The sequence below is a fragment of the Cinclus cinclus genome, chromosome 10 (genome assembly GCF_963662255.1).
Source record: "Cinclus cinclus chromosome 10, bCinCin1.1, whole genome shotgun sequence".
NCBI classification, from domain to species: Eukaryota; Metazoa; Chordata; class Aves; order Passeriformes; family Cinclidae; genus Cinclus; species Cinclus cinclus.
Genome location: NC_085055.1, coordinates 18,935,317 through 19,079,495, shown reverse-complemented (window position 1 = coordinate 19,079,495; position 144,179 = coordinate 18,935,317). Strand labels below are relative to the sequence as shown.

General features: G+C 39.9%; 1 protein-coding gene across 1 annotated transcript; it reads right to left on the bottom strand.

Annotated features, from left to right (window-relative positions):
* Window positions 1–66,336: 66,336 nt before the first annotated feature.
* Window positions 66,337–96,922, bottom strand: SLC25A36 (solute carrier family 25 member 36). Its single transcript, XM_062498880.1, has 7 exons — window positions 96,826–96,922; window positions 87,600–87,770; window positions 83,150–83,227; window positions 80,435–80,535; window positions 72,991–73,057; window positions 71,238–71,527; window positions 66,337–70,518 (listed from the first exon to the last, which is right to left on the bottom strand). The coding sequence occupies exons 1-7, from the start codon at window positions 96,864–96,866 to the stop codon at window positions 70,325–70,327; spliced, it is 942 nt and encodes a 313-aa protein (XP_062354864.1). The 5' UTR covers window positions 96,867–96,922; the 3' UTR covers window positions 66,337–70,324.
* Window positions 96,923–144,179: the final 47,257 nt, after the last annotated feature.

Genomic DNA, 144,179 nt, shown 5'->3' with positions numbered 1-144,179 from the left:
GAAAAGGCAGGGAGCAGTTGCTGACAGGACAGCTCAAGATGGAGAGGAGCAGCCAGGACCTCATGGAGGCCTGGAGGAGTCACAGATACTTTGTTATAAAACATACCCCACTATGCCACTGGGTTTTATAAATTGGGGCTTAGGAATTCTTAGGGAGGAAAATTACAGTTCAAAATTAAGATTCTGCTCTTCTGATCTCATACTGAAAACATGCTTACTGAAAGGGACAACCTATTTACATCAATGTCTTTGGGCCTTCCTCCACCAAATAAATATATATTCCTTTTTATGTTTAACAAATAGAGATTCACCTTATTTAGCTTCTATATCAAACTGTATCCTTTATTAGCAATGAATTCTGTTACTGAACTCTTCTTTTCAGTAATATTTTAAATACTAATCACTAAATGCCCATTGCACAAAGCCCTAGACCTGCTCAAGCAAGAAACATTAAGTACATCAATTAAAATTGTAAATGTAAATTATGTGAGTTCTACTTTGAGTGTGACATCATTCATCCTGTTGTTCCAATTTAATTATACTTAGTCTTCAACCCATCCCCACCAGCCCAAATACTTAATTTCATTTTGGCGAGTTTGTCTGCTCTACTCTGACTAGTGACTTACAAAAATAACCACATCTCAAAACATGACTTCAGAAAATTAACCCTAAAGCAGTGTTCCCAACCCATCACCACTCCTGTACAGGAGAAAAAAAAAATATCCTGAGTGCCCAGTTCACAACAGCAGTTGCTGAAAGCAATAACAGAAAAACAAGGTGAAAACTCAAAAACACACATCCACATTTCAGCTCTGGACCGTTTAATACTCTAAAATCTGACAGCAAATACTCTCATTACTTTATTATAATCTAGGTATGTATGCTTACATCTTCCTATAAAAAATGTCGGTTTTTTCAGATGGTATTTTCTGTGCCAGGTCCTATGTATAAGATGTATTATATATTATTTAGTATTATCAGCACAATTAGTTGGAATAGTCCTTTAGTTGTAAAGGTATTTTACAGATCCTTTTTTCCAAATAAAATATGTTAGAGGCATAAATTATCCTCACTGAACAATAATATGTTCATTACTTTAGAATTTGAGTAAGATTATAAAAACTCCAAAAATTACTGTGCAATTTGGAAAGAAAAACTTAGAGTCTAATTTAAAAATTGTATTAATTTCTCCTTGGATCATGGAAGAATGCATCAACCTTACATATTTGTGTGGGTAGCTTAAAAAATGATTGCGTCTCAATGGTACAAGCAATTCATTTGATACCTTCACTTCTGCAAAACTCAGCTTCTGTAAGCATTCACTAACCTAACTTATTTTCTTTGTAAAAACCCCTTCCCATAAATACATGTAGTTCTTCTAAACATTCTTGCCTAAGAAGCTTAATAATGTTAATGAATTATTTTATTAGCAACTGCCCCAGGACTGGACATCATGTCATCACAATACTCCAGCAAGTGCAGACATTTCCCAAGTTCCACTCTGCACTGACCAGCCTTGGGGGTTGCTCTGGTTTTACTTCTCAAACCTCAAGAGAATTTCCCTTCCCTAAAGACAGGCTTTGGTCTGATTCAACACTCCTTATGAGAGGGCAGTTATTTATCTAGCTGTTGGGGGGTGGTTCTTTCCCTTTTCCCTCTGTGGAATTTTCCCCATTGTCATGCTAAGATACCTGTTGACTGGGCCCTGGTGGCAAGGTGGGGTGGGGGGAGACAGAGGAGGGAAACCCCGCGAGATTCAAACAGGCAGAAAAGGAAACGAAAGGCTCTAACTCAGCCCATTTCCCCGCGGAGTTCGGACGAGAAGGACGATCGCCGTCTCTGCCCCATCACTGCCATCCCAGCGTCGGGAGCCATCCTCACTGCTGTCAGACCCTGCACTGCTGCCTTCTCGCTGTGAACTCCCACCATCCAGCACTCTGCTGAGCACTAGGACCAACACCATAAACAGAAAGCTATCTCTCCATCTCTCTCTCTCTCCCCCTGGGACAGTGCTGCCATCACCCTCAGCTCTCCTGCAGCTCTGCGGGACCTGCCCACCCCCAGCACCGGGAACTGCAGCTCAGGGAAAAAGTGCCTGCAGCCAGAAAGGGACTGGGACTGAGTTACTGCTCTGTTTGTGGGTAATTTCATAGCTGTTATTGTTCTTGTTTGTCTTGTTAGTTATACTAGTAAAGAACTGTTATTCCTATCCCCACATCTTTGCCTGAGAGCTCCCTTAATTTCAAAGTTAAAATAATTTGTAGGGAGGAGGGATCACATTTTTGAGTTCAAAGGGAGGCTTCTGCCTTTCTTAGTAAATACCTGCCTTTCAAACTAGGACACTAGCAAATAGGGATCCAACAGCTTCAGAGAGAGTCTAAATATATAACTTGAATTAAGGAAAAAATGTAAGCCCAAGCAAAATACAAAGCTCAACATCCCAACTAATAAAAATTATTACTACTTTGTTGTTGTGCTGGTGAGTTTTAAACGAGTTTAAACAAGAAGTTCTTTCCCAACCTACCAACAAAAAGATGGCAACTTACATTGGAAAGGACTTAACTTTCCACTAGTGGAAGAGGCATGTCTGTCTTTTGTTTTTGTTTTTTTTCTCCTTGTTGTTGTTGCTTTTTTTTTTTTCTTCTCCCCAGTCTATCATGAAAACCCTTTACATCCATTCCTGCTAAAATGATGCTCAGCAGTGTTAGGATTGTAGGACAGGAAGTCTCACTCCAGGGCCTACTTTCACAGAAGACCTAACATCTTATGGTATGATTTTCTACTGTTCATTATTTCTTCAAAATATTTATTTGGAAATGACAAAGTTGCCTTTGATGTAAGGCAAGAAGACAATTTATCACAACCATCTTTCACATAAGAGTTAGTCTGGTTCAAAGCACCAACCAAAATTATTTTGCGTGACTAAGCATTTTGAAAGCCATCAATTGGAAATAGAACCTGATTACATTTTAAACATGTCAAAATGAAATTTAACAAACAGAGTGCAGCTGAGGCATAACCTGCTCTATTTCCCTAAACCCAGATTTATCATTGCCTCCTAGTGCTGGGCTTGGCTCAGTATCTTGCCCTAGGGTATTAAATGACACCCTCAGGGTCCTCCTGGAAAAGAATAAAAGCTTTCTCTCTCAGCTAACCAGTAAAGAGCAAGTCAACAGCACTCCAGGAACACCTATTAAAGCCTACCAGAGTCTAATGAAAACAGTTACTTTAATATTAAAGCCATTTTGTTGCTAGTGGCTAGAACACAAGAAAGCAGGCTTTCAGCTGGTTCAAGTCTTTATCGAAGGCTTAAAAGGAAAAATTGTTCTATTTATAGGCACAAGTATAGAAGTACTGTGCTTGCCAGCCCATTTTATTCTAACATCAAAGAAAATGAATATTTAAACCAATTATTTCTTAGATCCCACAACTAAAAGTGGTATCTCAGCCCCCTCCATCAGTGCTACTGTACCCAAACAGTCCAAAAACAAACCATGGCCAGTCAAAACCATTAATGTCAACCACAGGGTTGGAGTTTATAAATTCCATCAGGGTGTTAAAAACATCAGAAACACCATTTGTATTTAGACAGAGGTAAAGGCACAACAGATTACCAACTTAAAAGGCTCAACAGAAACAAAGGGTGCCAAGGGAAACAAAAGGTCATGGGTACAAATAAGAACTAAAATTTCCTACCACTGAATTAAAGATAATAAAACCACTCAAAATATAAACTTGCTCTGAGTTCATAATTGCACAAAAACATTAAGATCTTCACTTTCCTTTACACTGGATTCTAACACTGCACACTGAAGTCAAGGATCATTTAATTTTTCCCTCCCCTTCTGCTGCACACCATTTCTACCCTGAGAAGCAGCAGCAGGGACTAGCTCCATTCAGAGACAGGGTTTGTTGTGAAAGACTCTGCTTCACTGTAACAGCTATGGGTTGGAGACAAAAAAAGTGCTCATTGTGCTTGGAATTTTGGAAGCCCCCAGGTAGAAACGTGCTACATCAAGCTTCATTTTGGACTGCCTGTGGATGTCCTCACTGTCTGCTCTCTTTTCTCTGCTTACCCGTCTCTGAAACATTCCACACTCAATCAAGGTTTGCAAGTTGATCCTCCCATTTTGATTATTCCTATGAGTGTGTGGCCAAAATCGTTTAAGTACAGGTTTGACTTTATTTCACTCCAGTTTGGAAGATTTCTGCTTTTTAGTTCAAAGACAATTACACCTCTTACATTTACACATGTCCATCCAGTTCTTTAAGCAATTTATAGATGTGTCCAAGTAAACTCTTACTCAGCAAGCCACTTAAAGCCACAGTTTGTTGTTTTATTTTTCTGACTGGGAAAACAACATAGCCTTGTATCTCTTCAGATTAAGTCCTTTTCATAACATTACATTGAGGAAGTCATCAAGACCCATGAATGCACATCTAGATTATTTCTCATAATTAACAATTCTAATACATGTGAATGTATGATCTGAGTATCATCAACTGATGGTGCAATAACCCCTGTCTTTCCTCAACTAATATTTTCCTATAAACAGTGAGTCTGCATCAGCAAATTTTGTCATATCTAACATTCAGGTTCAACACACTTCCATAGCTGCCATCCTTTTTTATTCAATATACACTGAGTCTGTACAGCAACATAGGCTACAAACAATCAGCTTTTTAGGCATAAAAGTTATTCCAGACAGAGATAAATGCAAATTTTGATAGTGTGCAGGGCATTAAGCTGACACCAGAACTGCTCAGGGCAGCCCCAGGGAGCACAGCATTAATACTGCAGGATGCCCCAAGACAGGCACATCAGTAGCACTGGGGGTACAAATACTCTAAAGAGGTGGGTACTGGTCTTGACAGTGCTTGGAGAAATTCATGCCATCCAGCATGAGTATACACCAGGATTTTTTCTGCACAGACAGGAAGGCACCATCCTCTTCACAATAACCAGGCTGAGCCATACACAACCAAGAAGCAAGGGTTCCTGGGATGTGGTGCCAGTTAAAAACAGGGTTGGAATACAGCTCCAGTCTGTACTGCAGGGGACTCATCTTACATAAAACCAACAGTTACATGTCGGCCAAATGATAAAATTCTGCAGTGTATCTTTAAAATAGTTTGCTATGTAACAGTTGGAACTCTGATGTATTCCAAGAATATTCCTCTGCAAATACAGAAATGTAAGAAACATGCAAATGAAAGCCTAAGAGTATGACTGCAATGTCCATCTGCCAAAGGCACAGCACTCATCATGGATCATTCAGTTCCCTTCTGCAAGCAAACCATAATTAGGTGGCCAAAGAAAGAGAACAGAACAAAACAAGCTCTGACACATCACTGAGAAACAGCAGCTTTGACCTTTCAGCATCCTGTGCAGCAACTTGCTGTAGCTCAACAGACAAATCATAAAATTTCTTTAATTTACTCTTATATCAAATTAAGATCAACTACATCATGCAATTCTTCTTACATTTTCTTCTTAATGATCTTTATGGAGACTACTAAAATACTGCTCCAAGTTAATACTCTGTAGGGTTTTGCTACTGAGCAAAAGATAGAAGATTGTTTGTCCTAAAGAGCAAAAATGACACATTGGTAGCACAACTGGACTCCAGTCTGAGTTCTCATTAGTTTACCTTTCTCCTTAAAGACTTCTCCCTGAAAAAAAATCTCTTCAGAAAAAATTATTTTGAAGTGTATGGAAGTCTCAATAAACATAGCCTTCCTGCCACTTAAACTAGTCTAGCCTCTCTGGTTTCCTAATTGCTACCAGGCACAAGTAATTATAACTAAAATAAAACAGTTTTGTTTGACCTTGCCATCCCTGCAGTGATTGTCAAAGTTTAGAGAACCACGCAAGATAAAGCACTACATTTCACTGAGGAATGAAAAGAAGCAATGGGCCAAATTTCAATCATGGTTTTCCTTAATAGCATGAAAGTAGACGGATTTCAGGACTAAAACTAGCAAGCTCATTATCTTGAATTATTCCTTCTGCTGAAGGAAGGCGGTAGCTTCCAGAGCAGTAGGGAATTTTTCTAAGACTGCTTCACATCACATCATCAGGGGTGTAGAGCACATCTCCTGCCAGCACATACTATGGTTGTACAGAAGACACAGGAGTTTCTTTCCTCCCTGATCATTAAAGAGTCATCCCAACATTGTGCAGATAAATTATTTAGCTTGAGAGATACAGTCTTTAAAATGGGAATTCAAGGTAGCCATCAGTTGTTTTTTTTTGCCTATTTCTATGCAGGCACCAAACTGTCCACACAGCCATAAAGTTGAACCAGCCTAAGGTTCTTTTCATGTTACCCAGTTAGGGACCGAAGTGTTGCCAGCTCCCAATTAACTACACCGTCTCACAAGGTTCAGTGCCCTCCTTAGAAGGAGTGAGCTACAGAGTGAGGCATTTACATCACAATCCCAGCCTTTAAAGTAAGGCTCTGGCTCTCAAGACTGCCAAGATGTTCTTTTAAAGTCATAATGGCTCACAGAACAGAAGGCAACTGAAAACAATTGCTTATCTAATTTTTAAGTGAGCCTCATGTTCCTTGGGTAGCTGGTGATTCTGTGTCCAGTGACAGTGTCTAGTTTAACAGGTTCCAAAGACAGCAAATCACCGCCTTCTGCACATCCTGTCTATAAAAGCTTGAAGGTACTCCAATTCTTTTAACAGTAGGATAACACAGCATGAAGGATTATTTCACAACTACTTAAAAAAATGCACAAAACTTGTCCTTCATTTTACAGCAGAGCTGGAAGAAAAAACTGAGAATGTGTACACTCAAAATACTTCCCAGCTCAACCTCCCAGCTTCTTTCCCCTGAGTCAGCAGGGAACTGAAGGAGACTAAACAGCTTCCCCCTAAAAGTTTCAGAGTTAACTTCCCTCAGCTGATATCCTACCAATTCGTACAAGTTGAGCACAGAAAGTAGGAGGCTGGCAGGAGACCAACATTTAATTTAAACACTCACATTTCCAGTCTTTTTAACATTATTTTAGCAAGTTAATGGATTTGTTTGTTCCTTTTCACTCTGTCAGTGGATCTTTTTTAGAACAATCCTATTTGACATTGACATAAAGGTTACCATGAGTATGAGGCCATTTAAAGGTGTTGCTCAAGAAAAAGTATCTCAAGAAAGACCCAGAGAAAAACTTTGGAAAACAAGGTAGGGTACAGTTTAAGATTAGTGCTTTGCTGTAAAGGAAGATAAAATAGTTGACACAAAAATAAAAGTTTTGTACAGTACTTATTTTGTCTACAGACAATAAAACTTTCATTACAAGTTTTTATAAACTATCATACTGTTCTGTTAACATAGGAAATGCAAACAAGGCTGTTCATTAGCACAATCCTAGTAGCGATCTAAATGTGATGAAGTACAAGAAGACACCACACAGTAACTGCACACAGATATTCAAGGGAATAACTCATTCAAGTCTTAAGTCACCTATGACAAAAACATAAATATTTATGTTTAACTTGCAAAAGAAAAAGAACAATCCAGACTCAATGCCTTACATTTCCACAACATTTAACAAAAAAAAAAAACAACCAAACCATGTGGAATGGTATTGATGATGTAGGAATGAAGAACACCAGAAAGCAGTTAATTACCCAGTTGAAACTGCATTTCACATACTTCCCATTGCATTAACCATTATTTTGCCTTTTTTTTCCCCAAAAGCCTTTCCTTAAATTCACCCAAAACCACTGGATGTTTCAATGAGCATAGAAACAGGAATGGAGACTCAAGGCTTGGATCACAGCCAGTAAGAGAAAAGCTGCTGCCATATGTTAAATGCATAGGAACCTGTCACATCAGAATTTAATTCAAGCTTTCCTAGTGTCTGCAATTGCACTTTTACAAGTGTGGCATGATATGAAAAGACATTTTAATATAAATACCAGTAATTTTATGTTATCTAAACAATGATTTTACAGCAGACACCACTCAGTGATGTACAGAAATATATTTATACTCATATAAAGAAGCAAGGTCAATAGAAGATCAATACACGCTCAAAGATACATGCAACACTCTCTGCTATAAGATAAAAAAGGAAGGAGGGACACAGGGGAAAACAAACAAGGGGAAAAAAAAAGTCTTAAATTAAAAACCACTGTAAGAGTCAGCAAAAAGTGTATTGTCCCCAGAAGTGAGGAACAAATGCACTAGAAACTCCATAAAATAGTCTGAAACCCCTTGATACTAATTTACATAAGGAACATGAAAGGCAGTGACAAAGAGGGCTACCAATGCAAAACAGAGGTGTGGGAATGCACTGGAAAACTGAAAAAACCTCTGGCTATTCCCTGGCTGTTTGCATAGCAGGATAATGAAGCAACTTTCCATCAGCTTGGAAAGGGGAAAAACCCATGTCAGGGAAACAAAAGCCCTTAACCAAACACACAGTGCCTAGCTTCACTGCTAAACTCCAGATAATGCCTCTCTGCAATGCTTTCACTAAAAGCAAACTAAGAAGTACAGTCGGCACTTGCTCACTTAAGAATGACAATTCTGATGCCTGTTGCCTACTGAGTAAGAGCTTAGTTCCTCCCACTCAAAGAGAAGTCCAATCAAAAAGTAATACTGAAGACTTAATGAAGACATACATTACTGTTCATATGCTGCTCTGTTACCATACAAATACTCTACAAAAACCCCCAGTCACTAACAAACAGAAAAAACAAATTGCTAGAAGTTAACCCAAAGGCCAGCTGTCTGCACCAAACCAAAGATGCAGTCCCAGTGAGCAGGTCCTCAATGGAACCAATCTGTGAAAAGAATCTGGCTGGCTTTGCATCGCCAGAGAGCTCTGGGAGAATGCACCAGGTATAAAATCCAAAGGATGAAACTTCTAAGAGCATGAAAATACTTCATCATTCCATGAAGGAAATGTAACAACACTGCATTTTGTTTTATGCATTATTATTTTTATGACAGCATGGTTAACAAAAGAAAAACAGTGTCTTTTATTTCATGGAGAATTTGAAAACAAATCAACAGGGAACCAAGCCAAAAAGCAGAGAAATACTGAAAGCTTAAACCCTTCATAAAATACCTGAGAACCTGTGGGGGACTGCAAATAATATGGCTGATCTTCCCATAGAATTAAAATAGCTCTAGAAACAGTATACTGCTACAATTGCTGCTTCTTTGTAGGGTGTTTTTTTAATGGGGAGGGAACTTCACAAATATTCTAAGTCAGGAGTAAACTTCCAACCACTTAGGATAAAACTGACCCACAGTAACTCATGTTATTCCTCGTGTTCCATGACAACATGATATGGAATGACAATTGGAATTTGGTTGCAATGCAAAGGTGGATATACCTTGGCTGGCTTTCGGGCTGTGACAGGCAGCAAGCTAACCCTGACAGGAGGGACTGGCATGGATTTACCTTGTCAAGCCTAAGGGGACTCGCATGCCTTGTGGATCACGGTATTTTGGAAAAAATGGATGCGCTTTATTATGGAATAACTTCTTTACAAAATTTTTCCATCAAGCCACTCCAACCAATGATTTTTACATTCCATCCATCCTCCCCATCACCTCTTTTCTATTCAACTTACTTGTCTCAGCAGCCTTTTCCAACCATTACTCATCTTCTCCCTTCTCATGCTCACTCAACTTGTTCTGCACAGTAATAAAATAAAAAATGTTCACTATGAAGCAGGAGACTTCAAAGACCTCAATGGAGAATGTCAATGGGAAGAGAACTGTATGAATGTGATCCTTAAGAGAAGCAGCATTTCTAGGAAGAGCAGTGAATCCATGATTATTCAGGGGGAGGCTACCTAGCAGACAGCATGCGGGCTCCTGCAGCCACTGCTTAAATTTGTCATTTTGTTACTTAGCAGAACACACTCGACATGCATGACTAAGAATAGGGTATTGCTATTGCAAATATTTCTCTATGAGCTACAGCTAATGATGGAACACAATCTTTCTACAGAGTTTGCAAGTGGAAAGAAGAACATTTACGTCCGCTGGGTCTTTCCATCTTCTCTGTAGAGGTTCATCTGCAAGGAGAATAAGACAAAGTAAACTGTAAACGTTGCATCAAATTCTCAAGTTCTGTTACTGACAACCAGCAATTAGAATCAGAAAAAAGAAATGATTGCATGAAGCACTTGAGCACCTTACATCAAGAAAAACAGTATGAAACTCAAGGAGTTACAGAAACTCTGTCTGGAACATGCCATTTTTGTTTCATATGAAGTCCAGAAGGATGACAGGCCATTTTTATTAGTCTGAGTCATAACTTCAGGCATGAAGGCCAGAATTGAAAGGTATTTTCAGTTAATTTTGAACAGCTGTTGGTAGACAAGTGCATGAATTCTGGAATTACTGGGAATAAAACCTGGTACGAGAGCTACAGTGTGACTCGAGACTGTAAACAGAAGGAAATGGTGTTTTGTTTCCCTAGAATCAATCACTGGATTGCCTGACAAAATTCTCTGGCACTGGAACAGAACACAATAAAACAATCTATTAACAAGCCTGGGAAGCACAGCTGGGATACTCCCTTTTCCTCAGAGAGGGAAGGGCTCCCCAAATCCTTTCCCTCTAAGGTATGAGAGGTTCACACCATCACAGAGATGGAAAAAAACCATAAATAAAGAAAAATAAGAAAGGAACTAAAAATTACCAGAATACAGAGAAGACTTCATATTAACTCTTGTAAAAATATATGAAAATATGCACCTGGACCCTCCAGAAGCACCTCCAGTTCTGCTGGTGTAGGGTAGTGGAGCTCTCCCAGGCTTCTTCCCAGTTAGAAGCTTGAGAGCACAGTAGTCATTCCTAATGTGACTCTCCCCTTCCCTGTGTTGCAGGTGATGCACAGGAGCTCCAGACCCCAGGAATTCTGCCCAGGCTGCTATTCCCCACTGCTGGGGATGAGCACTCTGCAAGCCATCCACTTGAGACAGTCAGAGCTGGAAATTAGAGCTCCCTTTCCAATAGAAAACTTGTGTTAGAAGCACGCAAGGGGCAGTTTGCAAGCTGATTGGGCCAAGTACAAAATTCAGCCACATAAAGTTCCCTCCGAAACAGGTGGCTCATGATTATTTGAGTGCAAGACAGGGTCTGGCACTGAAGAGAGAAAAAAATAAATGCTACCATGCTAAATGAAGTCCATCTTAGAAAAGAGGATAGGACAGTGAAACACCCTCAAGAAACTGCCAAATCTGGGCTTCAAAGAACATGTGCTGTCACTTCCATGCAAAGAGTACTGGAAAAGTTTCAAAAAGTCCTTGGCTAGGTCCACAGCAGAGCTAGATACAAGAAACAAGTTACAAATCAGGTGAAATTGTGAGCAGGTGACCCATTTATTACTCCTTAAATTACCAAACACCTGAGGAACTGACTGAAAAAATGTTTGTGCCTTATGGAAAACAAAATAAAAATACATCGGCTTCAATACTATGAAGTGTTGCTATGTGTTTTCCTTCGTCACCTCTGGTTCTTCCCGAGTGGCAATGCCCTCTCATCAAACTCCATCCCCAGAGGCCCTATGGACTGCCTGCCCATGCAGACCATTTCCCACAGCCCAGCAGGTACCAGCAGTCTGCACACAAGAATTTCATAACTCTGGCTCTCGAAGCAGCATGGCATTGCCAATGAAATTAGTTAAAGTAGCTTCAAAAAGCCACATGGTGAAAGAAGCCCCATCAAAACATTAAATCCTTCCTAACTAAAACCCAGGAGCCATATCTTAAAAAAAAAAAAGCAAAAAAATAGAAACACAGCATTATCTAGTAAGAGTTAGTAGCTCTTAGGATCTACTGCTTTGAAAAACTTCATGGAAAAAGCCACAAAAGACCAATTTCTTCAATTAAGAAAAAAGAGAAAGGAGTTCCCAATAAAAGAATCTTTACTAACACACACAGGCAACATCTAAAAACAGTGTCAGACAGGGATGTTCAACCAGTCTTTTTTCCTAGGGTGTTTTAAAGACTTATGAGTTGGAGGCATGTACAATGGTAAAGACACCTTCAGTATTACACGAAGGCATCAAATTATTATTGACCAGCTAAGAAGGTGTGCATTACATTCATCAACCTGCATGCATCCACTCTGTCATTATCCTGTTATGCTCTGAAATGTACAGTCACATTAACCTCCAATGCTGTAAACATTCTTGGTTGTAATTAGTAACTGCTATGACATTCAGATTGCACTTCTACAAGCAATAAAATTCTCCCAGGGTTTAATAAACAGATGTTTTGTAGTTTTACATTGTGCTTGCGTAAGTCTTTGGGAAACTTTGTGTGTTGGAATACAATCTCTGCCTTCTTTCTGCATGCAGTACACCTCTGTTCACAGAGCGTTTTACAATTCTCTTTTCTGTGCTTGTCTCAGATCTGTGCCACTGACTTTCCCAAGTCCCTCTTCATCACAAGAATCCTTTTGACTATGAAGGACAGCTGAAAACTCAACCTTCCCACTGAAGGTGCATCCTGAAACTCTGTAAAGACTTATCAAAAGCATAGCCGTAAATATTCATAAAGATACCATTGCTCTAAATTCAAGTGTTGATTTTTGAAGCTCAGATGACAACAGTTTGAATGCAACATGGGTGATTCCATAGTTACATAGTATAAGCAAAACCAATTAACTAAACTATTCCAGGAATCCAGCTATCTTTCATATGACAAGAGATCTACTAAATTCCATTCTACACTCAATATCTTTGCTTTCCTATGGCAGTATCTACATGATGCCTGTATACTTTCAATACTTTAAAAAATAAATCAGTATGGCACACTTATTTAATTTCCAATTCAAAGTAAAAATTCTTTTGATTACATTTATTTCCACTTGAGAGAAAACAATTCGTTTCGGATTTAAAAGACTGTCTAAATTTTGACAAAATTAATTACCTGAAGCGCCTGGGGAAAACTAAAGTAAACTAGAACACTCATGAAAAACCTGTAATTTGATTGCCAGAATCTATGTTTACAATTACAGAGTGCACTTGTAATTTATGAAGGAATATAGAAAAAATATAAATATTACATTTATATTAAAAATAGGTCAAAAGTGTTTGTCAAGTATAGCTTGACAAAGGAATAATATGAATTCATATCAGCTATATTAACTGTCCCAAAAACACACAATACTGCTTAAGGCTGTAAAATGCACAACATAATCCTATATGTTTCCTACCAGTTAACTAGCTTGAAATATAATTCATATTTCAATGTGGGGTAGGGAGAAGGCAGTGAAATTCTGATTTATTCATGTCTTAAGTGATTTTTAACTAGAAAGTTTTGAGATTAAAAGAAGAAATAGAAATATTAAGTTCCTTTGTTTAGAAAGCAGGTAAAATACTACCTAAGATGTAGAGTCATACAGTCAGATCACTAGGGAGCTCTCCTAAAGAAATTTTTTAAACATAAGAGAACAGCAAACAAAAGTCTCACAAATAAGTTATCAAGCTGAGGCCTAAGATCAGCACTTCTGGAGCTTCCCTGTTTCATCTCTCCAGGCACCTCTGCACTAACAAAGGCCAGCAGCACCACATCCATATTCATCACAGCTTCTTGCTCTACCTCAGGCAACTTCGTTCACATTCAATATACTGAGATCAAAGGCAAATTCCCACATTTTATGCTCATTTAGAGAATTTAAGGAGTCTTTAGGGGGCATCCTAGGCAGCTCCCAATTACTGTGCTGATGAGGCTTATGAAATAACTCATATTTGCCATTGTAGATTATATTGCATACAAACATGGATGAAGATGTAAAAGGCCGAAGCCTCTCTACTGGTCTTGCTGGGATTCTCAGATCACTCTGTCTCCCTCACACAGAACATCATATCCAGGGATTATGCCTAAACCCAGACACAACAACTGAGGCTATCACTATCCAGCTATCATTTTTTAAAAAGGTAATTCATTAAGTTGGGTATCTTCAGTTTACAATGATAGTTGAAATTCTAAATAACCTTTGTAAACCCTGTAAACCAGTAGCAGAATCTGGACAGTCACACAGGAGCTGTGTTTGAAGACCAGCTGAGCACTGGGCTGCTCACAGTCCTGGCTGAGCCACCCCTCCAAGGCTGGAGCTAAAAGCAGCAAAGCCCTGCTGCAATGCTGGCTCTGGTCAGCTACTACTGGTTGCCAAACTTCCCTTTCAAGTGGTAGGCAATGGAGAGAACTCATTATTTAAGATCTTGTGATTTTCAGGCTATTACTGCAATGTTTGAAACACTTAGTTTTAAAGCTACTGATGCTGAAATGTCATTGACTTGGCATGCAACAAGAGCAAAACAGAAGGTACACATGGTATAAGTGATGACATAACATCCCGTATCAGAACACTGGGTTCCCTGGGTTCAGAATTATTTTAATTTAATATTCTCTCCATGCTTGCACAGCCAAAGAGCCTGTTCAAAACTTCTTTAATAAAACTACCCAGATACAGACTGTCTGTAGTACAGTTCCATGAAAACAAAAGTTAATGGAAACACCAGCAGAAGTTGAACTATCCGTCCTAAACAGAAGTGTAATTACTCCATGTTGGTATCCTAAGTGCTGCAGATCCATGTAACAGCTCTTAACACCTTAGGGTGCACATTTCACATCCCAGTATGACTGCCCTTCACTTTTTGCCAGCCTGCCTCCTTACTCCCACAAAAGACAAAGCCCACAACACGAAAAACCAACACCAAGAAATAGATGCAGCACAGCCTGAACACCAGGGATCTGTAGACCATTTGCAAGGACATACTTACCCATTAAAAAAGCAGATCCAAACCAGAGACACCCAATTTACATGACCAGCTCAGATAAACCAAATATTCAGATGTCAGGCAATGGAGCTACCGTCTTTGAAAGACAGCCCAAAGTTAATTTAAGAGAGTAAACAGATTTAATTATTGAAATGTGAACACAGATCTGACTGGCTGCAGATAAAGAAACCAACACTGCAAAAAGCTGTTCACAAAAATCAAACTCTTTGCACAATATCTTGCTTCTCCAGGGCTGATTCCTGCAATGTGAGACATCACTTTATTCCCCACACACCAGTTGCCTCTCACAAAACAAGCATTAACTTCCCAGCAAAAGAACCCGTAAGAACCACACATCATGGGCCTGAACACTGCTCCAGCCTGGCCACAGACTGATTCCCAGCAAGAAAGAATGTGGAGTCCACAGTTATTCTAATCAGGTTAACTAAGCCCCTCTGCTAAGCATCACTTTTGATACTCCATGGCAACTTATCTTCACTTTTCAGTTCACAGACATTTTAGAGATCAAACTGAGAGCCTTTGCATCCTATTGTACCATGGTAAATCAATCACCAAACTTTTATATTTAAAAATAAATTTTTAAAAATGTAATGTTTAAATGTAAGAAAAGAAAGAAAATACACCTAGATTATCTTCCATGTTAAACTGCCTTCTTTAAAGACAACTAGTGAATAATTACCCTAAAATTCCTAATTCCATATAATAACAAAATGCCTAGAATTAACCTGAGGTCCACTTCTTGTTTTTAGAAATTGCACCTTCCGTATCAACAGAAATAGAGCAGAAAAAATACCACAAGTCCTTGAAATTCACAGGAGAAGTAAGAAGGAAGATTCTAATTTTATCCTGCATGACAACATAAAACTGCAGGTTTGTAGTTGTGGAACCCCAGGCAAACAGGTCCATCACTGCAAGCCCAAGGCCTGTGATGACCATCTCTCCTTATGCTGCCAAGACAGAGCTGTTCTCTGATGTACATTTGTGATTTGCTCATGGAAAATGGAGAGCAGCAGAGGCAAAAGGACTGACTGAACTGCCACCTGGCAGGAGAGCAGTAGGCTCTCTCCTGCTACCACACATCTCAGTAATCACGCTACCTCACCTTCCACACCCATGACACAAAGGAAACCTATTAATTGCATTTGGAGGCTTTGAACTCTAATCCTTCTGCAGTTATAGGACCTACATCAACTCTAACAGGGCAAGGATTTTATCACTGATCCTCTGGAATACAGCACTTGATAGAATTCGCTGCCTAAAACCCTCTAAACTGGAGCATAATTATTAGACAAAATACAGGAGCAGATATTAGTTTTCAGAAACACCATAACCAATACAAGCTCTGCTGGCTGCATGTATTTTTAATGCTACTCATCTGAGTTAAAACAGGCACCAAGGCTCTGAGCATCCTTGGATTTTCCAAGCCAGTTGATGCATGACAAGTGCAGTGGGAATTAAAATATTATGTCAATTACACACAGAAAAGTCAAAATCAGCTTCAGTTTCCTGGAGCCAGTGGTAAAGAAAAAGGGAGATGCTCCCCAAGAATTAATTTTTCCTTGATATAAATATTCTTATAATTCCATTAATGATGAATCAAATCTTGTTTGCTCACTTTCAAATCGTTATTTTTCCTAGAAGAAGTGCTACAGAATTTTTACATAACACAATTAGTATAGCATGTTTTCCTAAGACTAGTGCTAAAAGCTGGTACTAAACACTAATACTAGTTGGTTTTGGCTAACTTGGTGGCATGCCAAATGCACGAAGTATATAGACAAGAAGGGTTCATTACAAACAGGATTTTGAGAATTCATTAAAATCCATACAAATCAAAAATCAAAATGACAGCTACTGGTTATAGTAGAGATTAAGACTTGTATGATAGGAAAAACCATCAGGCTAGCAGCTCAGCTTTCAAATGATTTATCTTTATCCTAAACCTAAGCTCCAATATAATTTATTTATATATTGCATTTTTTTCTGTTTTCTCCAAAGCCATGCTATTACATTGCAAACAGCTCATTCACAGACACTGTTACTGATTTCTCTTTAAGCACCTACCTTCCAAGAAAGAAATAATTGATTTTTTTTTTTCCCTCCTTCTCTGACCTGGTAAAAAAATCCCTTGGAATAACTAAATAAAACTTTCAGTCAAGATGAAAAGTATTTAGAAATGCACCTGCATAGGGTGAAGAGAATGAAGAAAAGCTTCAACAACCAGAACCTTCTCTCCATCAAAGAACTGTTATCTGTATTAAGTACTTTTTTTGGAGAGGGGAAACTGTATTAGAAAAACCAACCAAAACAAAATTCAACTGAAGGTTTACTCATTACCTTTCCTTCAATTTGCTCTCCCATTTGTGCATAGCAATTAGTTCTCCATCACAGAGGAATGTGAACTTGTCCCCATCCTCAGGAGAACACAAATTTCTGCCTCCTGGCATACTCTATACAGCCTGCCATATTCCATAGCAACACTATGACACACAAAGGAGGCAATCAATTACCCTTCATAAACAGTACTTGCTAAATCTTACAGGATTTTTTTCTTTAAAAAAAATGCACTTTGATAGCTCATTGGGTTTGAATGACATCATCATTAAGGTGGGTCATCTAACACAAAACTAATAGCATTTGACTCACCCAGAGCTAGGTGGGAGAAAATATCTGGGGACTGAACAATTACTGCAATTTACTCCATGCTTTCTAAACCCCAGGGCTGTCCATCCCCCCAATAACAGCATCAAACAAATGAGCTGCCAGTCCTGCTGTGCCTTCAGAGCATAACAAGAACACCTGGTACTGCCAGCACAGCTCTGCCCAGCCCCAGCCTGAGCCTCCTCTTGCCTGTTACTTCTGTGCTTAAAAATCAGGCCGTGAGGGAGGATTTTAAGGCTGCCTTAGGTATCCAGCCCATAGAATGTTTATTAAACCGATAAGATTCCTTTTCTGTTATGAATTTCAGTCAAACATGAAAAGGCTTATGGAAATACTTCACCTCAGGAACTGGTTTAATGAGAAACTGAGACCATTTCCCAGTTCCCACATTGCTCTCATACCTGCCCTGTATAAATAAAAGACACTATAAATAGTTCTTTCTGAAACAGAATTGAAACTTAAAAGTTAAGCTTTGATGCAAAATAAAAAAAAAGGCATCTGCCTCACTTGACATACTACAATTTGCTCCACTAACAGTGAAAAACACAAGAAGAAATTCGCCCCCACAGGTCTCTTTTGCAATGTTACAGCATCAATGTTTTAAAGCTCTGTAGTGTAGGTGAAAAGGATACATAGGAGATAGTCAAACATCTGGCCATAGCTGACACTATTTAGATCTAGTGTTAAAGAAAACATCAGAAATTAAACAGAAAAAAATCTAAAAAATAGAAGAAACAGAAAACATGACAATATTCTTGGCATACTCATTTGATGAGTTAACTAAATGAGAAACTGTTAAGGTAAAGTACACAAAATAAATAAGAGTGGTTAATTAATTATTTTAGAAATATTTACTCTAGCATTAACAATGAATTAACTGTGGTTACATAACTGAATTACTGCAAAATTAAGTTCCTTTGAAGAAAAAGATAAGTAAAACTTGTTTTCTAAAATTGGTTCTTATTAGGAAATGAATTAATTATAAGACTCATATCTAGGCATCAAAGCAATGTAGTTATTTATATACTAGCAATGTTCTATTTATGAAGGGAAAGCATTTAAGGCATTAGCTGTTATCAGTAATAAACTCAAAACTGATTTTTCTATTAAGAACAGAAGAACCAAAGCAGACAAAAATTCAAAACTATATAATGAATGTGCATGATTTAATGTTGTCTTGCTATTAAGACACAGTTTCTAAACAAGCTACTGGTACTCCAGAAAATGACCAAGCTTGTCACTGATTGAAACCTTGTCCCAGCACACAGTGACACTTCCTCACAGTCCAGCCCATCCACACTGGCACGATCCAGTTTTGACATTTATCTGCCATGCCTTGCACTCTGCACTGGAGGTACCGCAGAGTCCAACAGCTCTGATCTCTGACTCCAGTGTTTTCCAAGGCCACGGCTGCTAACTTACACTGAAATTGGTATATATGGAAAAACTACCCTAAATTGTACCTATTTTATATCCACCACTAAAAAGTTAAGATCCCCATCAGCAGGAGAATTATGCTGTTTAATTTAATACCTGACAGCTTACTAGTTTCACACATTAAAAACTTACTGCCTCCTTTTATGGCACTGCCATTGAAACTGAACAGATCAACTCAACCTAATTATTGTTATCAAATTATACTTGCTATGAGAAGTCACAGCACCATTCATTATCTGATTAAGCTGAATTTCTTAATGAGCAATAAATGCAGCATTTTTCAGACTACAGACCCACATGATCTCCATTCTCTTCAAACAAATGTCAACTTAAAGCTATTGATTTTCTAAACTGCTTTTAATGTAACACTTGGCTTCTATCAGTGAGACAAACCCCACACTGCATATTCACTTAGCATGAAAGCAGGGGCTGAGGTACAGCCCAAAATCTACAAATAAAGAACACAGTGAAAATTTACAGAGCCCTAGGCTGCCTTGAGTGCCTGTTACTATGGGTCAAGTTGCCCAAAGCCACTGCTGTTTCTCACCAGAGCTGGGATACTTTCAGTTTTAAAAATCCTGTGTCCAGCTGCACAGCAAGAGGCCCTAATGGTAGACCAGATACTGCCAAGAGATCAAATTTTTATAGTTATATCTGTGTTTTAGAGAAGCAAGTAAAAATATCTTGGACTCCCCACAACTTTACTGTGCCTTGAGAACCTCAGTATTTTTCATTTTCACAAAAAAAAAAAAAAAAAAATTAAAAAAAAAAAAAGACATTGTGGGAAACTCAGCATTTCCATCTAAAAATACCTTGAAGGACTTTGCTCTTGAAAAAAATAAGGTACTGATTAAGCAGCAAACTCTACTATTCCATTTTTTTTAAGTTAGCAATAAAGACCTTAAACGGCCTCTAAAATGGATATATTTGGTTAGTGAAATAACCACTAGGGCAACTATGGCTTTCACTGAATTTTCTACAATTTATTGTAGCTAACAAATAATTATTTACAATTTGCTTTAATCAGCAGTGCCAGTGTTAACAACTGCACCACAGCAATCTTAATCAGGAAATACCACAGTTAATTCTGTCAGTTTTCAGAATTCTCTCCCCTAAAAGCTCCTCAGTGTTCAGGTATCTTGGTGCTGTAATTTAGTGTTTAACTTGCTGCAATTAATCAAGCCATGATGTAATAAAACCACAGACGTTTCCATTCAAAATGGTCACACAATAAGCCAATGAACCACAACCTGTCTAGAAATGTTTACAGACCCCACTTAACTTACTGACATTTTAAAATGCCATGTCCTGCAAACTTACACTGATTCAGGTAATGAATTTTCTTGCACATAAGAGAACACCAAGCCATGCTGCTCTGACAGCTGAGTACCTGCAGTAAAAGCAGCAACCTCACAAAGCTGCACTTGCTCATTTAGAGAACATATTTCATCAGATTCCAGATGGTTAAAAGGAGTAGAAATACGAGTGCTGGTTTTGTTGATATGCATAAACTCAGCAGGGTGTCAGTTTGCCATCCCAGGTTTCTGCAGGTCTCTCAGTCCCTCAGGTGAGCTCAAGGAAGAACAGTCCCCTCTTTGTTGACAGGGACATACTTCCTGATGCTGCAGCAGTAGGTGCCCCACTACAAGAGCACATCTGCCAGCTTTCATGAACCAGATTCGCATCTGGGGCTTAAAACACAGACATATGCTGACAAAAACTTACCTTTAAACTCCTAACTAGGTTGAGCATCAATTATAAACAGATTTCTATAGAGCAATCCATAACTACCAAAATGCTGGATCAACTTCTGAAAGTATCATTTCAGTTTAGAGCCAGCAAAACCAGGATTTTAATTTAGAGACCATAGCTCATTATGTAAACTTAGTTAAAAATACTAGAGCATCAAACCACCTAACATTTGTTTCTTCTAAACCAAGCAATGCCAGCTCTTTGCAGAATCATTTTGCCAGTATGATGATGCTAGCTTTTTGTTCTGCTTGAGTGCACCTGGTAACCACAGCCATGAACTATTTTTAGGTGCAGCCCTGTAGCCAGCACAGTGCATACACTTCCCCTCTCCAGCAAAATCAGCTGGATTGGCAACAGGCAGTTTGGTTAATGGAACTACCATGTTATTCAGTGCTTCTGCATGCACAGACAAGAAAGTTGAAAACTGCCCTTCCCCGGCCCACCATAGCTCTCCCAAGAAAGTTCCATAGCAAAACATGCACATTCAGTAAGTAAAAATTAAACCCTTTCTGATATTGACTTTTGTTTTTCCAGCAAAGTTGATAAACAGTGGACTAGTCCATTAAAGTTCTACAATTCCTTCAGAAATGACAGGGGACAAGACAAACAGAGGTTTTCCAGACTCCACCAGTAATATTTTCATGTTTTATGTGTTCTATAGGCTTTTGTTACCATTTGTCCATATTCTAACTTCCATACAGCTTGACACTGACACACAGTTTTCCTGACTTAATGTCTTCTAGAAGTTTTGCCTGCTTCCAGGTAAGTCACAGGACAGCTTTATCAATCCAGTCCTAACAGGAATCCCCAATGTATCATTCCTGCCTCCCAACAGTCAAGTACTGCTCTTGCTACCATTACCCCCCCCCCCCCCCCTTTTTTTATTTTATTGGTCAAACTACTGGTACAGTCAATGAGCAGCAACACAGCCCAGTTATGAGCAAATGGCTCAAGAGGAACACAGGCTCCCCAAAGAGCAACTGTGCCCCTCTCAGTGTTTCTTTAATGTCTGTAGCCCTGATGTCTCCCTTCCTAGCCCAGGTTTATGTCAATTTCAGGGTAAAACCAGGCTAAGGTAAAGATTAATTAAATCCTTGGCAGAGTAAGCAGACAATAGTATGAGACAACAGAAGAGCATTTCCATTAGGATATACAACACAAATCTTTATGACTGAAGTCCACCACCCTGCCAACCAACCAACTCAGTAAATGCTGTTGCAAAAGAAAAGCAGTCAGTGATTGTTTTTGGCAAAAAGTATGCAGAAAATACTTAGCATCATCATGCAGGTCCTGAAAGAGGGGGAATCTGATGTAAAGTGACACTACATAGATCTAGAAGGAAAGCAAAACCAACCCAAACAAGCAATTAAATTTCTGGCCATTAGCTTAGCTAGCATTTACTCCAGAGAAGAACCAAAAAAAAAAAAAAAAAAACACAACAAGTGCATGAGATTACACCTAGCCTGAAGAGCAAAAAATAAAAAAAAAACTCATAAATGATTGGATTAGTTCTGTCCCAGGAAGCCAGCCTGGTACACATACCCTCTTCAGACTGCGCACAGTAAGAAATGGAAAAAGTTGTGCTGTATTAATTTCCCATTAGAAGAAAAAAAAAGGGGGGGGGGGAAGAGAGAGAGAAAAACATGCTTAAATGCTGTGCACAGGTCCCCTCCCCAAACTACAGCATAGCCCATATTTGATAGCACAAGTCTCTTCAAAGCACACACCATAAGAAGTGCCTGCAGAGATCAATTCCTCCGTTCAAATGCTTCATCCACTTCGTGCTTGTTTTAAGCACACTAGTTGATAGACTTCTAATTATTTTTCTAAAACTTCCTTAAGCCGGTCTGTTGAAAAAATCCCAGAACAACTAAAAAAAAAAAAAAAAAAAACCCAGCCACCAAATCACCGCTCTGAACTGGGACTGCTTAACCAGACCTTTTACATTTTTGCAGGCACATTTAAAAAGATACACTTGGGGAACCAAAGAAGTCAAAACATGGTCTGGAGTAACCATCGGACCTTATGTCTCTGGTTTCTTACATCTGGAAAGCTTTTCCCAGGACTTGGTAATACACCTTCTTGCAGTGCTCTTTGCTACCCTGCCTGAACACACAAAGCTGTGAGGAAAATCCTAAATGATACCCCAAAAGGGCACTATGCAGTCCCAGCCCTAGTACCTCCATGCAAGCAGAGTCCAAGTTATGGGACATGATGGATTTTCCTCTACAACTGCAGAGCACTGAAAGCTCCCTTCCCTCCTTTGACTTCAAAGGACTTGGGAGTCAGAAATAGAAAATCTGGAAACTGCAAATGCAATTCCATGGTGTCTTGAAGGACACAGGACAGAGCTGACTGTGCTACTGCAGTATTATGCCACTGCTGTACCTGATCCATCTCAGTCTGGGAATTTAGCCCTGTACTGAGGCACTCCACATATTGGGGCTTATTCCCACATACCTCAGGATAAGCACAGAGCTGAGTGTGCTGCTGTGCAATCAGGAAGAGCAGGTCCTTCACTGGAACAGATTTTGATGACTCCTTCCCAGAGCATAGTGCTTACCATCCCCACAATCCTTCATCAAGTGAACATTGTGACTGCCACACTCAGTCTCTTCCCTAAATTATTGCTGTAGTTTTCAAACCTTTCAGGAATCTGAATACATTCTGGCTTCATCCAGGAATAGAACCCCCAGATTATTCCTAACAGTGGCATACAGAAGAGCAGATATGTAGTAATTATGTCAAGACAGACACGACTGGCACCAACACCAGACTTTTACTAAAAGGCCTTCTCTCAGGAAACTCTAACTCCTTTTCTTACAGGCAGTTCCACACAGCACTGACTCCTTCTCTCCAACGTTCCTTCTGCATGACTGACTAAACCCCAACCTGTCCCTTACCTGGCCACCTAACCCTGTCTGTCCCTCACACAGCATCTTCTTACCTTGTCTGTCCCTTGCATGGCCATGTGTCCCTTACCTCCTCAGAGCACAGCCAGCAGACTCCATCCCAAATTACAGCAGATTCTGGGTCTCAAGCTCTAACTGCAACTGTAACTTACTCCCGACTGGCTGACCCACTCTTTTATAATACCCATCCTCATTGGGCAAGCAAGGCTGTTTCCACTCCTGGTAATCAGTACAGCTGTAATTCATTGGGAAAGATTGCCTTCTGCACTATCCTTACAAACTATCTTCCCACACAGATAGGCTAAAACATCTCTGTTCAGTTTTTTTGAACTATTCAGTAGTCTCACAGGCTTTTCCCCTCTCTCAGGTGAGTCTTTTCCCAAAGAGGGTAAGAGGTAACAGTCCACTAAAGGTATTTCAAGCCAGGCAAATTCAGTATCACTATTTTGTCATGATATATTTGAAGATAGACTTGAAGTGGGCATAGCATTTTGGCTTGAAATGTAGCTTCCTAATAATATTTATCTCAAAAACTTGCAAGATTTAAATAATTTTTATCTGGCAAACTGTTAAATTCCCTGACAGAGTTAGAGCTGGCCATCATGGACCAACTTTTTCCATCTAAAAGGGCTGTCCTGGTTTCCTTCTTCTGCATCTTGGTTAGGGAATAAGGCATTTTTAATTGACACCTCACCTGTGAATAATGTTCAAATATACTGGCATTGCTACCTATATTATCTTGAAGAGTGACATTTCCAGAAAAAATAGTAATAATTAAAATTATATATTCACCATCCTAATTACCACAACTAAACATACTACCATAGATTTAAGTGATCTTTGAAAACTGAGATAGGAGAAGCCATAGACTAAATAATCTATAGGTATTGATTTCTCCACCTGCATGAGCTGGGTGAAAACCACATCATGCCATTATGTAAACAATCACTGGACTATTTCCAAGGTTATATCCTTCACAGCTGTGAACAAGGAAAGTGCAATATGAAAACACACAAAAACCTCCCACAAGGCAAAGAATCTGATTTGCATCAACTGAGGTACAAAGGACTGTATCTTCAGGCTTGTCAGTATTAATTACAAATCAACTTAAAAACATCAACTATGATGAAAGTCATTCCAGTCACACACTCATGAACACAGAGTATTTGCAGAGAAAATAAATCTCCAGAAATCCTATCACTGACAGAGTTATTTATTCTCTGTAGAGGAAGACAGTGCCACTTCTCTTACATGGCTGGAATTAATGCAGGCAAGCAGGAAACTGCAGGTGTTTCTGCTTTTTAGAACATTTAAAGTTCCTTCCACTAACTTGCAATGTAATTTTTAACAGTTTTTAAAGAAGCTATTCACAGTCCATGCCAGAGGATAAATATTTCACTGTGAAGTGCTCCTGAACTATCTAAGTCATAAAGGCTACAGTTCACTGGAAAGCATCAATCCTAATGCTACAGTCATGATGCTGCCTTCCAGATCCAGGCCCACAGTACTGTACAAATAAGGTATATCTTGTTCAATTGTAATTCCTTTCACTCAGCATGTAGCAGATATCAAACCCTTTGTCTCTTTCACTGATCCCATATCCTTTGATTAAAGGTCATTTATAAATCTTGAAATTTCTACCAGAGCATGTTTCTAAATAAAGTGCTTCTAAATAAAGTCCTACTTGAGAATAAAGTACTTCAAATATTTTCTGGAGTATGACTTCAAGTTGTCAATCAGTTTCGAGTTCATCTGAGGTGAACAATCTATTAGTAACACAGTGGATTTTTGCCTTGCAAACATCCAGATCTGCACATTGAGGCTTTTCTTCTGTTTCTGCAGATATTTGGTGTCTGCCAGCTAAACCTATAACCAAAATCCCTACAGTTTCATGACGGAATTTGTGGGAAGGGAATTCAGAGAATAAAATCCACATTCCTGCTGTTACAAACAGAAGGCATTTCCCCCTTACCTTTGATCACCTCTGAGCCAGCCATGGTGCTCTTTGCTAGAGAGAATCAATTGCCTGGTAGACTGACAGGTTTGCAAACAGAAAGCCCAAGTTATAGCTAGACAATACATCTACCCTAAAGGAGCAGTTTCTCTCCTTGTGACTCATCACATCAGGCACAATGGTGCAGAACTCCTCTTAACTCTAGAGAAAGCTTTCCTTTGGAGGAAGCAACCATAGATCGTGTCACCCTCCCCCAACAATGGTTGAAAATTACTGAGCTTCTGATAACCGCAGAGGATAAAGGAAAAACCACAGCCAGTTACTGAAATTCTCTTGCAAAAACCCCCACAAGCAGAAGTTAGCCTGGTTTGGAGGGATTGCCTCCATTTCTGCAGATATGATTTTGTGGACAAAATTATTTGCAAGTGTAAATTATGGGCCCCGTCCAATACTTACTGAGGCCACCAGAAAAAGGTCCTATTGATTTTAGTAGGGCTGAAATAAAGACTACACATCAAAGTGCAACTCTTCAATAACAAGAAAAAATGATTTCTGGATAAGTACTGTTTGGACCTGGAAATAGTTGTGGATTAAAGCTTAGTGAGGAAGAAAAGAACATGACAAAACAATACACTCTCTTTTTATCCCTTCTGCTGCAAAATCCCCACAGGCCCTGAACTCTGGCAACTCTGAATGCATCCATGACCAGACCTCAGATAGCTTTTGAACAAAGAAAGGCATAAATGTAACACAGTTTAAGTTTTACAAATGTTCTAGGTATAAATTATTTCAGAGTCCACAATTTGGAAAATTAATTCTATGCTAAAAGCTCTGTGCCAAAACCTTTTTGAAGGTAAGGGAAGCACATTTAGAAGTCTGCATTCCAGATGTTTCAGGCTCCTAAATGCTATTTTCATGAGCAACTTTGGTACTTTATCACCAACTCACCCTGACTTTCAGAAGCCTTTTAAGGTGCTTTTGAAAGCGTTTCAAATTAACCACAGATCATCACAGTTGCAATTACTGCCTCTTCACTTTTCTTCCTGGTTCAAAAGAACAAGCACTTGGCTTGCGAGATCGATACTACAAGATTTGAACAGAAGAATTTCTAAATATATTCATTTGCAAATTAAAAACTATACTGCAATTTCCTTTACAGTAGCAAAATAAATGCATTTCTAGAGCATTTTTATTGCAGTATAGTTTGTTGACAATCTAGAGTATATGAGAGGAAAAAGAGAAGACATTGCTAAACAACCACACAAGATACAACAAAGAATTTCAGCATCTGAAGTGATACAATATTCTGGCCTAACATCCATTGAGCTGAATTTCAGAGAACTGGGGAAAAGACAACTTTGATACAGATCAAGGTCTTCTCAAAAACCACACAGGGTTTGTGCAGCAGGAAGAAATCAGGAACTCCTTTAAGAGCAGGTGCTAATTCTTCCCTCTAATCTACTCCACCATCAAAAGCACTTCCTTCAGTACTGACAATCTGAAATTGAGCTGACAGGAAAAGAAGGAAAGAAATCAGGTGAGAATGACTATTTTAACAGCAGTCTAAAGTAGCATTGCACCTGAAGTTGGGCAATCTTTCCAGAAAAAAACAAAATTGAAGATAATTACTTATTTTTGAAACATGACAACTAATCCTACTAAAGGTCATTTTAATAAGTGGTAGCAAGAAGCACAGTCGAAACCAGGACAAGATGCTGAGTATATTCAGAGCATTTAAAGTAGCAAATGTTTCTCACAGTGAAAGTATTTGTAAAATAAATGAAACAGGAATGTTCTTTTCCAATTCTCAATCTAGTCACCAGCAGAGACACCACAGAATGCTGGTAGGACAGCCTCATCTTCAGGAGTCAATGTTTTTGGTCAAAACCATAAATATATGCTATCCCAAAATATTATCCCTTCTGATTATGTCAAACGATTTCATTCCAGTATTAATCATCATACATCAAGCTGCAAGTCTTCAACAAAATTATTTACTCCTCTCGATAAAATACACCTTTTCTGTAGAACAATTAATACTTAATGATGTACAGTTTTCAGAAGCAAATGTTTTATTTTCATTTACTTTTGCTTTATTCCGATCTCCAACAGTCTTTTAAGTCTGACCACTCAGATATTTCTAGAGTAAATAAATGCACTGCAATCATCTGAATGCATCAGGAGGTAATTTGTTTGACCCCCAAAACCTTCACATATCTTGATCTGTGAATATTAACTTATAATTCTTACATCTCTTACACTAAACACTGATACATTTACAGTAGCTTTATTCACACAGAGTGATAACTTGGTGCACTCTGTGTGTACACACCAAACACACCTGCATGTAAAAAAGCATGTATAGATGGGTATTTCCATGTCTAATTAAATGTCCACACAAAATACACTTCACTAGCAAAGTAGAACATTAAAAAATCCAAGAAACTACAGGTTGAAAGTTACACATGCAGTCCACAGACAACAGCTGTCGGGGAAGTTCCATTTGCTCATATAGTCCTAATGCCAGAATGGTGTTGAAAAAAAACACCTGGAACCTGACAATTCCCAAAGGGCTTGTTTTCTTCCATTTATTATCAGAACAGAAAACTGCATCCACCAATTTTTTCTTCAAAACACCAACACAAAACACCTACTTGTATGAGAAGTCAGAAGAAACTAGACTCGTATTTCTCTGCGATGAGAGTGCACACAGCTCATTTTCTTCTGCAAGAATCACCTCTGCTGTCCATGGAACAAATAACAATATAAAGTGTTAAACCTGTTTCAGCTGTCCAGGTGAGACATAGGAAAGGAAGAAGAAACCATGAAATTACCCAGGAAGAGTCAATAACAGTTATTTGACTTTGTAAGAAGAAGTAAACATCATTCAAGATGGGATTGAATTAATGCAGCATCTTGGATAAACAAAATTTGTGCAGGATCTGCTGTTGCAGGAACCTTGGCCCCGCAGTACTAAACACAGCCTCCCTGTACTGCATTTTTGAACTGCTGGTCAGGCTCCCTGTGTGAACAGACAGCAGCCCATCCCTCATCCCACTGACTTCCACTCCAACTCCTTGGGCCCCAAGTAATCATACAGGTATGCATGTATCAAAAATGCTGTAACAGTTCTTAGAGAAGGCAAAACTCATCCGTGTTACTTATGCAGAAGTGAAGAGATAGGCACTGACTAAGGCAGGCTGGCTAAGCAGCAGCAAGCCTTGTTAGCAGAATTGACATGGGACTGCTTATACCCTTCATTCTCCTCAGAGAAGGAATTGTGTACCAAGACACAACCTATGACTTATCAACCACCTTTTAAAAAGGCACCCTCTACTTGTCAGGAAACATTCGACTATTCCTAAACTGGTACTATTCTCAGTCAACAGAAATAAAAATGGTATTGGTTTAGCACTGCTCTACTTCCCCTTCAGATTTCAGGTTATCACCTTCTGTTCTGCAGGGCCTTGATCCCTTGAGAATGCCTTACAGCCTCTTGGATATCCAAGGATCATCATTTTAACATCTAATTATCCTTGTAAGCAGCCACTTTAAGCAGCAGCAAACTTGAACAGAGCTTCCAAAGGGCCACTATGCACCACAGCACAGTCCATTATATGGAAGGTTAATTGTTCTTTCAGGAACTCATCCTATTTGCTAAAATAACATACAACTCTAGTGCAATAAAGTGATTTTGCTCCTTTGTCTCAAAGCTCAAAGGCTTAAAAAACTGGCTTCCTTCTAGGGCAGAAGGGAAGCATCTCGGGCATATTTGGCTTTTAAGTTTTACATTTATGTTGTTAAACAGATGTTTAAAATGGATTTGCAGAGTATAAAGCTGATTATTAGCCAACACTCTATGACCAGACTATGTCTCAGCACAGTTTCAAAGACCAGTTTAATAAACAGAGAATAGGAGATTCTTAATAAGAAATTGCACCTTTGGGTTTAAGAGGCACATAACTGAGTAGGGCAAAAAGTCAAAGACACTCAACTAACACTACACAACTACTAGAATGCACCAGCACAGGTCTCCAGAATAATTTAGGAAATTATGCTGTAATCTTTGTTTTGTGCTGCAGCACATCCACATTTAACTTTTATCACAGACACAGTTAGGTCTGTGAATGTATTTCTTCAGAGCCTGCCTTTCAGATAAGGGATCTGAGATAAGAATTGTCATCAGAATTCACTTAAAAGAAAATCTGGAGTAACTTTACTGGAAGCACATATTTCATATGGGACACAAATAAAACAGAACACAAATAAATAAGAACACCACAAATAAAATAATAAATGAGAACCATGTATTTTACTGTGCCCAGGAAAATATTCAAAATCAAGGCCTTGAACACAAGCAATATTTATCTCAGGAAGCAAAACCACTCCATCTGATTGGAATACTTGTACTGAGAGCTGAGTTTTATTAACCCTGTTCCATGTAAAATCAATTGCCTTTCACACTTAACTATTGCCTATGGAATTCTGTCTTAAGGGCTGCTTAACTCATAATCACCAGGCTTGGAGATGGAGACTTTTGGGGAAGTTACCAAGAACTTTGTCAGTAGTTTTAACAAGGATCAGTCTTTTCATCATCAGAATCTGCAAATTTGTCTAGAGCACAAAATTACAACACTTCTGATTGGGCAAAACCAGTGAGCTTTTTAAATCCCAGTGTAGTTGTGCTCATTTAGAATTCAAGTAGTTTGCACTTTTAAAATTAACACAAACCAAAGAGACAGTGCTTTAATTTAGGCTAATTAGGAGCAAATTAAGATAATTTGGATAAATAATCTAAAAGCCTTGAATGGATGCATACCATTCAGAAATCACCCTCACAGAAGCAAGTTCTGAACTACAAGGGAGAACTCACTCTCATTCACTTCAACATCTGAAACAAGCACTCAGAACTGCTTGTAAAGTTTGTCTGTGGAGATTAAGCAAATGTGCTGGTCTACAATCAGTCATTAAGACTTCCTAATGCTGAAGAAGTTCCAAAGATAAATGGAGGTAGTACTGATATTTTAAAAGTTGATAACACATGAATGTTCAAAGTCAGAATAAAATATTTAAATATTCTGGAAAGCTGAAATACTTTGCTTTACACTGCTTTAATGCATGAGTTTATTTAACCAGGAGTTGGTAAACTCATACAATAAGCCAAACCTACATAATAAACCTAAATTTATAAAACAAAGTACATGAGCACAAGAAAAAGCAAAATGGTAATAGAAAAAAGAGAGATTTTATGGCCTGATGACAACTAACCTGACACTTTGATCCTGCAGCTCTAATTCTTCTAGGACCAGTTAACATTTAGAAAACATCAGTACCAGGTTTGCATCTGTAAAATAAATTAGTGTTGGTTTAGGAAATGCACTACCTATCCTCATGAAATGAAGGCAGCAAGAAAGTAGAACTTACATGCCAGAAAGAGCTAGAAACTAGCATTACAAAACGGTAGCATACAGAGTTTTTTAAAAGTATATTGCACAGCTACAAAATTGCTCAAGTGAAAATGATCAAAAATAACAGTGCAGCAACAGAATTCCTGCCTGCTTCTCCACTGCTTTTTCTTTTCAGTAAATAGTCATTGCATCATCATGAATATGGGTCAAAATCCATAACAACATCCTTGCAGAACAGACAATAAGACCACCTCACTCCTCTTCACATTTGGACCCGCTGCCACTACCTTTGACAAACTCAGAATCAAAACACAAATGTGACCCAAAACCAAGCCATTCTACAAGTTCTTCTGTGACAGCATTCAACTTCTAAAGCCTTCCAGAATTAAATAAGGATTAAATGCCACTGACGTCAGATGCAGATGTGAGCATAAGTCTGAGTGTCTTCAGTGACACCAGCCTCTTTGTCCCAATGGTACAGAGGCATCTGAACTATTTTAGGGCATTATTAATGAAGAGCCTAATTTTGATTTATTAAAAGAGGTGCTTACTTAAATACTTGAGTTTCTCGTCTACTGCCACAGAATAGGAAGGCATATGCAGGTTTCAACATACCCAGGGTGAAATCTCTCTACGCAGTAAGTGGAGACACCACTGGTGCCACCGTTAAGCACTCATTACAAGGAGCACACAGACGCCTACCCACGGGGAAGCAGAAAGGTGAAAACTCAAAGGATTTATTTCTTTGCACCACAAAACCTGTTTGACAGCTCAACAGTCACCTGGGCTCTTGGGGCAGTTGAAGAAAGACCAGGGACTTCACCTGGAGCTCCCTGCTTCTTTCGGATCCTCTGCTATCTCATAGGAATGGGAACAATGAAGAAAGGAAAATCAAAACCAGGATTACTCAATAAGATGCATGCGTAACACAGTGGAAACAACTGTTGCCTTTTTATCCCGAATATTCTCCTTAAAGCCCGTTGGGTTCTGTGTTTTCAAAAACAATGTGAAAGTGCAAGTTTAAGGTATTTTAACTTCATTGTCCAGTGCTCAAAACCAACTGAGAGGACAGACTGAAGAAAACTGTTAATGGATTTGTAAATCTCCGGGGCGTGCTGAGCGAAGCGCCAAGCTGGGCGATGTGACATCAGCAGCGCCTGCAACGCTGCGGGGAAAAAGGGGCGGCGAAAAAACCATTTTGCCACGGGCGTGAATGCATTTTAGAACACCGCCCCGGGGACACGCTGTCGCTGACAGACCTTTGAAAGCAGGTCACCCGCGACACTGCGGGGCAAAGCCGCACCGCCTCCTGCTCATTAGCGCTTCTGGAATAACCTAGCGAGCGCCCGTCGCTTCCCGCAGCAATGCCCGGCTCCTGCGGGGTGCTGCTGCTTCCACGGAGCCCCAGCTGGAGCATCGCCCGGAGACCCACCAGGGCATCGCACCAGCCATCCTCCCCCGCGCCTCGGGTATGGCACGTTGCCGTACTTCATAGGTGCAAAACAGAAAGGCAAAACAGGAAGAAAACACGTCCGATAACGTTGACAAAGTGCAGTTTAAACAAAGGTGGTTAAACAGGCAGCATTAAGTGCCTCCGACCCAGATTTTGGAAGCACCCAGCACACAGCTAGCAGGAGCACCTCGGCCCAGGAGCGTTCGAGACGCGGGGATGGAGGAGCCGGCTGGGGCCGCCCCGGGGCGGGGGAGTCTGAGGGGCCCGAAGGGGCGGCGGGTGTCCTTCCCCTACAGCGGCACCATGGGGCGGGCGCCACGGCTGGGCTGTGTCCTTCTCACCCCATGAGCACCGCCGGGACCCCCTCACCGCCGGCCGGGCCGGGCCGGGCTGTGCTGTGTCCCCCTCACTGCTTGGGCTGGGCTGATCTGTGCTGTGCTGTGCTGTGCTGTGCTGTGTCCCCCTCACTGCTGTGCTGTGCTATGCCCCCCTCAGTGCCGGGCTGTGCTGTGCTGTGCTGTGCCCGCCTCACTGCTGGGCTGTGCTGTGTCCCCCTCAGTGCCGGGCTGTGCCGTGCTGTGCTGTGTCCCCCTCAGTGCCGGGCTGTGCCGTGCTGTGCTGTGCTGTGTCCCCCTCACTGCTGTGCTGTGCTGTGCTGTGCCCCCCTCAGTGCCGGGCTGGGCTGTGCTGTGTCCCCCTCAGTGCCGGGCTGTGCCGTGCTGTGCTGTGCTGTGTCCCCCTCAGTGCCGGGCTGTGCTGTGCTGTGTCCCCCTCAGTGCCGGGCTGTGCCGTGCTGTGCTGTGTCCCCCTCAGTGCCGGGCTGTGCCGTGCTGTGCTGTGCTGTGTCCCCCTCACTGCTGTGCTGTGCTGTGCTGTGCCCCCCTCAGTGCCGGGCTGGGCTGTGCTGTGTCCCCCTCAGTGCCGGGCTGTGCCGTGCTGTGCTGTGCTGTGTCCCCCTCAGTGCCGTGCCGTGCCGTGCCCCCCTCCGGAACAAGCAAGGACTTGGCAGGCGCGGAGCCGCGGCCGCTGCCGCTCAGGGGCCGGCCCCCCGGCCCTCCCGCGGGAGGTACTCACCGGGCAGCGCCGGGCCGGCTCCCCGCACCCCGCGGGGCGAGGGGGTCCGGCCCAGGGTCCGTCCCGGGTGTGCCCGTGCTGGGGAGGAGCCCGCGGGTGCCAGGCGTTGTCCCGGCCCGCGGAGCGAACGGCCCCGCGCCCGCTCAACCCCCGGGGAACGGCGGGCACAGCCCGGGGCGAAGCAGCGCCGCTGCCGCTGTCGCTGCTGCTGCTGCTGCTGCTGCTGCTGCTGCTGCTCGGCCGTTCGAGCTCTCACCGCTCCCGAACCGGCACCGCTTCAGCCCGAACGTGCCTTCTCCGCCCGGCTGTTCTTGTCGAATGTATCCCTTCTTACAGAAAATAGCGTGAGGTGACACTTAGAACTTCTGCAAACGTCTGTGGAAGTACGTAAAGTTTTCGATTGTGGATCCCAGAGAATTTTACTGAATAGTTTGCTGTAGATCACCGTGGAAAGGCAGTCATCTCACACATGCAAGCAGAAGGGTCAGAGGTATTGGAATAGGTATCTGGGAGTGTGGAATGGCTTGGCACCTGGTAGGAAGTTTCTAAGCTTATAAACGTGAGTCGTGAACATCCCTCTGCTTCATTACTTGCCCTCTCAGCTCTTAAGAAAAAAGTAATACTCAAAAAGTTACCAGCTATCACGCAGGAAGTGCGATGCACACTGAAGGGTGTGTATGCGTCTTCTGTAATTTTTATACACTTCTGTTAAGAACCTGCATAAATTAGTCCCGAGTTTTTAATAAACACTCAGAGCTTGTGCTCTAAACCATATAAAAAAAAAATGTTCTGTTTCCACAAGCACAAGGAATCTACGCCGGCTGAGAGCAGTGTGTGCTTCAGCAGCACAAACATTAAGACGCCCTGAGATGGGTATCTTTTCCATGTTAATGCTTGGTGAAATTAATCAGTGTTTGTGTGCTGAAGCATGGAAATACACAGTTGAAACCTGGAAACCACTTCTCCCTGGCACCATAGTGACACTTGATGCTGACAATTGCGGTTTTGATTTCAGTTCTGGACAATGAGGTGTGCGAGGATATAAAAGGGTTGTGTGCGTTCCAAATTCATCACAATAAAAGTGCTGTGTATTGCCATGGAAGTTCTACCTTTTGCATATGAACTTCTCCATCGATTTACAATTTCTGAGATTTTTGTGCCACCACAATAGATTTTGACCTATTTCTTATTGTAAATCCAACAGCAGTGTACTGGAAAGCAGGAACGAGTTATACTCGATAATTTTTATTAGAACATTACAAAAATCACCCGAAGTGTCCTTTATATGTATAGATCTTGTTGTCCTTTCAGCTTTGAAAATGGTGTGATGTTTAATACCAGGACTACAGTGAGAGAATGGAGAACTTGATGTTTGGAAAGTGGGAATATACCTGTTTTTTTTAAAATGGTAAAAGTTACTCTAATATGAATGAATGAATGATTAAATACCATAACCTAAAAATTTCACTGATCAAAGGCTGAATATTCCTGTCCTGAATCTCACCCCATTCCATATTTGGAATAAAACTCCCTATTTTATTAACATGTAATGGTGACTCAAAATTTTTTCTACATTGAAATGCCACTGATGCTGTGCTGGAAGAGGCCCTGAAGGCAGTGAGTTGTGTAAGTGGCAAAGTATCCACAGAACAAAGGCAAATTATACTAATCTTTTACCCTTTTTTGTTTCTAGTATCTTCTTAGCATTTCAAGGAATCAAATATTCTGCTTCCTGACAAGTTTTGCACAGTCCCAGTTAGGGAGTAAAATTTCTTAAGAAGCCACTTGGTAGAGGGGTTGAGACAGAAATTTTCCTCCTGATTTGATGTTAAGAAATGCCTTGGGGATGCCATAAATTTAAAAGTCAAGCACTGCATATCCAAATTAGTACATAATGGTTCCCAGTACATGTAAAATTAAAGTTTGCAGATCTGTATTAAAGTCAATAATCTTTAAAATGTATTTGGTCAGTCATGACACAATGATGTATTTTAAACAGAACTCAGCTTTGTTAGTGGAGCCTTGTCCAGCTTAGAAATTCATTCTAAGACCTAATTTGTAGGCACAATCAAGAACATCACCCTGCTTAAAAGAAGATACCAGGTGACATTAGCAAGGACAATACAGAACAGAAGTTAAACCAGCAGTCACAAACCCTCCCAGTGTCATCAAGGATTCCAGTTCATTTTTATATTTGCTCTAACTTAGAGTGAGCCCATGCATTTATCAGAGCAAATTCACATTCTTTGTTCCTCAGCACAGACTTGCAGAACAGTGATACACACAGAGGCTCATCTCTAAGTCTTGTTGCTGATGAGCCTGATATTTAATAATAATAATAATAATAATAATAATAATAATAATAATAATAACACTGTCTCTTTACAAAAATCAAATAAAAAACTATATCAAGCAATCATATATACTTGCTTTAGGAAACAGAAGCCTTCAAATGTTGTGAATGAATAATCTGAAGGAGTAAATGTCATCATTCTGTCTGTTACTTAAAGACTAATTAGGCATAAAAGAATAAACTAGCATGAGAGTAATCATCAAAAATATAGTTTGCACATAAAATCATAAAGGCACTCTGTGATGAGTAACATCATTGATATTCTTTGTAAGAAAATTTATTTCTGAACCTAAAACGAGTTCTGTGTATTTTCTGCATTGACAAAATCCATGTGGCTGTTCATGAACCTGAGATCAGTAGAGATGAGACAGATGTGAGGGGTGGGAGAGAAGAGGAACAAAAACTTGCAAAACCAATTTGTTGCATTGGAAATGAAATAATAACCTTGCAATGCCAGTAATAATTTTCTTCAGGTAGCAAGTAATAACCTTTTTAATTTCCCAATTCCAATAGAAAATGCTCATGTCACTGTAGATTCTGTACATAATAAAAATAAATACAATTATAACAAACTATTCCATTGCCAGATTAAAGATACAATAAGCAGGTTTTCTGGAACTGAGCAAAATTTTTTTAGCAGCAAACTTTAAGGTGCTAGTAAGCCTCACGAATCATGCCACTGTTTCTTACTGATTTTGCATAATAAATCCATTCCTCAGTTCATGAATATAAAAGTTGTCAGAAGACCAGACCATCCCCAGGAGAACCTGCCTTTTTTTCTAATTTACTGAAAGCTGTACATGGTGTTTGATGGTGTTACTGATACATTAGTCTTAACTTGTATTTACATGATCATCACTAAAGATCAAGTTTAGGCATGACTAAAGTAAGAGATAAAACCCTGGAATCTGTTTCCAGTCAAAGTGACATTATTGCAGGTGCCTTTGCAATGTTCTAATCTATGGTTTCTGTTTTCCAACAGTAGAAGCTACTTCCTGCAGTGTTTCTTTAAAGCTTTTAAACAAAATTAGAGATGTGGCAAGAAAGTAAGGAAAACCCCTGGTAGAAAATCCTGGTTCTTTACAAATCTCTGAATGCTTAAGTTTGTGCAGATTTTAACTAAAGCAGGAAATAATTCACATTCCTCCAGTTTTCATCAGTGCTTTCCAGCATGGCCACATGCATTCACAATCAGTAAATCCCACTACAGAAAAGCTGCATGCAAGCTATCATGAAAACATTTGTCTTATGCTTATGGCTTAAACATATATTTAGTCTACGCATTAATTCTGCTGCCATCTATTTCATTACTAGTCTTAAGAGCCAAACAAGTAGAACTGTTTTTTGTTAAGGTTTGCAAATATTTCTATGAGATACTATTTTTTCACAGAATTATAACTTCTGAAACTTCTAGAAGACAGGATCAGAGCTGTAAAACCTTCTTAGGAAAAAACTTAGGTGCCTAGAGAAAAATCAAACACCTAGTGAATTTGAAGGAATACTGTTCTAATATTCAGCCGTATAGCTCCAACCTTATTCCATATCATATCTCACTTGTTTTCTGAACTCTGTTAAGTGCTGTATTTGCTCTCTGGTGTCGAACTAATTCACTGCCAAATCATATGTGGCTCTCTTGTCACCAGCAGTTGGCTTTTTCACAAAATGCGTATTGAACTGAAATGAGAAGAAAAACCATTAATCAATAGGCATTTGAGTGAACAAATGAAGTTCTATTACTATGCTGTTTTTCTTTGATTTAACAGCTATCTCATGATTACACATCTCACCTTGCAGTGCTCACACGATCAATGTGTTTCTACATTGCACCCAAGAAAAGGCAGTCTTTCACATAGCATGCCAAAACAATACATTAACAGTGTAATGTATTTTGTCATTTTAATGGACTAATCTTCCAGCTATTATAGATGTCCTTAAAAATCAGGATTGTATAATATAATCCAGTGTATTCAATAAAGCTGTTTTCAAGAAAATGTTGACTTCACCAGAGGGGCTCAAGTCAGAATTTTATAAGACAGTCCATCGGTTTTTATTCTTCCTATTATTTGACTGCATTTTGTGCTGATTTCATATTAATGAAGTCTTTGAATAGAATATAAAACAAACCCTACTGTCAAACGCATGAATATAAATCAGAATGTGATATACCAGGACCTATAAGCATTCCTATTATGCATGTATGCTCATGAAGATAATTTTGGCGCTGCTGAATATGGAAATATTTAAAAGGAATTTTGCATCGAGGGGGAGGCAGTCTGCAGTGGTAAAGTGCCCGTTGGAAGTTCAGCCCCCCTCTGACACTGCCAAAATGCAGCGATGGGGAGGAATGGTGGTGCCCTTTCAAGTCTGAGGTACAGCTCTGCCAGTTCAGGTTACCATGAGATAGGTACATCCTGAGCTGTCAGTGAGCATCATTAAAGATGCTGTGAAATAGTTCAATGGAATGTTTAATGAATATGCAAATGTCAGCTAGGAAGAGAACTCATTTTTTAATTTGCTGATTCGGGTGCAAGAATAAATTACTGAAAATAGATGAAGGAGTAAGCCATCTGTAAATTCACCTCGAGAGAGGAGGAGATGAAAATGTTCTGTTCACTATCCCATTACAGGACATAATGGCCAGGGCATCTTGCCTGAGGCCAAATCTATTTCTTAATTTTTGAGATAAGAAACGTCTCTGTGCTAGCTGTTTGGCTCTTCCCCTGTCTTTCCACAGAAAGCACTTTGTGCGTTCAGAGCTCTCCCAGGAGTGCAGCTGCAAGACGTGTGGACAGGGGAGAAGGGTGGGAGGGCTGGACAAAAGCACAGCTTACGTGCAGCTGGAAGGACGATTTCAGGCTTGGCTGGGTTTGCATTAGAAGAGGTTTTAAGGCGAGTGTGACTGTCCTTCAGCCACACCCCGGAGGAGGAGGAGGAGGCAGGGAATGCCCCAGACCCGTGCTGGGTTTAACCACACCAGCCCAGCACAAGCTGCAAGCCTGAGCACACTCAGAAAAGCCATCTACAGGTGCCAGGACACTGAACCCCAGACAAATTTGGCAAACTTAATGAAACCCTTCAGTGGCTTTTGTGCTATGGGGATTTTCCCTTCACGTGTCTGATGCCTGAGAGTACTTCGGGGCTGTTGATGGAGGCAGAATTTTCCCATTCGAAAATTCTGAGAAGAGAATTAAAGATATCTAATTTGATCCCTCTGATAACCTTCAAGCAAAATTACCTTTTTTTAAAATGAGGACAGGGTTAGGTTTCTCCTGCACAGTGTAGAACAAGAGGCTCATATTGATGCTTCACTAGGAAATTCGAAACAGATCCTGTCATGGAGAGTGGTTTAATTATCTTGATTTCATTACATAACACAATCATAAATGAAGTCAAATCTGAAAATAGCAAAGTAATATCGTTCAGATGTGAAACAATCAAGTATAGACTGAAGATGAGTTTTCAGATAACTTGTAAACTAGATTACCTGAATGGAAAGTATGTGTGGGAATCATCACTGGGTTACAATAAAATGGGCTGGACCTGAGGGTTTTTGGGTCTATGATTTCACTTCTTAATTGCTTTTCACACCAAGTGGTTCATGTTTAGCTGGAGTAAACTGCACATTAAAACTGATGGAGAGTAATTAGGTAACTAAGTACCACTTTGCAATTCTTCAATTCACATCAGAAACAACTGAGCCCTCTAACTAAACAGATATATTTTCCTCTTGGAAAAAGCAGATTATTACCATGAATAAACAGCAACCAAACTCCAACACAATAGCCCCATGTTAATGGAATAAGCAGAAATTTAGCTTGTCACACTTACATTTATTATACTCCTGATTTCCATATACCATAATAATAAGCCCAGCCTTCAAAGCAAAAGCCAGCCCAGCTGTCTTCTGGAGAACTAAGAAAAGCAGAACCACTAATCTAAGCTGAAACATGTAACTTTGAACTGACTTTGTGTCACGAAATAATACTGGCAATAAGAATCTATGAAGAAGCGATGAAATAATGTTCCACCAAATTATTAGAATGTAGTGTTTAGATAGGATGGAAGCTATGGGGAAGAGGGTTTACAGTATAATTAGAAAAAACAGTGGAGCATAACATAATAGTCCAGTGACAAATCTGTAGGCTGGGAAGAGCACACCAGAGCAATGTTTGGATTACGGAGCAGTAACAGCAGTAGGATCTCTGCAACACAATTGCCTGTTCTCAGGAAACAAGGTTGAGAAAATTGATTTGTTCAAATGCATAGTTAATAAAATGCCTGGTGCCTGTGGTGAAGTTTCCCCAATTGATTCTTCAGAGAGTAACAGAATGAACTAATTTACATTTCCCGCCAGTGAAGAGAATCATTCCAGCAACAAGCATAAAGTTAAAATTAAGCTAAAATAAGTAAGATAATAGTGCAGATTTTAAATAGCTTGTGAATGGCTGATTTAGATTAGATAATAGGACAAGAATCTTTACTATGAGGGTGGTGAGCCACTGGCACGGGTTGTCTAGAGACATCGTGGATGCTCCAGCCTTGGAAATTTAAAATTGGATGGAGCTTGGAGCAACCTGGTCTAGTAAAAGGTGTCCCTGCTCATGGCAGGGGGGTTGGAGCAAGACGATCTGAGGTGCCTTCCAACCCAGGCCGTTCTGTGAATGTTAAAAATAGTATTTAACTATTGGTTATTCCTTCTCTACCATCCTCCAACAGTTTGCTGTGAGGTTTCATCAGCTTGGACCAGCACATGCAGCTGTGTGCAACTGAGGGTGCCCATGTGATGCTGCACAAGGAGCTGTTCAGCTCCAATTATATTTAATTTTAGAAAATTAGATTCCAATTATAAACTTTTATCTGGCTGATGCTTGACTTGTAAAGCCTTGAAATATAAGTGCAGCCTTTTAATAATTCTAGCTAATACCTTCTGTGAAAGCAAGGAATTTTAACACAGTTTAGGGAATATACTGGATTCCAGTGCCTTCCCAAACTCTTCACTTCAGGCTTTTCAAAATACAGTTGAAGTAACTACATTTACATTTCAAGTGAAATCCACTAAACCAAACATATTAAAACTTAACTAAAATTTGTGATAAACTTCAGGAAAACACCATAGATGTTCATGGTGGGGACATGCTGTCTGAGTATATTGATGAATAAGTATATATCTCACCCACTTTTTAGACCTGAAAGGAGTCATTCCAATATTTTTTTCCTCTTGCAAGTCGGTGAAGAGGACTGAAAAGCTCAAAATTAATCCTTTCCTACTGTGTAAGTGCTAAGTTAGGAAGTGCACATCATCCTGAGAAGGAAAGAAACATAATTTAATGATGAAGGGAAATTTCTTAATGAGGAAGTGAGCACAGTAACTGAGCTGCTGCTTGAAGGGTGAATGAAATACTGGATTTCATTTTTATTGCAGATCATCTGTATTCATGACTGTCCCCAACTAGGTGCTGACTTCAACTTTTTCTGATCTCATCAAGGCAGGAGAAAATAATCATAATCCATCTATAACTTATTTTCTATGTCAGTAGTCAGTTGTGGAAAAAGCCCCTGTCACTCAAGTTTCTTCAGTGCAGCTAATAAAACTATAGATTTTTCCTTTCTCAGGCAGTAGAGATGATCACAAAGAAACTAACAAAAGAGAAAATGCCCTCAGCAAAATGGGGCTGGAGAAATTCTATTCCCAGTTGTTGACAAACTACACATTGAATCTGTTTCATTCCAAAACCCTCCAGTCAAAGTGCTTTTTACTTTTTCAGTTCTTTACTTGAAAGCTGTTAATTCAATAATAATAATAATAAAGCCTAAATGGACAAGATGTGGAATTATATAAAATTCATGCTGATTTTTAACGTGGGGTTCGCCTGTGGGACTGGGGCTCATACTGAAATTTGGGTGGTTCCCACCACCTGTTAGGAAAGCACTGATCAGCTCAACCAGAGCAGTGAATGCTACAAGTCACAGCTGTTCCTTCTGGATGCAAAGCATCTTTTTTTTCACCTACAGAAGCAAGGGGCAGGGCTCTACCTGAGCCTACAAGTTTTCATCTCTACAGAAGGCTCAAATACCAATTGCTCCAGTACAGCTCCCAACATGCTCCAGGGTGGATTTGCTCTCAGATCACAGCACTGCACTGTGCAAAAGGTGTTGATACCTCCTTGTCTGACGTTGCACATGATATCAATAGGTCATTTCTTAGGCTGAGTATTTTTGTGGGAGGAAATTAAACTGATATTTCTTTTCCTATTCTGGCTGTCTACTAAAAATGGAGAAAAGGTTAAGGTGTTAATTTATACCTAAAAACACTAGAAGCTACCTACTCCTACTGCTGTAACTGAACATGTTGGCACTTCAGTCTAGACACACAAAATGGGGATGAAAACAGATTTTTCTTAACCAGTCATTGGCTTTGTCACATCACCTTTCATTGATGTAAAATGGTGCTCATTTATAAAATCCATGGTGCTGAATCTATGTCCTTACTCTAGTGAGAGAGCAGAATGATTTAGCATATTTTCCTCAGCGGTATTACTAATTTTTACCTACTCTGGGCAAAAGGTGGCTACAGGAATAGCATCCTTTTAGCACCAATTTTTCAAGATGCAAAAGAGCTTTAAATTAGCCTTAAAAAAAGGCTTCTGTTACAGAAGAGGTGTGCAAACCATCTCAAAAAAAACCACCAATAACACATAAAAGAAAATGGTTATGCCTTTACATAGCAGATTTAGTAAGGAAGGATTTTGGTACCTACATAAGGATCCAAAAATTATTCCACAGGAATTAAATTGAACATTTCTGATTGTCCCATACCCCTGTTCAGCCTGATTTGTGTTCACTGCTATGTGTTATCCAAGATTTTGCCTTACCCAGCTATTTATAATAATTACAAATATTCCACGATAAGGCTTTTTCCATACAAGAGATTTATAGTATTTATATGCTAATTGAGAAAACTGAACATAAATTTGAATAATAATGAAATTAAACGGCATTTCTACTATTAAACAATCAGTTATGGGTAGCAGTTCACTTTTTACTTAGGACTTGCCAGATTTTCCTTGGGAAATACTAACTTGGTAATTGAAGGACTTTATTACTGCAATAAAATACATTAAGCAATATCTATTAAATTAATAACTTAAAAGATAATTTAAACTCTGATTCCAGATATGTTAAAATTATTCCAAGAAACAGATGCAAGGTTTTGCTGTACACTGAATTTGCATAAGTTACGTGACTTTTAGATACTTTTAGAGAGCCCTGTTAAGTCAGGTTTCCAGGCCTCTGTGGAGATGAGTTGATTTCAACCCTGGTGAGCACCTCAGGAATCACAGACACTCACAGGGAAATTGAGAGTATGGATGAGGAGGTATTTGTGCAGCACTGATACAAAGCAGTTCTAGCTCCAGCACCTTGGCTGAGCTGCATCCACTTGAGGAATTTACACCCTCCTGAGTTCACCACTTTTTCTCCCTTGATTCTTTTAGGCCTCAGAGAAACCTGAGGAACAAAGGCAGTATCAGTTGAGTGCAACCCACCCCCATGCACTTATCCTCATTTCATCAAGCAAAACTGTGCTAATGCCATTGGAAATGCTCCTGAGAATGTTAATGAGGTCAGCATCTCACCCCAATAGATACTAGCTTTAAGAGCTCTATGATGGCAAGTGGATTTTTGCTATTTCTGGTATTTTCCCTCCAGAAAATGTTTACCTTCCAGAGCTGCTATTCACTGTTCTGTATTGTGCACCTATCCTGTCTTTTGCTCTTGTCTTTTGTCAGGGAAGTGCTTTGGTTTTGTGCTACAGGAGGAGTATGGAGCTTCAAAGTCTCTAAATCTGTAATGAGCAATTAATTCTGGACACCTTCCTCCTATAAACAACTTTAGGATTTGAAAGGATTTGACAGAGGTGTCATTTTATCAGAGTATCCCCTAATATTTAGTATTTTTCAAATATTTGTGTCAGGACCATCACTCTTGTTCAGTGAAGGAAGGACACCTTTACCTTAAATGCAGCATCCCCAGGTTGAGTTGAGTCTTTCTCTCAAAGCTTTCTTCTAGAAGGAGAAGATAAACAGCAGCAGGAAAAACATGGAGCTGGTAGCTGAGGTGTTTGTCCAGCTGAGCAAGAGGTCCAGCTCAGCCCAGCTCACAGTACTCTCCAGATGCTTCTGAGAGTCAGCTCATTTCCTACCCCACTGACACCTTGCTACAGTGTCTGCTCAGAGACAGAAGAAGAACATAAAAAGAGAAAATGTGTTTGCACGTGACTTAGACAAGAAATCATAATGCAAATTCCCAGAGGTCAGGAAGCATGGCCAACCTACAGCAGTGCACAACCTCAGTTATATTCAGAATGCAGATGACAGTGCAGCACAGAACAATGTGAGGTAGTTTTAAACAAGCCATATAAAGAGCTCTATGTGCCTTTAAGCATTAAAAGAAAGTAAGGTGCCTTGCAATTAAGGCTCTAAGCATCAACTGCAAATTCTCCAAACTGCTTTTTCCAGTTTTATCAGGTACAAAGCATTAATAGCTGCCAGATGAAAAATACTGCTGCGATTGATCAAGAGGCCTGAAGCAGACAAATGCATGATGCCTGTTCTGAACTTCCAGCAGAGATGGTCCATGTAGTCTAGGTCCCCAAAAAGCCTGATACTCTTTCTCCAAAATATCCGGGTTTGTGGTGACTCAAAAGGGTGCCACAGATGAACCAGAACTGCTATTACAAATTCCTTCTCAGCTTTGTGACTCTTCTGTTTTGGCATTACCAGTTCGACGACTTCAGCTACAAGCTCATCGGCTGCCCAGTTTCTGCTGGGAAAGACAGGCTAAACAAATTGCCCAGATTTTTTTCTTTCCCCAATACAGTTTTCTTACTCTGATGTGAGCCATCTGAAATACTGTAGACCTTTAACCAAAACCCCAGAACATTGAGGTATGTTTAGTGATGACATGAAAGTGTCATGCAGAGAGGATAAGTACATAGCCCCAAGACAGCAAAAACTACAAAGACATAATAGCAGTGTAAGCAAACAGAAGACCCTTTAGTGAGGTTTCCCATCTGTATCTCACAGAATAACTCTTGCTTCAGAACAACTTCAGATTTTCTATCATATTCACTAATAACATAAATTCCAAAGCTAATGGCTGATTTCAGACATTTACATTTTAATAAGTGTGTGGCACAGGGCCATGTTCAAATCTGTGTCTCTAACCCTGGTTTCTATACATGAAGAACACAAAAGTGTATGAGATTGCTGAGCTAAGAATGTTGAAAATGCCATCCTGTGTGAATCCCTTAGTGCACATTAACAGTGAAAAGTCTTTATTGATGTTCTATTAGATACAAATCTTCTATGCATCGTTAAACAAAATTCTTCACAGAAGACAAAGGTACATGTTTTTCTAAAGACTCCAGTAAAAGAGAAACAGAGGCTTCACTCCATAGCATCCACCTGGCAACCAGACCGGAGATGAAGCAATTGTCTGAAGTATTTTGCTTGTTTTTTGGATTCTCTGCTTTAGTTCTTGAATGTCAATGAGAAGAAAACCAAAATTATTATATAAAAGCCAGCAGAGTGGATACACATAATCATTAAAGTGTTTAGGTTTCCAGAGAGGGATTTTTAAGGATGCCAATTTAAGAAACTGAATTCTGCAACCTGTTATTGCATGGAGCTCTGAAATGGAACCAGGAGAAACTGAAGCATGAACAGGCAGGCAGCTGGAGGTGACCTTGAGGAAACTGGAGAGGACTGAATGACCAGGCAGGGATCCTTGTTATCAGTGCATTTCTTTAGGCTGTCTCAGGTGCATTTTCAACAGACTACTGAACAGCACCACCCCAGGAAAAATGTAGTAGAGAAACACATGATTACATGGTTAATAATCATGTATTGTAAGTAAACACATGCCTGGGGCAGTACCATGGACATGGCTGGCTCTTTCCACCCTGTTACAGAAAACTGACCCATTTATTTCTTGAAAGGAAATAGGAGATGCAAACACTCCAGTTTGATGGAGAGGCAAAGTCACTTTCTGAGACCAAGGAAGGAGCAGAGACGTTATGTAATGACTTTGTTTTCTGTTTGTTCTACTTTTCTGTGGTGTCATCTGACAGCAGAAGTTGTTTGACAGCATTTGAGCAAAGCAGAACTCCAGAAAATGAAATGCAGGAATTCTGAGGTGCAGACTAATTCGTCTATGGATGTTACACTGGGTAACAAAGCATATCCCCTCAGATACCTACAGCAACACCCAGATTTCATCACTTCAGTAAGACTTGACACTTGAATTCTTAAAGGAACAATCACCTCTCTTATTATACACTCAGTTTTTCTCTACTTAGGATTCTCACATGCAAGTGGGATACTTTACAGGGCCATGAAAGTATAGAGATGTATTTGAGCCAAAAAATATCATTACACTATTTTAAATATTCCTTTATATCATAAACCAGGAATAGTGTTAGCATTAATATTTCTCCCATTTAAAACATGTTTCACTTATGATAAACTTTCTCATCATTTGGGAGATTTTACAAACCATTTAAGGAGCAAGTGGGAAGACAGTTACAAAAGTTGCAGGACTGAGATCTTCAGGAGGCTGTCTATTCTTTCAGTGACCAACCAGATGGGACCTCAGTCATTGCCACAGTACAAATGATACCAATTGCAGAAAGAGAAAATAGTATTAATTCCCTGTTTTGAGTCCATCTTATTATATGTTGCTAGCGATGCCTCTTTCACCAATGAAGTTTTGACATTTCTTTTTTTTCCCTCCCATTATCTCTGTATAAACGTAGAGCACTGAGTAGAGCACACCACATCTAGTGTGACTGGTGCATATAAACTTAGAGGCCATGATTTGTAGGTGGAAGGAATACATTCTCACCTTTGTTTTAGCATAAATCCAGTGAGAAGATGGGAATTCACACATAAATTGCAAGTCAATCAGAAATGGGAAATCAGGATCCCTCTTAGCACAAATAAAGCCATGTTGAACTGATTACAACACTGTTCACATCTTCATTATGTGCTACTGATCTCTATTCGCATTCACCTTCCTGGGGTGTGACACACAAACAGGAAATAAGTATGAAAAATTTGTCTGATGCTTTAATGATTCCTGCCTCAAACCCTGATAGCTACTAAGCCATCCATAATGTACTATCATTGAGGAAATCAGAGAACAAATTTGTCTCTCCCTCACGCAGTGGAGATAAACTTGTTCAACTAGTAAACTAGACCCCAAAGAACTACCAGTATGTGTTTCTGGAAGAAGGATTGCTGTGCTACTGTATCTCTACACAGTATGATTTTCTTAATAGCAAGCCTAATTCTAGAATATTCTTCAAATGCTTGAAAACATGCAAACAAATGTGTTTGAATTTCTCCTCTGAAAGGATAGCAGTGCAGCAGGCTGTTTTTGATGGAACATTGGCTCATGTGTGAATATGAGAAAAAGAGATGCAAAAGCACTAAATTGCGAATCCAAAATTGGTACATGAGAGACTCAGCCATTCACAAGCATCAGGTTTCTTCTTTTCTCCTTGAAAAGCTATGCAGGGCTGCTCTTTCCAGATTAGCACAGCTATTTTGTTTCCATGACACTGCAAAATCTCTCATTTTCAACTGTAGAAACAGAAGCAAGGAACTGTACTTGCCATATGTTTGCAGATTTTTGCATAACAAGTGTTTTCTGCATTATTCCAGCTGTTGCTGAAGATTAGTCATTGTTAAACCTGATGGACGTTTAGGGAAATTTCCCCTCATCTAATGCAATGAAGATGGGCAGAAATTCAGAATCTCAGCTGCTTTTCTGACTAAGGGCTCACAAAGCAGTTAAGTTACCATTAAATCCAATAAACTACAAGCTTGGAAAATAAATTTTCTTCTGGTAAAAAAATTGTTGTCATAGTGCCAACAGCACCATCTTAATCAGTCATTTAGTTACTGTGACTTTCAGCTCTCTGGGATGGCTACTGCAGTAGGAGGTCTCAAGGCCCTAAGCAACCTACAGACAGGAGATCCAGTGTTACCAGTTTCAACTCAGTCCTGCCAGTTTGCTTTCTGAGCAGCAGGGCTACTGAAGTTTGCTTCATCTCCACAGCTCAAAGCTTTAACTGAAGCTTTGTCAAAGAACTCAGTCCATGGTGGCTTCTCTGATGCCCAGTCAGGTGCAAACTCACCCTGTGTTGTTCTCCTTCACAAGGACACACTTCATGGAGATCCTTTCCCCAGACACTGTCTCCTAGGAAGAAACTTGTTTGACCAAAGTTTTTACTGTTGCCTCAGAGAAATATGACAGGAATTAGCCCACAGGGAGAGAAACAGATTGGTAGAGGTAAGACAGACACTGTCAATGTCAATGGGAATTCATTAGTCTTTTTCCTTTAGAAGTCAGGCTAGTAATAGTGGAAAGTAGTACAATTCTTTTAGTGCAATGGACAACAATATTCAACATGCACTATTTAATTTTCTCTTGACTTGCTCTTAGCCAGAGATCATCAGCTTGTCTGCATCAGTCACTTGTACAACAAAACAAACACCTACATCCAGCTATCAGTCAGCAGCTCTATAAAGTAAAGCCTCATGCTTTCCAAGACACCACTCAATGTTAATTACTATTAACACATACATTTTTTCTAGTTATTGGTCAGATTTAAAGATGGTCTGCCTCAATATAGACAAGAATATCGGTGGCTTTATGATCACTTCCCTGACATAACATTATTCAGGCCCATGAAATGTACGTTTATACAGCTTCCTATTTGTGTTGCTGAAACCAGTGCCTCTGGATGTACCTAAAAATAAGGATATTGTTGGAAGATAAATGCTCTTCTAATCCAGCTACTCAAGTGAGCCTTATGCTCTAGTTGCAGATACTTCCCTCTCCACAAGTGAACTCAGAATGCCTAAGAACTGTGCAAAAAGTAGCAAGAATTGTTAGTCCTTTTCTGAAACTACCTTTGGGTAATTTTTGGTTGGAAACAGAAGCTGCAGCCACCCTTCCCATGAATGCTGACCTGAGTTTACAGCAGCTCCCATGCTGACTCTTAACCCAAACACCAAATCCACATGGCCAGTATCTCTCATGAAACTGATGCAAGGCATAGACAATCCCCTGGCTTTTTCTACACTAGAGGAATACAAATGATCAAACTGCAATCTGTGTGCATCTGGTACCATCCCCTAAATTTAGGGAATAACATAATCCAGTAAAATTGAAATTCTTAAAAATGCTTCTGAAGAAAGATCTAAGTGTAAGGTAGGGCTTATCACAACACCACTGACTTGTCCTAGCACAGAACTGAACACAATCCAGCCAGAACTGTCATGTATCCATGCTGTGAAACAGAACCACAACAATAAAAAACCAGCTAATTCTAGTGGTAAAGTTAAGTGTAAATTATAGGTAGGTGCTACTACAGACAGGTTAAAAATCTTTGAAAATCTGCAGTCTGTGTTGCTTTCTTTACATCAGTCCTTTTTTGAAAGCCAATTCTAAGATGCAGCTTTAAACCTAAGCAGAGACATTATCCAGGATACATTTTCTTAGTGCACACAAATTAAACGTTCTGACATCTTCCCTGAAGAAATACTATGTGTGATGCACAGTCATTCCAAAGAAAAAACTCCCATTTAGTTCAGGAGGAGTTTTCGGTCTGTACAAATGGATTTTTCTTGGCTAAAATGCACCAGCTTTGTAAGTGAAAATGAGTGTGTGTGATTCTAAAGAGTAAGATAGTTCAGTTAATTTAACTTAAAAGGAAAATTGAAAATAGTGCCAAACTTATCAATAACTGGAAATCCATAGAGTAATATATATATGTTTATATATAATGTTAATTAGATAACATATGCCCTCAGTTTTAGCATAATCCTCTTTTATCACTATCAGCTGCAATATTGTCAAACAGTCTATATATTCTTTAAGTAGCACCATTTCTGTTATCAGCAGGGAAACAGCTATTTGGAAGTTTTCACAGACCCTTAATAGACCCACTCTACTCTTGACCTTGACACTTCAGTCTATGCCACCATCCTAAACTTGGCTCATGCCAGTTTTGAATTATACTTCCAATTGCATTAAGTAAAACCTCAGGTATGTTATCTGTCAAGTGACTATGCTTCAGTGCATCCAGATGTACCTGATCTTCCACCTCTGCTTTCCACAAGGGAACAGCTCCCAGACAGCAAGGCTGCCCAAAGGAAGGGCTGACTGGGAGACCAGAGAACAAAATGCCCTTTGGAAGGAACACTGTTTCCTAAGAGACCTCTGTGTCCATGACACTGTGTCTCCCTGTAGGATCTGCCTGTTGGTACACATCACAGGACAGCTGGAAATCATAGTAAACATTTCTGCATGTAAGCAGCTGCAGTGGAGCAGATTCACTGGGAGGTCCCAGTTCCTCCAATGCAAGCTGTATAAGGAGACAGCTGGAAGGTGCCTGCAGTGGCACAATTTAGCCCTCCCCTGCTCACTAATGCCCAGACAGAGGATACATTCACCTTTAAGTACAGCACGGGCTATTAGGTTACCTGCAGGCAGACTCATCTCTGTCAAATACTACAGCACAAATTTGAAACAAAAGGTGCCAAAGGCACAGAGGGATTTGGTACAAACCCCACAGCTAATTTCTGCCTTTCATTGTCTTCAAAGGCTGCACGAGGGAGATGCGGCAAACCAGAAAGCCAAGAGAATGGAAGAGATGAGTTTAATGTATTGCTTATAGGGCATTTGGTGAACTAATAGGAAAATGCCCTCTCTCCTAAAACATTAGTTGTTATTTTTACCTGATAATGTGTTCTATTAATATCCTGTCCCTGACTTAGGTTCCCTGTCCTCTGGATTTTTTTAAGACCATAATCAATACTTGGCAGCATTTTAAAATAAAGCATACAGTCTATAAAATAAAATCTTTAGTCATGTCTGCAATGATTTCTCAACTTCTTTTTAAAGCATGTGTTACTCAATGCATTTTAAAACTAGCTGCTTCTATCCATAGTGCCTCTGTAAATGAAAAGTAAGACCAGCAACAGACTCCACAAATCTGTTTCTGAGCTACCGCAAACAAATGCAAGAATTGAATAAAGAGTAACTCAGTATTTTCACCTCCTTACTTGAGTCTCAGCTAGGGGGAAACAAAAGATTTGCAAGTCCCACAAGTGCAGCTGGGAGGCAGACATATGGGACAGAGCTATATAGTAAAATGGATGGAAGACAAAAATTCTTCATTAAAAATTTAGATGCTTCTGTTAATTTAAATCACAGCTCACAGTGCACATTCATAGCAGCTCATCAGGGGCACAATTGGGTGAATCCCACTCACCCTGATGGAAGCATTTTTTACACTCGGAGCTCCTTGTGAGCAGTTACTGACCTTAAAGCTGTTTTTCAGCACCCCTGAGCCATATGGTGGCACTTCTCAGGTTATCATCCCATTAGTCACCACCCACCACGGAGCACCATGGAGAGTCTGCAAGCTGGAGTAACACTGCTTCTTCCTAGAGCAAGAGCAGTATCTCAGCTACAGCAGGAGAGCCACAGGACCGCAAGTAAGAAGGCTCTGAATGATCTTAATGCAGCTAAAAATTCTTTTTGACTTCCTTCAGCCTTCTGAAGAGTGGTTAAATAGGCACTCACTGCCTGGGGCATAAACTGTTTAATATCCACTGTAGAGAGACCACTTTACTCAGATTGTTAGATATGGACATGACCACTGCAGTGGAAAGGTTTTCATGAAACTGAGGAGGAAGAAGTTGGCAGTCAAACCCTGGCAGGTGACCTGGAAGCATCCAAGGGCAATTTGTCCTTTCCTTTGCATATAACTGGATTGCTGTACTCTCTTCTCAGTGATTTTCCTGAGAATATCACACATCCATGCTGACCCAAGTGGGTGCAAATGCAGTTTTACTGAGCCCAGGATCCCAGTTCCTCAGTCCTGCAAGTCACCTCAACTCCCAGGAGCTTCATCAAGATCAGAACTTGCACTGCATCTCTTGATGCCATAGACCCAGACTGAAGAAGGCACTACTCAATCCCTCCCAGCTACACACTCATCCTTAAATGCCTGCAGGGCCATGGTTAAAGATGGCAAATAGGCACAGGGAAGCTCGGCACTCTCTGAAAGCAGAGTAACATTTGTACCACTTTGAATATTTTCTGTGGTTTTTTCTCTATTAAGAAGCCCATGTAGTCCCAGCTGACAAGATGAATAGATGTGGAGAGTTAGAGAACAAGAGATCAAGACTTCAGCTCTGTGCCATGCTGTCAGGAACTTCTATGATTTAGGATTGTACTCAGGCTACTCAAAACAAGGCCTCTCCTGGGTGCTGTGATTTCATTTGTGATGCCCTTAAAGAGCCAGAACTCAACAGGCTCAGGCAGACCATCTGAATCACTGTCAGAACACCAGAGTTCTCACACCTGAGTTTAGAGGCAGGTGCTGTGTATGGTCTTTAAGGGTGCCCCTGATAGAAAGTTTTCCATAAAAGCTAACTTGCCATCTGAATGTCTCTAGCATATTCCTCCCTTTTGTACTACAGCAAACTTAAACAGTGCATCCACATTGAAGGCCAAGGATACTTAGGAACCTGATTTACAAAGTCTACACTACGTGAGGTCAAACACATTGCAGATTCAGAAGCCAGAAGATAGCAATAAACCCAAAAATAGAGTTTACCCACCAAAAAAAAAAAAAAAAAAGCCACCAACAAAAATCAGCCACCCTTACTCTTGCCTTTATCAGGACTAGAATTTTGTCTTGGTTTGAAAGACAGGTATCTGCCAAGGAAGGCAGGAGCCTCCCTTGGAATGGAAAACGTAAACCCCATCCCTCTGCATTATTAGAGCTTTAAAATTAAGGGTGTCTCAGGCAAAGATATAAGAACAGGAATAACAGTTCTTGACTAAAATATATACATATATACATGTATATATATAAAACAAGACAGACTAACAAGAGCAGCATTAACTCCAAACACTCCCAGACCCAGTCCCAGCCTCCGTCGGTCTCAGGCACTTTCCCCTTCGGTGCAGTTCCGGGCACAGCCAGCAGGGGCGCTGGTGGCTCGCGGCCGGGCAGGGCGGGGCGATGACTCCCCCGAGGCTGCAGGGGGCGCTGAGACCTCTTCCTGCCTATGGAAATCCAGCGTTGTCTCTTTATTCCCCGATGAAATCCAAGCACTTAGACAAATGTCCCACACATGCACTTGCTGAAGTAGATCTGATAAATCCAAGCTTCTAATACAGCTTTGCCAGGTTCTGCTTCAGATCCTTCAACCGCTGTCGCTGAGACCTCAACCCACCTTTCCTTAGTTCCATTTCCCCAGTGGCATTATAAACGTTTACTTCCATAGAGTGTTTTATGCTGAATTTAGCTAAAAAGAAGGCAGCTAGGACAGATTTGAGATATCTGCAGCTACAGTAGTTTAATTCCTCAATTACTTCTTTGATTGACTAGTTCCATGCACTAAAACTGTCAGGTTTACTATGGAGATATAAGCAAAACTCTGCCAAAAATCTGACAGACTGATTATTTACACATTTTTAGAAATGCCTTGTCATGAGATCTCAGTTTGAAGATCTCAGACTTTGACTCAGCCCAAAGGGATCTCCTGCTGACTTTACTTCTCAAAAGAAATAAAAATACTTCGTACTCATAGGAACAGCTCTGTTTCAGTAAATTCAGGTTTGCTTTAGCTAAATTGCAGTATTTCTTGCAGTTGACCATTGCCAGCTGTCTCTGCACTAAGGATATCTAAGGGATCAGTACCTGTTTGGATGAAAATTCCCCTGCTTTTCCCAGTGTTTTGCCCTTGTTTCCAACCATTGCTCTGATGTGCCCTGGTGCCACTGAAATACTGCACAGGAAGTAAACCACATCACTTTACAGGTGTGTTCTCATCTTTGAGCTCCTGGAATCTGACAAGCTTAACATAGGGCTGGTCAGAACCTGGAGCAAGACTGAGAGGACAGATTCTGTTTGCAGTGATAGCTAAAGCTAGGAATCTCATCTGCAAGGGTCTTTGGAATTCTTGCACAGAGCAGCTGGCTGGTGCCTCATGCCAGTCACAGATCCCTCTGAGCCCCCAACACCACAAATAACTGGGGGGGAGTGAGGGCTGTCAGGAAACCAGGTCTGCATTGAATGTAATCCAGGCAGTACTCTGTCCCATTGGAGGGAAGCACAGTGTGGCACTGAAACAGAAGGGTAGCACTATTTACTAAATCACACACAGCAGTAACATCCTTTCTTTCCCAGTCTCTGAACCAGACTGAAATATGCTGCTTACAAGAGCTGATGAAATCCTAGCTCCAGATGGGACAGGTACAAGCTGATGTCTGAAAAATGAACTTGTATTAGAAAATGCTTATCTTTGGATACTGCAACAAGGGGACACATAGATGGTATAACTTACATTAGGGTCAAATCATCTGCACTCACATCAACAGCCCCTGACTTAAATGGACAGAATGCCAGTGTTTGTTCAGTCCTGGTGTGCAGAAAAAACCACCAGCTGTTGGCAGGTGATAGTGAGGGGCATCTGTGTTCAGGTGTTCAACTCCCTGCTTTACCCTGAGCACCTCTGAACTGTGCCTCCATTCCAGGGTTTGTTCTTGTGTGTGTACTAAGAAAAGCCTTTTTCAAGCTACTTGTCAGCAATCTTACAGCACCTCTGATGGTTTACACCACCAACAAACTGAAGGCCAATCTCACAAGTCTTTGACAAGCAACCAACTACCACCTTATTTTGTACAGTTATATTCAAAGCCTTGTAGAAAGAAGTAGTCATACGTTCATTTTGGTCTTTGTATTCTCATATAAAGATTTTTAATATATTTTGTTTAAAAAGTGTGATAAAACCTGGTTAAATGCAATTGCTTCTAGCTTCAGCAATGAAGAGAGTATGTGCCATTTTTTCCAAGTTTGCTGGTGAGCAGAAGGAGCTGACATGTAGTTTCACAACAGAAAATACAGTGCAAATCAAACAACTCAAGCAGAAAAATAATTTATGAGCCTATCATCCTCTAATGAGAAAAGAAAAAGATGGAAATGCATTTTTGGCAGCATAACAGCATTAGCTGGAGAACAGTAAATAATTAGTCGGCAGTGGTGAACCTTTGATTCAACTTCTTTGCTGTGAACAAGTTTTGCATTGCAAAGCAGGTTTGTAAAACTTAACAGCATTTTCACATAATAACTTTTTTTCTTATTTTGAGTATCTCAAAAAATAGCTGGGCTCACTGGAATGCTCATGCATATTGGCAAAACAAAAAGTGGAGGCTTTCAGAAGACAAAAGTTGGAGTTAAACACCCAAGTCCTGACCTTCTGGATGACTTTCAATGGGAACCAAGTATTTAACTACCATTTATGTAGAAAAAAGAAAATTTAACATTTATAGCACAGCTTTAAGAGATACCCACCTGCAGGTGTGTCCAGGTGCCTGGACCATGGACATACAGTCACTCCAGTCCCCACCCTAGTGCTTGTCCTATCGCTGGCTTTTACTGCAACAAGATAACACATTCGAGCACATTGTAAGGCTTTCCTGACAAAATGCTCAGTTAAATAAAAACATAGTTCTGATTATTCCAGTGGATTTGTGTTAGACAGCAGCATCATTGATATGTCCATGGCATCACATCCAAGAGGAAACTGTCTCCAGCAGGGAATGGTGACAGCAGATGGACCATGCTGGAAAAGAAACTCTTCAGCCCAGCCCAGGAAGAGGCACACGCAAACACAGCTTTATTTATGCACTGCTGCTTCCACACCATGGGCAGCTCCAGGAACATTCCCTTGCAAGGCAGTCAGAACTAGGTGCAGAATGGCCAAACCTCCCAGTCTAGAAACTGGACAGCTTCAGACACTCACGCAAAGAAAAGTTTGCTTTTTTGTAGCTTGCTCCCTTCAAGCTATAGCTCTTTCCCCTACTGTGAAGGTCATAGTAACCCCTGTGATGAGAAAATATTTGAAGCTGAATTCACAGCTCCCCTTCAGAACAGCATGCTTGATGCAACAAAATTTATACTTTCTTATACTTGTTCTCTGGGTCTACTTAAATTTTCATGTCAGGACCACTGAGATTTTTGTGGTGATTTTCAAAAGTCTGCTTTTCATTCTAATTTATGGTGACAGTTCTTTACATTTTGCAACAAGAAACCTAAAGTCTCTCCAGCAGTTCTATTAATAAAAATCCTTACAAGTAATACAGCAGATCTGATTGCTTCACTGAGATTAAGGAAGCAAGCCAGCCTTCCAACCAAGATTTGGAAGGAAGCCTATAAATAGGCTGATTTTCATCCATTCAGCTGCTCCCCTTCCCCCTCCCTGCAAGCCCAGCCCCTGGAGTTGTCCTGTGTCCATACCAGGCATGATGCCTTTCAAATCGTTTTGGTTACTTCTCACTCTCAGACTCCTTAGCCACATCCCAGTTTATCTTCCTGCACAGGAGTTGTTCTTAAAAGTGTCTGACCTAGAGGTGCATAGCAGGAAAACTGTCGAGAGCTGATGACAATGCACTGCCTCAGACAAAAGCCAGTCCTGTTCTGAAGTGTTCTGCGTTGAGAAAACAAAGATTATTTCCAAAGTGCTCACTAATCACATACTCTGAAGCAATTCCTGGTTATATCAAAATAGTCCTCTGTCTTCGTCTCAGAATAGGCGCAAAAATGCAAAACGTTTTTATTTGCAAAATCTCAACTGAATAATGACAAAGAAAAATCCTTACTGAAAGCAGTCCAGCACTACAGTCACAGAGCTGCTACTTACTTGTGTTTTGTATTGTTTCAGTGATAAACTAACTTCACTTCATGAAGAAAATAATCTCAAAGCATGAGTTTGCAATCAGATGTCATGATGAAAATAGTCATAAACCATTAAACATCAAAGGATTTACAGGATTCCCCAATTCCCCAAATAATCAAAATAAATTTCTAATAATAAAATGGAAAATTAACTATGATTTGGCTCATTTAAGTCTATAATTTGACTGCTATGCACCTGTAATATTTTTCCCCATTTGGTCTTGTCAGTTTAATGGCTTCACTTCTACAAGACTCGTGTTAGGACTTGCAATTGGTTGGGTGAAAGTACCTTACATGAGGGCACAAGATAACAGCCTGAGGGACAGAGAATGCTGGCATAAATTTAGGTACACTTAGGCAGCTCTATTTTAAATGCTCTCTGAGCCCAAGATGCATAATCCCTTTTGAATGAAAAACTCTCATCTAGAGGAATCCAGGAAACCACCCTAAGTACAGTGTGCAGAGAAGGCCTTTCTGAAATTAGCTATTTCTGTCAAAGGGAAAAGTAAGAGACAGCTTTTCATGGTTCACTAAAACACCTGTGTCTTCTCTTTGAGAAGAGATTTTTTTTTTTTTTTTTTTAATAAGAATCAATGGTTTAGCTCTCTACAGGAACAGCTTTCTCCCCCACAGGAAGAGCCTTCCCCCATCTCCCCACCCCCCAAGACTCCTTCTGTCAGCATTAGTCTCAATCAGCACAGTGCAGTCACCTGTTTTAGGAATTATATAGTTCCTAGCAGGAAATAATGGGAAACAGAAAACTTTCTCAGGAAGGGAAGAAAGAAAGGAAAAAGGAAATAAAAGGAGAACAACAATTTTTTTAGTAACAGTGACAAAATTTGTAATAAAGACCAGCTGCCAGTGAATTATTTTATTACTAGACAGATGAACTGAATGCACCTTCAAGTTCCACACACGTTGTTATTTATATCCAGAGCCTGTCAGTGCGTGGCTAATTCCCACTGAGAGGGGAATGTGATTTACTGGTGGCTGTGCACAGCTGCAGAGCCAGGAATGGAAGTGTTGACTCCTCCATGACTTTAAACAACCCCTTCACTGAAGGACTCTCTAGGCTTGAAGGTCAGACACACAGAGTGCAGTAACACCAGGACAACAGTTCCCCAGAGTTAGAGGAGCAGTTTTAGGTGTGCAGCAATGAAGGAGAGCTAAAAACCACTGGAATATTTTTTCAGGATAGCCTTATACTGTACTGCTGGAAGAGCAGGAGTAGGCTGGCACGATGGCATCAAATGAGAAAGATTTATTTAGGCAGGTTAGGAGGGCAGAATCAGGCCCACAGAAGGATGCAAGCAAAACTATTCTGAGGTTGCATTTCAATGGTGTCATAATTTCATTTATAGCCAAAAGGAAATTTAGTGTCTACAGAGCCACAGAAAAACTTTATACAGTGAGTCAGTGCTGCAAACCAGCAATTGAGAGCCAAGATGCAGCAAAAACAATCCAAGGGAGTCAGTCTGAACTAATTGCTGGGGTGCACAGAAGCTGGGCCAGCTGTGCTATTTTGCTAACTGTAAGACACAATAGTTGCCTGATTACTCAGCTTGTTTGTGCAAATATGATGAACTGTTTTAAAATAAAAATAAGACAGCATTTTTACTATGCAAATCCAAGAACAAGGCAACCCAGGCCACTTTTCCAAATGCAAGATGCTACTCAAGAGCAAAAGAAAGCCAGCAGAAAAAGGGAAATCAAGGAAACTCTCCAATACAAAGTACCTATGGCAAGTGAGTCTTTAGAGGGCTGTTGGCACTACTGTCACAGGTGATACAAATTTCCATGGACTCTTGCTAGGACAGTAAATTAGAGCAGTTTCAACACAAGAAAGCCAGGTTTTGAGGCAACCTCCCAGTGGAACAAGTAACCTAATTAAAGATGAAGCCTGGTAGAGTTATGAATGGCATAGGCCACAATTTCCCACAAGAACCTGGATTGAACCACACAAGAATCCTTGTTTGGTCCTACATTTCTGAGTGAGAGGGGACTAATTTCTTATATGCCTGTAGATCCTTTGGTTGCTACTCAAGCCTTGGATAAGAGTCATAGAACAGTAAAAATACAGATTTATACCAGCCTGGCTGACTGGCAAAATTCTTCTGGGGAGCTGGGCAAGGATAGTTTTAAACTGGAAAAAATGACTTATCTTTCCAATGGTCTTTAAGCTCCTATTGTGTAGTCCTCTGCCATCATCCCCAGGTCACTTCTAAACCATAAACTACCTGCAAATCACACTCTTTCTCAATAGTAGTACTAAACCTGCACATTAAGGTCCCATTTCTGCAAATTTTATAAATCCTTGGTAGGTGCATTATTATCTATCTAAACAGCAGTACCACAGACAGCACAAGGTATTAGACATTTTCATGTTATAAACAACTTGCTTACTAGAATTTCCCAGGTTTATCAGCCACAGAAAGTATCCTTAATACCAACCCGTACAGAAAATATTATCAATGAAACTTTACTAGAAGTTTGACCTACTAAAGACTCTTTCAAGTAATACATCCACTTCCAAACATTTATCAGTCATGTGAGGAAAAGCACTAACATGTCTATATATTGATATAAGTAGCTTTATCCAGGCTATTCAAGACCTGGCTCTTGGCTTTTTTTTTTTTTTTTTGTTAGAATTCCCACTCTGAATCACGTTTTTATATTGACTAATTATATAAACAACACCTCTTTCTAGTGTCTTACACCCTCATCCCTGGAGGGCAGCGACATTTCAGACAGCTCTGCAAATGGACTCTGTAGGAAATAGAGTGGATAGTTCACTTGACTTGTTAATTCTACAACTTGCTCTTAGGTGCCAAATGCATTGTAAGCAGCATGAGTCAAGATTTTCTGATTGACAGTTAGGTTGATATAATCAGAAACTACAAATACAGAATGAACCTCAATCATAATAAGCACAACAAAATGTTACAATCCAGCCCTAAGAGCTTGATCTCAATAATTTATATGTACATCCCTTTACACTTAGTCACCTTAAATAAAAAGTAATTCTCATAGTGTTTTACATACTGAGGGAAAATATGAGAAAGCACAAATATACTTCCTTTCCTGTCCTGTGGGACTCCAGATGTTATTTATGAATGTGAATTTATGTGGTACTTCTGTTCTGTAAGTGCTATGACCCATTCATGTTTTATTGTTGGTGACCCTACTGCGCTGCCCATAATTCTGACTGTAAGGTATTAGCATTGTCTTTAACCTTCAGTTAAAACCTAAAGTGCTTTCTTAAGCAATATTGAACTTTTCACCATGTTAGAGACTTTCTGATCATGTTTGAGATATTTGATGCCCTGAAACAAGGAAATAATCAGCATAAATTATTCTTTTAGATATTCATGTAGTTTTACCTTTGTTAATTCCCACTAACCTGGAGAATCTGAAGTGGGGGTCCACAGAGAGGTGGAAACACAGCTGGGAGAACAACAACTGGAATTGCTTTAGCTGATATGCAATTCCCAGAACACCACACCACTGTTTCTGCACTGAAATTCCTATGAATAGAAAAACAGTGGGAAAACCATACTACTGTAAGAAAAAAAAAAAAAAAGCTGCTTTTGATAGAAGGGGCTAAAGCTGCCTCATGAAAAGACAAATTTGGGCCTGAGAAAGTCCACCATTTTGCCCAGAGGGAGAAGTGCAGTCATTTTACACTGAATAGGAGGGTTGGCTGGCAGAAAAGGCAGCAGATCAGATTTTCACATACTTGCTAAACTAGCAGTTTCCATAAGTGAAAATGGGTACTCTTCTATAGCTCTGTTTTCAGTGTTCTTGATCACCCTCAGTCCACAGACCAGAAATGCCAAGGTCAAGAACAAGTCCCCAGTTTCAGAGTAAAAAGTTCAGAATGACCTTTTACCAAAATAGGCATCTTTTCACTAGTCCCTCTGGGTCTCCTGGACTTGCTCGTTTTTCACAAAGAACCACTTGGTAACACTTCAAATTCACAGGCTAAACTACAGCTCTGTTAAATTGTATTACAGGTAGAAATGCTTTTCTTTCCACTAACACTCACCTTTAAAAACTAAACTAAGAGAAAGCTAAATTGAGAATGTTTGACTACATAATTTTTCTTAGTTTGCATGCATTAATAGTAACCTAAAACATTCTGCATTAATCAGAAGGCAACTGACATTCCAAAGGTGCACATCTGTAGGTGCACACAGACGTCCTGCTCATAGAACCACAGAAGGGTTTGGGATGGAAGAGACCTGAAGGATCATCTCATTCCAAACCCATCTGCCATGGCAGGGCCATCTCCCACTAGACTAGGTTGGTCATGATTAACACGCCTCAATGTTTCATTAGTAATATTCATCAAAATCCAAAGTCCCTCAATATAATCCCATAGAAGACTAAAGCTGAGATTTTAAATCATCTCATATTATAGTCACCTCATCAGTCCTTCCTCTAGAAAGAAGGACCTCTAAACCTACTTAGGCATAATAAACGCTTTTGAGAACACTACTGCTAAATTGCTCCCTTCAGTGGAGTGAGCTGATAATTCATTTCTCCTTATGCAAAGTTCAGTTGACAATTACCTCAATTCTTTTCTTTTGTCTTTGCCTTTATTTCACTTAAGAGAGTGAAGTAGATAGGGTCAGTGTGAAAAACACTGTGTAGTGGAGGTGCCATGTCAGAGAGGTTGGAACAAGATGAATTTAAGGCCTCCTTCCAACCTAACCCATTTTATCCTTCTCTTCTATATAGCTCACCTATTATTTTTCAGGGTGACTTTACTGATTTCCACTCTTAGCCTGCCTTTAGTAGAGGCTGCCAAGAATGCTCTTTAGTCTCCCAGCTCAGGATGGTTGTGGATGCTTCTGTTACAAGCTTGTTTTGCAATGCCAATTCAGTTTTCATGCAGAAAAACTGCTGTACTTAGTGAGATAATCTTGTTTTCTCCATTACTGCTTTTATCATCAAAATCTACAACTGAAAGAAAAACACACACACACACCATAAAGAGGTGCAAAGTAGGAGGAGTTTTTGCTCTTTGTTAACAGTTTAAAGTCACCCTTTATTCCCCCCTACTTTTATGTCTGGCTCAAGTAAAGAAGGGCAACACCCAGTGCACCAAGAGGTCTGGGAATTGCTGCAGCTCAGGAAGCTAAGGAGAAACCTTCTCTCCTTTTTCAGAAAACGCAGACCAGAAAGATGGGATGTAATTGAGTAAGGTGTATATACTTGCTAACACTGAATGCAGTTCAGAGCCTTGTTCATTCCAGGGACTTGAAGAAGTAGTTGAAACATCCTTCTCCAGATGCTGTCTCTTTGCCCGGATCCTTCTTTAGGAAGGGATTTATAGTGCTGAATCTTATTTCCTCTTCAGGAACAGGAAGCATGTCAGATACTGCAACCACATGATGCCAACTCTCCATTTGAATAACGGGTTTTTCCCCAGCTAGGGATGAATAAAGCTGAAAGTTCCACAAAGATTTATCTTTCTTGAGCTATTTGGGAAGAAGGGGGATGGTCATACAGTTTTGTCTTTTCTGGCAAGTCAAATCTCATACTCTTACTCACCTTCAGTACCTTTCCATCTCTGAATCTTTAAAAATCCCATCCCTCCCAAATTAATTCTGATCACCTTTGCGTGGAGGGTGAGAAGGGTGAGAAGTGACAGCTCAAGTGAAAAGCTCAGATCCTTGGAATTACAAGAATGCTGCCCACAGAAATATCCCATCATACCTGATGATCTCTCCATGTCTCTGCCCTGCCATAAGGAAACAATCTTTTACCCCGGGAAAGAAATCTTAGTTGTGGCTGCCCTGAGCTCTGGGGAATGCTGGCTCTGACTGGATCAGCCCTGTGTGTCCAAATGTGTATTTAGTTTTAACAGATCTAAGCTGCTCTTGCTTGAGAGGCAATATTCCACCGACATTCCAGCTATAAAGGTTTGGCAATGGTTTCCTCCGTTTATGACAATTAGGTACTAGGGCAGATATTTTCTCCCTAATGGGGAAAGGTCAATATTTTTATACTGTTTTTGTGATATTTTTTTTTTTAGTATTGCAAAGAAAGCACTTTAAATCTTTGTTGCCTGAATGAATTAGGGAATGACATTGGACCACCCTACAAGCAGAACTGAATTATTGTAATATTTCAGTATTTCCCCTCAACTAGTCTCTCTAGAAAATCTGTCAGTGATAATAGATCACTTTTGTTTCAAGTAATTCAAAGCAAGTTTCCAAGTCTCCAAGCATATGCAGAATGAATCCAGCTGGAGCTCCTCAAATCAACTTACAAGTCATTGCAAAGGCCAGAAACACTTCCAGTGGCAGTGCAGGGTAACAGAACTCTATACTTTTGCTGTTAACTGCGTTCCAGAAGAGACAGAATGGAAACTAATACCTCCAGAAATGACAATAAAAGTATCTGAGAACTATAATGAAAACTTAGCAGCTTAGAAACAAATTCTGCTTGCCTGCCTTTAGCAGCCAGAGGGGGGAAAAAAAAAGCTATTTGCACATCATTAAGAGTTTTCTGCAGGAAATAGCATTTGTGGGCAGTGAAAGTCTTAACAGAAGGATCTGTCTTCAACAGTTTCCTGGGAATGAGGAAGGAAACCCTTCCCCAAGAAGACCTCGATCCTGGATAGACTGAAAGAGAATACCTTGGGAAATCCATTGTGACTTCTCACAGAATTCCTTGAGGAATGACCCATTTCTGGGAACAGACTGACAATTACTGGGTTTTCTTGGCAAGAAGGGTAATTTCTTCAGCATTCACTTCCTTTCCCTAGCCAAAGGATAAATACAGAAACTGGGGAGCACCTTCTCTCAGGTGGTGTGCTCTCCTTTCAGCATCCATATCCAAAAAGCTCTTGCTGGTGCTCATTTTAGCCAGTCTATCCTGAGAGAATATTGATCAGTCCTAGGAGAACTGGCCTTTAGTCTTTAGAGGGAAGTGACCTGAGTTCACAGAAATATTTCTGCTGCATTCTTGCGGAGGTAGGAACAGCACAGAGTCTGATGTGGCCCTGAAAGGTATCCATATTACCTCCTCAATGGAAGAATCCAGCACAGCTAAACTGGGATAAAAACTGCAAAATTGTATGTGGAGAGCTTTTTTCCCAAGTGAGAACTGCTGACAGAGGGGACACCTTTCCCATTTAAAAATACTGTTACACATCTAAACCAAAAATCACAAAAACACTAATAAAACCAAACCAAATCACATTACCTTCTTATTCTAATATACTTTTGCCTGTTTCTTCTTGTTATGCCAAGGATATTGCTTTTTATTGCTCTAACTCAGATGTGTAAAACTTCCAGATTTTTATGCTTTCCAGTGAAATTCTCAGCCTGTAACTTGGCAACTTGTAGTTTCTCACCAAGTTCCCTTGAAAACTTGACAGCAGTGGCCATACATTTCCCCCAGTCAGTATCCCAAATACTTGCTTAATGCAGAAGCTCACCCTTACATGCAAACAGTAATGCAGAAGGATGAACTGGCCCAGAACATTCCCTATGAAAGCCATGTATTCTCTCATAGCATCCCAATATATGACAATGTCATTCTGTCAATCCTCAGACACTGACAGAAATATAATGCTGCCTGAAAAGCATCATGTAGTACTGGACCAGTAGAGATTCAGATCAACAGTGGAATAACTTACATAGCTCAGCTACAGTGATTAACTGCTTGAAGATATCCATAAAGAGAAAAACACAATAATTGACCACACCAAGTGAATTTGACAATATCAAGACCAGTTTTTCAGTCTTCTGAAGTCTTCTTCAGAGGCCATCAAGAACTTGCAATATTTACCAGCCATCCAACAGTGCCCCTTACAAAACACTTGCTCTTTTAGCCAAGATCTTACTCATGTAGGAATAAATAAGATTTCCTTTGTGGCTCCACATCCCATAGTTCCACAAAACCCCCATACAGATTGGCTCTCCTGCATTTATTTCCTGTGAAACAGATTATCACAAATAATCATCAGCTTATTTTAACACCAGCAATTCTTGCTTACTGGCCAGTTACCTTTAAGTCAATAATGTACTTGCAAAAGAGGGATGTACTCTAGAACTCTGTTACAGACATGGGTCTGTAGTTTTCCTGATTAATCATTTTCCCTTTTTAATACAGGTTCTATGTTATCTAATATCTAATTAAAAGGTGACACTCCTATATTGAAGTATTTGCTGCCTTACTTGCACAGTGTATTTTGGAAGTTTGGGGGAATGACCAAGTCTCAAAGCAGGCTGCTTTGCATTTTGGTTACACTCCAGACAATTCCAACATGCACTTCCTCAGTCCCATCGCTAGTGTCTGCTACAGAGCTGATAACCTTCAAACAGCCAGAGATAATGAGGGAAACATTGTCTTTATAGAGATTTATCTGGAGTTACCAGCATTTCACCATCTTGAGCTTGTCTTGGAAAGCTTCTAGTCAACTTCACACAACCTCATCACTGAGATGTCTGAGCCCATTCTTAGAAGCATCCCTTGAAATATTTCATCTACACAGACAGAAGATCATGTGCTCCAATCTGCCTTCCGCAGTTCAAGACAGCATTTTATTTCCATCAGTTTGCTCACAAAAACTGGATTCCAGTCCTGGCATTTCTTGCCTTCTGCAGAAGCTATGCAAGAAGATAAGGATGTTCTGAGTCAGCACAGAGCACAGTGGCTGGCAGCAGCACATACAAGATGAGCTGTTTGTTTTTGAAGTATATTTTATTGTAGTGTAAGCACATTATCAAATTTAAGGGCTTTCCTTTGTGAAAGACATGATGGTCAAGCCTCAGGTGCTTTTAGGCTGCATCTCTGTCAGACTGCACTGCTGCATTAATGCCAAGTCATAACCAATTAGCATTTTAAATACACCTTCATTTTACACACAGCCTTTTTGACCATGGCAAGCTCAACATAACCCCTCCAGCAGAAGGGGTCGTAAAGCAGCATGAACTTCAAAACATCCCCACAGACTTACCCTGAGCTCTGCCCTGCCAAAGTGCCTCCTTTGCAAGGTAAAAGTGAAAGATCAATTAGAGACAATTCCAGCTATGCCAGTTAGGGGCTTATTTTTGGATGTGTCAGGGATAAGCACACTGGTTACCTGTACTGGTTCCAGAGGACTGATGACCTCCAAGCCTGGCTGGCCTGGGAGCTGAAAAAATGTGGCAAGGTAGGGCAAGTCACAGTAACACCTACTGAAAGAAAAAAAGCTATCGCAGATGTGTGCTGATTCAATGCAAGTTTTGAAGTAGTTTTGAATAGCTGAAAGAATAAAATCAGAGACATCGAGCCTTCCATTGAGCATTCCAGGTTTAGCTGGAATTACCAGCATTTCACCATCTTGAGGTTGTCTTGGAAAGCTTCTAGTCAGCTTCACACTACCTCATCACTGAGGTGTATGCAGAAGGGAGGCCAGTCATCTGTATTAGAGGCTGCAAAGACTCAGTTCCAGAACACACACACTGAAGGGGAGAAACAGCAGTCACCAAACAAACCCCACGAATGAATCTGCAGAATGATTTGTGAGGAAGCTCAGGGTCTTCAGATCAAACACCAACTACTGTAAGAAAAACAGCATCAACATGGAACAATGTGTCAGGTTCCAGGACTTGGTTATAACCTCACATGCAATTAACTCTGAGCATTTTAAGGAATTACTGCCCTTCTGTTTTGTCAGCAGTGGCTGGTGGTAGCTGGCACTTCAAATGGACACGAGTTTTATGGTCACTAGCTCCTGAATCTTACTTGACAGACAAGATTGCTTGTTTCTGCAGAGGTACCTGTGTTCAAATCCAACTGCACCAACACGTACTGCAACTTGAATCGTCCATGAATCTCTCCAGAAAACCTCTACTACAGGTACAATACACACACCTTATTTTCAGCTACTGTAAAATGGCACAAGATAAAAATAATTCACTGGGTTAAGGATTTTTTCAATTTTAATCACAACTGTGCAGGCACTGGTATGTATCAATAATAGAAAAATGAAAAGGTTAAAAACAGTGTACAGTTAGCACAGCAGGCAACATTTGAACAGAAGCATGTAATTTTAATTTGCTTTGAAGTTTAAAGCAATGCAAACAAGAAGTTAACTATATAAATACAGAGTAAATGCACATAGTTTACAGCCAACTACATGTATGCAAGAATAATAGCAAATCTCACATGGGTACTGAAGTATTCTCAATCTGTCATCTGTGAGTATTTAGCTACGACTCTGAGGGCATAGTTACCTTCACATATGCAGGGTAGGCAGACTCTTAAATAGAACAAAAAACTTACATAACTCAGTCTTAACAGACAGAAAGTGGAAAAAAGTACATTTACCTAGGCACATTTCAGCATTCAGCTTGTTTTCCAAATCTGAACAGTTTAAACAGGAAGCAACACTTATAAAGGCTCTCCACTCTTGTCTCTGGAAGCATTCTTTTACAATGCGGCAGTCGGAGGAATGTTGCAGAAACTGTCATTAACAAACAAACAAACAATCCGCTGTCATCAACACCTCAACCAGCCAGGGAAGATGCGGAGTGCATACGTAAACAGAGATGGGCAGCGTTCATGGCTAAGCAGACAGCCACGTCTCTCTCACAACTACAAGCAGAAAATCCCCCAGCTCCCTGGTGCAAGCCCGCTTCCTGGCACCAGAGCAGGATCCGGGCAGACAGAGCGCATCTCCCGGCGGGTCAGGAGCGGCTCGGGGCCGCCATTGCCGGGACCCTTCCCACGGCTGCTCCTGCCGCCTGCCGGCTCCACGGCGGCCGGGACAAGAGCAGAGCAGAGCGCATCCCTTCAGAGCTCCGCACAGCCTGTCCTCTAGCACACACCAGCGGGATGCCAATACATGGCATCCAATTGCAAATCAAGGTGACCGAGTTTAAATGCACTGCTTTCAGCTCTGTGGTTTAAGATATTACTGAATGAAGCATCTTGTTATACTCCCTTTGAGTTTTTATAAAAAATACCAAGAAAACGATATAAATAAAGATCTTTGGGAAATATATCAGAGGTAATTTCGCAGGTACTCGTAGTTTAAAAATATTGAAAAATCCCAAGAAATTTTGGGGTTATGTTTGGTTATGCAAAGGAAGCCAAAACGATCACCCCTGAAGTTTAAAAACAAAGCTGGAACATCCTTTAAAGAAGTGGAGTAATAAACCAATTGTCTGCTTTTAGCTGTTATCTCCCATATTCAACTGTCCTTGATAACATGTCCTACTTACCAGCTCCAGGGGCTCTGCTCTCACCCAGAGAAGGCACACATGCAGTACCCAGGGAATTCCAGGGAATACCCAGGAATAGGAGACAAGCACAGAACCAAGGGACAAGATGTCCAGAGGAAAGAAACTCTTATGAAGCCTAGGCTACACCAAGTGTTCACTGTATTCATGAACTCCAAAGCTGAGAATGGTCTTTGCCAATTTAAGTTTTGGCTATGACTAAGTAATCTAGATAACCTGAAGAGTGAGATAGATAACCTGAAAGTGATAACCACTTCCTACATCACAAAAATTACAGTGAGTCACTATTCCTGCACTTATTTATCTGAACAAAAGCACCACATCAAGGCTTAAGTCAGTCATATATATAATCCAGTCTTTTCCTAGAGAGACCACTAGAAAAAGCCCACTTTAAAACACATTTAAACGCTCCTTTCACTTCTTTGAGACAATCAAATTCACCATGGTCACCCCTCAGACCCTGTTAGGTCTTTAAAAAGAGAACATTTTCCAAGCAAGGATGTCAATACAGCACTGCAAGGTCAATGTACTTATTATGGGTGGCTTTCAAAGGATGAGCAATTAATACAGAGAATTACATGAAATACTCAAATACTTTGACACTGTGTGGAGAACAAGGGTCAAAATAAAGGAAAGAAAATGAGAAAAACCCAGGCTGATTGTACTGCAAGCTTTGAGGTTTTTCATAGAGCCTCCAGAAGCACTGCCACAGAGATGCTATGGAGTTACAGCATAAACTCCTGCACAGCTTACACAGAAATCAAACCACATGCTTTGTTTAAAACCAAACTGCATGTTTCAAACACTGTTTGATTCCAGATAATCAGTAAGAGGAAGAAAAGTCGTAAGCCCTAAGAAGGCCACAAAGTGCATAAGAAGTCATTAATAAAATAAAGCCATTGCACATGACACACAGTTCAAGTGTACTGAAGTACCACACTGGAAGAGCTGAGCACAGTTCTGTCCATGCCAGTGTAGCAGCATTTATATGGAGAAAGCTATTGACCCCAATTTATAAATTATCATCTTCCTCATAAGAATAAGGGATGCAGACTGAGAAGATACCTGTCTGGAAAGCTGTAAAACTCCTGTAACATTCAACTGCTTGACACTCCAGTTGTATGATTTTTAAAAGTTCTGCAAATTCTGACAGAATAGACCAGCAAAGCCTCACTGCTGAATGCAAAGCATTATTTTGCAATTGGCTTACAGAACAAAAGCAATGCCTGAATTATCAGACAGTGTGGATGACAAGATGATAGCTCAGTACACAGGCTCAAGCTGACAGAAGTGTTACAGCAATTATCAGGGGGAATGCTTTCAAGAAAGTACCTTTTACAATTTCTCCATCCTTCTGCACAGAGCCTGTCTGCACTGACAAGATCTATCACAACTTCAACTGGTTTCTGCTTTCTGGTCACCCTAGCCATGGTCACATGTGTTCTCCCCCAGTACTCCCATATAAATACTGGTAATCCAAGGCAGGATTTGCCAGATATTTAAGGGTAATACAGCTTGTGCTTAGGCAGCATGAAACTGAGTGAATCCTGTCTTCACAAAAGGGAGGCTGAACTAGTAGAGGTTTCTCATCACATTACAAATACTTAAAAAGACTAAAAGTAGCATTCAGCAACTTTTCTTAGCTGTGTGAGTTACCTGAACAGGTTGGCAAGGAAAATTGATGATAGAGGACTGTGTTTCATAGGCCTTTCTTACTTAGGAAAAATTCCAGAAAAGAAACGGGATAATGCAGCAGGACCAGAAGTCCACATACACCAACATTAATAGACTGATAACCTGAAGAGTTGAAAAAAATCAGATCCTCTCTAACCTACAACACAGCTCAAATGAGGAAAAAAAAAAACAACCAACAACAAAAAAGCTACAACAGGTATCACCTTTTGTAGTGAAGAAATAACTTTTCTGAGTCCCTGCACCATATTTTGTCTTGAGGTAGCAACTTGGAAAACTTTACACACCACTACCTCAGTCTCTTTATGAATCTTCAGAGCAACTAAATTGAAGTTTCAGGTATAAAAGTACTGTCTTGCCCATTCCTCCAACAGGAAACTGTGCAGTAAAACAGAACAAAAATGATGTAGTTGAGGGCAATCACTAAGAGAAGGTAAGAGGACTGCCAGGAACGTATTTCCTGTCCCCTCCCTCACCCATCGGGTCTCTGAAGATAACTCAATGGCTTTGTCTAGATTAAGAGACGAAAAGAAAAGAATAATTCTGAATTAAGAGATGTATGAAGGCATTCCCTAAGGGGCAGTTCCCATTTGTCACATTGACATGAGACCACACAAAGGCAGCAAAATTTTCAGAGTTGCCCAAAATCAACCTTCTGTTTTTTCCACAGCTGCTTGTTCCTGATAAAACGTTCCTTTTGCCCACCACATCGGCATTGACATTCAGTGGTCCACTCCAGTCTTTCCATCTTCCACCTTCTTCCACCTTGTCACACTGCTATCCATCAAGTAAGTAGACTACAACTTCATAGGTGGACATCATGATAGCGGTGTTTGGAATCTGTCTGATCAGGTGTGTAGTTAAACCTCGGTAAAGGGAGCCATACCCTTCCTCTCGCACAAGCAAAGAGAGTGTCTGGAAGAAAGATCTGTATTTTGTTCCCTCTTCTCTTAGTCTTGTTCGTACAACCTCTGTACAAAGAAAACCAGTGGAAAAAAAGAAATTTGAGTAGTTACATTCACCACTTTTCATTATTTTTCCCAGCAACTGATCAGGGATCTCTACACAAAAATATCCCTCCCCAAGTTCTCAGTCTCACAACTCCTCTTTAAAAAAAAGGAGGAGGAGGATGAACAGCGTAGCAAACCAAGTAGGTGTAACAAGAGAGCAAGTATTAGGCATTTGACTAGACAAGGCAAGTTGATTTCCTTAGCCACAATCCAGAAGAAGACTGTTCCTTGGGGTTACATTTTAGCTCAGAAGTTGACATTAGTTGAGTACTCAGTTCATTAACAATGTATACAAACCTAGTTTGCAGGAAGATCAAGTGCAATTGACACACAAACTAGACAGCCTGTTTCCCTAGAAGGGAGACAAGAACTTGCTGGCACATGATGGAAAATTTCTGAGTATATGGAAAGATTCCAACTGAAAAAATATTTCTTTGAGTATCTTGGGCTGTGCCCTGGCAAATCCCTTGGCAAAATAAACATTGCCTAAGAAAAGGTCGTGCTGGATATCCACTGTAAAGCACTTCCATTTCTGTATACCCACATTGACCTGCTAAATCTGGTACCTAGACAGGGAAATATTTCTTGAGCAAGTAAACCAAAGTTGGCTACAAATCTGACTGAGAAGACTCCCTCTGATGGATCTCACTCAGGGTCTCAGCTGCACAGGTCCCACTTACCATGGGGATACGCTATTGATGTTGCACACGTTTTGGAAGTGGCAGCAGCCATCATCATTCGAACAAAGTCCGATGCTTCTTTAGCTGATTCATCCTCACTGTCCATGGCAGAAGCAGTCTTGTACTCGAGTAATTTTTTCTTAATACTCTCATAAATGACGAAGTGAATAACAGTCTCAGATATGCCTGCGTAGGATGCGGACATTCCCCGGTAAAAGCCTTTAAAACCATCCAAGCGATAAACCTTGCGGACACACTCAACAGCGCTCATCCGCTTTTCTCCTCGATTCCTACAAAGGACAAAACAAGTCTGAATATCAACTGGTGCAACCCACAAACTGGGAAGTTAAACAGGTTTGTACTGACAAGACTTAGGAGATACTCGACACTGAGGCTGAGGGGTTACAAGTCACTTGGCAGTCTCCAAGGCCTTCAGCACCAAACACAGGTAAAGCATGACATGGAACCCAAGCCAAACTTCACACTGTGACTGAAGAAAAACTACCACAGAGAAATGTCAAGCAGCTTTAGGCCTCCCCAACTCTCATGCAATGAAGTTCCTAAACTCTTTGGAAACAGACTGCCAAATGGGCTATCGATGTCAGCGACTCATGAGAAAAATGACTATTTCCTTCTGCATAATGGACTTGACCTAACTGCTGCCTCAGTAAAGAGCTCCACAGCATTCAGTGGCTAAGAGTTGAAACAGCAAGCCCCAGCATTACAGCTCTCAAACAACTGGTCCAGCAACCAGTGCAACACTGGGAGCTGTTACTTGATTGAACTAGGCCACTGCTGATGTCAAGGGAAATGATCATTACACATACCTGTTTCAAGCAGTATTTGGCAAATGAAGTTTTATTCCCATTTTGAGCTTGCTCACTGAATTGAGCTGTGCATACTGAAGTAGTTAGAATACTGTAGACAACTACACAAACTCATGACAATACTACATGAGATGTGCTTCACTATAGCTGCAAGTGCAGGCACATGGATTGGGCCAGCAGAGGTCTGAGTGAGCAAGTCACAGAATAAAAACAGCAGATAGCCTCCTAAGGAGTTATGGTAACTCATATGGACACATATGACCATATGGCACTATACAGGCCTCTCCCTACAGGTTTAAATAGATGGGAATACAGAGGTCAGTCTTCTTTCCTATTTGCATAAAATTCTACTTCCATTACAAGTTTCACAATAAACCATTTCTGTAACCAATTATATGGTAAGTTCAAACAATTTATTGACTATCCCATATTAGAACAAATCCTGTTTCTATCCATGACAGAACTCTTTCCTTTTTTATAGGCTAGGATTCATTGTAGGTTAAAAAAAAAAAAAAAAAAAGGCACAACAACAAAGAAAACAAACCCTGAGGATGCTTAAAGCCTTTTTCTAAACATTTGCCATAAAACTGAATCCATATTTCAGGAATGTTTAGCTCAACAGTTAAGAGACTATATTCCTGCATGAAAATATAAGCATATGGTTTGTAGAACATTATTTTAATGAAACTGTTAATCTTGTAATTAATTTCAAATTTGCTGGTCAGTCTACTACAGTGCCTCAAGCATGTCTCAGAATGGATTAAAAAAGAGAACTGATAGTGTAACTTGTAGAGACACCAGCAGCAACTTGCCAAATCTGAAATGTTGAATGTTTAAGAATTAATTCTATTTTGGAGTGCAGAACAGATTGACAACACTTGAAAACAATCTTGTCTCAGCAGTGATATTTCCTATTGTCACTTTACCTTGCATCAAGCTGCAATCGTGTCTTTACCAACCAAATGGGATTAGTTGTTGTGATCGCAGTAAAGCCTAAAAAATGTAAAAATAACAAAATTAGAAGTGATAATATCACAAGAACAGCTGTATCTAAGCTCCAAACGCACACAGTTAAGGTACAGTGGATGCAAAAACTCGGACTATACTGATTGTTCTGAAGTCCCCATTTTACTGACATTTTGTGAATCCATACAGCCAATAAACACTTAATATTGTTTATAAATTTTACACTAATGTTGAGTAAGATTGATTCTTAGCAAGAGATGCCCCATATAAAAGAAGCCAAATTAAGTACAGTTCTCTGCCTATCTAATACCAACCCTGTTTTGACACCACAGAACAGCAATGCCAACTAGACAAATATCAGCCAATTGGGCAAAAAAGTCAGTAAGAATGCATTGCAGAGACAGCAATAGCAATTTGACATGCTATAAAAACATGGCCTCAATTTACTTTGTTACCTGAAATACAATCCGAGTTTAAGAGCATGCAGACTGAATAAATACTACTTCTGGTGCAGTTAAAAGGCATTTGTTACTGTAAATTAAGAGACCTTTTAATACTGAACTATAAAGAGCAGTTATATTTGAGTGCTAATCTTTATTTAGTATTCAAAGCAGAGATTGTTGGCTGGCCTTGGAATACTTTTACAAGCATATGAGTGTTTAAATTGTTAAAAGTAAATACTATGACTTCTAACTATTCAGACAGACAGCAACTACTCAGGCTTGCATAAGGGCTGAGGGTTAAAGCTTTGATTTTCAGTCCACTAAAGAAAACAAAAGAAAAAAACAAAAAGAAAAACAAGAAACAAGAAAAAAGGAAAAAGAAGTAAGAATCACTCTTACTTCTGCACAACTGTGCAAAGAGAGAGAAAGCAGAGTGAAAGGCAGCTCTGAAAAAAAAGTAAAATTAAAAAAAAATCATCTCAAGCAGTAATACCACACATGCACCATCAATGAGGTGTCATGTCTGCAGGAGAGAACAGGAAAAGGGAAAAGCTGGAACATGGCTAGGCAAGAGATGATAAATTTAGACACTTGCTCTAAGTGACACATGGCTGGTATATAACTACAAAGACATACTGCCCTCCAGCAAGGGATGGACTGGGGGTGTGGGGAAGGACAGAGTTACCTTGTTCAGTGCATGGCTGGGGCACAGTACTTATCCAGCAACAGGCTATTGATAATGTTATCAGATCACTAACAACTCACAGGAATAAATTTAGCAGAACTGGTTGCATACATGTTACTCCTGTTCAATGACAATCTAGGTTTACATTGCACACAAAGGTCTGCAATACTCAGAAATGCCAGGGGATCTTAACTGTTGTAAGGTTTGATTTATGCCTACCCCCAAAAGGTCATTATGGTTTTCAGTTCAAGTTCTAAAAACAAGTTATCAGAATTGGCTGTTACTAAGATTGAGCTGGTTTTCTACAATAGAAGAATAAAAACAGAGTGGAGGCTTCTGGTCATTTTTCTGATTTAAACAGATCTTTAAACTGACTCAAACTTCTTAACTAAGCAACTTCCTCTGGTAGATGGTTTGGAGTTGGCTTTTTTTTTCTGATTCACTACTCATTTCTTCCCTATATCTCAGTATTTATATAGCCTTCCTATGATGGAGTGAAATTCTAACAAGCCAAGAGTTTTATACCTCTATCCATGGAGGTAAATGACATAAAAACTCACAGCACTGGGTAACTACTCTGCCATAACAAGGCATGGGATGTTTTAAACACCACATGTGCAAAACGGGCTCTGTAGCTCAAGCAGTCACAGCCTGTCTGACCTGTCACTTAATATCACAGAAACTCCACTGATTCCAAAAGTGCTTGAACCTGAGTTCAAGTACACTGAAAGGAAACTCCATTCTTGCATGATTTTATTTCTTTACACTGGCACTGGACATTTTAATTTTGTTTGACTTCCAGTCCAAGTCTTTGTGGCATGAAGTACACTAGGAAATGCACAGAACTGTAAAAAAGGCTTTGAAATAAGGGGGGGGGGGGGGGGGGGGGGAAAATCACTCTCCCTCTCTCTACCAACACATCTTCCAGGGAAGATTTCTCTAAAATCAAAACTAGTTCTCAAGTCTCTCCTAGTTCTTAATTAGAAGTGAACAAGGACAAAAAGCCTTTTGCATTCCTATTTAAGTAGCATGTTTTGGAATTTGTAACTCTTAGACAGTAACAAAAGTCTTTCTCCTTCATATTCAACTCAAAAGAAGGGTGTCTGCAAATCCTGAATCTGGAACAGGCAATGCATAGGTACCATCGTGGCAGTGGCTGAGTGACAGCAGTGACTGTATTCAGGTTGGCTGGGAAGAATATATTGGAAATTTCCACTGAAAAATGGTTGGCACAGGATGCAGCCCCTACTCCACTCAAAACTGTACTCCTGGAGTCACTCTAAGCATTATTTAAATGCAGCACCTCCAACAGTAGGATCAGACACTCAGCAACATGGCCAATATTTTGCCCATGGCTCTCAAAGGCCTAAGTTGACAGTTCAAAACAAAGTTTCCAAATCAAAGGGCCTTGAATAAATCAGGTTTCAAGATGAGATGACTACAGGTCAATTCTTACAGCCAATGTAGCAAATGCAGTTACTGAAGAAAAATTAACTGAATGGTGCTGACACCAAGGAAAGCCCTCCAAACAACAGAACATATCATTTGGGATTCTTGAGAAGATAAACTTCAGTTTTTAAATACAGAAAATCTGTAGCAAAAATATTAGTTAAACTAAGCTTTGGGGGCTTTCAACAACTGCCATGAAGCTCCATTGTTTCCTTTTTTATTTTTAAATGCCTCAATTATCTTTATAATACTTTACAAAGCCTCAATGTGTTGAACCCTCAAGAAAGATTACAGATTCATGAAGAGTACAGATAAATTTGGCAATACTACAGACTCCTGTAGTTTTATTTTACTGTATCCCAGTTTCAGACAGAATTATCTCAATCTACTTTTTCAGCTATCACAGCTACTGACAGGTAAGATCCCAGGTATTCCTATTATGCATCATAGTTCCAAGGATAGGGTTGGAGCTTTTAAATCTATAAGCCAGTGTAATTGATACAGACACATGTGAATATGGAATGATGAATTAAAATTTAAAAGCAGTAAAATAAAAACAAACCAAAAGAGTAAACAGAAAGAGACAGAAAGGGTTATATACACATATTAAAAGAGAAAAAGAAAACAGGTCTTTGAAATAAATGTGACAACACAGAATATCAGCTGCAGCATTTTAAAGGCAGCTCTGGAACACTGGGGAAAAAAAAAAAAAAAAAACCCAAAATGCCTTGTTTAACCCAATAGGGGCTTTCAGCTGACCAGAGCTAAGTACAGTAGCAGGTATCAGGGAAAGGTATTTCCTACCTTTCCCTGAACGGCACAGAAAAAAAAAAAAATCACTCTAAACAGAGTTAAGGAAAAGTGATGTCTTTGCACAATGCACATCATCTGAGTTCAAGCTACAAGTGTCTTCCCCTTAGGTTGTTTATTCAATAGATATCACAAACCCAATGTGTGGTTCTTACACTAGAGGCTGCAAGAGATGCTCAGTTCAGTACTCACGAGGTTTAAGTTAGTCCATATTGCTGCAGGAAGTGACCTGCGGAGGGGGAGCATGAGATGACACGATCTCACTCTTTTCACGGGAGAAATGTACAGTAAATGCCTAAAATAGACACAGGCTTTTCTGTATCATAACAACAAGCAGTGACCTCATCAGACACAAGTGTACAAATCAAATCCCAGCGGAAGGATTTGTCTATTAGTTATTGGGAAATCTAACTGTTTGCAGGTAAAAGTTTAGGAAAAAAAAGAAAGAAAAATAATCAAAACAGGCCACAGATATTAAAATAGATGTGTAAAATGCACTGAGTACTGAAATTTCTGCTCATTTGCAGCAGTTTAATTTTACACCTCCAAATACTTACCTATATAGCAAATTTACAAGTGAACTCTCCTTCTTCCCCACTCCCTTGAAAATATTGTTCAGTAAAGCTAGCCTAATCTTGGGATGGAAAAGATGCCTTGTGAAATCCAACTTTCTAAGATCAGTGAACTGAATATGTATTTTATTTGATATGAATTAACTGTGTACATAGTACTAAAAACGTACAAAGTAATGTATCTCTAAATAATAAAGTGGTCCCTGTCACTTTAAAATAAATAAATAATTTAAAAAAATCTGCATTTGGGTTGGTTTGCCAGTAAAGTTCTAGAGAAAACAGCAACAGCATACAAGGCAAAGTAGCTTTGCAGCAGATTTGCAACCATGTTGTCTGATTGAGGCTGTGAATCATTAAAAAAGCAAACAAGAAAGCCATACAGGAATCAAGTATCTCATTCAGTTCTCTACAGCTTTTCTTCTCTGTGGTGAGAGAGGCTGAGTGCAATGAGAAGGCAGAGATAACAGCAAATCTGAGAATTTAGCCTAACTTGGAAATGTCCAGAAATCAACTCTCTTCACACAAGCAAACAGTCTTATAGCAAGCTTAGATCTATTCCTTGCCCTAGTTTGCAAAAAGAGAACCACGATAGGCTGAGGAGTAAGCAAAAAGGATTGCTGAGTATTTCTTCATGTCAACACAGATATTTTAGGTATGAAGGGAATATGCTCTATATGCTGGAAACTAGCACAGCAAAAAGACTGCACTCATTTCTGTTTGCATAAGGCATCAGTTACTAATATGCACATATTACTTCACTCTCCTGGGGATAAAATAAACTTAGTAGAAGAATCTTAAAACCATAAATAGATATTCTGAGAATGAAGAATCAGGCCTAAAACCAACCAACAAAAATTAAAAGTGCTTAAAATATTATACCTCAGCTTTTCACAACCAAAAACACCACGTGCAGAAAGCAATCCTTATTTAATAAGGACATCAAGTCTAGCCTGAAACATGTATTAGCACATGACACAAATAAACAATTTAAAGTTGACTAAAGTTCACTACTTGCAGTATTTTCATAAAACAATGTTACAATTATTTTTAAAGAAATGTGTTTTTGCATCATTACTGTATTTTGCAACCTACAGGAAAAGCTTTGTAAATGCAAATCCTGCTCCATGCTAATTGGGTATTAGACTTCATAAAACAGAAAGGTCATATCCAAAAAAACACCAACCCACCAAAAAAACACCAACAAATCAACAACCCTCATTTAAGACTGAATGACTCAATTCCTTACTGAAACCAAAGGCAGCTGAAAAAGAAAAACACCAATACTGATTATTTTTTTGCCAATTCTGAATTATTTATCCACCTTGCCAAGTTTGAAATCTTAGGTTCCAAAGCAAATATTGCAGTGACCTTCTATATTAACCTGTCAGCCAAACAGGAGCTCACATTTGATCTTGTCCCTGTTATTCTGCCATTTCTTTAAGGCGATTTGCATCATACAGCAATACAAACCTTGCAGGTAAAACTGTTAATAGCTGGTTTAAGTGCATTTTCTGAAATATATTAGAATTACAAAAAGAAGGTTAGCACATTCCCAAGAAAGCACTGTTAATTTTAACTGCAGAGTCCTTTTCATATATCAGAATAACACCAGAAGAGAGAATTGAAATGTTGCTTGTCAAAGAACCTGAGAATTTCTGTACTGTACAGTGCCAGGACCTATGGTGCGAGCCTGCACTGAGCATTCTGTTTCACTGACTGTGGTTTTGAAATACAACTGCAGAACCTGGGAAGTATGAGAAAGTTAACAGCCTCAAGGGCTGTTCAATGTTAAAACACAAAGGTAAAAAAAAAGGCAAACAGCAATTTAGGCTCAAATCCATTTCCCCAGTCTACTGCAGCTGTATGTACAAATGCACAACACCAACCTTCTGGAAGGGAAGCAGCTACAGAGCTCCATGACAAACTACAGCCTGAGGCTGCAAACACTCAGGAAAAGGCACTGCAGCACATCTCCATAAGTGTGCTTTACAGAATGAGGGCAGGAACTTCCAAAGACTAGGAACACTCAATCTTCATTTGTCTGCAGCACTGCATGAGATGCACAAGTTGTCTTCAACTGAGGACAGACTTATTTATACTGCCCACACTTCCCCCTGCCCCCACATTAAGGACATGTTTTATTCCCTTGACAAGGACCTGAAGACTCTTCATCTTTCTTGATGCAATTAACTCATTAGGATAAACTCTTCATTACATCTCCTTCCATCCCATTCCCCATGCTGTTTACCTACAAACAAAAACATTCACTTCTGGATGATAAAAAGAGCAAACACTGCCTCATCCTTGTCTGACTTGGGCAAAATAGAAGAGCTCCTCTTACACATTAAAGACTAAAAACTGTCACAACATTTCATGTGCCAGAGATGAACATTAGTGTCATTTAGGTATAAAGCTAATGTCACTTACATTTTATACACTATATAACATCTCTATGCGTCATATTATTAGCAAGCATTAAATAAAAAACTAATACTGTTCCTTATTCTGACACCACACCTTTATCAGTCCATTCCAGATTGCTGGTATTCACATTCCACAGACTGGCAGTAAAATTTGACAGGACTTAGGAACTTCAACAATCAAATTGTCAGAGTTCATCTGTAAAGTGCCCATGACCTATAAATAAAACCCCGAACATTTGATTTTGTGCAGTTTCGAAAGGCACAGGCAACAATAGATAAATTGTTGCCAATGCAAGTTTTGATTTTCCCAGCACGAGTCCATGACCATAACTCAGCTCAGTTGCCTTTAAGCTCCCCGTTAATGATCTCTGAGCACAGAATATACAAATCAAGCAACAAGTATTTGTAGCTGCTAAAATACACCAAAGTTACACTGCAGATATAAAATAGGAATTACTTCTACAGAGATGAAAATACATGAAAACTATAAAAAAAAAATCTGCTCTTCTCCAAGTCTTGAGTGGTAGAGCAAACTTCTCACAGACTTGTATATGAACAAAAGAGGAGGGAGTGTTATATATAATTTACACAAGTAACTCCAGGCATATTTCTGAAAGAAAAATAAGTCAAATATACAAAGCTGTAGCAGAGAGTGGGGATAAAAAAAACAGGTTAGGAAGAATTAAACCAGAAGTCAGTGCAAACACTGTTTATAGCTTACAGAGCAACAAGTTACTGTTTTGAAAGGTTACATTTTTCATTTCACAAATTCACAACTGAAAAAGCAGGCACGCAGGTTTTCTAGAGAACACTGTTCACACAGTTACTTATCGCTTAGCGCAGTTTCATGCATATATTCTCCAGAGAGCCTGTTTAATGAGAGGCCAAGGCAGATAACCACTAAAAAGACATCATTCAATTACTGAATGTTCTGTTTTGTTGGGGTTTTTTTCCATATTTATTGTCACCTCTCATTTGCAGATATGACTGTAGGACAAAACTAAAAAGTTACAGATCCTTACCTGCCACGCCAGCTGAAATCATGTGTACCTGGGTGGAATCTGGATTGAAAATATTGTTCAACTTTTCCTTGCAATTTGAGTAAGCAGCAAAATATATTGCTCTAAAAATAGAACAAAATTAAAATTATGTTATGTCTTGCATTTCAAAATCCTCAACAAGCAGTTCCATTAACTTCATTGACTGAAGATTATCTTGGGCTAAAACTTCCTTCCTCAGTAAAGCCCTACTCAAGGATTAACTCCTGCCAAGTAGTGGGACTATTCTAAGAATGGAAATGAAAAATCTAAACATGACACTGAACATTTTTCCACACAACAGCTCCAATTACCAATTAGTGAAGGGAAGGACAGATAGTTTGAAATATGGCAGTGATTTTTGTGACACTAAGAAGTTCAGCCATTGAAGAAAAAAATCTGAAAACATTTCATATTCTTCAACATTAATAGAAGAAACTTCTAATGGACCTAAACTCATTTCAGTAGCAGGGCAATTTGAAGAGAACTACCAAGTATGTAGCTTCTTAAAAGAAAACAGTATTCCTATTACTATAGCATTTAAGACTTAAATGTTGGTAACTTGACCTTATAAATATTTATACTTCAAATGCCACAACAGCTGTGATTCACATTTTATTTGCAGAGTTCTGCATTTATAATAGACAGTGATTTTTGCCCCTGAATACACCATCAAAATTTTTGTAAACTTGTGCTGCACAAGTCTGTGAGTTTATATCCAAACAATGCTAGACAAAGTCAGCATCTCAATTCAGTATATTATGAAAAATTGTTTTCACTCATTGAAGCTAAAAAACTTATTTTAAGCACATGTACACCTCACATTTCAGGTTGTAACTCAGTTTTAAATTTACAGACACCCCTTTACAGGAGAAAAAAAAAAATGAATGTGCCACTTCTCCCAAGTAGAACATTAACCTCATTAGCTGTGTGAACATGTTTTTCTTTATTAGAAAAAAAGATAAAGTGCTTGCTTTATGGGTGTAATTTCTAAAATGGAACCTGAACTCAGTTAAGTACACTGGGTGTGTTATGAAATATGCTTCTCTACAGCTTATTTAAACAAAGAGCTGATGTTAAATCCACTTAGCTAATGCTTAATTGAAATGAAGTACTGGTTGAAGACAGAATCAGCCAGAGGGAAATGAAGATGTGCTTATAAATAAGGTTTACACACTACATCAAGCAGACATTTTAGCAAGCTAAGTATTTCACCTAGGGGAAGAATCACAGGAAAACAGAAGATTTAACATATAATTAACTGAAAACAAATAAATAATTTTTTTTCAACTGAGGATATTCTTCATGGAGGACAGTCACTTATGCAATGGATCCCAATCCTGGGTAAAAACTGCTATTAAAAGTGATATCAATATTGAAGATTTGATAGAACAGACTGGTTTATTGTACAAAAGTACAGGCTCTCCAGACAGGAAGTGCTGATATCCCATAGGTGTCAAAAACAAAAATACTACTGGGTTTACTTCAGCTTTTCCAAAGAGTGGTGCTAAGTTAAGTGATCAGAAAACACCTCTGATATTCCTAAATCCTTACAAAGTTTCTAAAATGAAGATCATCTAATTCCTTCGTTAAGGTGTTTTTTTTTTCTTATTTATGCAGAAGACCTAAAGGACATTACCTCAACAAATCTGAAGTTCAGTTTACTAATATTTTTCAGATACACCTAAATACCTCAAACCAGAAAAGTTAAGATACTCTCCAACTGAGTGTGCAGGAGATAGGAATGTTTTCTCTTCAGACAAAACAAATAAACAAAAGCAGGGTGCTAAGTCAAGGAAATATTAACACTTTTGTGGAATATATTCCCTCTGCATAAAGGCTCTTCTCTTAAACAGAGAAGAAAAAAGGAGCCAGGAAACAACTTCAAGTATTCCTCATCCAGGCCTAAGGAATATATTACTTATACACAGTTTGTTTCTATACTCTTCTCATGTATTCTCCTATTTTTGGACTGAACTTCAGCTAACAGTTCTATGTAAGGATATATTCAAACTCTGGCATAATGTGCTTCTCTGTCTGCCAGCAACAGCTGAGGAGCTGGAGTATTTGTGCTGATGCAGAGCAACAGACAACAGCAACACCACTGCCAACTAGATCAGATTTACATCCTCAGCCCTGCACTGCCCCAGTACCCTTTGAAGCTCAGTCCACTGCTGGACCTGCTTTGCCCTGGGACAGCTGCTATGTCTGACATCCTAACTAGTGTCTCACCCTCTCTCCAGTTTCAGAACAGGTGTCCTCCTGCAAGGGAGCACCAGGCTGTGCTTCACCAGAACTCAGGAAGGAAGACCCAGTGTTTTGAGGCTACAGTCACACATTTGCTTCCTGAAGATGATGGATTAACTGAAAGCTAAGTCTACCTTTATATTTTCCAAGATCCAAACTTGTAGCTTACATGTGCAATTCCTTAAGAATTTTTCTTCTTAACTGGACAAAACTTGGCACAAGGGACAGCACCCAACAGTAAATACTACTACAATAACACACAGGATAGGAAATGCTGAGACAGCTGGAGCTCTGGAATACATAAATGGCTCAACTCCTCAGGCAAAAAATTACCCCAAGAACCAAAGATTACTTGCTGCTAATTAAGTTTTTACAACTGCAGATGAAAGACTTGTTTCAAACACACATGAAAACCCTTAGTGGATTTCATTCATTGTACATATTTTTACTTACCTGGAAGGAGCAACACCAACTAAATTAGGACCCAGCCCTCTGAACAGAGAACGAGGGCCTTCATTTTGCAAGATCATCCTAGAAAACAAGAAGACAATACTGTAACACTCAGAGCAAAATTAAGGAATGCACTAACCATCAAAACTACATCATGTGAAAAACTTCCATAGTAACTGACAATAATACAATTGCTGACCACAAAAAAATGAGTCATTTCCTAAAATCAGCATAAAAAAATTACATTATTGCTCAACAGACCATGAAAACCATTAACTAAATGCAGAAGTAAGACTTGAGATCTCAACACAAGTTTAATGTATATATAGGAACCCATACATGTACAGAGGTGTCTGTTAGGAAGTTAGTCTCTCTGAATCAGGGAGAAAATGTTAAGCATGGAAATGTTCCCATTATATAGGCTGTAGATTGCTCAGGAGGCAAAAATACTTTATTCTAGGCTACTTTCCTTTCACCACCCTTCAGCTCCCAATGTTCCACAACGTTTTTGAGTGGGAGGGCCAGGGAGTAAAGGGCAAGAAAGGAGAGGAGAGAGATTTCACAAGTCCAGTTTCACTCAGTCATGGCTGCCACTCTGGAAGATGCTGCTCTGCTGCCTATGGCACCCAGCCACAGACATCTTTGGTCTGACTTATTATTATTTATGTTCTCCCCTCAAAAAGAGAGACCTCAACATGGCTTTGAATGTGCTACCCCACTCCCAAGAGGACACAATTTCATGGCAGAAGTTTGTATCTCTAGGGCTGCTTTCCTATTTGTCCTGCTTTTCTTATACCCATAAAATGCTGAAATTCACTTAGTATTCAACTAGAAGCCCATTCTTAGCTTTATTCTTTAAGACATGGTGATTATTTTGACTATAGCAAAACAAAGTTGAAAACTTCAATGTGAGAAGTGACCCTTCCTAGATGGCAGGGATTTTCTCCTATCATTTCTGAGCTGCTTGCTGCCTGTGTGCTCCTAACCAAGCACTGATGCTGGGCTGTGGAGCCAATGGTGTTTTGGCTTTTGACTCATTCCAGGGAAGACAATCCTTCCCTACCCATGCAAGGCAATTCACTGATAGTAACTGAGACAGGAGGGCAACCCATGTGGAGTCCCAGCCACAGCAGAGTCCTCACATCTCCTGTACCATGTCTACTATAAACACAGCTCAGGAAAGATTGCTTGGGTGGCAGCAGGGTGTAACCTTCCACATCTGTGCAATTTACAGGAAAGCATGGTACAAGCAGAGAGTTGAGACTTCACATAAGACATTATTAATCCTTTAGTTTTGCAATATGGATCCCATGTAGTTATGGATTTTAGGAAGAGTTGAAGACCATTATGCAGCAAAGTACCCTGGCACAGTAAGGGACATTAATATTCAGTTCTAGTGAAATCAGTCTTTCCCACAATCTAGATGCTCATCACATTGGTATTTTAAAAAGTATGGTAGGACATGGGAGGAGAAACAAGAACTACCTGCATCCCATTACTGGAAATTGCTCTAGCAATTACTTTAGCACCAGATTTAAAGTTAAGAATTAACTACATTCCCAGATGCTATAAAACAGAACCCCTGTGCTTACTGATTTAGAAACACTGGCCAATGCACACAAATAGTTCTGTATACTTCTCCAAAGAGCCATGCAGGTTAATGACAAGTCAATTACTCAATAAAGCAAACTATCCTTATAGTATAAACGGCCATTTTGTTTGGAATTTCCTATAAGAACAAACAAGTGAAAGCAATTCACCATTGCACGGCTGTTAAATCAAACTCCAAGTTTGCCTTTGCTGTCACTAAGCAAAAATAAACCAGTGGTTCTGTAGTTACCATTCCACTCTCAGTATTTAGGAATACAGACATAATATGTCCAGCAACATCCCAGCTTTTTGTCCATAACAATCGGCTATCATTTCACTACTTGGGCAGCATCACTCCACAGTAGTAATTGGAATACTGAAGACATACTCAGACACCTTGGAAACAGAATTTATTTGGACCTGTCTGCCATCCTGAAGGCATTTTTGTGCCTTGCAGTGCTGAACTCAGTGAATATGATCTGTGTCCACTTAAACCACCATGACCACATTATGTGCCAAAGATGTATACATGCACATACAGCTATGCATGTACTCAAAGCAGTTGGAATCTGTGTCTTCCAAACTTAGGAATGAAGTGTACCAGGTCTATTTGCTTCTTTAGGATCTGCAGTCCCAGAATTTGACAGAGCAGCAAAGAGAAAGAGAGGATTACAACCAAGGTAGTTACTGATGCTCTTTTGCATTCAGAGACACCAGCTGGAAGAGTGCCAGAGGCTGCACTAAGAGCAAGACAAACTTTTTTGCATTAAAGAGCAGATCCCAGGGCCTGCACTTGTTTATTGAAAGCAGTTAAGGGCAAATCCATGGTTGGAAGAGCAAGACAAATGCTCCATACAGCCTCAACTGACTTTCTTAGGTCACATGGAAAGCCTGCACTGGGAGGCTGGTGAGATTCCCATTAGCAAGACCTCGGGTTTCAATTGTGCAACATAAATGATGAGAAAATGTACTAACATGCAACACAGATATTTCAGAAAAAAAAATTTGCTTTTGTTGCCAGAGAAGAGTCACCTGTTTTTCTGAGTTTGTTTCCTGACAGAGACGCCTTTCAAGTTACCTCCACTGATGCTTAAGATGCTGAAGGGGTTCTGCAGGAGTCAGTTCACTGAAATTCTGACAAAATTTGCCTGAATCACTCTGCTTTTAGATGGAGTAATATGAGCCTTGAGCAATGCACTGAATTTGCAAAGACACAACCAAAGTCTGACAACTATGAGTCAAAAAAAAAAAAAAAACCCAAACAAAACGTAATGACAGTAAGAGCATGACAGTGACAAAGGAATCCAGTTTTATCTCCCTACTAAACAGCCCTAGCACCTTAACCAAGAGTGATTATGTCCTGCACCTAAGTATTTTTATTATCACAGTCCATTGCCATGTAATCTGGGATTTTTTGATGTTTACTGTATTTAAAGAACTTGAAACCCAGGCTTTGCATCTCAGCCCTTTGATAATGGCCTGAAAGAAAACATATCTAAGTAAAGAACAACAGCAGCAGCAGAGAGACATTCTCATATTACAAATAAACAGCATGTTTAAGAGGGCAGTTGTTAAAGACAAACTAACAAAACAAACAAGCCCTACCAATAAAGCTCATCATGGGCTACCTCCACCTCAGTCTGAATTTGCTTCCTGGGAATACCAAGTTATTTTCAGTCTTAGGGATGCATTTAAAGCATAGCAGGCTTCTAGCACAGAAGCATAACAAAAACATCTATTCAAGCTGCTATGCATTGATATACATTTCTAAATGGAAAATAAATTCATAACCAAACATTCAGAAAGAAGCTGAAGCACTCTACTTCCATCCAGAGAAGCCCATAAGTCAAGCAGATCTTGCTGGCCACAATCCAAACCCTTCCTTCCCACATATCTGTTCCCAACACATTCACTCTGACCCTTGTGAAAAGGCTCTGAACCCAAACTTTCATGACAAGAATGATCTTCCATTCAAGGAGCTATGTGGGTGCAATCTCCATTTAAGCAAATCCTATCCTCTAACCAGCTTAAGTTTAAACCTTACGCTTGAACTGCCAGAAGGGGCTCTCTACAAACTACTTCTTACTAATTGAGAATAGAGGATACAAGTTGCCAAGGCTCAACCAACTTTCTAATGCAAGAAGCAGTAGCAGGTCCTTCCTGTAGGAAATCTCCCCTCATACCCAAATACTGAAGGTACCTCCCCTCCCCTAAACTGCCTAGCTTGAGTCCCCCAGGGAGAAGTGAACCCTTCCTGTGGGCCATACAAGCAGTTTAACTGTAGCCTTACAACTCCCTTGCTGGTTCCTGAACTACACAAGCACTGCAAACAAGGAGAGGAAAGGCAGCCCACATTCAGTGAGGCATTACACAAACAACACATATCACTGCCAAAGATGGCTTTATCTATTTCTTACTAGCTCTAAAATAATGTTACTAGTCACACCAGAAGGTACTCAAAGGCAAAAACTGTGTGGGTAGTGAAAGTTGAAAGAGATTAAAACTGAGTTAATTTTAATTGCCTCCATATTCAGTAACTTCTATGATTTGGACACAAAACAGTTACAAATCTTGTACTAACACTTTCTCAGGATGAAAATGGGAGTCTGGCACTTCAGTGTTAGCAAATTTTGGGGATGCAGTTCAGAGCTGTGAGTTGTACAAGGTATACATGCTCTGGCTACTTCAACATACGAGCTCAAGCATGAAGGAAATCCAAAAAATTGGAAACACAATTAAAAGGCAAAATATGGAAAGTCATCTCATGGTAGCATCATGACAGACATAAGAGTCTGAATCTTGTATAGATTTTTATCTCCTCCCTCTCCAGAATAAACCCAAACCCTTGTGCAGGTACACTCACTTCAGACAGTGGAGAGGTCCAGGAGAAACTCTGGTTACTCTGTTGACGGTAGCACCATTCACAGTGTTGAGATGAACTTCAGAGATGTAGAGAGTCACAGAGGAGGACTGCAGTCGTGTTTTTACAACTTCCAGTGGACATGTCAGAATTGCACCAACAGTACCTCCACATCTGCAAAGATAAACAGGATCACCACATTTTTAACTGCAAAGGAAATGAAGGATACATTCACATAGAATTGATATTATGGTCAACACAGTCCCAAAGCAAAAAGTGAAGAGCCAATGGGAACATGTGTAACAATGACAGCTATTTGCCCTTGAAGCAAGCAAAATGTTAAGGCAGTTTGCAAACTCCAGAACTTGAAGTGAAAATTTAAACAGACAAAATGTAGCAAAGGTGCATAGTACATGCAAATCAGTTCTGGAAAGTAGCTCAGCAGCTTAAATGTTTAACTTCTTATGGTAAATTTTACCCTTTTTTTTTTAATGTTTAGTGCACTCCTGACCACAAAAAAGGTGCCAAAAATCCTTAAGGGCAGAAAAGACTTATGCACTATGCACATGGGATTAAGTGTAAAATTTGTGGTGTTACAATTTAATAACAGCTTCAAAAGCCCAACTGTATTTTGGTCATTGTACCACAAAAGCAGTGATTGTTGAAGTGCTTCCCAAGCTCTGCTCACTTCAGCAAGGCAGACCAGGTATTGTAGAGTAGAAACTGCAAAGGCAGAAGAGCTTGCGTGGCTCACCAGGTGAAGACTTGCCGAGTTTGCTCAGTCTGTCTCTCATTTCTGAGGGCAAACCAAGGCAAACCATGCACAACTTGTGCTGACAGCAGTTCCTGCTGTTCTGCTCAACCACAGTTGAGCCAGGAACACACTGCCCTGCACAGCTCTGCTCAGAGCCTTCCTGGGCTTTTTCAGAACTCAGTTATTAATATGTACATTCCTAGCTGTGCAACTGTAGCCTTGGAGGGAAAAACAGGAAATCCACAAATTCTGAGTTCCAAGACAGTCTCTTGAACCTTTTCAGACAGCAGTATTCTTAACATGGCTAAATACCCTTCTTAAAACTATGGCCAGGACACTACCTATCTCCTTTAAAAAACAAACAAATGAAAAAATCTAACCCAAAGAAGCAAACCTAGATTTCAGCTCTGTTATTAATGCTAACTGCAGGTCAGTATGAAATCCACTAACACAAACACAATTTGCATTAAAGTCAAAGGGCCTGTATTTGCTTCCCCTAATAAATATATAGAATAACATATATGTAACTAGAAGAAGTGCTTGATTCTGACAAAAGAGTTTTCAGCTTTGTTCTAACACAAGAAGCTCAAACACCCCCCAACCTTTTAATAAGCTGTAAGCCTGTTCAAATCCTTTTAAAGTGTTTCCCAAAATGAAAAGGAGAGTTCAGTCCAAATTAGGAGTAATAGTTAAGACTCAATATATCCTGTAAGTTTTCATAGGAGGATAGTCTGATGACTCTTCTACCACAGAGAGTACCAAAAATACAGCACTGCATCCTACAAACCTAATCTATGTGTATGAAGTGAACTGAGAGGAGTAGAGCTGCCAAGTAGAACTTTGATGCTCATTTAACACTCCATTTAAACCCAGTGACCTAGAGGTATCCTATTACTAAGCCTAAAGGCATCTTGCCTGGCCCTAGCTCCAACATTAAACTGAAGTCTATTCTCTTTCAGGGTTTAACTGAGGAAAGATAGCGAGTTTCTTTGCCAGTCTGGAAGAAAGTGTTAGGAAGATTAAAGACAGTCTTTCAGTGTGTGCCCAACACATGCGGTTACAGCCTGACACAGACATTAGAGCAGCCTGCTCTGAACAAGCAATTCACTTCCTTCTAACAGTAAGCCACAAATAGACTTATTTTAAAATTAAGAGTTCCAGAAAGAGTAAATATGCTAATATTTATTGTAGCTAGGGTTGGAAACAGTAAGAGCCTGTAAAGTGAAGGTTCAAGACATGAACAGCATGTAACAAGCACAGGTAGGTCAGCTCCCAAAATAATTTGACATGAAGCTACTGAAGCTCTAAACCTCAGACAGACAGAGTTATCTGTTTCCTGCAGTTCAAAACAGACCCCACTCCATGGTCACATGGCTGTGCAGGCAATGAAGGAAGTTGAATTCAGAGTTGACTTCCTTTCCTGCAACCCCTCCATTTCTGTTCCTGAGCTTACTCTCTTGAAAACTTTTCTGCTTTTGATTTTGGACAGTTTACATGAGAACTTGTTTTCAAGCAACCATAATCACAAGAGAAAGCACAAGGTATGACTTACATTAATGAGCTAAATGCTATGGAAGTAGGGAAGAAATGAGGACAAAAACACTTGACCTGCATTCTTGAACAGGGCTTGGAGCCCTTAACTGCGCCCCCCCCCCCCACTACATCAGAGCAGAAAAATCTCCTGAAGTTGAAGTTTAACACTGACCTGGAGCTTGTGCCCTGCATGCTCCCCTGCACCGCACCCAAATCACAAGGGATGCCTGACTGCAGCAGTTCTACAGACATTCAGAGTGGATGGGCCAGACCCTTCACTCAGCAGTGGATTATTGGGCAAGAGGGCTGATACACAGCTACTCTGATGGCTGGCTTTGTCTGCAGCAGGCACTGGTCAGTGACAGCCAGCAGATGTCAGAGCAGCAAGCACATCCTAAAGAAGCAGGAGATTCACCTGCCTCCCTTTAAAGAGCCTCTTCCTGCACCACATTCTGCCAATTAAGCAACTTCAAATAATCAGCAGCCTTGGCAGTTTCTTGCTGTCATATTTCTTTGGTTAGACTTTTCTTAAGCAATTTAAGATGTCTCCACTGAACCCAAAAATATTTTCAACGTCTTCCACTAACTATTGATAGTCTGAATTAAACTTCTTCTCTGTTCCCAATCTTCAAAGATCTCAAATTTCTTCTTACAGCTGAAGAAAGCTGAGAAGTTTTAGAGTGCTGTGTGGTTCTGTAATGCGATTGTTGGCAAAATCCCCAATTTCTATTTCTGTCAAAGTAACACACCACTTTCCCAGCCCTCAAAAAGCCCCATATAATAGAGACAACACCTGAAGCTGAAGGAGTGAAAGGCATGTCTTGATGTGCTGAGGAACCAGAACTTTCTCAGTGGTCACAAGATCCACTAAATTTAAATTAAGCTACTAAACAAAGGCATAATCCACTAACTGCCCTGACTTGTCTACTCCACTTGACCTTTAAGATAAACACCTCAAGGCTTGACAAAAACCTATTTACGAAGAACTGTCAATGAACAGAGCTTGTGGGTAAGCATAGAGAAACAATTCAAAAATATGCACTCTGTACAAATAAACAACTCCCAAGAAGCATAGCAGCTGTTCTGTTACAGCATCAATAACAGTGTATTTTACTTAGAAATGTATTTCCAGCCTTGCTTATTTAACACACTACTGGGAATACCATCTGACAGCTACATTTTTGTGCTCGAGTCCTGGCAGGTCATTAGGAGCCAGCCACCAGCTCCAGCCTACAAGTGCTCTATAAACTGCCAGCAGATTACTGCCATCTTTCCTGCTCCCCCTCCTCACTGCTTCAAATGGAGGAGAACACTTTTGGTTTGCGGTTCAGCACAAATTAGGAACTAGAGCAGTTCAGAAAAACTTTTTTTAACAGTTTGAAAAATGGGATTTCTTCTCAATAATGCAGGGGGGATTTTGTAAACTACTTCAGAAATTTCTAATACCCAAAACCAGTCTGGGCTTGAGCTTCTCCAGTCACACACGCACCAGGTCACAAGTGTGACTTGTAGGAACATTTACTAATGTGTAACTTTTTCTCCAGGATTAGATGAATTTCACCTGCTAGAGTAAGAAGGTGAACAAACACACTCCTGCTGACACTGTGTAAATGGGAAGTGAAGAATGGCAAGACCTGAGACACTCCTGTGTCTGAATGCTTACTGCAGTTTCCAGTGAATGCTATTCAGAAGACCACTTGCTCATCTTATCTATCCTAAACACAGTATTTTCCTCTAATCAGTGTTTACTACAAGCCTTCTTCAGCTTTATCAAGAGTATAAAAAAAACTTGCAAAGCTGACTTCCAGCAGAAACACTTTGATCATAAAAAGGTATGAGAATCCACCTGTAGGCACCAAGCAATCTGAAGTGCAGAAAAGCAGAGATCAGTAGGTAAATCCACAAAAATAAACATATCAGTCAAAAAAGAGGACTAAAATTGCACTATTAATACAGTCAAGCTAGACAATTAGAATTTCAACTCGAGCCTTCTTGTACAATTTAAGAGACATCACATTAAGTGAAACAAGAATCATGGACATCACAAGACTTAGTTGTCACTTGCAGAATCTCAATAAACCTAAAAAGAAAAACAATAAAACTAAGAACAGGTGTCTACTTCACATCTCTTGGACTGAAGAATACAGAAAGATGGCAACATTGTCCTAAACTACAGGGAACATTTCTCCTCCGGAATCTATCCATTGGAAAAAAACCCCACCAACTAAAACCACAAAGGAAACCCCAACTACCCACAACATTTAATTTGATCCCAACTGGCAATTTAGAAGATCATTATCTCAGTGGATTAACAGAAACAAACCTGGAGCTATTGGGCTTTAAATTCTGCTAACTGTTCAACAGGTACAGCTCTGACAACCATTTTCCTCAGACACACCTGCCTTATTTGTGTGACACTCCAAGGAAAAAAATATGCACATGCTTCAAAAACCTAAACTTGTTTAGCATTGAAATCCCAGGTTATCCTTCTAGACATGGCTACACAAAGTTCTCTTTTTGTTGCAAGGTTAAGGTGTCTGCTAAGGAGTCAGTGCCCTTGTCCAGAGAAGCTAAGTATCTTCCATTGGTACCTTTCAGCCCTGCAAGCACCAAGAGAGACAGCTCCAGCATGGATGAGGGGCTCGAATTCAGCCACTGGACTGTCTAGAAATGCTCTAAAGCAGACTGATATTCCAAATGTCAGTGCAGGCTGATTTCAAACTAAAACTGTCAATGCACATTTTCTAAAAATTCCTTGAGGTAATAATGTATTTTATGAAAACAAAAGGCATGGCTGTCTAGTGCTAGCTTCAGATTCACCTTTCACAGTATTTGTAACCACAGCCTCAAAGACTTAAAAGATAAACCTTGACCCTGTTATCTTGGGTCTACATTAATTCATGTATTTTACCAGCTACTTATCTTTCCTGTCTGAAAATGAAAGTTCCATGCAAACACTGGCTGTTAAGAGAAACAGCCAGTAAACTGAGCACAAAATTCTGTCAAAAACAAAAGTATCCAAGCCACTTGCAAACAGAACACCTTTTTATCTTTTGATCAGTTACTGCACATTCAGGTCCCAAGTCTATCAGTAATTTCATAGACACATCTTACAACCAGAGTAACCTTCACATCAACAAAGTTGCAGCTTTGGCTATTACCTGTATAGTATCAGTCTTTGGAGAGTACAGAAGGGCTTTAGCAAGTACAGCTTTCAGGAACAGCATTCACTAATCCTGAATTTTCAGGGTTTTCATGGTATAGTACTGTTCAACTTGAGTACTAGCAGCCACAAACCCTTAACCACTTTACTCACCAATTATGTTTGTTTACTGAAACCTAGAAAGTGTAAGTTAAGCTCACTTCCATAAACTACAAGTACTGATCAAATACTAAAAATTGCATGTCTAATGAACAGGGTAAAAATAAAATCCCCCATGTGCTGCAATAGAAACTTACAAGTGAAAACAGGAAAAACACTGCCAGGGGATTGAGGATCACTGGGTTCCATTATCCAAAACAAACATCAACAGTTTAGCTTCTATTAGGAGCCAGGGTAAATCAGTATTTACAACATTTGCATTAAGTAAAAACAGCTCAAAGCATCTAGAAAAAAATATGAGAGAAGTACCAGTGACAGTTTAACAAGTACTGAATGCAATTTTCATACAGCTTAGTAACACCATAGAGCAAACCCCAAGCTTTAAACAAATACTGTCTTATTCACATTTGAATATAAAAACAATCTCAGGTTTGGACAGAAAGGCTCCAACCTCCTTCTCACTTGTTCTGAAATACATCCAGGATTATGCCACAAATGTATTTTAGGGCAGAGAGGGCAACTCAGTTATGGGTCAAGTTGCTGTTTCCTGAAAGGGCACAAAAAAGCTCCCATCATCACAATACCAGCCACACATTATTAACCATTTTCTGAAATCAGAAAAGCCCAAGGGTCTCTCCACCTTTACTTCATATATTTCAACAGTGTCTGATCTTGCTGAGATTCAAACACTTATGTTAAATACATTTTCTACACCTTAACTGTTTTAGCCACTTTAGCTATTTGCTAGATATGTGCCAGACAGAATAATTACAATTACAGACCAACTTGAGAGAGTTCTATAATCAAGATAAGCAAAAAAAGCTCCTCCCTATACTTCCTCACACATTAAATTGGAAAACAGATAAATTTCTTCAAGAAACACCAAGTGTGAAGAAAAGAAGCAGACCTGAGACTATCCAGCTGTGAACTCAGAAAAGCAGCTGTCCACCTCCTAACCCAAAGCCCTCCTTTTGCTGAGGAAACAACACTCAGGCAAGTCCACTGCTCTGATGGAAGTTTGTATGACACACAATTACTGTCACAAGCCTTCTGGAAATGAACAGATCACAAAAACCTGAAGACTATTTTTGTAGCCAACACCTAAATTTTCACTATATGGCTACAAGCCAGTACATCCAAAACATATTAATAATTCCTATAAAGCAAAACATTAAGGTTTTCTACTACGTTTTAGAATGAGTCCAACAGCTAAAAAAAAAAAAACCAAACAACTATAACTTACTACTTGAACTAAAAATGTTAATCTACATCCTACATTTCAATCACATGACTTCTTAAGGATGAAGAATGTTCAACTGCATCCTTGGTTTAGAATAAAAGCACCTGAGTTTGTAGTACCAACACAATGTCTACAGTGACAACAGCTGCTATTTGATTAAGTGGGGGGAAAAAAATGAAGATAGACAAAAAACTCCGAACAGCCTAGGCAGCCACAGAGAAATCCCAGTATAGTTCTCAGTTATGTTACTAAACCAGCAGTGTCATCTGTCAAAGTTTCATTACAGAGAGTAGGAACTGAAGAATGACCTTGACCACTTAAAAAAAAAAAAAAACACCAAAAAAAAACAACACCAAGAGATCACTCAGGTGATCTGTAGTGCACCATGCTTGCACAGTCATGAGATGACCCCAAAAAACTCTTCTACTGCAAAATGTGACAAACACACAGCATTATCTTGGTTGAACTAAGGTTACAGGAAACATGTAGCTCACACTCAGCCTCTTCCTGACAGCATAACCCCTGACCTAGCTGGCCAGCATCTACCCATGGACCAGACTGCTCTGCAATAAATAGGAATGAGCAAGCTGAGCTGAGCAATCTTCATCTGCTCTCAAGTTTCAGGTTTACAAACGTGTTTCTGACATAACGCACAATTCTGCTCAGTAATCTCCCCTGTGCAGAGCAGTCAAGCTGAAGGGCTACTATCAGGACCACTCACAGGATCCTTAGGGCTGGAAGGGACCTCTGGAGATTATACTGTCTAATGTCCCTGCCAAGGCAGGGTCACCTGGAGCAGGTAACACATGTTCAGGTGGGTTTGGAATGTCTCCAGACAGGGAACCCCAGAACCTCCCTGGGCAGCTGTTCCAGCGCTCTGCCACCCTCAATATAAAGAGGTTCTTCCTCATGTTGAGGTAAAACTTCTTGTGTTTTATTTATGGCCTCTGCTCATTGTAACTGAAAGAAATCTTGGCACCATCCTCTTGGCACCTCTTCAAGATATTCATATGCATTGAGATCCCACTCAGTCTTTTCTCCAGAATGGACCAGAAAACAGGCCCGGCTCCCCCACAGCTCTCATAACACAGATGCTCCAGACACCCCCCATCAAATCTGTAGTCCTGTACTGGACCCTCTCCAGCAGCTCCTGATCTTTCTTGAGCTCCTGCTATTGCTTTTCTGAACACTTACAGGGATGCAAAGTCTGAAGAAAACAGTACATCTTAGGCCTCTTACTGCATAACCACTCTCCTCCTAAACAGGGTGCGAGAAATCAAGGGGATGCAAAAGCCCCCACACAGGCACTAAATCAGGTGTACAATACTTCAAAGTGTGCCAAAAGCAGAGAAAGTACTGACATGTATATAATCACTCAGACTCAATGCACTATTCTTCCACTTCAAACACCTCAGTCCAGCAGCAGCAGCAAACTTATTTTTGTTGGTAAGGAACACAAAGGGAAATCACAGCTTCAAGCTCTCTCATGGGATGCAAGGTGTGTCCTCTACCACTTCTGTACAGTCATGCTCACTACTCAAATACATTGTTACAATCAAGCCCATCAGGACCCTCAGCTTTCCTTTTTACGCTGGGTGCTCTTGCCACCCTGCCCCTGGAAGTACCACAGGCTTCAGAAATATAGCCCATACATTTTGAAACCTAAAAACATACCTTTTGAAACTTCATTAATAACTGTGAAGGTACAAAAGTTACCTCAAACCTAACTAAGGCTACATCGTCACTTCTAGGTACATCCTCCCCTCGCATTTCTTCTGCCTTCGTGGTTGGAGAGCTGCACGACCGCGCCAAAGGGCCACAGGGAAACGCAGCACACACTGGAGCGTTAAAATGCATTGCATAGATATAGTGGCCCTTGGACACGAGCGACGCATTCCTAGTCCACGAGGCCGACGGGCGAGTCCCGGCAGCCTCTCCGGATAGCGGGGAGCCCACGCACGGTGGGCCCTGCGCGCTTCTCCAGGCAAACCCAGATAAGGGAGAAACCCGGGAACGGCGATCAGAGAGACGGGCTGGTTTTACGGGAAGCCTCCACCCCCGCCTCCCCAAGGGCCCGCGTTCCACCCGCGACACAACGCAACACCCGGGGCCTGGGCCGGGCCCGACCGCGCGCAGCGGGCCGAAAGGGCCTCAGGGCCCGGGGCGGGAAGCTGAGCGCGGCCCCCTCGCTCCTCCCCGCCGCCCCTCGGGCACAGAGGAGCGGGACAGCCCCCACAGCCCTGCCGAGGTGTTCCCGGGCAGCCGCTCCAGGCCGCCGCCGCCCCAGGCCAGCCAGCAGCGGGCACGGGAACGGAGCCAGACCCGTTGCCCAGGGAGGAGAACGGGAAAGCGCAGGACCAGTACTCGGGGCTTCACCTACCCGCCGGCAAAGAGATGCACTAGGGTGTCTCTTTGGCTCATCCTCGTCGCCTGCACCCGGGCGGGAGGAAGGAGGTGCCGGGCGCTTCCGCCCCACACTCACGGCGCCGCTCTCGGCGGAGCTCAGTATAAATAGGGGCGGGCCGGCTCCGCCTCCCGCGGCCCGCGGGGCTCGGCAGGCACACGGGCCCTGACTTCCTGTGAGGGAAGGGAAGCAAAGGGAAGGGGATGGGAGGGGCCCGAACGCTCGTGTCTATGAATATGCATAATTGAATATGCAGAGCCCGCAAGCACAGGCTGCTATTGGCTGCGGCGCCGTGACGTCAGCGCAGGCACGGGGCCTGCCTCGTGAATAGGGAACGAGCCTGCTCGCCCGCGGTTAAACAGAGGCGGCCATTGGCTGCGCCGGCTGACGTCACGCGCCGTGGCTGGCGAGCGGGCCGGCCGCGTCCTGCGTGAGGCGGGCGGGGTGCGGTGTGCCCGGCGCTCCAGAGCCGGCTGGGCACGGTGCTGTTCCCTGTGCGCTGTGCTCTGGGATGACCCTGCCTGAGCACGGAGCTGGCGCCAGATGCCCCGCTGTGGTCCCTTCAGACCTGCCCCTTGTGTTACGCCCGCAGCCGCTGGGGCTGGGAAGGTCACAACTAGCAAGTGCAGAAAAAGTGGGGAAAAGGGTACGAAAAACAGCCCCGGTGCCCTCAGCACCCCCAAACGGCAGCAGTAGTAATGCGTGTGGTGGCCTTAGTTTTTGTTTCCTCTTATTCTTGGATTCTAGGTCATCCCCTCCCCAAAGAGGCACCCGAACGCTGCTCCTTGTGTTTCTGAAGGGTATCCTGGCTCAATGAGCAGCTGTTATCATGTTTTTACTCAAAAACTTACGGATGAGTGATGCCTATACTTAGATCTAAATTACAAGGTGCTTATATTGCTTGAGTTTTATCAATATAACATAAACCATGAGCTTTTATTTATCAATAATAACCTGCTGTATCTATTCTACCTGATATCATGACCTGATAACCTAAATCGTGACTTTTTATATAACCTGATACCTATATAGCTTGAATCATAACTTTTTTTACAGTGTAATGGCCAATATATACTTAACTAGTTGCTTAATGCTGAGTAGACAAAAATGAAGAAAAATCTCGCCAAAAGCTCGGTGGATCACTTTAGAGATCGATAAGTATAGTACTAATGAAAAATTTGCAAATGGCCAAAATTGGCCAATTAGCCACAGAGCAAAGCATTTAGGCTGGTTAAGACCAGACAGACCAAGGAACACCTTAACTGCGCGTGTTCTGAAGGCAAAGTTGGAAAGTTCAGATGTGAAGAAGACCTTGGAAGCCATCATCAAAACTCCCGATGACCCCTGAAATAGGGAGGTGCAAGCACAGTGCAGAAGAACTATCTAATAACCATGAGCTCCTACTATGTAAATAAGTTCCAGCGTGTATGTGATGATGTTGTAGTGACATAGTGATACTAGGCAATACTTACTGTATAAATATACCACAGCACTTTGCAAAGGGGGGGGGGGGTGAGTTAGGTGGAGAAATCCCCCTCACCACCAGTGCTTCAATAAACAAATACCTGCTCTGTAGACTTCGGTCTATGGGGTTTTATTTCCAGCCTATCTTTAGGGCATCATAAGGGAAAATAAATGAGGCTAAACAGGAAAACACTTAACATCGTGTAAAATTGTCATCAGAGTTAATATTTTGAAAATCCAAGTACCTAAAGGCAAATACGTGACTTGCTAAAATCTTGAATATCCACCACAACAACACCTCCACAAAAATATAAGCAGATATTTTATAATAGCAGAACAATGTTAGTGAAAGAGGACTGCATTTTCAAAGCTATTTCTTAAATGAGAAATGTTCTCCTGAGCAAGTGAACTCATATGGAAGACAAGTTGGAAATGCATTGTGAGATTTTGAAAGTGTGGTGGGAGTTGAGGAGGTTGGATGTGAGCAGGCTTGGACAAGTGTGAGATGTGGGCATGATGGGAGATAAAGTTGTTACATTGAACTGAGACAAGTAAAAGTAGGACAATGATTTTGTAGCTGGGATTCTGCATTGCCACTCGACTCAGCATGTAGTTGAAACCAGTGAATAGATGAGGAATTGTTGTTCCAAATTGAAAGACATGCAAGACTTTCACAAGTCTGTAGTATATGTGCATCAGACATGTTGATATTTGAAAGTGAGAAAGGATCATGTGCTGCTTTGCACAAGATTTCATATGGAAAAGAGTAAATATATTCAGGTTAATTAAAACAGATACATTATTTCAAAAGTATTGGAAAGCTCCAGTAGTGATTTTATTAAGTGATATATGAAAGATGGTCATATGCCAAATACTTCGTGTGAGGTTATGGGTCCAATTTTTTTCAAATGCTTTCTGGACCTTAAGAGAGAACAGAAGATGGGTTTTCTGCAGGCTGTGTGATTCCATCCAGCAAGCACATGTCCCAGTAAACTCAAAAGAAGAGTCAATACCAGACACAAACTCTTCTTTATTCTGTCTTGATATAGGTGTACTCCTAATTTGGGAGTTTTTTACTTCATCTGACATGCATGGCTTCCACTGTGACAAAGGAGAAAATGTAATGTGATGATTTTTGTGAATAGTTATTGTATAACTAGAATAAGTAGAGCTGTTGAAATATATTATTTACATAACTAGATGTTTTGTACTTTAAAAAAATATAACTTTTAATAGAAAATTTAGATATTCCATTGAAATGTTTAAAGGGCCTGAACTGAAATATTTTCGTTTTTATTCGGAGTCTGAAGCACTTTGATTCAAAATAATTTTGCAGTATTTATTGAGAGCTGACTTTGATACCACTTCTGTTCTCTTTGCTAGGTTGGGCTTTCTGACTGGACTGCATATCCCATAATATTGATGGATATGGATTCTTACAGTGTATTTTCCTTTTCATCCATCAGGGTAAGTGGGGAGAGGAGATGCCACATGGGATCATACCTGAGAGTGCAGAACATAAAGAAAAGCGTCCAAATTGCATGAAGTCCCATTTTCAAAAGAGCTTTGTAATGTTCTTTTTTGTAAGTCTATGTAACATTCTATTTTTTCCATACTTCTATTGCAAAAACCTGAGTAACTCTTCTTCTTAATATTCTGTCTTTTTTACCTCTTGATTCTTTAGAAAGGATAACTTAAAACAGAATTGTTTTGGATGGAATTTGGGCTTAGTTTGCCTATTCTGCTTGGGGTAACTAAGGGTGTAATAGAACTCAACAAATACATCACAAGGAGAAAATGTAACAAAAAATTGAAGACACTGTTTCAGTTTTTTTCTAAGTTTTCCTCAAAATACACATAGCACTTGCAGCACTTTTCCCCATGTAGTCTTTGAACAGAACACACCCTTTCTTAAATTTCATCATTGGCTTTCTGTGTGAAAAAGAGTAACAGAATACATTAGAATACCTAATACAGCTGGCCTTTTTCTGCTCCTTTATAGCAGCCTGAGGTGGGGGAATACATTCTTCCCATGCAGCAGAATCTCTGCTGCCTCTTTTGAACTGGGTTGCCAAAAATGGCATTTGTCTTTCTTTTCAGAACTACAGTGTTGAATTCACATCCTCCTTAATATGGTTATGATGACATTCTATTTTTCTAATATTTATATGATCACATTACACATGTTTAAAATATACAGGAAATGGGACCATAACTCCCCATTTGAAACATGGATTTTGTGTAGTCATGGCTTTGTTTACCCTACAGTGTTCTTTAAACAAGTACTTGCTGTCTTTTGCCAGTGCCAAGGTTAACCCTCATAAAACAACAGTACTAAGCAATCTATTTAAAATATTTAACATTCTTAGATGCTCTGTTTATCTAAATGATACATTCATTATTCCTTTTCCTGACCAAGCTCATAGAAATATATTTTCTTCCTTCAAGAAATGGGAAAACAAGGTTTATTTTGTTAGAGATTTTAGTTCTGAACAATTTTAATCCACTTTTTTATCCTTCTATGAAATTTTCCTGCCTTGGGATAAAGTAATTTATTGCTATTATGCAGTAATGGATATGTGCATTTCATGCTCATGCAGACAGAGGGAAATTTTTGTCCCCAGGGGACTAGGTAGGATCCTTCAGTGCAATAAACTTTTCAAGTTTATGAGAGTGAAAAAAATGCAAACAAAACCAAATAGAAACCCCAAACAAAACCCAACCTCCCCTGTCCTGTTGATGAACGGATCACTGAGGCTGAGAAGCAGCAGACACTGGCACAGAACTCAGCTAAGGGCCTGGCTCAGGGAATACATATGGATAAAGCAGGCTAGCTGTGGCCTGTGGTGCTTCTGAGAGTGGAAACAGAGTCCTGCCTCTCTTTTAAGGCCTCAGGAAGCACAACAATTACTATGAACTTGCTGGCCCTGAACTGCTGAGTAGTGAAATGCAAGAAATCAGTCTCCCTCGAGTAAGCAAATTATGTAAGTTGCTGAGAGCACAGGAAGAAGCACAGCTGAGGTGTGCTGCTTAGATCCTCTTCCTAGGAGCTACCTTTTCCTGATCTCCCTTATGCCTTCTTTAAATGATCATCATTTACCATTCACCAAATGATCATCATTTACCCATTCACCATGCTCTGCATGTCTCCAAAGAGCATGAAAAGCAAGCAGAGATGTCTTAAGGTATTCCCTTTAAACACATGTATTCAGGAATGACAAGATATGGAAAATAAAAACTGATTAATATTCAGGATTCAAGCCTGTGAAGTTAAATTTTTATTAATTTTCTTTAGCCTTTCTAATACTTCAAGAGCTTCTAGAAGAGTAAGTGAATGTAGACTATTCACAAAAATATGACCACTAACTTCATGTTCTCCTCTTTACGTATTTTTTATTTCTAGGAACTCCACACTTATAATCTGAGCAATTGTCAGAGACTATGACATATTTTCTTTAAATTTCACAAAGTAATGTTTTGTATAATTGCACTTGGTATGGATTATCCTGAGGATGTGTGACATTCTCCTGTATTTCTTTGCAATGGAATAAGATCGAGTAATCATGCACTGCACAGGGAGTGGGGTGAGAGTGGAGAAGAAATATTCCCACTGCAAGTCACATTTTTCCAGGGCTTAACATCCTTTCTCTTTCAGGGCCAGAATTAGTACAGGTACAAATTGACTGTGCCTGAAGAACTATCAAAAGTTGTAAATTCCAGGGGTTTAAGTGTTGGGAATACATCCCAAACTGGAATGGCTAAAGGTAGGTGGTGCTGCAGAAGCAGCTCAGATGAGACCTCATTGCAAGTACACAAAGTGAGGACTTGGCAGCAGCAAAATGTGACTGGGCTGTTAGTCCAAGAGGGAAAACAGTGAGCTGCTCTCACAAGGAATTCAGGCTAGCATTAGACTTTAAATTACAACTTTCGTGCTTTGGAAAAGGAGCAGTGGGTGATGAGGGCTTTCTTTTCTTCGTATTATTTTCTGTATTCCATGGAAGGCATTTTTAAAAGCATTTTTAAGTGGATGAAGTACAGCTTGTTAAACAGCCAGCATTAATCTCCTGATATGTCTGGCTTAGAGATGAGACTTGAGCTCGTGCTTATTCATGACACTGAGAAATCAAGCTGCTTCATTATTGCTAATGAAGGTGGAAAGGTTAAATTTAGATCTAGATTAAGCCTCTGGGAAGAAAGTGGATGAGTTTCTTTAGTACATGTTATATAAGATATATATGAGATTTTTTTTTTTTGGAGGGGGGAAGTGGATTTTGGGGTTTTTGCTCCCTTTTAAATACAATTTTCCTGATATTTTATCTAGTTTGTTTTTATAAACTGTTCAAAACAGGAGAGATGGTGGTTATATTCTCACGTAGTGTTCTTTTCCTCCCTCCTAGTATGTTCACAGAGCTTTTCAATGAAGGGAAAAGAATTTTAGACATATAAATCCCTAAATCTTAAGATTGTTCTATAAATAACTTGCCTTCTGACTTGTGCGATTCAGATTCCATTGATAAATAACACCAGCATGGTATTATCATATCTGATATTATATATCTGGTATAATGGTATTATAATATCTGGTATTATCATCAGAATGGGGAATTTGGGATTTTTGTTGCCAGGAATTTGGCATATTTTAAGTTCTGAATCTGAAATCATAGCAAGATATTACAAGGAACAGAAGTGAATTTGTGCAATGGTATAAAGTACAGGACATCTATGCCATCCTAGTGAAAGCTGACCATTGTGAGAGACTTAAAAAGTGCCTTGATTTTATTAATACACTTCTATAAATCTGTTTATTAATATATTTTTAACTCCATTTCACAAATAAGCAGAATGAGGCAAGACAAATGTTTACTCAAAACCGTTGGACAGATCAGTGACAGATTTAGAAATAACCTTTTGACCAAGAAAGCCAGCAGAGAGGGTGTGATAAACAACTGTCTTTATACTTTGCATAGGCCTTCTTTTGCTTGAGAATGGAGCAGCCTCTGTTCCTTGAGGACATAAAAGCCTTTGTAATACACATTTTGTAAACACATATTTGTAAGTCTGTTGGCCAGTTGCTTGTTTATCTGAAGTCTGTAGGTTACTTAATATTCAGAACATAAAGGAGAAAAGGACAGGAGAAAAGGATAATAAGTAGGGAAAGAAGAAAAGCAGAGATCTTTTAAAAAGGTACAGGGATATCAGTACCATGTAAATGAGGATTGGGAGAGTAGTATATGAGGTTTACAATCAGGAACATGCAGGTACTTACTAGAGAGTAAAGGAAATAGTTAATTCCTCATAGCTGGCCCTCATGACAGCCATGGTTTGCACTTTGCATGACAAGCTGTCAGTTTTTACAACAGGTTTATTCAGAGAATCAGGTGTACAGAAGAGTGATTGAGATTATCTGCAAAATGGATACCTTATCATATCAAAGAACACTTAAAATATTTGTTTTGTTTAGACTGGGTAAATAAAGGCTAAGGAAAGATATTATTTCTACTGAAAAAATATGTCAGAGCAGTAAACTACGGAGACCAGAGCAGTAAAATACTACATAAGCTGAAGGTCAATATTAGCACAATCACCAGGGGTCATGAATAAATTCAGGTGGAGAAAAAAATGTGAGGATCTGTGATATGACTTTCTACAGTATCTGGAGTGTAGAATGAAAGATTTAAAGTGTTGTATGTGGCCTATGACCAGTTGAGTGTCAAATTGTGACAAATGGATGGGTAACCTTGTCAAGGTATCCCTCTGGAAAGGTGTGAATCCAAGATGCAGTTCTGTTTTAGCTCATCACCACAGCAAGGGCTTCTGTCCTTAGCTTACTTTGAGAGAGCTGTGTAAACAATGTCCCATGGCTCAGAGATAAACTTCCTGATGTGAAAAACTTCAAATACCTGAGAAATTTCCTCACTTCTAAATGAAACAGAACTTCTACCTTTTTTTTTTAATCGAAAGGCAGAATGAAGTGTGACTCATTTAGAAAATGAGTGAATGTGCGACTGCATAGGTTTTGCAAATATCGTGTAAGCAAATCCAGGGAGCTTAGCAGTAGCGTGCTCACTGCCTGCACCTCACTGTGGTGTTTCTTGGGAGAGGCTGGTTCTCGTTGCAGAGGAGGGATCACAGCAGCACACATTGCTCTCTTGGCTGTGCTGTCCTTTGGTGTTTTATGTGAGCAGCCTGCTTTGGTCAACTGAGCAAACCCAACTATCCTAGATGTGCATGGAGGCTATGGAAGTGCTTTCAGGCCACTGGCAGTTGCCTAGGAAGTTTGTTACCTTGCTGCCCTCCCTTGATAAATGTGGTTTAATAATTAATGTCCATCTGGAGGAGATGTTACTTCTCTAGCTTGTCTAAGCTTGGACAAGGAATTTGCTGACCCAGGTGTACATTAGAGACATAAGCTTCATTATTGCTAATGAACCAGTTAAAGAAATATTGCCAGGAGACTTTGTTTTTTGCAAGACATAATTCATTGGAAGTTTTGGTGTGTAACTGTGCAGTACAGTTTGTTTCCTGGATATTATGCATATGACACAAAGCTCAGTTAGAGCCTCAACTTTGACGTGTAGAAAGCATAACTAGAAGAAAAACTGTTGCATCAGCTGCTGCTACAAAGGGAGAATGTTGAGTATTATTAACAGATTGTTTATCCTAATGGGGCAAATATTATTTCAAATTTTATTTTCATCGTATGAAGTTTCAGCATTTCCTGTAGGCTATGGAAATGTCTTACTATGTTCCAGATTCTTCTGACAGTCATTTGCTTCCAGGTTGGGATTGTTTTTAAAGAGCCAGATTGCAATTGATTTCCTGCCCCTGAACAGCCTGTGCCTAGAAAAGGCACTTAAAGAAAGGGGAAAAAAAACTACTTACAATGTAAGCAATGCCAGTTTAAAAGATGTTTTACAAAACAAAAAGGAACACTTACAGGTTGATCTATTATATTAGAGACTTTGTGGAACACTTAACTTTCAAGGATCCTTGCAAGGATTTACTTGACCTTTAAAACAAATTAACACAATTATAATGAGCAAGTAATGACTCTGGGACAGGGCATCAGGTCAAACAGGTGAAATCCCCATTTGTTCTGGAATTTATTTAGCACAAATAGGCTCATGTAAATTCTGGGGATAGATCACAGTCTCACGTACAAAGTCTTGGTAACTCTTTATTTCTCAGTGCTGTTATTTCCTCTTCTGTGAAGCACAAGCTCATTTATTTTCTAACCTGTTGTCTAATCAAATACAGTGTGTTATCTTTCCCTAGTTCTTTGAAAGTACTTAACAAAATCTGTGCAGTTTTTGTAAGTTTAGACACAATGAACCTCAACTAGTTTCGTTCATAACATGCTGTATGTGCCTTAGCCTTGAAGAAATTGCAACTTGGATGACTTTGATCTTATCAGCCTTGTGGAAAGAGAAGTAGGTTTTTTTATGTGAAATGAATGAGATTTGATGGTGGTGGCTTTGACAAACTAATCTTTGAAATTTTGACTGGATTTGCAGTCAGGTTGTTAGTCACTGTGGTGGGAAGAACTATATTTAATTTTTTCCTATGACATGAAGTGACAAGGAAATTAAATTTATTGTCTTTTAATGATAAAATATAATGTATTTATTGCCATAAATGAAATAGAAGTTCTGCATAACCCACTGTCAATGGTGACCTAGATTTCAAGCCCCCTATTTTTAGTCATACTATGAAGTTTTCTGCCTCTCTTTTCAAAAAGGATCTTTTCAATTTCCTTCACTCAAAATACAAGAATTTCTGGCTAAGAATATCCTCTTTATTCTTTCTTCCAGTTATATTTGAATCTTATCTTTAGTTTGCCATGTGTACCAAGCAGAAGTCTATGTGTTCACAAAGCCAAGTCTGTGTGAGATTATGCAATTGTAATACACATGTGCTTCAAATGTCTCCAAACAGAATTCATTGTTCCTAAATCCAGCTGTGTAGTACAGTACTGACTTTGTTTTCTGTGTTCTACAAGTCCTGATATCAGATTAGTGTATGTTTGGTTCCTTGCCTGTCACTGTGTTTTATGCAGAATGGAGCAGTGTTGAAATTCTGAGATATTTGACCATGTTTTTCCATGAAGTGGAGTCTGAGGAGAGCTTTGCTGTGTAGCTTGAGGCTTATATCTGTCTTTTGTTAGAGATGTTTTGAATTATTTTTTTAAAAGATACTACCAGTTAGTGTAAACCAAGCTATCTTTCCTAACAACCACCTGCTACTACAAAGGAAGGGAAATCCCCACTGGAATAAAGGTGGAGTAGGAGTAGGAGCCCAGCTCCTACTGCTCATTCCTACTGTCCTTCACAGTCTTCTATTGACTTTTATGGTGTTAAGAATACTCAAATAATGAAAGTCGTCATTCTGGATTTTGAAATAATCCTCAGAAATGTACAATTCTAATATCTAAGGGAGGATGGAAGAGGAAAGCATTACAGCTTCATTCAAGGAATTGTCAAGTTTATATGTAGACCCTGCATCTCTGGGATAGTGGTAGAGATACAGGGCTTCTGAGATATATGTTGGTAACAGAATGACAGGTTTTTATTTTAAAAATATGTAAAGATCTCTTTGAATTGCTTTACCCTCTGGTCCTTTTTATTATTATTTAATTTTCTTTAAGGAGCAAGCACTGAATGACAGTAGTTGGGTAGTTGGTTTTCTTCCTAGAAATCTGAATTTGTAGCATTTGGAGGAAAAGTTACTTTCCATTCTGCAACAATTAATTCCAGAAAAATAAGCTAATGGAGAATTGGATCTAAGATTATTATGTCTTCCTTCTGGTAAACATAAATTAAGAATGTATTGTTCTCAGAGTTTGTCAAGTACTGAGGATTTATCACAATGAGAACACTGCCTTCCTGTTGTCTATAAAAAAACAATTAAACAAGGCCTCTGGGTTATAATTCTACTCCCCTACAATTATCAGGCTGACACTTTATAAAAAAGCTATTGAAGGAGCCCTCATTAAGAGAGTGTTCAAACCACCTATGGTGTGAAGAGTAGTTTAAAATACAAAATACACTGGTGAGCATTACAAGAAAAAGGGTCCATGGTATTTACAGGGACCCCTCATTCCATATTATGCAAGAGAGTTACTGAAACCAATTGCAGTGATACATTTAAATTAGTGGGGGGAATCCTGAGATCTGAACATATGTTAAGTGGTAGAAGTGAGATTTTCAATGTCACTTAACTTATATTTATTGTGAACAGATGGGATTTTTGTTTTCTAATTCTCTGAGTAGCTTTTAGGAATTCCATCTTAGACTAAGTCCAAGATACAATTTTTTTCCCCCAGTCACTTAGTCACAGAAAATACTGAAGGTGTGAGGATATATTGAAAATTGTTTTCTTCTGCACTTCTTACTTGTGGTTATTAGTGCTATTTTCTAACTGGAGGAACTGTAATTAAAATCAGATGGCTAATATATCCTGAAAATTTTATGCATGAAAAACTTGCCAGCACTGCCAGCTGCTGATGCCATTTCAAAAACATAGATCTTTTTTGCTTGTTATATCTGAATGGTTGTTTTGGAAGTTTATTTTCAATCTCAACCTAGTTCTTGAAAGAAATAGATAGAATACTTGGAAATATAGCTCCAACGTTTTCCTCATTTTTGTCTGTGCTTTAGAAGAAAGAATATTACAGCTGGAGTTGGATGTTGCTCATATATTTTTAAACAGTATTGGTGTGCAATGCTGGACAGGAGCATATACCATGATGTTGATGATATGCAATTAGGTAGCAGTCTGTAAAACCCCCAAAACCAAAACTATTTGGTGATCAAGACAGGCTTATGTTCCACCAGGTCAGATAAAGCATATCCCCTGTTTTGACTACAGTTTCCAAGAACTTCAGTAGCTGGAATTTGAGATTGCAGTCTCTATAAAGACTCAACTTAATTGGCTTTAATGATCTTGGGCCAAGTGACTTCTCTCACTGTACTGAAGGTGATGCATTGGTGTGTGTGTGTGAAGGAAATACTTCAGCTGGAATAAAACTGAGCCATCCTTAACATGTGGTATTTCCAGCTTGTCAGACTCTGTGTGGAACCTAATTCACAGAGAATGTGATCAGTTCCACTTCAGTGTTGGCTAATCTTAACTTCAATCAATAAATCAGCCTGGGCAGGGAGAGAGTAGGTGAGTCAAACATGTACTGTGGTGTTTGCTCTTGTAGCCTTTTTGAGAGGCCAGATAATGGAGACATCAATTAAAAGCAGGATAAACAGCAGGGTTCTTCCAGTGCAATAGTGTTTCTTAAAAGGGAATGTGAATTGAGCTTTAGAGGAAGCAGCCAAATCATTGGTTGTGTTTATACGCAGTATAATTCAGACATGGCTGGTGAAAACTTCAGTGCTCAAACTTCTTTCATAGAATACAAAGTGTAGATTTTGAGTGAATATATCCACGTCCAAACCTTCTTTACAGAAAACAGTGGTTTGATTTTTTCAACCTCATTAATTTTCCAGTGGTTTTTTTTTCAGTTATTTTAACATGAGTTCAATACTCAAAAGGAAAGCTTGTGATGCACATTATGGGTGAAAGAAATACTTCAATTTGGATAAAACTGAACAAACTTCAATGTGTCACTTCCAGGCTCTAATGGAACCTAAATGTGCTATTCCCTAAGCGTTTTTGTCAACAATAATCTTTTCTATGGGGGGGTGAGACTACAATATTTATCCATTGGCCTTTATTATTTGGGCTGTTTCATGCAAATATCTTCTTTTCTTCCACTATCTTGTAATCTAATGCACTTGATGAATACTATGTTTTTATCTCTTTTTTGTTGTTGTTGTTGTGTGGGTATTTTGGCTTCCAGTCGTATTTCATAGGCCTCAAGCAATGATGTCTCCAGTAGTTAGAGGTGCCATTGCTGAGACTGTTTAACAGGAAAAGAAAGTGCTGATCAGAACATCCGCTGAGAAGTGGTTTTGGCAGGGAGTTTGTCCTCAAAACTAGGAAGTAGGTTGTTGTGACTCCAAGAGCTGGTAATCTTGGGCTTGCAGAGGAGAGAAGTACCTCTCTATGGGGTTGTGTTCTGCCCAACAACAGATGTGTTCACTTGGCTGTAGTTCAGAAGATTTACAGGAACCTTATTAGAAAAGTGAGCCAAAAGGCAACACACTCTGGTAGTTGATGATGATTTCTTACATTGCACTGGGTACTGCACAATAATTTTGCAAGAAGGCAGAGCCAGCTGCGAGATGGATGGAGCCACGTATGTTTTTACACTGAAGAGAGAGGTTTGTGTACAGAATTACAGTCAGTAATAAGGCTGAGTGAGAGATATCAAAGGTTACTCACAAAGAGATGTCTGGATTTGTAGATAAATTCACTTGGTTTGGTTGTTTTTGTGTTAACTTTCTGACTACAAAGAGTTTTATTGCACTGAAGTCTATAAAACAGTAAATAGTGAAGAAGTACTTGAAGATTATTCCATTCTGAACCCTGCATGACTTGTGCTTGTGGTCTCTTTCTCAAACTTGAAATGGTCATACCACTGTCTTCCTGTTTCCCCAATGGCACTTTGCCACTACCACCAGGCAGAAAAGCTTAGTGTGAACAGCGATGATGTGTTTTTCTCTTTCAGAGCTGCAGCTCTGAAAAACTATTCAAAAATGAGGTTGGAGCTTCTACCATGCTAAGCTTCTGCAGCAAAGTAGGGAACAGACACCAGCCAGGCTCCTGCTTGCTCACAGTAGCATCAGGTAGAGGGAAGAAAGTTCATTCAGCAGTGCTTTGATTCCAGGCAGCAGAGTCCTTGGACTGGAAACAGATCAGGGGATGCCAGTATCACCCAGGACAGCTGGAGCACATGACATCTCATAGCCAACGTGTAAGAGGAATGTTGTCCTATGGTGTGAGTCCAAGGAGGTTTTTAAAAAAGTGTTCAGATTGTTATTCTCTGTTATAACTTCCTCCTTTAATATTCTATGTTTTTAGGGAGAATGGGACTAAAAAGACTTCTCCATATTTTACCTTACTAAGTCTCTTATGTGAACATAAAATGAGAACAGTGCTGTGGTGAACTGAGATCCCAGAGTGCACAGTGGTAAGAGGTGCTGAGGGCTGAGTAAATGCACTAAAGGTAATCTGCAGACAGATAACTCGATCTTCCTTACAAACTCCCTTGCCTTGTTATAGTCAGTTGAATATACCATAACAATCTTTCTTCCTTTTGCAAATAAGAGAAAAAAAAGAAGACTGCTGGGATTAATGCAAGCACTGATAATTTCAGATGAGGGAGAAGACAGTAAAGTTTGTGATGCCAAATATTGGTAGTCATAATTGTAAAGCTTCCATTCCTAGGCTACTCCTACTTCCAAAGTGACTTTTTAAAAAAGATAACATTTGAGGACAGAAGTATATAATTTCTAGGTCATCCTAGAACATATCACATGCATATGGCTCATAATTTGTTTCTATTTCTTTGTTATGTATCATATATGTTTCCTTGAGGAGAAGTTAGTTTTTAGAAATACTAAACAAACCTTCAAGCTGAAGAGATGCAGGTAACTGACACTGCAAAAAAAGTTGGTCCCATTGTGAGCCCATTGTCTTAGTGAAGACTGGTTTTTATGGGACAGATATTACTGCTATCATCAAAATAATTCAGACAGCAGGGATCCTACAGGCTGAGGGATTCTGCATGTATTGTAAAACAAGTGTAAGAAAACTTAACAATTTAAGAATTAATTTAACTTAAAAAGTTGCAAATGGTTTGGGGTGGGCTGTAAACATTAGCATATCCAGCCTGTTAAGTGAGCCACTGCTGAAAAATGGAGTCACAGTTTCAGAAGATGAGTTAGGTAGGGGTGTCCCAGTTCAGCTGTGCACCTTCTTCCAGCCATGGCCCGACTGGAAATAGCACCAGTGAGCAGACACAAGAATACAGATTCTCCTGTGTGGCATCACACACTGGTGTGCCACATGATTTGGAACATGTAGGGGTCCTTCCTTCCATTGCAGGGTTGTCAAAGAGAACCAGCCAGGCAGGTTGTGTTTTTTCCCCTATATCCTGTAACATGCTTTATTAAGTACTTCTGAGGATAAGAGACCAGATGCAGTGCTGCATTATCCCTGTGCTAGATTAGCTCACTTGATTTCTGATCAGGATGTGTTGAGCACCGTTTAAATTGCCTAATATTAAATAGACACATCTGAAGTTCTCCTTACTTCAGGCAGAAAGGTACCCAAAAGATACAATTCCCTTTACTCCAGCCTGTAACAGAAAAACAAGGGACTAAGCACCTGGTATTTTGGCACCTATCTCTGTTCCTGCTTTCTACCCTTTTGGCTTCCTCTTTGCTCCTGCTGTGGTCCTGTGGTGACAGTAGTAGCTAGAAGAGCTGGGATATTCATTCCCATTTGGCCTTTCTGGTAGTTGAGCTGAGTTGCTGTTGCAGTGGCAGCAAGTCCCACTGTCTGCAGAGCAACTGGAGTCACAAAATGCAGATTAAGAAATGTCTTCAAAATATTGAGCCATATATTTCAGCCTAAATGCATTGCAGTAGATTTGCCACTGATGCCTTAAGTTTTAGCTTTCGCATTTTTTAGATTCTTAGAGCCTTAGTGTGTAATTCTGAACTTCATATAAAGTGTTATTAAGTTCTTTTCACAGTTTAGTTGGACAAAAGAATCCTTTTCCAGCCTGAGAACCAAGGATACTGTTGCAGCCTCAGGCACAAAAAGTATAAACAACAGAGAATTGAGGAGAGCAATCTGGGGGGATGGGACTTCATAACTTGGGGCTGTAATTGGACAATTAACCCAAATATATACATGGACTAAAACTTACAAAAGTGTGAAAACTCATGACCCATTATCCATCTTGGGTCTATCTTGGGTGTAACCATGGCTGGGCTCTTGTACTGCCCAAGATGTATCCTTTGAAGACCTTTTAATAAATACCTGCTTGATTCCTTTAACAGTGCCTAGCCTCTCTTCCAGGTCAGCCTCTCACAGGGATTACCACAAAGGCAGAGGTGTTTTAAATTGCATTTAAGGATGTAGATGAAGTTGAACAAACTGGACATAAGTCATCTGCAGTACTTTGAATGCTTCACTAGAACTATTTGACAGTGATCAAAGTTTATAGGGCCAAGTGGGGGAAGCTAGCTGTTTGCTTTGGAACTGACTGTCCTTGTGTGAGTGTGCAGACAGTGCTGGCAGAGTACGAGTGACAGCAGTGTGATGTGCTCCTGCATAGCCCCTCTGCAGAGTCTGGCTTCTCACTTTGTTGCCACCCACAGTTTCCCATATGTGCACTATCACCCCACATGTGAGGTAGCTCTTCAGATTTTAATCACAGATAACTAGTGCACCTCCCAGAACTGAAAGAAGCCCTGAAGGTTTTCAAATCACCACCAGACTGCCTGTTTGCTCATCTTCTGTTATTGAGAGGTGTTCAGGAAACAAGGCCAAAATTACCTTTTTACAACACTGTGGTAGTGTTTCATTGTGGGCATCAGGGAATGCCTCTAGAGGTAAATGTTGCTTCTCACTAGAAGTGCTGCAGACAAGCAGGTTGGAATGATAGTGCTGATGATATCCAATATTTAAGGTGAACTTCAGAAGGAAGTGAGTAGTAACATTTGGAATTATTAAATTATCATCCAAAAAATGCATTTGGCATTTGTATATGAAATACACATCTGGCAAAGTATTTGAAATACTTACATGCCACAGGGCAGTTTAGCTGAGCCATCTACTAGAAGACTAATTCTGCAGAGCAAGACTTTATGTCTGGTATTGCTGAAAGTTTCTTGCTCCTACAGGAGCCACAGTGCAAGATATTAAAAATCTTCAGTTGTTTCAATCAAAACTGCAGTGGCTGCCATAATAATTTCCTATAACAAAAAGCCCCCAACAAAAACAACCAACAAGCCAAACAAACAGCCCCCTCCAGCAAAACCAAACCCAAAACAAAACAAAACAAAACAAAAAAACAACTCCCCCCCCCCCCAAAAAAAAAAAAAAAAACCGCTCAAAAAACCACCCCAAAACAAAACAAAACAGAGAGAGAGAGAATGTGACAATGAGGTTTAGGTGCAGGGAGTCTAATCAGTGAATTTCCAGTTTTCCATACAGTAGGGCAAAATTAATAAATGTTTTAAGAGAGGAAAAGAGAAGGACAGCTTTTAGGAAGCTCTAAATTTACAGAGAATTCAGGGTGAAGTGGGACAACGAAGATCACACCTGACATATTGCTTATCCTTTTTTTTTTGTTTTTGTCATTTACTTTCAGATGAGACCAGCTGGGTTCAGAAAAGTGGTTCAGTGCTAAGTACTTCCATGACCAGGAACTGGAGCTGTTGAGATTGACTGCAGTTCCCTTTCTTGTATTTATCTTAATAAATCCTTTTCTTATCAGGGATGTTTTCAACTTCTCTAGATCCATTGTTTTCATCAGTATCTGTGGCTGTCCTGCTTGGAGGCCTTTGGACTCTGCACCACTCCTATTCACATGATGAGCTCACATTCCTCCTGGAGACAAAAATATGTGCTCATGCAGCTAGAGAGTGGAAACTTACTGATTGTGCAGAGCTTGGCAGGAGCTCGTGTTCCAGTCTCCTCATAGAAGCAGGGACAGGCTACACTTCTGTAAGTGCTGAGCCAATCAAAGCCTTCTTGCCTCTGCTTTGATGCTTCTCTCCCTGTTTGTTCCTTTCTTCATTCTTATGACAAGTATGCAAAGCAAGAAAGCTGCTTTTTTTCTGTACTTAGTCAAGGTAGGCAAGGTTTGAAGCAAATGCAGACCCGTTGTCACATTTCTGCAAGAGCCCTGCAAGTGGAACTGCCTACAGCAAGAGCACAGATTATGTTTTATGTCTGACACATCCATCTTTTAACATATTAGAGTGGAAGATGGATCAGTTCCATTGGAGTCTCCAAATGAATTAGCAGTGCAAACTGGCTTTCTACTGCCTGGAGCTCTGCCTATGCTTCTTGTTTTAACTCTTTGCTAGCCACAATCCAGACCACAGAGAAAACTGCAGCAAATAATGATGTCCCTTAACTACATGACATATGTCTTTATTGTAGTAATAGCTTACATAAGCTATTGCCTGCAGTGGAAGTGTGTTGCAAAAGCAGCATCTGTGTGGGGCTATATTGGAAGAGAATAGCTCAATGCATGGTATTTTTTCACATTTCCCTTTTTGAAACATTCCTATTAGCAAGCTTTAAGGAAGTGGTTCAAGCACATCTGGTGACCCCAAAGTCATAACTGTGCAGATGCTTTAGGGTAAGGCTTAGTGAGTTACTCCTGAGGGTCAAGAGCAAAGGCAGCATGTTTCTACCCTTCCTTCTGCTGCTTGGTGCTCTTTTCATGAAGTCTTATAAAACATGCATTTTGGATGGGTCATATTATAGGCTCTTAGACAGTCACAGCTTCACATTGATTTGATCACCAGCATTAAAGGTATGTTTGCAAATTTTCATCAAAATATCCAAGACTAGCTTTGCAACTGGGTTGTGATAAAATTTATTTTGCAGGCATGCAGTTGCATCCAGTATGCCTGAATTTCTGGTACATTAAACCTACCAGAACAAAGACTTAGTCATCTGTAATTGTGTTATTAAAACTGCTAGTCTGATATTTTTAAATTTAAGACTAAAAGCATATATTATTAGTATAATTCTCACAGGCTGGTAAGGAGTTCTAAAGAGCTAAGTCTGAGTTTGGCTGAGCTGTAGTGCAGTACTGAGTATAAATACATCACCAGTAGATCTCTGATGGGTATGAATGCCAAGGGAGAGGAGGATTAGTGCTGTACCATTAGTTATGTTGAGATGTGCTTTGAAGAATGTGAGAAACTATTTTTGTTATCAGCAAAACCCATAAGGCTTGGGTTCAGTGACAAGTTTCTGCTTTCGTAAGAAATATTTAAAACCCTATTAAACACAGAGAACCAGCTTGCACTTCCAAGAAGACAGATGAGTTAATACCTTTTCCCTCCCTATCTTTCTGTTCTCCTACTTGGCTGCTGACTGTGGCCATGCTGAGGCTCACCAGCTGTTGTGCATGGGGAGCATTTGGGCTGGAGGTGAGTATAGGACAGGTGAGTGCTTGGAGGCTGTCCTCACACTCATGTGTCAGCTCCTTCCTCAAGGAAGTGCACAGCAGCATGACAACAGCCACTGCGCTGCTCTGCTCGATTTAAAGTTCAGCCATGTATTCCGAGAAAGAAAGTACTAAACTTGGTGGGGTTTTCAGCAGGACGTTGATAAAACATTGAGTTGTTCCAGATTTTCCCATTACCCTTGCTTCTTTCTCTCTCCTGTCCACACACAATCCTTGCCTTGAGTCACTGTGCATTTGTTATTACCATTTGTGCTGCAGCACTTCTCTAAAGGGCAGTATTCCCTTCTAGTACTTCTTCTGCTGGGAACTCCAAAACTTTATAGACTGTAGTAATTTCTAAGTGGCAAAATGTGCAATGATGAAGAGGCTAGCTTGGCTACGGTTGTGTAGGATCTGGCTGAAACCTCTGTAACTCAAATAGGGAGAGAGAAAATGTCAAGTAGTAAATGGACAGGAAGTCATTTAAAGTCAGCTTAAAGCCCAATATGCTGGTTTTTTGGTAACATTGAGTATTTTCACTTTCACTGAAGCTTTTTTTCTTTTGATAAATTACTTTGGCATTGTTTGCTTTTTAAGAGAGAAAATATTTTTCCATGGGAAGCAGTGAGTGGACTTCTAACTTTTAAGACAAACAGAACTTGTTTTATGGAGCCATGACCAATATGAGAGATTATATATCAGAGTGTTTCCTTTAGCTGGAAATCCTGAGAACAAGTACTACTCAGAGACAACGGAGAGCTTTTCAATGCAAAGAGTAGCTAGAGGCCTTGTTTTGGTTAACTTGTTTGATTTCAAGATCAAAGAGAGATTTATGGAGAACAGTAATGCTATAGAGACAGTTGTTTGAAGTTCGGATTTGCTAACACTAACAGCTGCTGATATCCTTGAGAGGAAGATCCTTGGTAGCAGTGCAAAACAAGCTCACTGCTTTCATCTGCATTGGGAAAAGCTTGGCTGCAAATATCACTGCTGTGAATAGAGGAGCAGAGAGAAAGAGTGGTTGTATGGGCTGCCTGGAAAAATCACCAAGGTGAAGGGCAAAGTGTTCTCAGTCTGATCTAGATGAAGTTAAGATTGATTGGATTTGATTGCCCTGCAGTGTGATGAGTTCCCTTAGGAGTAAGATTGCATGTTTGTGTAAAGCTTGTATTTCACTCTGAAGTAAGATAGAAATGTTTCTCAGCAGGAGACAGAGCTTATCTAGGAAAAGCACATAGAGATTATGGGGAAAAAATCAGTTTTTCAAAATATTTCAGAATTCAGAAGTCCTAGTTTAGGCCAGAAATAATGTTAAAGGCTTACTGTAGTCTTCCCCTCATTTTGCTGTGTGGAAGGATTTGGATTTTGCCTTTATGTTCTGCCCCTGTCTGACCTGCAATAGCTCTGAAAAGAACTGTTGTGTTGACAACTCAGGATAAGGCAAAGGAGAACTTGTAGTGGAAAGAGTGTTTTTCAGGCAGTCATCACATTACTTGTAGCTTTTCATCAAAGCAAATGAATCTACAGCAGTATGAATTGAATTTGGTAGTTGATCCTGAACTCTTAACTGCCAACCAGCACAAAGATATTGACATATTCTCTTTTGCTGATGTTATTAAATCATAATATACTTTCCCCACCCTTCACCTGTTTGACTTGCTTTCCATCTTGCTTTTGAGTTCCTCCCTGCCAAGCTTTGAGCTGTGTTTATCAACCTGCTTCAGCTGGAAGCAGGCCCAACCTGTGGTAGAAAGGGCCTAAAACTAGTTTGTTGTAGCAAAGATGTATTTAACCAAAAGCAGACAAGCATGTGCTTTATTAGTGTTTCATGGTGCCTTCCAGCAGGGCAGAGCTGAAAATTGCAGCCTTTTAAAAACAGTAATGCAAGTATGTGTTTTATAAATTCTTTAAAAATCCTTTAATGAAAACCAGCCAGTTGTGTTGTTATCAGCAATGCTGGGGAAGGCTGTGTGAAAGCACAAAATGTTATATTGCAATGTTATATATTGTTATATGTTGTTATATCCTCAGCACTGGGATGAGTACAACAGAAACACCAAGACCCCTGAGACTGATGGGTAAGGCACATAGTGAGCATATAGTCACAAAAACATTGTAACTACCTTCTGGCTACTAAATATGCATTAGAAAAAAATCAAATTGCTCCTTATACAGTATTGCTACTGCTAAGCAGATCTGATCTTGAGGGTATAGCAAGTGTGGCCTTTGCAAAGTTGCTGCTTGTTTCTACAAATGGCTAAATATGTGTACAAGCCACAGTTAGCTGACAGCATATTTTGAGACATTTGAGTCATAATGCACATTTAAATGCTGTAAAAACAGCAGTTTCATCTATATGCCAACTTTGCTTCAGAAGAAGTCCTTTTGAAAGGGCTGCAAAACTGCTCTCTGAAGTCCACCTGGAGCCTTTGTAGTCAACAGGCTTGCTTCTGCTGACTTCACAGGGCTTTGATAGCAGAGCATCAAAGTGGGATTTGTATATTTATAAGCATTACTCACTGAGCTATCTCTACAAGAAATTGGAAAAAAATACACAGCCTCTGTTAGTCTGGGTACTTTTTTAATATAAAGATGGAAACAGGTTTCTTTTTTTTTTTTTAATAACCACACAGTTAATTTCTAACATTGGTAAAAAATTATATAAACCCTGTTGTGTGAGTTATAAAGAAATCTGTATCAAAGGTGTCATTTATCAAACAATGGCTGCTTAGAAAGTTTTCATTCATGTGCTATCCATGCTTTTTCTGGAGATTGTGACTCAATGTAAACTTAATACTAGAATAATCAGATGCCACATAGAATCCAAATATCGAATAGATTTAGCAGTGGCTGGAATGAAACTTATCTTTTAGTAAGAAAAAAAGATACCAACTTCCAACTCAAAACATGCCTTGCAGCACGAGCCTCCAAATGTCTAAAAACCTAAAGCAATACTGCATGAATTGTTTGCCTTCAAAGAGAGTAATACCAGCATTTATAAGATGGTGTTACTGCGGGATTTTAACCACAGATACATGAACTAAGGCAGATGCAGCTGCTTTTCAAAAACTTCCTTGGCTTTGCCCAAGATCTGCCCAACTTGCTCAGTTCTTGGCCTGAGTTAAGAGCAAGGCAAGTAAAGAGAGTCATTCTGGTCATTCAAAAATGAGCAGCTTGTGCTTTTCCCCTTCAGACCTGTGGGGAACATGCAGAAAGGAGCAGGCTGGTGCTGATGATGAGTGCAGGAAGTGTATTTGCTGGTGCTACTTGCTGACCACAACAGCAAGGAAATGTAATAGTGTAGCTGGCTCTCAGTGTTACCACAATAGACCCACACTTTACTGATCCCCAAGGCACTCTGAAATTGTGTTGATAACACAATTATCAGTTCTGCTTTCTAGTATAATTTATTTTCAATCATACCTGCCTTTATTTATATCACAAAGACACTTTGGGTGCAAAAATGTGCTGCTGTGATGGCATTACCTGGCCAGCAGATTGGTAAAGAAAGCAACCCTTGATAGAATGTAGGTATAGGAACATGGTATTATTTCAGTTACGTTTTTAAGAGATTTTTAAAAAAACTCTAGGTTCCTCCTCTGTTCTGCTAGACATCAGAAAACATGTTTGAGGACAGGTTCTCTTTTCACTTGCTCTGATCAGCTGGTCTCCTTCCAGAATAAAAACTGTGGCATAAATGATATGAATGAAAACAACTAGCAAGATCTGGACTTTGATGCAAACAAATTGTGTGTGTAAATCTGATTCTTCTAAACTCCCATTGCAAGTATCCAGCATTCCCAGATGCTGAGGTTGTCTTATCTGTTTGATAACATAAATTAATGGAAAATGGTTAGTGAGCCACATTCTTGGCTGTTGCAGATCTCTACTAACTTTGGAAGCAATGCTGAGTTCACAGTGCTGAATTTGGCCTACTCCTATAATTCACAGTTCTGCATATTAATCTGGCTACTGTTGAAGGGGGGGGGCTTAAAAACTGAGTCACTGAAATAAATCCAGTTATGAGGATGGACATTCTAAAAGGCAGTATATGAATGATGCCATGGGCCCTTCAAGCTCAGGGCAATTAGGTTTCATACTTCACTTCTTGCAGCTGAGCTGTTGCCTAAGGGTCAGCAGAATTTCCTCTAGTGTTTGTAAATTCAGTCCTGGCTGCAGAGTCTCTGAACAATTCACCTGGCAACTTCCCAGTACTTTGTTTTCCTCCTTCCTTAATACAGTCCCTAAAACCTTACAGATATTTTAATTCACTGCAGCCACCTCCTTTAAATCAAGAAAATGAGTTATGTGACCTTCAGAAGTAATCAGATCTGCTCCAACTTTCCTATACTTTTTTCCCTAAAAGTAAAATGGAAGTGTCTTTAAGAAAAGTTATAAATTTAGCAGAACAATTCCTTTCTGCGAAGAACATTCATCAGGGAAGGACTAAGCCAGCTCTGTGCAAAGCCACACACTTGGGTGCAGTGTGGAACAGACAGAAAATGGGAGTGCTGCAGATACAAGGCATTGAGAAAGTCTTAGAGCTGGATCTCATTTGTCTGTACAGAATCCACTTCTCTGTGGGAGAATCTTTCATTTCCTATACCCAACTTTAAAAAGCAGAGTCTGATTTCTTCAAATAAACATGCAGAATGCATGTTCTAGAGAAAGTGAGAGCAAACCTGGTCAAAATCAAATCAGTGCCACTCAGAAAGGCTTCCATGGGAGGGGTTTCCAGCTCAACCAGTTGTATTCTTCTGTTCTTTTTCAATCTGAGTAATTAATATTAAGTAGTGTAATTTATTTGAAAACAAATGAAAGGGACTCTGTTGATTCAGGAAAAAAATCCCTTTACTCCAATATTATTACCCCCTTAGAACCCCCTGTTCTTTTTAATTGATTTAAGCTAGTAAGATCTAATTTTCATGAAGCAGCCACACCAGTTTGAATCAATCACAGTCCATCAGGCACCATCCTTGAAGATACACTGCACTGGGGAAACTGCATAGATAGGACAGAGAAAGGAAAGGAATTAGCAAAGTTAAGGCCAATCTTATGCCTGTGGGAATACTTTCCTTTTATCAAGTAAGGTAGCCAACAATCTTTCCTGCTATGTTAAGGAACAGTGGACAGTGGCACTGGTTGTAAAAAATATACATGATCACTGTAGCTCTAGGAATTATGCACAGCTAGGAAGCATTGCCACACATCCTTCTTATCTGTTTAGTTTCCCTTGTACTTATTTTCTGTTAATTAATTTGTGTCTTTGGGATGCAGAGACCATAACTGCATGCTGTACTTAAAATATGGGTAAGGCAAGGATATCTACAGCAGCAAAATTATATTTTTCAGAATGTTTTCTCTTTGTATTCACTCAGATATCAGAGTCCTAGAAAAGCAGATGTTTGCGCAGCTTTATTTCCTCTGATTCAGATACAGGAAGCAGAAAAGCATCTAAAGATTTACTCAGATCAAGTTAGGCAGCAGTTATGCCTTGTGTTGTAGGGCCTTACATCAGTAATTGCAGGAGGAGATGAAGTAGCAGCTGCATTTTTGCTGTACTTGGAGTGACTGGTTCCTCATGAGTGCCAATGGTGAGATCCATTCTGTACTGCATTATTTCCCAGCAGGGCAGTCCATCTCAGGAGGTATCTGAAAGATAGTATTTTTTATTTTGGTGAAAGTATCCCACAAAAAGAGGATGCTGAGGTTCATGGCTGTTCCGTGGTGTTGAAGCAGCATCCAGCACTCCTAGTATGAAGAACTGGACCATTAAAAGTGCAAGTCATCCCTGTTTGCACAGCCTGTCTTGATGGAGCTGGGCATCAATTATCTCTCTGATCTAGGTATGAGTAATACAGTAGAAAGGAGCTTAGTACCAGCAGTTCCTGAGAAATCTGCCAGTGAATTATTTAAACCAGTATTTAATTAAAAGATGCACTCAATCTCATGGTCAGAGAAGCTCCAAGTAGGACATGTGAATGACTGAGAGCCAGTTCAGACCGGTTTTCTCAGAACACCACTCAAAAAAGCACTGGTAGGGGAATTATTCTAGCAACACTGCTTTATAAAGACAGAATTTTTCTTATCAATGCAGGGCCTATTGTATTGCAATTTCTGAAAATTCTTTGACCCTTTTGTGTGACTAACATACATCTTATGATCAGATGCATACATGTAATTGTTAAACACATCAGATATAGTTTATTTTTCCTTTATCATTACTATGGGAACCAATTTAAATGGAAAACTTTACTAAATTGAATTAAACAGGACTTCATCTCAATGCAGAGCTCCTCCCTGTACTGCCACATCCAGAATTTCATTCCAACTGATCATTCAAACTCACTCTTTTACACAAGTTGACTGCCAGGAGAAGTCACGAGGGAGCATCTGCATCAGTTCCTGGCCACTTTCCTCTGAGAAGGGTCCTTCTATCACTTTTTCAGATGCAAAACATTAATTTATGTTAGAACTTTTCCTTTTGTCTTTTTCCCCTCTCCCAGTACTTAGGATAGAGAAAGGTGAAGGATTGCCCTTAATGGGCAACTCTGGATTTACTTTTACATGTCCAAAGTCTCTGTAGAACTTCATGTGTAGACACAGAGAAAGTAAAAGTGTAATAAAACAAATTCAGACTAATGACTAAAATTTCTGTATAATTTTTGCGTTTGTTACAGAAAATGAATGAAAAAACTATTTAAGGAGGGCTCAATCTTTAAAACCATGACAAAGTTTTTAGGTAGCACTGGATGAAAACATTTTCAGGTCTTATCTGTTGAGTTACCAACTATCACTGATTTCTCACTACTTCTGTTGTATCCATAAGTATTTATTGGCTTATCCTTATCTGGGGATAACTCTCTGAGGTGAAAATATAGGTGAATTCACATTTCACTTTTTGATGCTACCAAAATGCCACCTGTTAATACAAATAGTGGTGGAGGCAATTGATCTCTGTAAGTGAGGAGAGCCCTTAGACTGGTGCTGAGAGAAAGGGGAAAGTCAGGTTGTCTAAATGCTTGTGATCTGTATATGTGTGAATGTGGAGGGAGGAAAATCCCTTTCTTCATTTATCCTAGCCCTTAAGCAAATACTTAATAATGGAAAAAAACCCCAAAATACCTCCTTACATCTTAGACCTGATTGAAACTCTACATTAACAGATAGGAATTGTGTGTTGAAACTCTGTTTATTAATGGCCGATGGATAATTTAAGCATTAATTCATTAGCAAAGAACAAAATATAGTGTACTAAAACTATTTTCCTGAAGTTAAGCCAGACATACATCCCACAGGATATTGTTATTTATTTGCAGTTATAGAAGAATTTTATTCTAGTTTGATAACTCTAGAATAATTGAAAAATGCAGACAGAGGATCTCAGGGTAAAGAAGACACATGGTTTCCAAAGAGACAATTTTTTTTCTGAGTTTTGGGGACGATAATATCTCTCTTTCCTATTTTCGTGATCCTCTTTTCCAGGACACTGTGTACTTTCAAAATTAACATCTTGAATGTATTCTCGCTCTTTTTAAGCAGTTCTGTGAGAACATTTTGCCCTCTAGTGGTGCAGAGAAGTGAGACTGAGCTCAGCCCTTGCAAGACCTGTTAAAAATATTAAAAGCCATCCATGGTATTTAAACACTGAAAATTCAGCTCCATAGATCATTTATGAGCTGTGTTTCAAGGACCAGGAGAAATAATGAGTTTTGAAAATGTTCTAAATACAGGTGATTTTTTATACAATCAATTGTGAATATTGAAAATTGTTCGAAAGTGTCCAAAATGCTTCAGTATTCAGAGTAGCTTGTTTTTCTTCTTTGTTGTAAATCAAAGAGAAAGGCTAATAACAAACACCCTTTAACCTGCTCTAGAAAGAAAACATGCATAATATACCAGTGTTAAAAAAAAAAGCTTCAGGCTGGAAAAAGAGAAATTTAATTAAATTGTAGCCAAAAGATTTATAAACGCTTCCTTTGAAAAGCCTCACTCTGAAAGATTAATATGGTAATTTAGAGTAAATTTAATTCAGTTAGTCAAGCTCAGAATTCAGCTGATTCACACTACAATGCTTCTTACTTTATGTGGTATTTTTTAATATCTCTTCATAATCAGAGGCATTAGAGAAACTCCAGCTTTACTGAAATGCTTTTTTGCCACTGATGGTGCTCTTGGCCTCCGCAGCATCCTTTGGCTTATTCCAATATATTTTCAGGTTGAACAAGTCCGAAGAATGAGTTGCTCGGGCAATCCTTGCAGGAGGTGATTTCCTCTAGGCTGCGAGGACGCGTTGTGGTATGCCAGGGACAGCAGTAACCACAGGGAGGCAGGGCAGGCAAGCCGTGAGCAGGCAAACTGCAAAATGCAAAGTGTTTCTGTGCTTGCCTCATCCTAAAACACTAAAGGTTGCCCTGCTCCTATTGATGGCACATTTTGCTTGTGCATTTAAGAAAGACCCAGGAAATGGTTGTAAACAAGTGATCAGAGGTCTACTGAAGCAGTGAGATGCTTGATTTTTTTTTTTTCTTTTTCTAGCAGACCTGAACAGTAGCTGGTGTGCAAAGGAAATGACACAGATGAAGCAATGGTGATGTGCACTGTGGTTTTGTGGATACCACAAAACCAGTCCCATTCAGTTTTTCCATACCATGACCTTCAACAAGCATTTAAAATTTACATGCAGGCAGAGGCCATCCCAAGGGAGCTGGGGCCTGGGAAGAGTTCCTCCCTGTGCAAGTTTTTCTTTCTTTTTTAAACTCTCTGCTCAGTATGGTTGAAGCAAACAGCAAGGTTCCCCCTCACACATCATACAAATAATTACTTTTAGAAAGTACAAGCCAAAAATAAAGCTAAATTAGCTATAGCTCTGGTGTTTCCAGTTTTAAATTGAACTAAGGCCAAGATGTGCAACACATTGCCCTTATGACAGTAAATCAGATGCCATTAAAATACAGACTCTTCCAGATCAGCTTCCCTCAGTCTATTGGGAAATGACGTCCCCATCTAACACTTTGGAGGATAGTTCTGTGCCATAGTGCAACAATGGTTTTCACTTGCAAACAAAGCAGAATCAGACAGAATTTGAAGTAGCCTTCAGTTTCTTCAGTTTTCCCTACAATTTGCTTGTTGGTCTGAGAATATGTAAGTGTTTGGCAGAGGGATGCTGCTCTTGGGAATCAGTGCTGGTGGTTGTGACAGGTCCTTTTGCCTATATTAATGCCATGGAAATGAATTGTTCACTTTATTCCCTAGGCTTGAAATACAAAAGGCTTGAGTTGTGGCACTGAGATTTTTATTTCACTAGTCAGTTAATGTTACATGTCAAACTTTATTTTATTCACATTGAATGATGGGAGGGAAATAAACTGTTCATGTGAAAGAATCCCACGAAACTTCAGGCAACAGGTCAGGCTGAGTTGTACAACTAGAAATTCAGTTTTGATTTACCAGAGGATTAAAGGAATTGTTCAGTTAAGTTTTGCTTAGGTATTCCTTAGTGCTCAGTGTTTTTCTACAGGCACAGCAATATCTTAACCTGTCTCAGGCACAGTGGACTAGGGAGGTGTTACCTGAGGATTGCTGTTATAGATTGTCACTGTCCTCCAAGTCTAGGGGTGTGTTAAACTACAGTGGTAAGGAAAATTTTCTCAACATCTCGACAATTAGAGTACAATTCTTTAAAGTGTTTGGACCCCTTGCCTCAGGTCTTTCTGATCTGATAAGAAGATTTGTGGCAGAGGTCTAAGTTGAATGACCAGGGTGCTCGTCTTTGTTTTAAATCAGAGAAATTTCACTTCTTCTACATCCTTTTTCTGAAGCTGGCAATTGACTTTCATCCACAGACTTTGCCTACCTCAAAAGCACTGTGAATCCTCTTAACCACATAAAAAACAAACCCACCAAACAACAAAGATCAAACTAACCAAGAACAATTTAAAACATTGCCTAAAACCTCCTGTCTTTGAAGATGAATATTTACTCCTGTGAAAAAAAGATCACCAGTCAGAAGCTGAAAAATCTTACAAACACTGACTGGTAGAATTTTCAATATATGTTCACAATAAATAGTCTTTTTAAGCCTTTCCGTGCATGATTTCATTCTAGAAGTGCTTCTTCATATTTACCTTTGCTAACAGCACTGAAGTTAAAATAGAGTTGCTAGGTGAATTAGATTTATTTTACAATGAAATGACAGCGTATTAAGAGGGCCACAGAAAATATTGCTATTCTTACTTTTCCTGGTCTGATGAAAAGGTATTTCCTGCCTCAAGAGAGGATATAAACAGAATTCTGGTTCTCACTTCTTTTTCTGACTTACTATCTATGTGAATTGGTCTCATTAAGGAAGGCCACCTACATTCCCCTCTTATATTCATATCCACATTTTTATATTTGTCCTCTAGAGCCAATTTGCTCACAAAACCCCTGCTCCCTATTTAATGTCATCTTTAAAAATGCTTACTTTCTCATTTTCCAGAGAAATGTTTCTCTTGACTGAAACATGGCAGAGTGGCTTCACTTTCGGGTAGAGGTTGTCAGACTGAGTAATTTACCACTTCAGCAGTTCTGTGGCACTGAAGCTGGCAATGTAGGGTCATAGGAGGCTGTCTCCTGTGCTGAAGGAGACTGGAGTTACACAATGCAGGCATTGCCCCAGCTGAGGGAGAGGGTACTTTGGGAAATGGGCAGACACCTTCCTGCTAGTCCCACATTTTTCTCAGCTTATAGAGCAAGCCCCAGCTCCTCTCAGGGCACTGCTGGTAGAGGAGCAGCTGTTCATCACAGAGCTGTTGAAGGGCAAAGAGATGGAGCTCCAGGAGAAGCAGTTATCTTACTCAAGTCATTTAAAGTCTTCTACAAACCCCAAAAAGCTTGCTGATGACGCAGCTCTTGTCTGAAAACTTATGGGTTGACTCTCCTGTTCACAGTTCTCAAGTTTATCCCAAAGTCCCAAATGAATCCTTTTCATTTTCTGTTTCATGTTAAACCCTACTGACCCTTTCTATTCCATTGGCCTTTTTTTCATAGCCACCCCAGACCAGCTTTATCACAGCACTGAGGCTTTGCTGCTTAAAGGGGTTTTGGCCTAGCAAAATAATCTGTTCTGTTCTTTAGGGAAGCTTTGAACCTGCTCAGAACCACTGTCTCTTGGAATAACCCAGCTCTGCCTAGGCAGCTATTCAGGCTGTTAGACAAAAGAGAGGCCATTGGCTGGTGAAGTCCAATCTGTGTGTTTCATGCAGACTTCCCAAGTGTGTTCCCTAGACCTTAGTCATTGCTCAGCTTGCAATTCCTATGGAGGAAGCCATGGTTCATGTTTTTCCTCACCAGTGGTGGAGCAGGGATGTAGGAGTCTGTGTGATCCATCCACCCCTGCACATTACTAGAAATGTGTCACATTCACAGAGCCCCTGCTCTCTTAAGGAAAGAAAGGCACAGTAAACAAGGGAAGTACTTCACAGGGGTTTTTCTGCTTCACTTTCCACCCCTCTACTCTCAGAACAGTTCTGCCTAGAAGAACAATTAGCTCAAATTCTGAGTTCCTGTTTTCTGCTCTGTTGGCCCTCTGAGGGACTAAGACATAACACAACTGTCATTTCTGCTCATTTCCTGGTTATAGTACTGAGACCTTTCAGGTTCAATATTCACATTTGCCTAAAGTCATTACTGCCTCTGCTAAGTAGTGAATAATGAGGTTGCCAATAGAGCAGCACTTTACTCATTTCATGAGGAAAATCTGCACTGACACTTAGCTGGGAGTCTATTTTGAATTTTTCTGGCTATTGATCTACATTCTGAAGTGCACCCCAGACTTCTTGACCTGACCATAATTTTTAGTCCTTCATTTACAAAGAATTAAAAGATCATTTCCAGTAAACCCAAGTATTCCCCTGGAATGTTGCCTAATTTGCTGGAAAGTAGTGTAACTGCTGTTTACAGAAAGACTTTTGGACTTACAGCCTGAAAACAAATACTTAGGGCCAAATACTGTCTTCAGTTCCATCACGGTAATTCTAATGTAATTATTCAGTTTGTAGTGAAGCTCCTCTTTTTTCATCCTCTTCCTGTTTGGGATTTACAGAGTATTTTTCAGGAGTAGTAACAATTTCCTCTGAAAGATCTCCAGGAAATGGTCAGAGTGACAAATGTTAGGTGAGTCCATAGATGGACCAGTGAAAAGAAGGAGAACTCAAGTTAGTTATTACTCGGCCTCTGGTAAGTGCTATGTAGCATTTCTCAGAAACTAGAGAAATATTATCTGGTGGTCCTCTAACTATTTTTAGCAAAGAGGCTCTTTCTTCATCCTCATTAGATTCTTAATTCCAACTGAGAAACTCAATCTTCTCAGAGAAGGAGAGGAAAAAGGAGAGTTGCAGGGATATGTTTGGGATATTAGAAGGCATTGCACCTCAGCTGAACAGTGATGACTTAGCACAGATCCTTAGCTGTATTTTCAAGGTAAATAACTTTGAGCGTGAAGGGAAACAGGGTGCCAGTGCAGAGGGAACTGACAAGCCAATGCACTCATTAGAATTCAAAGCACTCCTGTGTGCCTTCTGTCCCTTCCAGGGCAGGCCACAGATGGCTTGTAAAATGTACCTCAGCCTTTGGAATATGAATTTAGAGCTGCCAGCTGATGCTCTGCTTCCCGCTGTTGGTTGCAGAATCTGGTTGGTGGAGATCAGACAATATTATAATGTCAAATTGCCTGATATACCTTCACCACATGCTTGCTCCTTAAAAAATACCCTCAAAAGCTCTGATGTAAAAGTATCATCACATATTCCCTGGGCTAAATCATTGCAGTTAGTGAGTGTGGCTAAGAGATCAACTTGAAGAGTTTTGCTTTCCCTGTCAGAAACACTATTTTAATTATATCTCCTGTGGCCAAGCAGCACCTTGAATACTGACTTTAAACAAACATGTCAGTTGAGGGTTTTAAACTAATGCTTGTAGGTCTATTTTGGCTCACTCCCTGACATTTAAATGTAGGGTTTGCTCTGATAATGTTTCTAAGTTTTATTCTAAATCCTTGAGAGCTTGAAAAGTTCAGAAATGCATTTGCTAGCTCTAGAAATCTGGAGGACCCTGGAACCAACTTAAATTCACATCACTGCCTATGGATGAAATACTCCATCATCTTTTAGAAAAATAGAGTAAAACAGAAATTTAATCTCCTTCATAACAGGAAGAAGAAACTGGGTTGAAAGAGAAAGAAATGGGATGGTGAGATTATAACAAAGAGAACCAAGCTCTTTACACAGGACATGGCAGTGGGCTAAGGGAAAGGGTTTGTTCTTAGGGAGGGAACTGTGCTGCTGGAGAAAGAAGCACCCAGAGGGGCAGAAGAGATTTCACTGTCCCCATCCATCATAGGAACCAACTTGGCCAAACCCAGTCTGTCTATTGTAGTCTAGGCAATAGCACAAGGGTGGAGGTAAAGCTGGCTAAAATACTGTTCTGTTTTAGCTTACCCCAGCTTGGAATAGGAGCAAAACTAGTTGGTGGCTGTCCCTGCATGGATAAAGGCAAAGTGAGCTGCCAGGTGAGATTAAAATCATTTATGAGATTAAAATAATTTTGAACAACATTGACAAAAAGTGGCAGAAAAATTATTTTTTTCTTCTACAGGTGATAAAGTGGGCCTCACAAAGCCCCGATTTCCCTTGTGTGCCTTACACCAGCCCTGAACAGTCCCAGCCTGCAGCAGAGGCCTGGCTGTGCCTGGGCATCTCCCACATCCTAATGCCAGTCTGGAAACCTTAGAGTGCTCACGTGGAGTCCTGGCTGCTGCTATCTGCTTGCTTGGTAGGGAGGGCAGTTGTAACCTATCCAAAACAAATTGTATTCTCTAGGTTTGGTTAAAGTTTTAAGAAATTTTTTTAAAATTTGGGAAAACCGCTCAGTTGCATAAGGGAGAAGGTGATGCCAAGACATCAACTACACTTCAGCATTTGGTTTTGTCAAAGCAACTGAAAGCAACTAAAGCAGCTAAAAATTCCAAACTAACAAACTAGTCTTGTTTGTACTTCTTGTTTTAGAAATTTTTGATAATTTTTAGATCTGCTGTTTTAAAAACATCACTGTAAATGGATCTGTGTACCAATGCTTGTCTTGTGAGTCCTGGTTGTCTAAAGCCTGGGTTCTGTGTTCTGTGTACAACCACAGCCCTTGCACTTGCTTTCTTTGTTGCTTTTTCTCCCCACAGTCCCAATCTCTCCCCTGCCCTCAAAATGCCTGCAGAATGCCAGTTGAAATGAAGAGCACTAAAGAGGTAGGAGCCACTTCTAAACACACAGTTACAATTTTGTGGTGTGGAATCCAAGAAGATTCAGTCAATAATGCTACAGCCTACACTTGCCATAGAGAGCAAAGTTTAAAGCAAATGAGATTGTCTAAACTGACTGAATCACAGAAACAAATTTTGTCCTTTGCTGTTTTTCTAGAAAAAATAAGATCAAGGTAATTTTGGGATGTAAAGCTAAATAGCTGCATCTGGAAATTATGAGAATTAGAGGAATGGTGGAGGGTCTGAAAGAAACCCAGTTTGATGGTCACATCCTTTGCTGCTTTTTAGTTGCTGTTATGGGTGTTGGAACACAGCTGTGCTTAGGACTTGTTTACTAAGTCAGATCCAGCTGGGGAAATGCAGTCACTGCTCCCAAGAATGAGAGGCAAAGTTTTTGATTTTGATATACATTCTCTTTGCTAAGTGCTGAAGGTCTAAAATTCCACCTCTCCAAGGTATTTTCTGCCTTTCAGGTGAATTGCCCTGAAGATTTCAGACATCCTCTTGAAGGCTTCCTGCAGTAAAGATGAAATTTCAGACCTGTATATTACCTGAACCTTGATCTCATCCTGTCTGCTATTGAAATATATGATCCAAAAGTGCTTCCCTATGAATTAGGCACTCATCATGCATTTTAACCTTCTTGGAGAAAATTATTCAGGTCTCTGAGTTGCCTGCATGAGTTATCTTTTATTCATTAGAATCCTAAATGTTATTGACATGCATTCTTAATTATTCCCTGCTGGAAACAGTAGTGTTCCTGAACAAGTATTTTGCATTTGTTATGTCTTGCTGCTAGCATAGTTAATTATGTATATAATAATAAAATAAGAAACTATCAGAGCAGAAGAAGAGAACTTATTAATATGATTCAATATAAGAAAATTGTTACTTCTGACTTTCACAGCTTAACAACAACATTTTCTGAATACTTCAAGCATTCAAAATCTGTGGGATAGGTCTAGCATGGAAAAGACACTGCCAAAAGAAAAGCTGGCAAGACATCACCTGCTGTCCTTCCAAAAGCATTAACTGGAGTAGTACCTTCCTTAGTGGAACTCAAAGTGTTGCCAAAAGCTTTCAAAAGCAGTATTTGGACATGTGTCTGGAATTAGTGGCTGTTTATTCAAACAGAAAATCCCAACCCTAAAAATTACATTTGTGCTTCAGTGTTTCCCCTGTCTCTTCTTTATCCATCTCTTCCTCTGTGCACACACATATATATTTTTCTTTTGCTTTTTTGCTGTATGGAAAATCCAAAGGTTTCTAAAAACAAAAAGCTGGTTGGGAAAAACTGTACAATATTCAGGGTTGCTCTCTGGTAGGAAATCTAGAAGCATCAAAAAAGTCAGTAAAAAATTACAGTCTTTTTTTGTATTGTACACCAGATAGAGTGTGAGTGATTTGCCAGCACATCCACATCTTTTTCCTTTGTAATTTCCAGCTGGCTGCAATTCTTTAAATACATGGCTTTGCATGCTGTGCAATTAAATATCATCCAATTTCTATGCTGTCATCCCAAAGATTTTTCAGTTCAGTCTGTAGGATATTTCAGTCTTCTCTGATGCTGATAACATGTCCCACCTTTGACACTGACAAATATCACCTTCTGCATCTTTTTAATGATAATGGCAAAATTAAATATTAAAGAGATGTAGTCCCAATTTCAGACCTTGAAAAGACCATCTATGAACCAATTTTCAGCCTTCTCATTTCGGTATGATTTATCAGTTCCTTGCTTTAATCAGATCCCTCGCTGCTTTATGCTTATTGCACTAAATGCTTTCCTCAGCCTGAAAAACCTAAAGTGCTATTTAATCACAGCAGTCTAAACTACCTGGAATTTCTTATCAAAGAAAATACTAGAATGATCTCAAGGTATGCTACTGGCAGTCTGATACAGGATATTATCTCATTGTCCATTCATCACGTCATTGTCAGTGTTTCTTACCTTTAAAATGTATCCTAAAATCTTAAAACTTCTTAAAGATAGGCCAACAGACTCATAGTTGATTATATTGTTTATCTTGCTGTTGTTTTCCAGCCATTTGCAGGTTAACTGTGCCTGTAGCTTTTCTTCCTGTATCTAGAAATCCCAGTGTCTTAGAATAACTTGAGTTTCATTGTAACCTCCAGAGGTTATCTAGGCCTGGCCTAATGAGATCAGATTGTGGTGGCATCTGTCCATGTGAGTTTTAAACTTAAGCCTGCAGAGTGGGAGGGACATTCCACAGCTGCATTGGCATTTGAGTAGTTTCATGGTAAGAAAATTTTCTGTCTAATTGCTTCCCTATGTTCCTTCTTGTGTGTGTTGCCTTTATTCTACTGCTGTGCACTTCTAAGAAGAATCTGACTCTGCCCTGTGCCCCCTGATCAGGGAAGCACAGACTGTAGTAAGGACATTCTGCAAGTGTTTTCTCTTCCAGGCTTGACAGACCCATTTCTCTCTGTCTCTCCTTTTCCGTCGTGTTCTTCAGCCCCCTAAACCATCTTGGTTTAGGGCCACTCGCCAAACTCACTCCAGAATGTGAATATCTGTCCTGTACTGGAGAGACCAATACTGTACGCTTTATCCCAGAGAGGTCTCACAAGTGCCAAACAGAGGGAATGATCACTTCACTCAGCTGGTGGTCACAAGAATACAGCCCAGGCTAAAGCCTCCTAAGCTCCTGTGATTCAAGGAGAGGCTGCTGATTGATGTGAACTTGTCCTCCAGGACCTTCAGTTTTTTTCTGCAGAGCTGCTTCCCAGAGATTCGGCTCCAGCCTGTCTGGGTTGTGAGGGGTCGTTCCATCCCAGATGCAGGAATCTGTATGTGCTTTTGTTGTTGAACTCCCCAGGTTCCTGTCAGGCCATTTCCCCAGGCTGCTCAGGTCCCTCTGATGGGCTGCCCTGCCATCCAGCATGCTGACAGCTCCTCCAGTGCTGTGTTATCTGCAAACCTGGCAAGAGCACACTCTGTCCCATCATCCAAATCATTAATGAAGACATTAGTGCTGATCCCAGCACTGATTCCTGAGGGACACCAGTAGTGGCTGACTGCCAGGTAGACTTTGCATCAATAGTTATTATAGATGATTTCTCTCTTGACATGCCAGAAACCAGCAGATCTGGGGGAGATTTGTGTGTCTTATTCACATTTGTAGTGAGAGCACTAGTGGAAAGACAGACAGTCCACAAAAAGTACTGGTTACTAGCAGTTTCCCAGTGGAGCTTAGTTTGAGTTCAAAGTTCTAGCAACACCATTCAGGTCATGCAGTTTATGTTGTGAGTAGAAAACATGATCTAAACCTGAAATCTTTAGATTGAAGAAGTCTTTCCAACAATGACTTCTCATATTCCATGCATTAACATGAGGTTTTTTCAAACAAAATATGTAAGACTGTAAATATTTCCGCACAATTCAGCTGGAAATCATTGAAAAGGCTATTAAAATAAAATACACCAGTGGGCTGAAAAGAAAACCTTTTTGTAATTGGCAATACTAAGTGATCCTCTTTACCATTGTCTTGTGAAAAAAAATGAAAAGGTAAAATGTAAGAGGCAAAACTGAAAGTAGACAATGTTGTGTCACCTGTGGGCACTTAGGTAATATCTGAGATTTATTCTCTAAGCCAGAATAACTGGCTCATACTGAAATAATCCCTTGCCAGAGTAACAAGAATCACTAGCCTAAAGTAAAAAAAATTTACAGCACATTTTAATATCAATATTATCAGCTCTGGGACTTGTGTTCTATCACTGATTTTGACAAAGAAGAGAAAGCAATTATAGAGCTGAAACATGTTTGCCATCAGTTGTACTTGAAAAGCCTTCAAGTTAAAAGTGCGTATGACACCAGATTGGGTAATGTGCTAAAAGATGTTTAAAAGGTACAGGAATAAAGGCTGAATTAAGCTCTTTTCTTACAACACTCATCACCTTCAGGAAGCAGTCAAACTAATCCATACTTGATGTTAAGTAATATTTCTGTTCTGCATCTATTCACAAACTACCTGAAGGTAAAATTCTGCAAGGTGACACATACAGGAGGAGTTTGGTGACCCTGTGAAATTCTGGGTTAACATAACAACACCTTGGCTGTAACCTGTACCAGAGGAGTGAAATACACAAAGAGAAAATGAAATTATTAGAGGCAAGGCTGAGATAGTAATGGAAGTCTTTTTTTTACACTGCCTTTTAAAAGAGAAAATCTGTAGAAGAGCTGTTTCAGAGGTATGACCTGGGAATCTTATAAGATAAAACAGTAACCTTGTGGGCAGATCTGTCTGACCTGATCATGTTCAGATTTTTAGAGCATTCAGACAATGAATGTCTCTTTCTCTCAAGGCAAAAAATTCTTCAATATACTACTCCTGTACAAAGTTTCATCTGTGTTTTGCCAGGGAGCTCACTAATGAATGCCTTTGTGCCTATGTTCTGTTGACATTGAGGGCAAGAACTGCACATAATCACATGTGACAAACAGGCTGCAACTCCAGCAGGAGTTTGTCCTGTAATAACGATGTTTTGATGAGCAAAGGCGGAGGTATTGTAATTCAGACTCTCGATTTGGTGGGTTGAATTGTGATCTTCAATTTCTCCTAAGTTTGGGTAGGTTTTTTGTTGTTTGTTTGTTTGGTTTGGTTGCTTTTTTTTGGGGGGGGGGGGGGGGCGGGGGGGATTGGATGTGTGTGTATGCTGATTTACACTGAACTGTGCAACTTTAGACCCAGTTTGCCAGACTGCAGTTCTAATCTTTATGCACTGCTCTGTCTGACACAGAGCAAAGTCCTTAGGGGATGAGATTAAACACACCGTGAATCTCCATTTCTGATGAAAGCTCCATGGGAACTCCACTGGGATCCCTGCTACTTTGCTGCAGTCAAAGTTGTATGAGCCCTGTGTCCATCCTTTTGTGCCTTCGGGAGACAGCAGTATCATGGATACAATGAGTGTGTTCTGCTTTCATGCTTTAAGGCATTCATTGCAAAGAATAGCAATGCTTTCCTCTGGTCCTCAAAGCCAGTTGTTTACCCACCTCCTTCGTTCAAAACTGAAATATTTAGCTTTAAAACCAGAGAGAAAAACTGTCATTTTTTTATTTATCAGCTGTAGGAAAGTCACACAAAATCACTTTCTCTTAATCAGACTATTTGTTTAAGCATGCAGGGGTTAAATTATCTTTCTTTTCTCCATGTGGTTTAATACCCCACCCATCTATTGGCTGAGGACAAAACAGGCTATAACTCAGTTTTGCCTGCTGTGACAAGTGCTGAGATGAATTAGATTTTAAAGGCCTGAATTATGGTATTCAGTATCACAGGACCTAAAGTATAGTGAGCCCTATACTGACTGGACTATGAACTGCACATTTGGCATAAGAGTGACTAATTATGTGCATTTGAGAGGGAAAACAATATACCCAAGACTGTTAGTGCAAGACTTTTATGAAATAATGCCTTTTACAAATTCTACTGCTTAGTTAGAAATTTCAGTGAGGAAGCTGTTAATATACTGAAGACTGCTACAGTTAACTAAGAGTTTATTCAGTGTGAAAGTTTGAAGGCACCCTGGTTTCAGCTGGGATAGGTTAAGCCACATCAGAAGTTTTACAAAAAGTCTACAGTTAAATATTTTCACTGCTGCAGGGGGTTTCAAATCTGTCAGGGTAGAAAAATCTGCAAGAAAACATCCTTACAATGCATTGTAAATAGGGGCCTCTAAACATTAGACAGTACCCTTAGATAAACACAGATTGTTTTGTAGTCTGCTAAGAAACAAGCATTTGCTCCTGGTATGCAAGATGGCAAATAAAAAACCCACATACAAACAGTGCAATCTCATTTTATTCAGAGGTTTAACATGTAAACCCAACACTTATACAGTCGTTTTACTTCTATAAATACAAGCAGCCAGAAAAAGAGATACTAAAGTTTCATGGCACACCCTGTGCAGGTTTAAGTTGTCCTTTATCCCAACTGTACATGGCTCCTCTAAAGGACCATAAAGTCTTAAAAGGACTTACTGGAGCTACCTGGCATAGTTGGTGTGTCAAGTTTTGATTGTTTTTTTTGAGACATCTCAGGTCATCTCCATAATTCCCACCTGGTTTGGTTTTACTTCTCATGCAGGGAGGTGGAGTAAATCTGACACATGTGCAACTGAGAGCAGAATATGAGAACCAGCTTGCTTTGTATCTGAGCCCATTTAAAGGATTTAAATTAAAAAGTCTTTAAACCTGTACCTAATTTTAGCAGAATTCAGTAGAACTCAAATACATATTAAATGTAAAAATGCTTTCTTCATTCAGAACTTGCACTTGACTGTGGGCAGGAGGCTTGCATTACTATCTTGCTTTTCAAAAGGGCTAATTCTCTTGCTCTTATTCATGCTGATGTAAACCTGAAATAACCCCACTGAGGTCACTGGGGAATGACAGAGCTCTTTTTGTATATCTGAAATCAGCCTGCAAAATAAGCACAACCAATACAGACTACTTTAAAAACTCTCAGAATCTACTAAGACTGCCATTGCATGGTGGTGGGGGAGTAGGGGGGGGAAACACTTAAATGTTGTTTCAAGTTCAAATTCAATTTTAGAACTTCACTTTTTGAGGGGGAAAAAATAGATGAATTTTAGTGGCTAATATTACTTTCAAGCATCTGAAAACAAATATCAAACTACTAGGAATGGGGAAGGGTAATGAAATTCTCAAAATAGAAAACTTCAGTTGAAGGCTGTCAGGAAAGTAAGCCCCCTGTTTCCTGCAGCTGCAAAAGCAGCCAGAGCTCACTTCAATGACAGTCAGTGAGAGTGAGGCAAGTTGCTCTACTTTCTCCACATTTGGGCTGCAGCTTACAATGTATACAGATGTTTGGTGTTGGGATACACATCCAATCCCCAGCTCCCACAGCACAGACATGGAGATGACGTTCCACACTGGGAGTTGTCTTTGTGTAAGTGTCAGATTGAGAGTATTCATGCCCTGCCTGTGTGGTTGGTAAGGCCCCTGGCATGTATTCCTTACCATGCTATGTGTAAGGCATTATTTTGGTGGATCCCTCAGGTCTTGGTCCTTAGACAGGACCTGTGATCCCTCAGGTGAGTTCCCTAATTAATTTTTGAGGGAATCTACAGCTTTTTCTGGGTAATGGAAGTAGTAAAATTCTCCCTCTCTGTCCCAATAGCTGAAAATTAAGCTCTTCAATCTGCTGCAGCTGGGTCACTCTTCACTTGAGTTTGTGTGATTAATCCTTCCTGACATCTCCATGCATATGGATATGTTTGTTTTCAGACATGTACTTGAGCTAATGAGCATTTGGGCCATTGATTCACTAATTCTTTTCATTATGGGCAATCTGATGCTCATCCACAGGACTGATGCTATTTAGCTACTCTCTGCAGTGGCTGTGATCAAAAGGTCTCTTTTTATCATCACACACTGCACAACATAATTTGCCTCTCTCATATTCCTGACTCAGTATCCTCCCATTTTTGCTTGATCTTGTCCTGCCCTTGAAACATGCTAGTTAGCTGTATGCAAAAAAACTAACAAGGCAAAGGCATCAGTTTTTTTCTGAAAAGGAAAAAAACAAGTGAATCCTCAGAGTGACAATGACAAATGATTTACATTGACAGGCACTCTTCATTAATACTGAATGCTGATAGTCTGCATTCACCAAGATAGAGATGACCTCTAGCACCATCATTTGGCCTGATATTTGCTCTTTTAACCTAAAAAAATTACACTGTCTTTAATATGCTAAAAATATAAAAATTACATTTCCCCTCATGATATATGCAATAAAGGGTATTCTCCAAGTAACCTTTTTAGCATCTAATTTAGCATCTAATTAGCATAATTTTACAGACCACTCTAAAAGTTACATTTCTTTTCCTGCCATCATCAGACCCACTCAAGTAAACTTTGCTGCCATCACGTTGCACATGCTGGACCTTAAGCTGTTGGGAAAGTGTCATTCTCCTGACCCAGCATCACATCCCTGCTCAGCATCCTGGCCCATGCCTCTCTTGTTTGTGTTTGCCATGATTCATGTGAACCTGAACTGATAGTGGAAATCTTGTAAGAGCTGATTGTTGAGAGCCAGGGGTGTTCTTTGTAGAATATTAAAAGAACTGAATAATACACCACACTATTCACTGAGGAAGGTGTCTCTGTGAGTGGCTGTAAACAAGAAATGTTGCTCATATGGAGAGGAAAAAAGTGCTCTGGCCCTAAGGGTGCTAACAGCCCCTAGAAATGCTGCCCAGCCTCACTGGTTGCCCCCACCCAAAGGCACCAGAAGATTTAGGAATTAACTGCATAAGGATATTGAGTAGAACAGGTACTTTCTTTCTTCACAGTATGTGCTCAGCAAAGATCCGTAAGAACAGGAGAAGCCAAAAGGAATCAGACAGTGCTACAATTGCAGTTTTTTAGATATTCTGGGCATACTGTCTGTTGCCTGCTTGTAACTGCTGTTCACAGCAAGTTCCTCCAGGCTGAATCAAGTATTAAAATATGCCTTTTTCACTTCCTTGTCTGAAAGCAAGTCCTCCTATGACTGCAGCTACTCTTAAGGTAGATTTGTTCCTTTGACAAACCTTAAAGTAGTGAGGAGGAAATTAATTCTTGAAATCCTCACCATATGTGGGTATAAAACAGAGAAACCTGGCTTAGCCAGACTGACTGTTTTTCCTCTGCCACACTTGAGAAAATACTCCACAACTCATTCATCTCTATTCTACACACCTCCTTATTTGTTCCTACACACTGGGGTAGTGCCTTCTATATGTTAATGCAGAAGAATTGAACCCTAAAAATGAGGTGTATTCTTACATGAGCATCAAATGCAGCTAGAAATAAATTATATTGAAGTGTATGGCTTTATAACTGCTTGGTATGTTTCTATTCTTGCCTTGGAGCAGTTACATATGTTCATACTGGAAGCTGATCTGATACAGCAGGATGTGCCTATATATGTGTATAAGACTTCTGCTGATTCACAATATGTCAATCAGTGTTAATTATAAGCAGGAAGAATTAAAATTTTGGGAGGGTGGATTTTGCAGTGCTATTTATCTCTACTTAAACTAGGACATGGCTCCAGACTATATGAGTCTTGCATTCTCAGCCAATGGATTTGTGCACAGAAATAGGATGCTAAGATACTCAGATACCTAGTTCAGTGTTATTAATATTTCAAGTAGCAATAAATTAATATTGTTATTTGAATGTCTTTTCTCCTACATCCACCCGTGTTATCTGTGTTCATGTACACATTGTTTCCTGATGGAACATCAGGTCTGGATGCCAAATGGAGCTGTACCTACTGGCTTTGATGCAAAGCAGTGTTAGCGCCTACAGCCCAAGGAGACTGACATCCCTGTTCCATATGACTTCTTTGCCTCTCTGGTTACAAAGAATACAGTATGAAAAATATCTGTATGTCAACACCAACCTCTGTGTGTGTGTGTCCATTAAGTATTCCAAGGCTTTTCCCAGCTTCACATTTTGGACAACACAGCAGTGTGGGACACGCAAATGCTCTCAATATTGATTTTAATGGAAGAACAATGACTCAGGAGAAAACAGCCACCACTCTTCATGTTTCACTGGGTTCCCTCATTAACTGGTTTGATGTGTATCAGAGAATGGGGTAATAAGGGAGCTGGAAGTGATGTTGTCCTTGCTGAAGACTATTTTTCCAGGTAGGTTTCCCCAGTTTTACTTTTTAAGTTGGCAGTTTCCTTGAGAACTAAACACAACAGGGAAATAATATAATTTGCTAAAAATTTTCCTAACTTTATGGACAGCTCTCTGGTTTTGTACTGCCCAGAGAGACAGAATTCTTCCCCAGCAAGATACCTGGGAATTCCTCAGGAGCCAGGAAGCATTCAGACACTAAAGCCAGTTCTGCTGGCATCTCACCATCTGATCCTAACTCACCCAGCAACAGAAGGGCTAAGAGCTGTCACTCTGAATAACTTTACTGCCTACATCTTTGGCAAGTTGAGTCTGAATTTAACTAAAATCACAGCTTGCAGTAAGAATATTTATGAACTAGGAAACCCTCCTGTAAGCATATAAGGGCAATCTTTTATACATATACATATATATATAGTTATGTGTGTGTGTGTGTGTGTATGTATTTTCACACCCCCTCCCCTTCCTCCTATCTTCATGTTAGCAGCCAGCAATGTGGCCACTCTGGTTGCCTAGGAAGCTGATTGCTGCTCCTAAATGATCTGTTTAAAATTCTGATCTGGATTCTCATCAGGTATGTGAGACCCTGGGAATGGAGCTCTTGAAGTGGTGGTACTTTCCATTTCCCCCCCTCTCCTCGGCTCCTCTGGACTGAGAGAAGGCAGCTGTGCTGCTTTGAGAGACAGAGCAGCTGGACTTGGTTACCCCTAGAACCAATTAAGTGCTGGAAGAATGGCTTGCCTTATTCCAGGGAGACAGAAAGAGCTGTTTGGGATCATAAATTACACTGGAGAGTAGCTGTGTATGTATGCAGTTATTTTAAGCGTTGTTTTTGAGGCTTTTTCTATGCACCTGCCCCCTTTTTGGGTGTTTGTACTTTCATCTGCATTGTTTGAAATGCAAATACAAGCAATGATACATATTCAGACAGTCTGAGACCTGTGTTTCAGAGGACTATGCTGAACCCTTTGTGGAGCTTCTTTTCAGAAGCTCCTTCCAGTGGAAAATTACTAAATGTAACTTTAAATAGGTGAAATAGTAAGCTGGCCAAATAGTGCATCTATCAGAGAGGCCAAGGAGGGTGCTCTCTCCAAGTTGGTTTTCATCCCATAGCCCTGCTGTTTGGAGAGACAAAGTAGGGTTTCTAAGAGGAAAGTTCATTAACATTTAATTTTGGCCTAAGGCTGTCCCAAAAGTTGTCTGTCACACCTCATAATATGTGCTGTTCAAACCTAGATAGGCATTCAGAACAACACCTGGATAAAAGTCTATGAATACAATTACTGCTTATCAGTGCAACAGATACTCATTAAAAGAGATCTTAGATGGTAGCAAAAGCTAGAATTTGAGTCGCTTGTTTATGCTCTTAAATGAGTGTAGCATCTCATTTAAAACTGCTTTGAAGTGTGAGTTCTGAACAGTAGCCCTTTGATCAGAACTGAAGTATGATGTGTCATAAGGCATTATGCCAAAATAAAGAAGCCACTTAAGCCTTTTCTCCAGAGACACTGAGCAAAATGAGAACTATGGTTCCCCTACTGTGCCTCATGCTAGCAAGTCCATGCTGGAGAAATTGGGCTATGAAGATTACTGCTGAACGTGTGCAAAGTGGGAAATGGCATTTGGTTTTCTGTTGGGGAGAAATCAGAAATGCATGATGTAAATGTTTTATTAGTGTACTTATAAAGCCTATTTCTATTGTATACATTCCTCCCCAAGTGGGGTCCTACGTACTTGGTCTTTCAAAAGCTTCAACTTAAATTTGTGGTTAATTTCAAATAAAATTTGTGGTTATTGTTGCTTGCATCAATTTCTCCATAAAGAAGTGTCAACAAGGTCTTTTCTTCAAAATATGTCACTCTTCACACTTAGAAAAAGCACAACTGGAATGTGATGGGCAACACTGCCATGTGGTGATTGCTGTCCCATAAGTGCCAAACTAACTTTGTAGGTAGCTGTTGGGTGACTTCACTGGTCTTTGCCATTCTTCCATGCACCAGCAATACTCTTGTGGCTCCTGCTGGGATAAAACACAGACCTGCTGGGATCAGAGGCCTGTACTTTAATCCAGTGGTTGGTCTGCATCCAGCTTCATGGCAGTGGGACGTGGAAAAAAAAGGAGGAGGAAGTAACAGGCCAGACTAACTGTCCAAGTTACATTTGCTAAGAGGTCCTAATTTATTTTTAAGTCCTGTAAATAAATCAGTGATTTTTCAAATGAAGGGGTATTATATCCTCCAGGACACAGAATCAAGAGCAAACAGCACTCTTCTGTTCACTCTGAATAATAAATAGGGTTTTCTATAATGTTATCCAGAAGAAAGGGCAATATTGGCATGTACAGCCAGATAAAGTATATTCTTCTGTATCTTTCTTCACCTAGAAACAATGTAGAATTTGTAATTATTATTTGGGACTTAATCAACCCATGAAGGAGTAGAGGAAAATAATGAGATATGTGGTAATATTCCTAGTATGTACTTTAATTACTGACTGCTTGATTACTGCTGAAACTGATGAGGCTGAGTGTGATGATATTATCAGGAAGTAAAACCTGATAGAAAGAGATGAAAACATAACATTTAACATGATCATGATATTCTGCAAAATTGCATCTTTGAGGGTTGGATTGAGTGACTAGCTGCAGAGATAATTTAAATGCTGTAAAGCCATATATGCAGAGATGCTGATGAATAAGATAATAGATAGCCTCTAAGGAAAACAGAAACTCCTTTAGTGCAACAGAAGAGTTACGGAAATCTCTGTGACTGGCTGTGGCACCGCATCCAGATCAACAGTTGCAACATTATTAAAATATTCCAAAAGATCCAGAGAGACTTAGAGTCTGGTAATTTAATGGGTAATGACATTTTCATCCTAGGAAGTTACAGGAATCTAGTTCTGAAACATACATGAGTCACCAAGGCACTCAAAGATATAAAATCAGGGGTAACTTTTTCAGGCATTGGGCAGATGCACCACATGACACATGGAATGATACAGGAACATGCACAAAGCATCTGAAAGAAGTGACATCAGACTTCAGGTATGTGGTGGTGTAAGAGGCATAAATAACTGTTTTCAAAGGGGTTTCCTTCCAGACCTGGCAGTTTGAGTAATATACTTAAAAGCAGTAGGACTGAAACACAAAGCATCTCAGCCACTAATTGCCAAAATGAAAAGTGCTTGCTAAGAATGTCACCTTTTACTAGATGGAGAGTGAGGACTCTCTGAAGCATCCAGGCGTGTAGCTGAGAAATCCAGCCCAAGTCAAAGAATGGAACTGAAAGAATCACTGAAACTCCTTTCAGATCACTGAAACTCCTCTGTTCCTAAAAGAAGAAAAAAACCCCACCCACAGACTTAGAGGTTTGAAACTGTTAGTGAAGAAACAACCCTAGAAGTGAAACAAGTGCATGCAAATATTACTTCGTATAAAATACTCTCACACAGTTCAAGGATAAAATAGCTTAGAAGTGCCCAAACCCTTCTTGATGCACAAAGCTGGCTGTAAACTTGTCTGTCAAGCAGTAGATGGTATCTAGCTGGTATTTTGGGTAAAATCTTTGAGCTTAGTCCCTGATTCTCATTTCTTGCAGAAGTATTATCTGCTGGAGTAGCTGGAAAAATAAATTATTTTATGCAGTGAAATTTAATTTATTGTGTACTATGTGTGTTAGAATTTGTCTGCAGGACAGTTATGAACTAACCCCTTGCTTCTCCCAAGGATCTCCAATACAAAGCTGGTAAAGAGAAAAATGTGGAGCTATGACTCAGTGACTAGAAATGAATGAGAGGAAGAAAAAAACCCCACCTTGTCGGAATATACGTAATTCCCAAAACAACAACAACAACAACAACAACAGCAACATTACGACCATGAGCTCAAAAATCTAAGTAAGCACTTTGTTTATATCTGTCCTCCTGTCTTGGTTTGAAAGACAGGTGTCTGCTAAGGAAGGTAGGAGCCTCCCTTGGAATAGAAAATGTGGCCCCCTTCCCTCCAAATTGTTATAATTTTGAAATTAAGCAGCTTTTATTTTCCCAGTCCTACTCTTGGTATCTCTGCCTCTCACAGAAAAAGAACCTCAGATAAGAGAGTAGCCAGTAAGAGAGTAGCCAGCCACACTCTTCCTAGGGCAACTTCTTTTGTTTCTCTCTCCTAAGTATGGATAGTTATTTTTTTCCTAGCTACTTGTGGGAAAACATTCCATGAGGGAAAAGAAACAAAAGGAAAGATCCTAATCCCCAACATCTCCCTGTGTGGTGGGGCTGCATTTCACCATGGCCTATCATATCTAACTCAGGTTGTCAGTTTTCCTCTTGGGATTGAGGTCAGGCAGAGGAACACTGCAGTGCTCTGGCCATATATGACAGTGGGTTGTCTCGGCTGTGGTTTGTTGCTGGTCGTGAATGAACACACATTTCTAACATCCAGACATGCTCAAGGCTACTGGCTGGTTAGTGCAACAAAACTTTTGATAGTTTGTAGCTAATTCACCCCACTGAAAGAACAGAAAAGCAAATCTTGACACTGTTAACTGCTATTTGCACTATCATTTGATGCATAATGGTATATCTAGCAGAAAGTTTGACCAGAATATCAGGTGAGGTGATATGGTGGGGCTGTGAGTAACTTAGAGTCTGCCCCAAGGACTGGAGCTGCAGTTGCTCTGCCTTGTGAGTATTCAGTTAGTCTCCTCTAATTTTGTCTTTAAAATCCATGTATATGTGGTTTCTGCAGAGAATTCTTCAGGACATTAACAACTTTGGAGTACACAGTAATTTGT

What these genes read in the sequence shown, in the direction of transcription:
- SLC25A36 (XM_062498880.1), bottom strand. Translation starts at nt 96,866, where the DNA reads ATGAGCCAAAGAGACACCCTAGTGCATCTCTTTGCCGGCGG. An exon ending in GTGCATCTCTTTGCCGGCGG is followed by an intron (nt 87,771 to 96,825) that starts GTAGGTGAAGCC and finishes TTATCTTTGCAG; the next exon opens with ATGTGGAGGTACTGTTGGTG. An exon ending in ATCAATAGCGTATCCCCATG is followed by an intron (nt 70,519 to 71,237) that starts GTAAGTGGGACC and finishes TTCTTTGTACAG; the next exon opens with AGGTTGTACGAACAAGACTA.